Source organism: Macrosteles quadrilineatus, unplaced genomic scaffold (assembly GCF_028750875.1).
Source record: "Macrosteles quadrilineatus isolate MER2022 unplaced genomic scaffold, UCM_ALF_1.0 Scaffold_3__2_contigs__length_128488019, whole genome shotgun sequence".
NCBI classification, from domain to species: domain Eukaryota; kingdom Metazoa; phylum Arthropoda; class Insecta; order Hemiptera; family Cicadellidae; genus Macrosteles; species Macrosteles quadrilineatus.
In genome coordinates, this window is record NW_026542596.1 from 107,052,534 (window position 1) to 107,196,712 (window position 144,179).

At 35.1% G+C, this 144,179-nt stretch overlaps 3 protein-coding genes and 1 long non-coding RNA gene across 8 annotated transcripts; 2 read left to right on the top strand and 2 right to left on the bottom strand.

Moving 5' to 3' along the window:
- Positions 1–5,547: 5,547 nt before the first annotated feature.
- LOC128989449 (uncharacterized protein K02A2.6-like) lies at positions 5,548–9,627 on the bottom strand. The gene has a single exon (XM_054411342.1). It carries the CDS (start codon positions 9,625–9,627, stop codon positions 5,548–5,550), a length of 4,080 nt encoding a protein of 1,359 aa, XP_054267317.1.
- A 1,646-nt stretch (positions 9,628–11,273) lies between these two features.
- LOC128988708 (uncharacterized) lies at positions 11,274–17,799 on the bottom strand. The gene is made up of 3 exons (XR_008490417.1): positions 17,524–17,799; positions 15,140–15,330; positions 11,274–11,386 (listed from the first exon to the last, which is right to left on the bottom strand). It is a non-coding gene; the product is annotated as an uncharacterized LOC128988708 (long non-coding RNA).
- A 2,255-nt stretch (positions 17,800–20,054) lies between these two features.
- Positions 20,055–55,123, top strand: LOC128989633 (gem-associated protein 5). Of its 2 annotated transcripts, none has more exons than XM_054411582.1 (23): positions 20,055–20,628; positions 22,509–22,737; positions 24,250–24,346; positions 24,982–25,149; positions 25,798–25,929; positions 28,003–28,095; positions 28,631–28,780; positions 29,631–29,739; positions 32,192–32,444; positions 33,690–33,819; positions 34,567–34,748; positions 34,986–35,104; positions 35,760–35,940; positions 36,353–36,442; positions 39,015–39,098; positions 39,475–39,696; positions 40,052–40,205; positions 41,931–42,024; positions 43,098–43,261; positions 44,771–44,981; positions 50,994–51,203; positions 52,481–52,655; positions 53,722–55,123. In XM_054411582.1, the coding sequence occupies exons 1-23, from the start codon at positions 20,326–20,328 to the stop codon at positions 54,819–54,821; spliced, it is 4,650 nt and encodes a 1,549-aa protein (XP_054267557.1). In that variant the 5' UTR covers positions 20,055–20,325; the 3' UTR covers positions 54,822–55,123. The 2 variants fall into 2 exon arrangements, with proteins under 2 accessions (XP_054267557.1, XP_054267558.1); XM_054411583.1 differs by having other exon boundaries at positions 36,353–36,421.
- Positions 55,124–60,162: 5,039 nt separating this feature from the next.
- On the top strand, positions 60,163–118,540 carry LOC128988669 (integral membrane protein GPR155). Of its 4 annotated transcripts, none has more exons than XM_054410180.1 (16): positions 60,163–60,354; positions 76,004–76,080; positions 78,352–78,520; positions 79,063–79,183; positions 79,692–79,966; positions 80,352–80,473; positions 80,731–80,902; positions 82,087–82,242; positions 88,875–88,958; positions 95,650–95,849; positions 100,294–100,424; positions 106,259–106,409; positions 108,031–108,190; positions 110,402–110,562; positions 114,981–115,121; positions 115,726–118,540. In XM_054410180.1, exons 2-16 carry the CDS (start codon positions 76,004–76,006, stop codon positions 115,928–115,930), a joined length of 2,325 nt encoding a protein of 774 aa, XP_054266155.1. In that variant the 5' UTR covers positions 60,163–60,354; the 3' UTR covers positions 115,931–118,540. The 4 variants fall into 4 exon arrangements, with proteins under 4 accessions (XP_054266155.1, XP_054266157.1, XP_054266158.1 ...); XM_054410182.1 differs by having other exon boundaries at positions 108,043–108,190; XM_054410183.1 differs by lacking the exon at positions 115,726–118,540 and adding an exon at positions 112,688–112,774 and having other exon boundaries at positions 114,981–115,079.
- Positions 118,541–144,179: the final 25,639 nt, after the last annotated feature.

Genomic DNA, 144,179 nt, shown 5'->3' on the forward strand with positions numbered 1-144,179 from the left:
TAGGAAAAATATAATGTGCAACTCGAGTGCAAAGTGCAACTGCCTCACTCGAGAAACCATTCCTCACTCGCCTATGGCTCGTGAGTAAGTATTTCTCTCGAGTGAGTCAATTGCTCCCTTTGCTCACTAGTTGCACAAATAACTATTTACTTCACTTGAAGTAGCAAACCTAAGTAATCATTAAACAAATGTTATTTAAATAGGGAATAAATCTGAAAAATTTTGGGATATACTTTAGTGAAAATATACTTAGGCAACTGGAAATTTACTTTTGTGGTCTTGCTATGGCGGGTTATCTTTATTCTGCAATCATTGTAACTGCCCAAGTTAGGTATTTTACGTATAAAAAAAATAGTAGTCCTAGTAATTTAACAAGGAAGTAAAAGAAAGCAAGCTATTGCTTCCAGGATTGATAAGCTAATTTTAATCAGAATACTAAAAGTATTTAATTCCACAAGGGGACAAAACTGGGTTGGCGAAATTAGCATACGCTCATAATTATTGTGTAAATAGAATTCTAGGGCAAAACCAGAAGTTTTGACTCTCATAGACAAGTCATAACTAACACCATTCATAGAACGCTCACACACTTCGACAATGTTATTGCAGCCATTTTGTGTATCCTCGGTACATCCATTTTAAATTATCTAGTTGTAGTTAATTATCTAGAAGTGTCAGGGGTAAAAAGAGAATACCTGCACTACAGAAATATATATTTTAATGCAATATAAAAGTGTAAAATTTGTAAATAGAAAAATATAGATCTTCATAGTTTTAACCAAACATAAACTTCTTTATAGCTTACACCTAACATCACAAAAAAATGTGGACCACATTTTTGTTTATTTTGTTACAGTTTTTAAATAAATAAAGAAATGCTACTTTACATTGGGTAAAAAAATTGTACAGAATAAGAATTAAGAATGAATAAGTAGAGCATACAAATTATAACATTCGTTTATGACACTACCTATAAAGGTTCTATAAAAGATTCATTAAAAATGGCAGTGATAGATTTAAACCACCATACATAAAAATATCATTATGTAATTTGTTCATTTCAACTTAATTTTAAGTAATAACATTAATATCACATTTTAGTGGTCATACACACTGAGCTATAAATACAACTGGAGGTAGCACTGACAGGGCAACATTGGTAGAAAATCAAGTCACTGTAATGCTGTAATGCTGCTGTAATGGTATATACTAGGGTTATCAGTAGTGCCAGATTTAGGGTAGCGGATTTTTTTAGGGGGTGCGGAATTTAGGCTAGGCCAAATTACTCGAGCGGCCCCCACCCCTATGAGGGAAATTAATGGTGATTGCAGAAAATAAATCGTTAACATCCCCCGAGGGCTGCAATCACGGAGACATCGACACCCACGACCGCGGCGAAATCGTTAATATCTCCCGTGGGCCGCAATCACGGTTACATCATAAGCATCACTCGTGACTGTGGCAAAATCGTAAATGTTTCCCGTGGGCCGTAATCACAGTTACATCATAAGCGTCACTCGAGACTGTGACAATATCGTGAATGTCTCCCGTGGGCCGTAATCACAGTTACATTATAAGCGTCACTCGAGACTGTGGCAATATCGTGAATATCTCCCGTGGGCCGCAATCACGGCTACATCATCATTGTCACTCGCAATAGCAGCAAATTGATAATTAAAAAAAATATTGTTGTTCTAAAAAAAGTTTATCGTCAATCCATCGCTGCACCCTTTTGCTTGCGGTAACCTGGCACTGGTTTTCAGCTCATTGCCTCATAGCTTTATGTAAGTACAATCTTCTAGTTGTACAATGTACGTTATACCCTGTACAAAATATCGTGGCCAACGTCATTAACGTCATGCAATTCTCTCATTCAGTGCTACTTCCATCTGTATCTAACTTAGTGGTTATAAGGTTTTTCTATTTGAAGGTACATTATTCTGTAGCCTAGTTAAGTTCAATTCCCCTATCAAGTCACCATTCAGCTGGTTGGAAAATAAGCCACTTCTAAAATGATTTACACTAATTTTGGCAATTGACAATATCTGCTACTTACAAATATTATTTCCCTACAGTAACACAAAGTGGTCTTTCTTACACTGATTATAGCATGCAAAATAGCTAATTCCTGCATTTACTTAGTTTGCCGCACTCCAGTATTTCAACCAAACAATACAAAATAGTGTGCTTGTATTAGGCACGTAATACGTGTATGCTTGAGAAATAGGTTGGCAAGACAGATTTAGTGTTGTGCAGTATATTTAATATACTGCGACTGTTGCGACTACGATCAGCTGGTGCAGTGTTTCCAAACCTTTGACTATTGATACTACGACTTACCCTGGTTTTGCAAGTTAACATTCTATTGTTGTTCAATGCTTGGAGTTAACCTAACGTAAAACAAGTTGTTTAGTGTTTGAAAGACAAATTATTTATATGCTTCATAGTAACTATAGGGAAAATATAATGTGTAACGAGAGCACAACCTGCCACTGTGCACTCTAGTTTTTAAAGTTTTTAAAGAATCAATTATAGATTAATATTAGCTTTTTGTTTTGAGTAAAAAAAAAGGTCCAAACTTTAAAAAATTCCAAAAAGACTACACTAAGAAAAGAACGGTTCTGTTGAAAGACAATAATGTTTAAAAAATTGTAAATGCATAATCTATTGTCTTTGTCGGCATAAAAATTACCCAGTCAATCAATGAAACAGAAGTGCATTGGCAATCATCTCAACACAATAGCAAGAATGACAGGCATGAGAATGAAGAGTGAGGAAGAAGACAGGTGCTGGAAGGAGGGAGCAGAATTACACAGATCTCCCTGGCAGAAACACATCATCACCTGCCAACAAAAAAAAAACAAACCAATGAGATTACAGCAGTGATGACAAGCAGTGGTGTAACGTACACCCCCCCCCCCCCCCATTGGGCCCGCGAGATACTACGGATCTGGTTTCCTTAAATTTGTATATGTCAATAATAGTAGATTTATTAGGTACTGAAATCATACCTAGAAACCTAATGTCAAATGTTTTAACGTACAGTAGAACCTCTTTAATCCGAACCCCTGTAATCAGAACGTCCACTAATCCAAACGCCTCATTGCTGTACTCTATACACAGTACAGTAGTTCTTTATTGTATACTGTGCTAGCTGGCCCGAAAGACGTTGTCCTGTCCTAATGTGGTTTTGTGTCAAATGCTTGTTCATTTTCAAGATGAGCTCGTTCGCATGGCTCAATCACGTCCTGGTTGAAGTTTGTTCGCTACGCTCACTCACCTTTAGGTTGGAGCTCGTTCGCTGCGCTCACTTGCCTTCAGTTACATTTGACAACAAATATTCGTAAAAAACAAATAGAATAGAAACCTATTTGATAGCTCTCATTTGTTATGCATAGATTTGTTTTCAAAAATTAGGTTATCATTACAACAGCCGTTTCCTTCATTTAATTTAATCAAGAAATGACAAACATGGCATGGTAAACAAAATAAAACATTCTTCCATAAGATTAACATGTAAACTGCAAAGGGCCAAAGGACGCTTCCCTTAAGGGTTTTTGAAACGGAAACAGGCTATTATGTTATTCTAGTACCTAAGGAATATCCCTGTACATTTTCATGCCAATTGGTTCAGTAGTTTTCTAGTTATAAACACTGTAACTAACACAACTTTCTTTTATATATTAAGATTTATTGTATTGATACACGCACCGTAATTATTTCAATTGTAATGTACAGTACTATTTATTCTCTATGTTTACTACTGTATTAAATAAACACTCTATTTTACTTTGTAAAGAATTTTTCACTTTTCCCTAGCTATTGTTATGTAAAAACAACAATATGTTCTATAATCCGAACTATTCAATAGTCCGAACTACCCCCGGTCCCAATTAGTTTGGATTAAAGAGGTTCTACTGTATTCTTATAACTCTTCGAGGTTGGAGAGACACCATATTGTGTCTTATTTACAACTATTTCCTAATTACACTAAACCTCATAGATAACTATGTAAAAATCCATATCAGCTGATCGGCAATGAAGTACAGAAAACAGGGGTACCAACTCATAAGCTTGTTTTGTCATGAAAATGTATCTCACAGTACTTTCAATTTGGGTTGTGTTTACAAAAAGAATCCCGAAAATCCCTTGATATCACTAGAATAGAAAGTTATAAGGAATCAAGAATCAGAATAAGTCCATCCCTTTTTTTAAGGCTTAGCTGTATTGAGCACTGCTCAATACAGGTTTTTTCATGACAGGACTCAATAATGGTTTAAAGGCTTTTGCGGTTGAGTGGACACTCTCTATAGCATATTCATATTCCCAATTTTTTATATTAGACCTAGGGCCCTACTCCCTAGGTTCACAAAATTCTGAGATTAAGTTTTGAGAAGAGATTTTCTTGGGCTCCACGAGAAGAAAAAACAAAATGGCCACAAGGTTTAAAACATTTAACATGTATTTTGTTTCTGAATAGTCTAAGTACTATCTTACCTTTGTGTTGCTGCGTACTGTCGGTGCGCAACGTTCCTCTGAGTCTGAAGGACCTCGGACTAGGCACGTTCTCTCTGTAGCCATTCCATACTCTGCAATGTAAATATTTGTTACACAAGACCTAAGGTACTTCTTCACAACTAAATAAGAGAAATAGAACAATTACAACTGTTTCCCGTTGAAGCTGTTTTTAAATGATTATTACCACAGGCGTATAAAAACAAATTTTGATGTGCGCCATGCACCATTTAGGCACATTCACTACCATGTCTCACAAGACCCCTCATAGAGAGGAGTGTATCGGCTGGTAGGCAACGTGTCAAACGGCGTTGGTAAAAGAAAATAATTTCCTGTTAGAATGAACGTCTTTACTACTTTTATGATAGGCACAGTTTTTAATTGAAATTTTAAGATTATACAAAAATGTATTTGGTGCCTTCAAATACCAAGGATTGGATCTAGTTTTGAGCACTAGAATGCACTAAGGGAAGTTGTTATGAGCACATTCAGTCGCAGTGGTCAGAGAAATAAACTAGGAATTTTTTTTTCATTGACAGCCTTTGTATATTTTCCTCTTCTAACTTTTAATTTTTCATCATAAGGTTTTAAGTTATCTGTTGTAGCTCCCTGGTGAAAGTGTTTTTTCTAGAGAAGTATAGGGTATTGTAAATAGATTATAAGTTGAATGGACTTCAAAGATTTTGCAGTAATGGACTTGTCGTAACCTAACGTTACGCTAGAAAAGTGGACAAAACGGGAAGAGAACCACTTACGTTCGTTGGTGGACATAGAAGAAGGAGCCGTGACGAATCATCCCACTTCAGGGCTCAGTGCACAGTGCAGCCACCCCGCAAAACATAATAACTCTTCCGTTACTAATAATTATGACTGTTCATATATGAAACTATAATGACTTCTACTACACTCGTCTTCCCCATAAAAAAAAGTCAATATCATAAATTCAAAATTAACTCAACTTTCAAAATAAAATAAATTCACTTTCAATAAAATGCAACCAAAATTTCTTCTTCCCATTATTCATTAATAATTTTACAAGTCCAGCCTGTGAGGCTTTCGCACAGTCCGTGCAGACTTCCTCAGCGAGGGTGGTGGGCTGCACTGTGCTAGCGGCGACGCAGGAGTTGGCTGAGGCTGGGCTTGCCCTAGGCTCTCCCTGGGACTGGTAGTAGGCCTAGGTACAGGTGACATCATCATGGGACTAGTTGGTCGATCCTCCGGCGGGGGTGAATTCTTGGGTACTTGGGGTGATACAACGGGATCCTTGGGTGATACAAAAATCTCCTCCTCTTCTGCATACCGAGCTCTCAAGTGATCCGCATGACAAAATCGGGGTTTTCCACCAATAACACTCACCAGATAGGTGACCGGACTTCTCTTTAGAATTATTTTGCCAGGAACCCAAGATATCTTTTCATTTCGGACAGTTTTGACATAGACTGCCTGACCTTCTGAGAAAAATCTGCTTCTTCCCCTAAGCCTATCAGCTGCATCTTTTTGTTCCCTGTGTTTTTGATCAATGGATGACTGGAGATTGGGTTTTAACATAACCAACTGAGTACGAGGCTTCCAAGACAGGAACATTTCTGCAGGGGTTAAGCCAGTAACTGTATTTGGAGTGTTGCGGTACGCAAACAAGAAATTATCTAATTTCATTTGAAGAGTGGTACGCTGAGAACGCTGATGTTCCTCAATCACTTGACGCAAAAGGTTTTTCTTGACCTCCTGAACACTTCTCTCCGCAGATCCATTTGAAGCCGCATGATACGGGGGAGTTAATGTGAACTTCACATTGTTGTTATGCAAAAAGGTTTTGAACTCTTGACTAGTAAAAGATCTTCCGTTGTCCGACACCAGTTCGACAGGCAATCCATACGATGAAAACAAGGTACGGAGTTTCTCAATAACCTTGGAAGAATTCATGGAACTCATGATAAATACCTCTAACCATTTAGAGTATGTGTCAATCAAAACTAAAAGTTGCTGTCTCGACTCTGGATCCTCCGCAAAGTCAATGTGTATCCTCTGCCATCGGGTTGATGTTGTAGGCCATTGCTGCAACGGTACTTTAGGTATCGAATTCCTAGTTAACTGACACGCAGAACAAGAGGCCACCACGTCTTCAATCGACTTCTCCATGCCTGGCCACCAGACATAACTTCTCGCCAGCATCTTCATGCGTGTAACTCCCGGGTGTTGATCATGCAACATTTGAAGCACAGATGAATACAGTTTCTTTGGAATCACTACACGAGAACCCCACAGCAAACAACCTTGTTCCACGGACAACTCGTCCTTCTTCCTTAGAAAAATAGCTAGTTCCGGCTCAACCGAGCTCGTCCAGCCGTACATCACAAAATCTCGGACCTTCGAAAGAATCGGATCCTTATCCGTCATTTTACCTATATGCAAGGCAGTAATAGGTGCAATGTCCTTGACAACACAGAAATTGTTCATCACTTCTGTACACATATCTACATGTGAAACAAAATTAGCATCCAGCTCTATAGGTTCCGCTTCTGCTAAGGGTAACCTAGACAACGCATCAGCGTGAGGGACGTCCACTCCCTTCCGGTACCTAACCTCCAAATCATATGCTGATAGAATCAAGGCCCATCTCTGCAGCCTAGCTGCCGCCATACTAGGAACGCCCTTTTTAGAGCCAAAAATAGCCGTCAACGGCTGATGATCAGTCTGTAGAATACAGTGTCTTCCATATATATACTTATGAAACTTTTTGACTCCAAAGATCAAAGCCAGAGCCTCCCGATGTAACTGAGAATAATTCCGTTCACTGGAACTTAGCGTTTTCGATGCGAAGGCAATTGGCCTTTCCTGACCATCGATGAGATGAGATAGAACAGCAGCCACCCCTCTGGGACTCGCATCACACGTCAGAACTATGGGCTTTTTAACATCATAGTGAACTAACAAACTTGAGTCCAACACCCATGATTTACTCTCCTGAAAAGTCTTAGAACACACCTCCGACCACACCCATGGATGATCCTTATGTAATAAGTCATAAAAACAGCTTATTCTAGCAGACAGGTTAGGTATAAATGCATGATAATAATTTATTAGACCAATATAGGCTCGTAACTCTTCCTTAGTACTAGGCTCAGGCGCTTTACGCAGCGCAGTTAACAAACTTTCTTGTGGACGGAGACCATCTCGAGTAATCACATGTCCTAAATACTCGATTGAAGATTGCAAAAACTTACACTTTTGTTGGTTTACTCGAACACCAAACTCATCAAGGCGTTGCAGCACCTGCGCCAGACGGGCAAGCCCCTCTTCCTTAGAGCGAGCCGCCACTAAGACGTCATCTAAGTACGCCACCGTTCCTGGAAGACCTGTTAAAATTTGGTCGATGGCTGACTGAAAAATTGCAGGAGCTGAAGACAAACCATATGGTAGCCTTTTTAAACGATACAGACCCTTATGGGTAGCTAGGGTCAACAGATGTTGCGATTCATCCGCTACCGCCAATTGCTGATACGCATTTGAAAGATCAAGGCAGCTAAAAACTGAGCAACCGCCTAGAGTTGCAAAAATATCTTGAGCCTGTGGAAGCGGATAATGTTCCATTTCAATACACTGATTAAGAGTAATCTTATAATCGGCACAAAGCCTAACACCATTAGGCTTAGGGACAACCACAAGTGGAGTGCTCCACTGTGAATTAGTAACTCTGTACGCAACATCCTCTTGAACCATGCGGTCCAACTCACTCTCAACTTTCTCCCTTAACGCAAAAGGCACTGGTCTCGCCTTACAAAACTTAGGGACTGTCCCCTCCTTTAAGACAATATGAGCCTTAACACCCTTAATTTCGCCCGTTCCAGGCTGAAAAACTGACTTAAATTTACTCTTCAATTTAGCAATGTCCAAATCAGAACTGTGATCCACAATGGCTTTACATGAAAACACATTTTGCCAATCTAACCTCAACTGGCCTAACCAGTTTCGCCCCAACAGAATCGGCTGACTCTTACTTTCTAAACTAACTACTGTCAAAGGCAAACTCGCCTGCTGATTATTATATTTAACATTGACATTCACTTGTCCCAGAACAGGTACATCATGACCTGAATAAGTAGTAAGTTTCACATTTGCTGGCCTAAGTTTGAGGTTAGAAAATTTTTCATAAAATATCTCAGAAGGACATATAGTCAAGGCACTGCCTGTATCTAGAATCATTTCTAAATATACATCATTAGCCACTAGGCCTACCTTATAGCCGTTGTCTGATCCTGATTTAAGGTTGTACAGACCTATCTCTGCCATTGGAACTTCTAGGCCTAGGCCTACCTCTTCCTCCACTTGATGGACCCCCATCCTAGGTGTCGACTTTTTACCATGGAAACTAGAAGATTTCTTGGCTTTACACACTTTCTTGAGATGACCTACTCTCTGACAACCGTGACACTTGTAACTGGCGAACGCACACGCACTAGGCCAATGACCCGCAGAACCACACCTCCAGCAAGAGTTTCTAGAATTTTGATTTTCACTACTCCTATGCATGAAAGTTTTAGGCCTATTTTGACTTTTCACATTGATTTTCGCAATGTCCCCACGAGGTTGCACAAATAGGCTTGACTGCGATTCGGCCTGTTCCAGCCTGAGCGCTGACGCATAAGCTTCGTCAAAGTCCAATTCCTCCGACAACAATTTCTGCCGGATAGTTTCATTAGAAATGCCGGAAATCACTTTGTCCCTCAAAGCGTCTTTCAAAAAGGTACCAAATTTGCACGAACTAGCCAAATGTTTTATTGAAACCACAAACTCCGCTATGCTTTCGCCCGGCTTTTGCACACGAGAGTAGAATACATATCGCTCCGCCACAACCAACTTCTTGGGCGCATAATGTAATTTCAACAACGCTGCAAGTTCATCATAGGTCTTAGAATCTACCTCTACCGGTGATAATAAATCGGATAGGACCGATAAAACCCTGGGACCAATAACTGTAATTAAAACCGACACCTCGTTTTCCTTCTTGACATTGTTCGCTTTGAAAAAATGTTTCAGGCGCAACAAATAGGGCACAATGTCCTCCTCACTTGGATTAAATTCAGAAATCCTGCCAACACTAATACTCGCCATTTTTAATCATCTCAACTATAATACGCACTAAAACAACAACTGTTATCGCGTACTACCCTAACTATGATAAAAAGGTTTATTACCGACTGCGCCAAAATGTCGTAACCTAACGTTACGCTAGAAAAGTGGACAAAACGGGAAGAGAACCACTTACGTTCGTTGGTGGACATAGAAGAAGGAGCCGTGACGAATCATCCCACTTCAGGGCTCAGTGCACAGTGCAGCCACCCCGCAAAACATAATAACTCTTCCGTTACTAATAATTATGACTGTTCATATATGAAACTATAATGACTTCTACTACAGGACTGATACAACTCGTTCCCCACGCACAGGATTTGCCTATGTGGGGACCATCCTTTGTATGTATATTATAATTTTTGTAACATATTTTTTATGGAATAAATGATTTTTGATTTGATTTGATTTGTATTCAGTACAGTCTGTAACTATGGATAGAACCAAGGCCTCACTAGAAAAACAAAACAAGCCATGATGCAGGATCCATGACGTCACATTAGTGGGAATTTAGATTCATTGATAAATTTACTGCCATATCCCATTTATGTTTTAAGTAAATAAGCTGGCTGTTTGTCAGATTTTAATGGTAAGATTTTAGTAAACCTATCCACCACTGTGACGTAGTGTTGCGCTGCCCGTGCTGCAGCATGGCCTGTTTTTCTAGTGGGGCCTTGATAGAACACCTCACACCTATGTCTTGACAGAATACCATATGTCACATTAACCATTAGCTCAGTAACAAAATTCCAACACACAAAATAGAATTTTAGACTGTAGCTAATTTTGTGAGTGGCTCATTCATTCGTAAACTCACACAGGAAACTTTGGGACCAACGCAGAACTACAAAACTTGTGGCATCCATAAGATCTGAAAACACATCACAGATCTGTACTGGCAATTACCTACACTTGTACAGCAGCACTGCAATGTTCCTTAGGTGGACTTAACTTTTACTAGTAATTATTTTCTGAGACCTTAAAGTAGTTTCTTAGTTAAATACGAGGTAAGGCTGGGTTAGGTTAGCCTTTGGTATTCAAACCGATTAATAATATACTTCTAAGAAAGTCGGATTACTTCATTATTTTGCATTATAATCTGAGATTTGCACCAATTAGCGTAAATGAGACGTAGGAATTGGCTAACTCAGGAACTTGCTATCTCGGTTGTGTGTCGGAACTTGCTAACTCTGGAACTGGCTAACCGTCTCAGTCAGGAATTGGCTAACTCCAGAACCCGCTATCTCGATTTTGCACCACGGCGGAATTCGCTAACTCTGGAAGTCGCTAACCCGGCCGCGCCCACTGTACTGAGCATTGCCAACCTTGTACTACTTGAAGGTGCATGTGCATCATTTCTATCACTCAATGGTTAGTATTACCTTTACTGGGAGAATATTGCTAGGAATAAAAGTGATTCATCAAAGTTATTAGATAACATATTAAATAAACTGTCTAGAAAATAACACTTATGTTGTGAATTCTCATAGATGTTTGCTTTACCAGGGTTGCTAAAATGACTTAGGATTTATATTATTCATAAATAAATCACCTTCATCCTTGAAGGAGTTGGCTCCACCCTCGAGCACTTTGCCGCACCAGCCAGAAGCGCAAGGGACAGCCTCCACCCCCGCCCCAGGGTTCAAGGTTGTCACATTGCCGTAGAGGAATGGATCCTTACAGCTGCCTAGGTCTCCTCGGGAACGGCACTTGAAGCATTTCTTCACTTGCACTGCTGACACTGATAGAAATAAACGTTATCAGCATTCTGGCACACACTTTACCTCATAAGCTCGTCAATGACCTTTAATCATGGGTAAGCAATGGGAGTAAATATAACATTTTATAGTGAAATATCACAAAGGTTGCAATAACATATTAATTACACAGACACACACACAGAGATATCACTTCGAAAGCCTTTTTTTTTGTTCAGGGGGACCCAAAATTATATCCACTCAAAACTCAATTCGAAAATTTTGACGAAAGCAATACTTTCTCCATATACTACATATGGAGGAGAAAGTAAAAAATGTATGAACCTTCCAATATGCAAATCTAAACAAACAATAGCTAAGAATAGTTAAAGAATCCCTAGGTATAGAGTGGTTTTTTTATCCATATAGAAAGTGGCTATTTTCTACAACAGCTGATCTAAAATAGCTATTTGTGAGTTAAGAGGGCAAAGTACGCAATTTCCACTCAAAAGCTAAGTGCGGCCATACATTTTGAGAGTAGCAATGATTGGAATACAGCTTGGAATACACACAAGATTTTTCCTGCAATAATGAACTTATCACAACACACAGGTTACTTTTTAGTGATATAAAATAATTTTGTTATCTTCAAGAAGAACTGGTAATATCGGAATAAATATAAATCTAAAATAAAAACTTCATCAATATTTTTTAGAATTTTAAATTTAATTTTAAAAGAACTTCACCAATATTTTAGGATTTTTAATTTAAATAAAAATTCTGAAAATATTGGTTAAGTTTTTATTTCAAATTTACATTATGGTTATATTTGCTTTTTTAGGTTACATTGTTTGCTTACCGGATGTTAATGTTTTTTAGAATCGCCAACATTGAAATCAGCTGATTTAGAGCAGGAAGTCATTCCAACTCGCAAACGAGAGAAAGAATGATTAAAGTGGAAATGATCTACTACGACCGTTCACTTAAATTATCCATCTGACATATTCTAAAATCTTCCTACAACTGTTGGTAACAAATTGTTCGATTCACCTGAGGTTAAAAAAGAATGTATGAGTTTCTGATAAGTCAGCATCAGATTTACGATTGAATGGGTCGCTACTAGCTGATAAGTTGGAGTTTGTACCATTACAATTTAAAAATTCTTTTCTCTCAATCCTTAAACCCACTCAAACGAGAATTTTTTTTTCAAAAAATGTTATTGAAAAGGCTGGTTTAAAAAGGTAGGTAAATTTACTATTCCTACAGTCACCAGACAAAGTGGCCTTCCTTGCACTGATTATAGAACAGAAAGTTGCTAATTGCTGCATCTACTTACTTTTGGCGCACACCAGTATTCCAACCAAACAACACAAAACAGTGTGCTTTTATTAGGCACCTAATACATGTACGCTTGAAAATAAGTTGGCAACACTTAAAGATATTACGACTACAATCAGCTGGTGCAGCATTTCCAATTTCCTTCAATGTTTGGATTTAACTTAACATAAAAACGTGTTGTACAGTGTTTGCAAGACTAATTGAGCGGAGCAAAGCTAAGCTCTTTGGGATCGACTTCAATGCAAACAGGGATCACATCATTTGTCCGAGTTTTCAACTGTCCGAGTTTGTAAAAAATTACAAAATACTTGAAAATCAGTTGTCCGAGTTTTGATAAATAACTAAAATTAGATAAATCAACTGTTCAAGTTTTCATTTGTCCGAGTTTATTAAATTATTTTTAAAAATATCGAAATATCAAGTGTCCGAGTTTTCAACTGTCCGAGTATGGTTAAAATGATAATAATATTTGGTTAAATCAACTGTCCGAGTTTTTATTTGTCCGAGTTTTTAAATTATTAAAAAAATATATCGAAATATCAACTGTCCGAGTAGGGTCAACATTAAATGTGACAGTGCGCGCCGAGACTGGCGTGTCTAAGACGCCTGGTCAGAAGCTGATGTAAACCTCTTCTGCGAAGGAGGTCATAAGAAATGGAGAAGATAAAAAATGTTTTAGTTTTCTTGTTTATGGATATATATTGATCAAATTTGGAAATTTTATTTATTTCATCCTATACTATTGACGTGTGGTCAAAAAACACTGTTTACCTTCCCCGTAACAGCAAACCTAAGCACTCGCTTATTTATGGAAGTATTTTAGTAAATATGTAATCAGACAGGTTGAAATTCGCTTCGTCTGCAGGTTTGCTGCGGCGGGGATATTTTATATTATAAGCAAGTTTGGTTGGTTGTGTTAGGTGATGACAGTTTAATTTTAGAATTAAAAATTGTAAAATTATTCTTATAATATAAATATTATATTTTTTCTTAAGTCGACGTGAGGGGCTCACGCGGCTCGGCTCGCACAATGCCTGACTCCTTCGCAGAAGAGGTTTACATCGGCTTCTGACCAGGCGCCTTAGACACGCTAGTCTCGGCGCGCAGTGTCACATTTGATGTTGCCCCTACTCGGACAGTTGATATTTCGATATTTTTTAAAATAATTTAAAAACTCGGACAAATGAAAACTCGGACAGTTGATTTAACCAAATATTATTATTATTTAAACCATACTCGGACAGTTGAAAACTCGGACACTTGATATTTCGTTATTTTTTTAAATAATTTTATAAACTCGGACAAATGAAAACTTGTACAGTTGATTTATCTAATTATTATTAGTTAAGTTAGCCTATTTATCAAAACTCGGACAGTTGAAAACTCGGAAAAATGAACCTCACCCTGCAAACTTTCTAACACATTAATATAATAACAACTGAACATATTTTAGCCAAACTTACCAAGGTTATTTTGTCAAATGTTTGGAAGATTTAGACAAAAACAAATTTAAATTTTTGTTTATAATGGCTATTTAATTTAATAGTAGGCATAACTTAAAAGTTTTTCAATTTAAAAATTGGCCCTATGGGTTGCCATTATGGTTTCAAAATAACTACGTAAAGGTAAACAAAACAATGAATCATGGCACATGTTAAAATCAAGCCACAACCTAACCACAGTACAAAGGAAAAAACTTGGATGATGACCACTGATCAAATAATACAGAGAAAGTTTACATTTGAGTGGCAATTTGTAAAAGACCACTGATTGCATAGGTACAGTATTTTACAGATTTGATTAAACGTAGCTAAATAAGGAAACCAAGCATCCAAGCAAAATTATGGTCATTCACAAGTAAAAGTGAGCTTATTAAATTGCCAGCAAGTTTCTAATTTACTATTTTTTTTTTATCTTGTATGCTTTTTGCTTTTGCTACTATCAAATTTTGTAAATTTTAAAAATACATGCTTTCCTTGTGTTTTTTGCTTTTTTGAAAATTTAACTCTTCAAATAAGTTTATGCACCTTAAAAACCTTAATTTTCTTAATTTTTAATTAAATTTTGATTGTTTTAAACTGATAAATAATTTGCTTCAAAATCTGAACGGAATAAGGTAAACTAGTATAGGCTTACTCAAATATATTGAAGAGAATTATATTTTCTACAACCCTATCCCCAGCCTTTATTTTTAAGGTGCATAAACTTATTTTAAGAGTTAAATTGTCAAAAAGTGCAAAAAACACAAAGAAAACATGTATTTTTTAAAATTTACAAAATTTTGATAGTAGGCTAAATAATGCAAAAAGCATAAAAGAAAAAAAAATTGTAAATTATAAACTTGCTGGCAATTTAATAAGCTTACATTTATTTGTGAATGACCATAATTTTGCTTGGACACTTGGTTTCCTAGAAAACCTAAAAATGGTACCTTCCAGAAAATCAATTTCAAGTTTCACCTCATATTAAATTGTGTTTGGGATTAACATGATCTCAAGTAATGGCTTCAGTAATTTCAAGAATCCCTTCACCAGAATAAAGAGATAAGCAAATTAGTCATCCACCACCAGATACTAGCAGTCCGCAACCACATGGCCTGAAGATCACTGACATCTCTGTATACAATATTGTTCACTTCATGTTGTTTAGGCTGAAAACATACAAGAATTTGTATGACAAATTTAAAAACAAACTTACTAAATTTTACCACATTTTATCAACTAGTATTGATAACAGTAGAACAGTTAACTGAATTCAAGTTAACCAAAATGGTTCCATAAAATAATACAGGGCTGTAAAATGCTTTGGTAACTTCAGTTGTTTATTATCTAACCCATTTTAACATTTTTATAACTGAAATAAAACATTGAACTATATACAGTACGGTAGACATTGTCTTAAATTCATTTTTCCTACAAATTGTGGTAAGACATTAGACATTGGTTGTCTTTAGCATATGATGGGTTAACCGAAAAATTGGTTAAATCCGAAACGGCTCTCCCCCTTTATTTTGGTTAACCGGGGTTCTACTGTACATTAAAATAGGAGTAGGAAATTGTCTTAGTCTACCACTTATGATAAAGGCGATTTAAATTGCTTTTAAGAGAAAATTTCCAATTAAAATATAAATTTCAAAAAAAGTATTTCAGTAAAGTAGCCTATTTAAGAGGCGTGAAGGAGAGGGGCGAGTTCAGGTACAACCGTACCCACCTTGGCCACCTCAGGACGTAAGGTATGGTACGTAAGGTTCCACTGCTTTTAACATCCTTTCAGATGACAATTTTTTCGAACTTGGGCCCTTTAGGCCTAGCCTACATGAAAAATATAGTCAAAGTTGATAGTTGATTGAATTAATTTAATGGTGGCTTCTGTACACCCGTGAATTTGCGGGTAGAACCTCTTGTCCACACATACAGACAGACACACACACACACACATATACCTCATGTGCATAGCTTCGAAAAACGACTTTTTTGAGTTCAGGGGGACCCAAAACGAATATATCGACTCAAAATTCAACCTCGATAAATGTTGACAAAAACAATACCGTACTTTCTCCATATAACTTAGGCTACTATAAAGTAAAAATGTAGGACTAATGAATAAGTTAAGTTGAAAACTGGTCTAGTTAACTGTCGAGCTATAGCCTAAGTTAAGTTTTACCCTCTTTATCGTTTCACCAAATAAACTTGCATTCAAAAAATCTGATTGTTCATGGTAAAAGTCACCAACTCGCCGTAAACACACTGACTCGCCCGCCGTACTCGATCCGTGTAAGTTAAACCAGGCTTTACAGTTGCATTAGGTAATTAAGTCAGTCCATTAGTTTGACTTGGTAAAAAAGTTTGTGCATTTTGGCAGATATTAAGGCTGCACTTTACTTGACGTCCTACACTCATTCGAATGAAAATATCGATCGATATATCGATTAATCGATTGCTTCATTCGATATATTGTTAGGTTAGTTAGGTAGGTAAGGTTAACCTAACCTAACTAACCAAACGATATATCGAATGAAACAATCGAATGAAAATATCGAATCGGAAAAACAATCGAATGAGTGTAGGACGTCAAGTAAAGTGCAGCCGATATTAAGTTACCGGTACTAATTTAGATCAGCACAATATGTAGGTGTCTCACATCAACTACGATGATTTTGATTATGTCTAAGTTAATAATCTGGTGACGAATACAACATGGGCATGCAATGTCTCCAACTTACGGGGGTCCACGAGAGTCTGCAGTTGGCATTAGCCAATCACAAGACAAGGCTAGTGCGACATTGCCATATTGCCTGTTGATGACGCTAATAAATATATACCCTACTTAACAACATTTTCAAGTCAGCTGGTACATTTGGCAACAACGTGCGATCATCATTGGTTCCTTCAAAGTCACTTGGTAAATAGGCTCCTCCCTCAACTGCAGACTCTCGTGGACCGTACTGTAGTTGGTTAATAGTCAACAATTATGGCCAAAAGAGGAATTTTTTACAACAATGACACATCTGGTTGCGTACTTGAGGGCAACGATTGTAAACACTGAGTAAGTCAACACTGAGTAAGTTGTTGAGTGGATGAGATGACAGCTTTATTACCGACAAAGATCAGCTGGTTATTTGGCTATGATCATTTAAAACTCAAGCTATTAAACTTGTCTACTGTTGTAGTGTGAATGATGTTGTAGATTTCAAATTTTGCAGGTTAGAGCTTCAGCAACTTAACAATTTTCCAGATGAGACTACATAGACTGGGCCTATGACATAAAAGTAAGCATATGCAACAATGCAACTCATATCAAGCAATTACCAAGTGATTTGAGATGTGAGGAAAATAGAACTTACCTTGTGTTAAACCTAAAATGAAACATAATATAATACAATTTTTGTTTAGAACCGAAATTGTCACGTATTTTACCATAGTTTAAGTTAATGAGACACTGGAATTAAGTTAGAAGTTTTTTTAACAATCTGAATACAACCTACTGGGTGAGATTTAAATATTACTAAATAAAACGAATAATCCTTTTAGAAATCTGAATATTTTGACAACCTTGAATATGTAAAGAAAATGAAAGAATGGTATGACACTTATGACAGATTCACACGGACGACAGACGATATCCTGGAACAGTGGAATGTGGAATGGATGGAGTCACTGAGCTGGAGTGGAACATGGAGTGGAACATTCCTTTTCAGTTTTCTTTTCTACGACCGTCTCGCTTACCGTTCTAATGGTTTTTCTGTTTTTTTTTTGTTTTTTTAGGGGGTGCTCACCCTTGTGGTCTTGTGGATGGGTAAGCGGTTTTTCTAGTGGGGCCTTGGCGGGTGGAGAGCGCTAGTTCACCATTCGAAAAGCATACTTTTGAATTGAACTGTATTACTTAAACTTGATAATAGCACGTCTTTTTTAATTCAGACTGTGAACAATAATTATAGACTACCTATAGCAATTTTCCTTATGCAATTTGGCCTGTTAATTGGATGTCAACAAACTTTTTTATCTTTTCTTCAACACTTAAACCACAGTGATGACTATCTATCTATATCTATATATATTTACTAATATTATAAATGTGAAAGTTTGTGTGTTTGTTTGTTTGAAGTTCAATGTCATGCATAGGTTGGATTTTGCTGATATTTGGTATGATGATAGCTCACATTCCCGATTAACATAAAAGTATCCGGGGACAGAGCTTTGCTAGGGGAATACTGACTCTGAGAGTATTCTTTGGTCAATGTAGTCCGTCCAAAAATATTATTTTGCAGTATATTTAACTTTTGTTAAAATAATATCGTAGTTGACTGAAATAACGAGAGAAAAAATTGTTAAACTGTTTAGGGCCCCTAAATTGCCTAAACTAGAGAATACCCAGTATTTTTCACTCTGAATCCGAAAAAGGCTATCAGTAGAAAGAACATCTTTACGCCTTATCCCCATGAAGTATTAGTCACTGCAAGAACTTGGGCCCGCTCTCCACAACCTTTTCTTTAATCTAAATTTTCCTAAAATGCAATACCATTTTCCGGGAACTCAGGGCTTTTTCCGACTGAAAACGATTACATTTTTAGATTTAGTGAGAAGAATTCAGTAAGAGGACACATTATAAGGTAATTTTTATTAGGGTGGGCTATATATTGAGCTTTTCCCCTAAACAATACTTTACACTAAAATGTTTGTTAGGACTTAGGTGCATTTTAAGACCAAAAAGAATCTCTTGACACCTAATAAATCCTCATCTTATGTACACAAATGATACTAAAGTGAATGCCAACCCCGTACGAAATACGGGTACTCTGCTAGTATTATTATAAAAAAGAAGTGGTGCACGGCCACCTTTAACTACGTGCCACGACCTGATAGAATTGGAAACGTTGCAAGTAGGTTTGTGTCAGACGTCCCATAAGACATTATGGCAGACATGTGACATCAGCTCATTAATTCGCACTTTATTGATTTAAATTTAAATTTATGAACATAAATTTATTAAAATATTTAAAATAAAACCATAGTATAAAAATGGAAAATCTATATCTCTACATTTAAAGCGGAGTCAATACTTTCATAGTCCAGTAACCAAGCTTTCGTAAATACACAAATACCTATAGCTGCTTCCAAACAAAACAGCTGTTACAACCCTACTTTCGATCGTGACTTTGCCACCTCGACAGCCCCGGCCTGGGGCCCATTTCATAATAAACTACAAGTTACAACTTGTAACTTGTAATTTCCATTAGATTTTCATTGGGCGATCAGCTGATTTACTAATAATATTAGTTTGTACTTTATTATGAAATGAGCCCATGGAGTTAAAGGCGGCCGTGGTCTACCAGCGCGGTCAGTGTTGGCGGGAGGAGGGTGGAGTTAGGGAAAGACCGGACTGCAAACATTTCCGCTGCCTCACGGGATTGACTCCCTTTGTATTATGATTTTGTACTTGAGCGCCTTTATAAGTGCCACGAGAACAGTTGATGCAACCCGCATGACGGGACATAATGTTTTCGAACTACTTAGTGGCGATCGGCTAAGTGATAGCTTAGATGTCACGAGCTAGTTCAAATTTTAACAAAGAAGGTCTCATTTGATTTGGATTTAAATTTCCCATCTTTTTCTATCTGAAAAATGTTTAATTTTCTTAATATTTACGGTTTTTATTAAATTTTAAATTAAAGATTTTAAATTTCTTCCATATATTTAATGGAAATACATCTATAATACAAATTTTGTAATGTTGGATATTCTGATGCAGGTGTTTTCTCTCAACATCTGCCTCTTTTTGTTCCTAACACCAGCAAACAGCTGTTCTGTTGTTCTTATCTTGGTTTGCTTTGTGTTCTCTTCTCCCCGCCTGTTGTTATTGAAAGCCGTAAGCCGGGCCGTTTAAATCTTTTCTAACCTATTCATTCTCATTGTGATTTCGACTTCCTACGTTTTGTTGAAAATTTCTGTTTGGACATGAATTTATTCCTTATTGATGAAACTTGAAGAGCTAACCAACCACGTGTTTTTATTTCTTGTGTTATCTTCCATGAACATCTTTTAAGTTAAACTTAGTCCTTCCAAGCATTAGCATAGTTGCTAAAAACATAGGCCTAGGCTAAATAATTTTAAGAATTATAAGAAACGAAAAATCTAACAGGTCGACGATGGATACGCGTACGTTGCCTCCTTCGCCTAGTTGGCAACTTAGCAATATTCTTGCTTGCAATGATGATGGATTACTTGCTTATGGTGCCAGAAGTGATCTATCTTTAATTGATTTTAAGGCCAAAGGCCAATTTGATGTATCATTCATAAATCGTGCACACAAAGACAAGGTAAATGTAGTGGTTTTCTCTCCATCTAATGGAAGTTTTAAGAACTGCCTAGCGACATGTGGAGATGATGGTTCAGTGCGTGTTTGGGATTTTAAAGAATCCCAACAACGGTATTGTCACTCAGGACACAAGGTAAGTAATTAAGTGTTTGCACCAGTAATTTGTGAGCCTAACTTTTAAATTATTTGATTCGGCTGCACTTAAGTTTGTGTCTTACACTCATTCGAATGAACATATCAATCGATATATCAAGTTTGGTTAGTTAGGTTAAAACCTAGCCTAAATCACCGAATGAAATAATTTATACCTATCGAACAATCTTAATTAGGCCTTTAAAAAGGCCTATACCGTATCGATATTTTTCATTTAATGAGTGTAAGTTACGTAGGATGCTCTCTAAAGTGCAGCCTTTGATTCTGTAACGTTAGGACTAACATAACTTAGGCTACTTGCACTCGAGGAGGAAAACTACAATTGGAAGTATCTTCCTCTTTTTATGGCTCATTCTTACGTTAAGTTACTTCTTTGCGTTTTTGGAACAGCGGCGGACCTCAGTTCATTTAAATACAGTATGGTAGGCGTAAATATTGATGCGAAAAACCAGTTAACATGTGGTTTGTGGTGTGTTGTAAGATAGCCTAAGAGATTTATGAATGCTAGCCTACCCTGGATGGGTTTCCGGGGATGATCACTCAGCTGTTGCAAATTAACATCCTTCTAAGCTGTTAAGTAAAGACAACGTTAACTCCCTACTATTTATTCCCTTAGTTATTTTAGGCCTAAGTTAAAGTTTATTCTCAACATTTTTGTTGGTACACACACTTTTTGTTGTGAACTTAGTTTTCAGTTTCCCTTTAAGCTACGGTACCAGGCCTATTGACATGGTGAAGTTATATTATACTCTTTAAGTTACAGTATTTCTTGCTTTCAAGAATGGATCTTATTCTGTTTGTGCTCGGTGACAGTTAGCCTACATAAGTTAATTATACCTATCCTGCTACAACAAGGAAAGTGTATGTTCTTGTCAGACAATACTATCGAGGGCTGTCGATAAATTAAGTTTTCACACACTCAGTATTATTATTGATTGTTACTATCAACTAAGTCACTTACACACAGATCAGCAAGAAGGCTAAATTCCTCTGAAAACTCAATTAATTTCTCCATGGAAACTGATGAACATTCGTGCTGCCCTGGCCCAGTTGTACACTTGTACAGCCTTTGGATTAATCTATTCCAAGCCATTCATGCACATTAGCCTATAGGCTATTAGAAACAATTTAATGCATAGGCCTACCTACTAATTCAATAATACAACAGTAATCCAAAGAAATTTTAACCCCCTTTCTACAGAAAATTAATCACAGAATGTGATTTTTACGCTACTTGGCGGGAGCTTCAATATTTTGTTCAAAAAATTTAAAAATAAGTTACTTAGGCCTACTGTAGAGTCCCGCAAACTCGGCACTCGATAACCTGGCAGTCCGTATAACTCATCCATCACCTGTCTCAGAAGTAAATTAGTAATTTTTTGAGTCTGAGTTAAACATGGACTCAAGCCAGCTTACAGTAAGTCAAATCATTCGCAACTAAGTACGGTACCAAGGATTTGTTGTACTAGGTCTAAATCTGATGACTTAATACTGATTTGTAATACAAATATCAATAATAAAAAAGGGGGTTAAAAGTCTTAAAAACATGTTATTGTTCTTATTTATAACCCTAGTTCCCGATAACCCGCATTTCACCAACTCGGCACCCTTCCAATCCACATTACGCCGAATTTGGGGGACTCTGACACTGTACTATGTCAAAACTAGTAGGCTATCCCATAGGGCAGGGAACCAGCTTGAATAGTAGAGAATATAAGTAAGAAACACAATCGGTCTCTAATTTGGAGTAGCTTGCTTGGCTGCAATGGTAGCGATCGGTCAATTGCCAGCTTACGTGTCACAAGCTGTACCCAGCAAATTCCTATGTAAATCTAGTTCTAAGCTTTATTTTTTTTGCAGGATGGCTTGAAGATAACTGGATTGGACTGGTCCAAAGCTGACACAAACAGAATTGTTTCTGTCAATGATTTGGGTGTGATTGTCTGCTGGGACCTGGCTAGCAACACCATCCGCAGACTTCATTGTGGAATAAAAATCCTACCGTTGTGCCTAGCCTGTTGTCCCAATGAAAAGGAGTTAATTGCTATTGGTTGCAAAAATGGAATCACACTCGTAGTAGATACAAAAGGTAAGATTATACTCTTATCTAATCTAATATCTTGGTCTATAGAGTAAAGTTGTGTCATCTCACAGTAACTTGGGCTGACATGTTAGCCATGCTGCAGAGGGCTGTCTTCATAGTCATTAACAAAGACTAATCTATTATTTATTTAATAGGCAAACACAAATTTTGTGATAATTGTTTTGAAGCTGCTATGCATCTGATCACCAAGTTTAAGGTGTCGTTAGATGGATTGTGGAACGTAGATTAGCCAACTACCAAAAAAATCTTTGAAGTTCCATCAGGGCTCTGCCCCAGTGGCCTTCAAAGTTCCCATGTTATCCAATGGAGGAAATGTTTCTTTACATTTGAAGAGATTAAATTTGAAATTTACACTAATATTTGAAACAGTATAATAAAACAACAACAGGACAACAGTAATAACAGTAAACAGTATAATAAAATCTATATCTATCTATCTATACTTATTTAATACGCAAGCAGGTTTTTTTGTGACAATTAATTATTCCTCAGAAACTACTGAACCGAAGAAGTATGAAGAATCTATATAGGCCTAAACAAATGTTATGTACATCTTCAATATTTCCATAATCTTTGAGTCGGATCTTTTGAAATTATCAGAAAATGACTTTTATTGTTTTATTCATTTTAAAATAACACCTGTAATACTTAGCAATTGCTTGAATTCGAGCAACAGGTACACTAGTTAAATTTAAAGAGCTACGTTTAAGGGTTTATAAGATTTATTGAAAGGCTTGACCTTGAAACTCTGCAGACTATGGAGTACCATGAAATTACTATTTCGGAAGTATTTCCAAATGGTATGACTGTTTACTGTAGCAGATAAGTCAAGACAATTTTTTCACCTCTGTTACATACAGTGTGTTCTAAAAATAGTTGGTTTATCCTTGAATAGCTAATGGTGAAGCAAGCTCAAAAGATTGTTACAAAATTTCAGTAGAAGAATCTAAAAGATAACAGAGCTTATGTTAAAATCAAAAGTTGGACAATTGTTTTTAAAGACTTTATTTCATTTAAAAATCTGTAAAGTGTCAGTGAAAATATTGATTCATGAAATGAAATGAAATGAAATATTACTTTATTATCACAAAACATTTCACAGATCCAGCGTTAGCTGGTGAAACAGGTGATATTGTCAGAGATCTTAAACACTAAGTTACATAACAAAACTAAAATCCACATAGCTTAAACTAAAATATATTTACTTATCATTTAAATAATCGGAAATATTATAATAATTTTTCTGTAAAAGGTATCGTTTGAAATCATTTTTAAATTTTGAAATACTGTTAATTTCTTTGAAATTAGTGGGTAGACTGTTGTAAAGCCTTAATCCCATTGAGCTCATGTCTGAAAATAATCTGTTTAGCTCAATAGTGAATAGTCCTCTTCCCAACTTTGGCCTCTCTCTCTATCTACATGCTGATTGTTTACTTATTTATCAACCTGAACCTGTAAGTTATATAGAGACTAAGAGACCAATATTTTCTGTTTCAGGCAATGGCAAGATAGTTCATCGTCTGCGGGGTCATGAACAAGATGTCATATCCATCTCTTGGTGTCCTGTTCCTTACAATGTCATCAGGCATAAAAGGTCAGTTAGCTTTGTGTTATTTTTTAATAAATATCTAATAAATAAGTAATTTCCTAGCGATTTCTCCTTAAACGCAATTACACCAATAAACTTTACTTACTAGACTGCTTTAAGAACGTAGTTTAGTTCCACAATTGTGAAAGTACAACTTTTCTTAGACTTTTTTACCAGATCATCACAAGAGTAGACCTTTCACTGCGATATTTGTTATAAACGTTTATCAATTATTGTTTTAAATTTGATGCCAAATTGCCACATTTGTTAATCTTTTATTTCTAGGCTTTAACTTACCACTAAATTAAATTTCAGTTACTGTTTTTTTTAATTGCATCACACCATCCACTATCACAATTGTATCAATTGTGGGAATTGTATCCTGTTTGCCGCCATGCCAGGAAAAAACTCTTTGTTACTTTTTGGATAGTCATTATTAATGTAACTTTTGGAATGAAAAATAGTTTTCCATGATTGTAACTGAATATAATCTTGGCAATCCTACTTCTTTAAAACTAGACAAGACAACTTTGAAGCGCTCACTGTGGCAAGCTCTGAATTTCGGTAGAATCTATTTTGAATGATTCCATGTTGACTATCAGCATTACAATCACGTTCAATTTAAACCTGGTGTATTTTAGGAACATGGACCCTCAAGCCGGAGGAGACTCGGATGTGAAGTCGAGGGATCTGCTGCTGGCCACTGGAGGAGTAGAGAAGTCCATATTCATCTGGCGCACTGGCTCAGATGGGAGGTTTGAAGTGGTTCTCAACTTGCCTCCTGCCCCAATTGGCAACACAAGCAACAGGTGTAGTACTAAATATGTACAGTAGACGTTTCCATGAGTGGCTGAGTGATAATACCAACCTAACCTAAAATTCCTTAGGAAATAGCAAACAATTTTGAATGTATGGTTAAGCTTGAACACATTTTAAATGCAGTGTAGGTGTGTACCAAAATTGATCGATTCTTGATATTGATACCGATACATGAAAAATCGATTCTCAAACAAGTTAAGTACTGGAAAAAATTAAAACACATACAAAATGTAACTTATCAACCCATCAGTCGTAATCAGGGTCTCGTCGATGGTCGATGAAGTAAATAATGGCAATTCTTTAGTCTACCTGCTGAGTGATAAGCCTCACGCTAAAAATATTTGCCCTTCGAGGCATAACATACATTTGAGTTGCTAATACAATTTTCTATGTTGATTATTTTGCAATTATCCCCATCGTGGTTATTCAACTGTCGTAGATTATGGGGAGTCTACTGTATTCTAATGGACTGTCGGCATTAAATAATAAGTGTGGCAACATTACTATAGTTGCTTGCACTTCTCTGAAAGGTCCACTACGATGCCATGCAATGTATTGCCCTAACTATGGCTTTTGATTGATATGTGCTCAATCTTAGTGAAAAATAATCTTAATATGTTTGAATGTGGTTTTTACAGAAAGAAGGCACCTAACCAGCTGGTACTTTGGACCAGTGTGCTGTGGGCAGATCCTTACACACTGTTGTCCACCAGCCAGTTTGGAGAATTGTTGTCATGGGACCTGAACAAAGTGTTTGCCATCAACGACAAGTGAGATACAATTCTTTTTTAACCTGTTAAAAATGAGTTTAAAAGTTTTAGTTAGATTTATTTATTTAATTTATTAACTAGTGTACATGTTGCTCAAAATCGAGCAATTGCAAAGAATCAAAGTAGTTATTGAAAAACATAGGCCTAACTTATTTAAAAACAAATAAAAGTCATAATTTCCGATGAGTTTAAAAGACTCAACTCGTAGATTACGTACCTAATATTTTCATATAATAAACATTACCGGTACTTGTAAATATTTTATCATTTTTCAAAAGCTGATCTGGTTTTTTAGTGTATTCTACAAATGTTTCCCACTTATAGCCGCATTAGGTTGTCCAAGTTGATCTTTGTCGATGATAATGTAGTAATGTGTCTACGAGCAAAAATGATCCGATTTTGATGAAATTCTGTATAAACGTGTAAACCTACATTAATTCAAACGAGTTCGCGAAACAACATGATCGGACTATGGGAACGGAGTTTATAGGGGTTTTATAGGGTAAAAATGTATTTTTTCTATATTTTACACAAAACACATAAAATTAAGCAATTTATTTCCAAACCATTTTGTAAAGCTTAAAAAAACTAATAATTTAGTATATAATGAAGGGTCATTATGCACCTAATGGTTACGGACAAAATTCAAAGAAATTTTAAATTTAAAATTCCCCTTTTTTATTATGGAGAATAAGTAAAATGTTGTAGTTTGCTTGTTTATGAAGATGTTTGATCAAATTTAAAAAATGCATTTATTTCTTAATAAACTATTAACATTTTACAAAAAAAAGACAAAAAATAAAAAAAAACACTTTTACCCTACCTGTTGCAGAAAACCTAAGTACTCCTTAAACTAATTCTAATTAAATAGGGAAATGTGATATTTTTAAGGAGAAATTTTAGTGTAAATCCTATCAGACAAATGGAAATTCGCTTAGTCTGCAGGTTTGCGGGGTATTTTAACTAGGTATCTTAAAGGTAGGCCTATATTAAAAAAAATACCCTCTTTCTCTAAAAACCGTTTTACAAAGATCTGAGCTGGAAAGAATCTTCAGGTCCAATGGTGGCTAGGTGGAAGCTTTGTGAAAAATTAAAAATACATCCTTAAAACGTAGAGTCCTTTGTGCTTTATGTTACATTCTTTACTATCGTATAAAGCCTTTAGGGTGTTTTGTAACTTACTATTAATCTCTTAAGAGTTTAAAGGTTTTATATCTGGGTTTATAACCTATTTTACCTAACCCGCCATGTTAAACTTCCCTATCCCAAGCGTGATGTATACAACTTCCTTACTTGTCGAGCGATGTAAAGTTGAAAAAAACTCACTCGGTGATGTAATGAAACCCATTTAAATAACATTGAGTGCTTAACTTAAAAAAATATACCTCTATGGAGCCAACGACGTTCAACGCTAGAAATCAGCTGTGTGCTTGAATGTTATTATGCTTTAAAGTATTTTCCTAACCTAGCTTTTGTTTGTAAAAGAACGTTACTGAAAAAACGATGAGTGAAATGGATAATGAAAAATATTGTACGTAAACCCATGTATATTGTTGGGTCAGGTAAAATCTTGTACGTTACATGTTGCGCAAGAGCGTGTTTACATCTCTTAGTTAACATTCACCTGCGTGATGTAAAAACGCTCTTACTACACTTGTAATGTAAATAGCTATAAATAACTTATTAAAGTCATTTGCAAGTGGTTACTCACAGAGCTGCCATTTTGTATATTTCAACAGTTTTATATTCTCAATAGCCGTGGATCTTAGAACTTTGAATTTTTCATGAGTCTTCTAAGTAATACCAGGGTTACTATCTCATGAAAATCCTGTGGGATTATGGAAACTTTATTGTGTCATCCGGGATTGCAGCAAAATCATAAATTTTTCGACTGTGCGAACTTTTGTAGGCTTGTTAACTGTGATTGCAAAAAAGATCGTAAAAGCTCCGCTCTTGCTCCATTTTCTTGCTTGACGTTCAATCTTTCGAGCTTATATGCTAAGCTCGGCTTGACTCGAACATTGAGCTGCTCGCACACATCTAATAGAATTGTACAATTGAACTGGTTTTCAGAGCCAACCACAAGAGACCCCAACCTAGATTGCTGCACTCCAGACACAACAAAGGCTGCTTTAGCATCGCAACTCCAGTCTTGACTGAAACCTTGTAAGTTAAAATTTATTTTACTTACTAATCTGTTAAGCCCAAGAGATTATTCGTTGCTTACGTTTATTTTTATAAAGATTTTTCCCTCATAGTTTGTCTATCAGCCACGGCAATCACTGAAAAGTTACTGATTTTAGTGTTGAGGTATTTTAAGTTGATAGATCGTTATTGATAGTTCTGCGACAAACTGATAAGTTAAATTGATTAAATACTTGTATTATATCCTATAAACATTGTTTTAATTTATTGTTCTATTAAAAACCATGAAACACAATCGCTCAACTAGCTTTCACTGCTATGAAAGCAATCCTAGTATATCAAGATTTAACTGGTTATCAACTCATTATATCTTAATTCAAAGGATTTTTCCCCTTTATAACTGAACTGATAAACTATTTGTATCCCTCAACTGGCCAAGTGACTACTGAATTGTATGGTGATATAAAGAAAGCCACATACCATAACAGTATAAGTCATAGGCTCATCCTGTGAACGTTAGAAATTACCTAGTCTTTAACCCCTTTATATTTTTCAGGGATAAAGGGGATGAACGATTGGTCTGGACAACGGCGATGGACAAACATGTGTTGGCAAGCAAGATAACAACGGGTTCTGTAATTCTGGACATCCCTACCATGGGAGGAGCCGTGTACTGTATGGCCATCAGTCCGTTGGATCCCAACAGGTGCTGAATACAAATATTAAGTCCCGTGGATAAAGAAAAAAAACATTTTTCGCCACACTATAGGCTACTGTTTTAACAAACTTTCTACACAAGGATTTAGTCCGGAAAACAGCTGTTTGCTTCCTGCTTAATCAAATGGGGTTTCATTACATACTACTTTACGGTAGAGTTTTTACTGGACACGAGCATATTATTTTTAGTAATAAATATCGTACGTAACTCATTCAAAACAAACCGAACGTTTCTTGTAAACACCTGTTTTCCGGATCAGTAGGTCCATATTCCCTAGTCATTAGCAGGGCAAAAATTGATTTCCTTTTGAGAGTGTAACTTAAATTTTTTTAAGTACATTGCATTCCAAAAATGATTGAGAGTAGATTCCTTTTGAACAAACAAACATTTTGGGCAAAACAAAATTATGACTACCAGTAAAGTAAAGATAGTTAATACAATACAAAGTGTAATTAATTTGGTGTATGATAGCTGGCATCTCTATTCTACAACTTCCTTCAGTTATATTGGGGTTAGAATAAGCCCAGTTCCATCCATCTTAATTTGTAATAATTAAATTTTAATATAGCGATGAGCACAAAAGATGCAGATTCAAAATGATATGGATAAGTGCAGGCTGTCAAAACTTATGATATTTGAAACAGTTAGCAGATAGTTAACATTTTTTTTAGAAACAAAAACATCTCAGACAGGCGTGAAGTTGAAGAAAGCGACAACAAGTAGAAGGTATTTTACTACCTAAAAAATTTACCGTAAAGATTTCTATTTTCCATAATGTGGTTATGAATTTAATATGCTGTGTCATCTAACCTGATGTTTTTCTTCTTCTTTGCTATAGGCTTGCAATTGGCAGCAGTGACAGTAAAGTGTTTGTCTGGAACCTAGGTGACCAAACCAATCTGCAGATCAGCAGTTATTGGAAGAAAATAATTGGCAAAGTCATGGCTGTAAGTGGAATAAGCTTAAGTTTAAAGCCCCCATACACGGTTGAGCATATTCGCAAGCCTGTTGGTGAACAAGCTTGTGAACATGCTCGATGTTTCCGACAGACGATCGAGCATGCTCGCAAACATGCTTGCCGCCACACAATACTGTGACCTCTCTCGCGCTGTGACGGTTGAGTTGTGTTAAAAATGGATGCTAACGCTTTTGGGGATGTTAACTGTGGTTTTATTTGTTTGGAAGATGAGAAAAAACTAGGGATGGTCAAGTCTCGAAATTTCGGGAAATTTTCGGGAAATTTTAAATCTCGTTACACGAGACGAGATTTCTTTTTGGCCGAGATTTTTACCGAGACGGGAATAAAAAAAAAAAAAAAAAAAAAAAAAAAAAAAATTAAAAATGCCTGCAGAAAGTCAACGCAATACCCGCAATACAGGAGCGTGTTGTAGTTGCGTTTCCTTTGTGAAAGCGTTCTTATTTAATTAATTCTTTAAATGTAAATATTACTTTAATTATTTTAATAATATTACTTTAATAACATTTGAGAAGTTTTGTAAAGTGTAAGCAGTGTGAGGAATGTTTTATTACTATAACAAGTCAAAACAAGTAACTATTTTATAAAAATTAATATTGCTTTTATTTTATGATTTATTTTATTTTAGGATAAGTTGAACTCTATCCTAACTGATATCACTATGTTTCCTAATCGTAGGCATTTTTAATAAGTTAGGCGTGATTAATAAAAAAATGTTATGCTGATGTTTTTTAATAAAAGATTGTAAATATTCTTGCCTATTATCATTATTTTTGTATTTAAACAGTCATCTAACAATGTTACAAAATCAGGTAAAAATTTTGAACGTGCATTTCCCGTTGTGTATGAGAAGGGAAATCTCGTCTCGATCTCGTCTCGAAATTTTATGAGAAATAAAAAATCTCGTCTCGTCTCGTCTCGAACTAAAAATCCAATCTCGTCCATCCCTAGAAAAAACGCAAGCCACAAAAAATATAATTCAATAATATGGCTTAAAACATGAACAGGATCAGTCACATGTCTTTTAGCAGAACTAGCATCAAACGAACCAAATTATTGTAAATACCCCCGTTGCAGCAAACCTGCAGACTAAGCGAATTTCCATTTCCTCATTTGATTTTCAATTAATTCTATTTAAATAACATTAAGTTTAATGAGTACCTAAATTTGCTGCATCGATGCATCGATGGTAATGACAGGCTCTGGGGTGTCAAGCGTCAATGATGGTCGTGCAGACGGTTACCAAGGTTACAGTTAAGTTTATAGTGGCATCCAAACCACATTTTTGCCTTGTAATTACGAAGTGGTCTAGTGATCAGGGTAAAACTACAGCATAGTACTCACTAGTGGGGTATTTGTCAGATTTTTTTTGTATTCACTTGTTTGTAGCAACAAGAGCAGAGGAATGTTCATTGCAAGTAACAACAGCAGTATGTATAGCATAGATTAAAAACAGCACTATAACCAAAAATACTCCGCCGCAGGAAACCTGCCGACTAAACAAATTTCCATTTGTCTAAATTGATTTTCAATTAAATTAAATTAAAAAAAGTATATTAAAAAAAAAAAAACATTAGGTTTAACGAGAACCTAGGTTTGCTGCTACAAGGAAACTAATAAAGTCTATTTTCTAGTAAAATATTAATAGCTTAGTATAAGATAAATAAATTTGCCAAGTGTTATCAAAATAATAGATAAACAAGCAAACAACACAATTTTACCATTTTTTTGAATTTTCTCCATTACCAATAAACCTACAAAAACACTTTCAAAATTCATGTTTTCGGCCCCTGGACTATATTTTTAAGACAATAATAGGTTTTTTACATACCTCAGTCAAATAGTCCAAAAATGGTATTGCTCAACAGCTTACATGTTTCGTTGCGAAGACAACATTATCAAAGCTTGCAACTCGTCAAAAACACATTTAAAACACGAACACGAACACAGAAAACATTAATATGGTACGAATACACGATTGACATTTAGATAGCGCTATCATAATACTGATTTGGTCCGGCGCGGCGCGGGGCTGGTAGGAGACTCACACACACTCTAAACACTTTGATGTACTAAATTATTTGTTTTTTTTAGCTTTTAAAAAGGTTTAGAGATGAACTGGGGAATGTTGTGTTTTGAGGGTCAAAAATGAGAAAAACCAATTTTTACCCCATAAAACCCCGTTCCTATGGTCCGATCATGCTGGTTCATGAACTCATTCAAGTTTATCCGACTTTAAACCAAATTTGATCAAAATCTAACAAAATTACTCAAGTTAACGTGTTTTCCCGGGCCTAGGTTTAACCGTGCCACCTATGGTAACAGCTACTTCCCTATAGGGAAATTCACTAATAACATCAACAAGATATCAATGTAATATAACAAATCCAGATTATGTATTTTGACAAGTATTTGTATCACAGCTGTGTTGGCACCCTCGGGAGGAGAACTGGTTAGCATACGGCACCAGTGACGGACACGTTGGTCTGATAGACTTGGACAGCAACAAGCTGCCCGTGCTGTTCCGTCTGCATCACCGCAAGCAAGTGTATCGTCTGTGCTGGGCCGCGCCACTGATACCGGCCGACACAGACCACAAGGACCAGCTGGCGTTGTACTCAGTGGGGGATGGAGACATACTACAGTACGCCGCGGACATAAATAACCCTAACAAAGGTAATGTTGCACAGTCGCCACCAACACACTACTTAATGTGGTGCTGGGCTAACAAATCTATCAGCCAATGTAACTTGTAATAGGTTGGTGACCTTGCATTTACTCAGCCATATAGGCCTCTGGACTGTGTGTGAAATATATTCAACAATACAACAGGTTGCATGAAGAACAGACTACTACAATAATTTCTATAGAGACTGTACAGCGTGTCTAACAGTCACTGGTGTCACTGGTTTCGGCATATTAAGATTTTTTTAAAGTCACTGTAATTAAATAGCCTAGTTAAAACACTTAATTTCATTTTTTCATTTTTCAGTATTTAGGAAGAGCAACAATAGAAGAGCAATATAGTGGTTTTTTTTTACACGTTCGCTACTGCAATAGTACGAAATTTTCCATTCACATGGACCAGCGACGCACATATGCGACGGCCGGTTTCCACCCTAGTCACATTAAATTAGACTGCCGACGCATATTTGCGTCGGGGTTCTAATGTTATTAAAATGCTTATATCTTTGTAGTGGTCTATTTGAAGACACTGAATACCCTGCAGTGGTCTACAGAGATGTCTGACGCACAACAGCGTCGCTTGGTCTGTGGATATGATGATTGGTGACGTCATATAATAGTTGGAAAAACTGGTCTTTACTTTTCTGCATCACTGTATGTATGTATGCAGTATGTATGCTGCATTATCCTATGTAGCTTTTATATTTGTTCAGTTATAAACTGTTCTTGAATAATCTGTTTATTTTTTACTTACCTTTACCTTAAAACACAAAAAATGAACTGTCGCATGTATGCGACGTTTAGTCTATTTTAAGAAAACTGTGATAATTTTCACTATTGTCTTCGCTGTAGACCGGGCGTCGCAAATATGCGACATTACAAAAGGTTATAAAAAATACAAATAAACAAGAATAATTTATTTACAAACACGATTGTAGCGTATTACAATGTAAATGATCACTGTTTTACAGGTTTTCGCCCGTGGTCTGTGTGTACTGTTATCCAAGTGACAGCCGGTATATGTGTAAGAATCAAATGTATACCTTGGTCTGTGGCAATGACCGCGGCGTCGCATATATGCGACGCTCAGTAGCGAACGTGTTAATAGTAAACATTATGTATTAACATTAATTGAGATGGAATCACATTTTATTTTATTTTATTACTATTACTACTAATTGATAGACCTATGTATTGTTATTTTTTTTTGTTTTTACATGTTGACTTCCTTTTCAGAACCAATATCATTGAATACTTCAGTCCTGAATGCCATCGATGCAAGTCTGAACTTTAAAAAGAACCTTGTACGTTCTGAGATTGTATTCAAGCATGACAATTCTTGCTTTGCTGTTGGGAATGAAAATGGGTGAGTTGACTTCTCTAAATATGTATTCTAAATTTAACTTGTTATACTTCTACAACTTTCTAGAATTGAAAATCAACCTGTTCATTTTTGTGGTATTTTTTTATATTTAGTTTAAGATAATCTTAAAAAACTATTGAAATATGTCGGTAAAATTATTACATGCCAAAATTAATTATTTTGTAATGTGTTTTAGTCAACAACAAAAATGTCAATTAGTCTTTTCCTTTCCTTTATACTCTGTTTCAATGGTTAATAAGATGTTTGACCGTAACCACTATTTTCAATACTTAGGTTTTTTGTAAACTATTAGTTTAATTTTCATCATTGTTAGGGCATTTTACCTTCCCTCTGAAGTTATTGAAGGTCATTTTTAAGTGGATCAATTCCTTCTTTTATATTGTATGAAAACTAGGCTACTCATTCTAACCCTATTGTTTTTAAAGATTAGGTTGGTATTTGAAGAACAATGCTTTTGATTTCACATATTTAATGTTAAATTATTTTGGCTTTATAGGATAGCTTTTAATGAAGATATGTAAAAAATAAAGTGGCCAAAATCTCAACCACCATATCGTATATGCTGTGTATTATTTGCCAGTAATAACATGATTTTGCATTCTTAATATCAATTTTAAAATATTTGAAATTTATCTTGTCCTTCAGACAAAGTACTTTATTCCATTGCTCATTCAACCACATGCAGTTGTTGTTCTTGTCAGCAAATCATATAGTTTGTTATTTGTTCAGATCAATGTACATCTTGAGCTGTAAGACAGTGAATCTGCTGCATGTCGTCTACCCTCACAAGAAGTTGATGAACAACCTGGAGTGGCATCCGGAGACTGTGGCCAGTGACAATAATATATCTCCTTACAAAGACTGGCTAGCTACTACTTGTGAGAACATCAAGGTCTACAACATACCTGCTGGTGAGTACAACAATCAGCACATAGCTCATCTTATTTGACGTTTGAATGGTCGAGGCAGGTAGTTAGTAACAAAGCTATCATTGTTTTCTCTTCACCCTAACACCCGCTGGTGTTAGTGTTGTGGAAATGTATAAAGGTGAACAACCAATATGGAATATCAAACTACCAATTGATATCAGATGCATGCACAAGTAGAAAACAATCATATGATTATGTGACCTTTTCTTGTTTGTGCAGAGGGTCAGCCTGAGTTGGTGGCGACTCTGTCAGGCCACTCCATGAAGATTGTGGGTCTTGCCTGGAGCCCTCACTACAATGGCAGACTCCTCTCCACATCCTACGATTCCTCTGTGCAGGTGAGTCATATGAAACATAATCACTCATAGACTTGTGTCCATACCAATTGGATTTACTTACGGTTCGTCAGAATTGGCCATATCTGTGATAATGTTGGATTGATCTTTTGTGGTTTTATTTAACTACTTTTCCTCTCATAGTACAGACAGAGCAAGCTTTTTATTCTGAGAAGATCAAGCTCATGGTTTAACTGACCATAAAATAATGTCGACCAAATAAAACCTAGTCTAGTTAATAATGTCCAAAGCCATCAACTAGTCCCGTAATGTCCAAACCAATATTTTAGAAAAGTTTCACAATGCCAATGTCCAAGACCACAGTTGTTACATAAAGCATTTGGTAAATTAAATAATGGGTTAGCAAAGGTCTTGTAATGTCCAAAAGCAAATTATTAGCAAGTCTCATTACCTCCAAGGACTATTAGACTGCTTTACTATGTCCAAAGAACAGATGAGGCAAATATACTGTAACATATGCAACGGCAGCTAGGTTATTACAGGAGTTTAATTTGATATTAAGCGAAAAATTTGTGGCATAAGAAAATAGAACAAGTTTGAGTAATGACCTAAATTTTCAGACTGGAATGTTGGTTTGTGATTAAAAAACAAATAAATGTGTCACTTTTGTTTTTTAACATGTATACTCTTGTTGCAGATATATGATGTACCCTCTCAGTCTTGCATGGGAGTGTATCTGAAACACACTATGTCTGTCATGTGTGGTTACTTCAGTCCTTTAGACCCCAACATTGTCATATCTGGCTCTAGTGACAACACAGTCAGACTGTGGCACATGTCCGAGCTACAAGCACCTTCTACCTGCAGGCCAGAGAAAAGTAGGTTTGTCTTTTGATTTTTAATAAGTTTATTACAATAAATCGTACTACTTCAAAAATCCTGTTCAGGTTTTTCCTTGCTCTTCTTCTTCCTTGCTTTTTTTGTCCTAGGACGCTAGGCACGAGCCTGTGATTGTTTTTCACATTACTTCAGTCTAGACCTAGGGGTTGCGGCACCATCACTTAGATAAAATCCATTGGTGACTTGGCGGGTATCGAACCCGGGACCTAGGGACTGAAGTCCCGCGCTCTAACCACAACGCCAGCTCGCACCCCACTCTTAGAAATACTGCTTGGTATATTAATGATTTGGCTAAAAATGCTTTTCATGAGCTTTAGTTCTAACGGGAGTTTTTTTTTCAATGGTTTGTCTTAAACTCTATTGTTATTCATCCAAGTTTATGTTTTACAGAGAAAGACATAGAAAAATTACGCAAGAAGCAAACAGTGGAAGTGCAAGAGGCAACAGAGCTCACAGTGGGTATGTCTGATCTATCTCTAAGTAAGTAGTGTTGTATCAGTGTCTTTGTGTCTGGTGGGCTGGTGAAAAGCTGTGGTCTTCAGTGATCTGTGATGTTGAACTTTGGACTGTTTGGTTACAAATGAACATAAAACATTACCAATGGTCCTATGTGTCTTTTAGTGATGGTGAAAACCAGAAATAATTGCATATCTCAAAACCGAAACCGATACTTATAAAAATCGAATCCTGAATCTCGAAAAAACCTAAACACAAAACCTTTTTACATAACTGGTTACAAAGATTACAAAAAATACAGGTAATAATAAAATGTTAAGTATGCAATCAAAACTAAAAAAGATCAACTCCTGACCCTGACATAACATAAATATGGGACTGATCTTAAAATCCAATACGACATAATTTTTATAAACAACCAACATTCAAAAAAATTAAACTCCTAACAACCAACATGAATATTAGATTAATTAGAACATTTAGTGGTCAATATTTCTTTGGGTTTAGTAAATATTGATATGATACTGAATCATATAATCGTTTTAGCTATAGTATAAAGATACCCTTTGAAGTTCAGAATACAATTGACTTGTTTCATTACGGTTAATGGTGATATGTTTGCTCTATTGCTACGACCTTGTGTGGAAACATTGTTAAAGACAATAAAAATGACACAAAAAAGTCAGCAGGTTCAAAAATAAAACTGCCAAAATTTTTAATTTCATAACCTTAGAATCTTTAAACTCAGTGATAGAATCTCGAAACCTAAACTTTTCCAAAGTTTTGTGGCTTTGAGATTTGGTTTTGACAACATTCCGTGTTAAATATTTAATAATAAAAAATATGTTTTCTAAATCAGAATGAAGAGATCAGACTGATAGATTCTTAACCCTCCGAGTGTCCCTTGTTTTGGCCTTAATGTCTGCCTATTTTTTGCTCATTTGCAAGGTTTTATTAAAATGGATCTGAGAAGCTTGAAAACAATGTTAATTATACTGTTCAATATACCATTTTGTTTGGAAAATCATGGGCTTCAATATTATACATAAAACATAAGGAACATTTGTTTCAAAAAATTTTTTAGGTAAGAAAAAAATATTTTGGAAGATTTAAAAAAAAAAAAAATAAGTTCCCGCTCAATGAAATTGTATAAATTATAGGCCTATAAATGTTTGAAAATAGCCACTTTGTTCTAAATTTTATGAGGATTACAAATATATAGTAATATAAGGAAGTAGATTTGCAAATAAATAAGTTATGGGCAAAAAACAGATTTCAGTACATAGCGTTTAGCTAAGAATGCATAGCCTAACCATAGCTAGGAATCTGGCTGATATTTTACATCAATATCACTACCTACTTCTTCAGGATCATCAACCAGCCCTTCAAAATCACTTAAATCTTATAATGCACCACGTATATCACTACTTTTGATTTTTAACACTAAAACAATGATAAACGTAATAAAACACATCAGTCATCGGTGCGAGGTTAACCAAGCTGTTTACAAATACGCACGTCAGCTGTCTGCAACAATATTTTCGGAACTAAAATGCAAAGCGCTTAGAGACAGACCTCCGGAGAAAGCTCTGAATCTGTCAAATAAAACGATACCTAACTCGATCCAGTTCAATCCGATTTTGTCAGTCATAGAGCCTTTGCCGTAAACAGTGTTTGTGAGTCGATGCATCGACACAAAACACTACACAAAGTGCGTTATGTGTCGATGCATCGACAAATAACACTCGGAGGGTTAAGGGATTCAAAATATCAAGAACGGCTGTTTTCTTTAATGGTTTAAACAACATTCTGCACATTTTGTCAAACTAAGTTTATTTTGTTTATGACAGAATCAATATTATTGTGTATTACCAAGTAAACATTTTTTTTATGTTTTATTTAAACTAATTGTAATGTGTGTGTGTTTTTTTCTTACTTAATTTAAATGTTTACCTACATGTGTTACTAATTCTTTTACTTGGATCGGGGTAATGTTGGATACCTTACCAAGAGATGTTAATAACTGTTTTCACATTTCCTTTGTAATTTAATATGTATGTTTTGGTCATTCTGTGAAATTTGATGGTAGTAATAAAGAGTATTCAGATCAGATTACAGTAGAACTCCTATAATATGCCACATAGTCAAATCGCAAACTATTTTCTATTATAAGAAGTAAAGCAACAAAGCAATTTATTATTTTTGTTATTTATTGTTCATTTTTAATTTTAATACTTTATATTCTTACCTGTGGTTCAAGTTCATGTAGTTTGTTAAAATAAGTTTAGTTATTAGACGAACGCTGCTGGATGGATTTTTGGACTTTGGAATGAACCTGATTTGTTATCTATAGGTGGCTGCAGTCAGGCCTTGTGAGGCTTTGCAGCTTGTTTTAAAGCTTATTTGTAAAACTTAATTTTTGTACTTGAATAAATAAATAAATAAACATTACAAAAATATCTTCAATCAATATTAATTTTCCCTGGTAATTTTTAAGAATGGTTTGTTTTAAATAAACCACAGTAAAGGTTCACATTTTAAAATAGTAAATAAATCATAAACCCTAACTAATATTCTCCTGTATTTTTATTTCCAGATAATGAAAACCCCTCCAAACACAACACTTCAGCCAACTCCAGCATGAACAGTAATTCACATTCTCCAACTAGCAGCAACAAAAGTTAGTATCGTAGAATAACATCAATGTGTTTGGGATAATCTTTAGGTAGCCAAAAAAATTTAAAAAATCTGTTAAATACAAACAAAACTAGAAGTAGAGCTTGGATAGCGATACAGTTTATTGCGTGGATTGTGAATCCAGTCAAAACAAAAACAATTAAGAAATTTTAAATTCACTCAATAGCAGGCTTTTATTGTGTCTATGAAAATAAAGCCTTTAAAGTTGAAAATACTGTGGTTTTCAAGTATTCATTGGTGACGCAAACAAGTTAAGTTATTATCGTCTCTCCAAACTTTGTTTTCCTGTACTTCCTTTTTCTTTAAGAAAAACAAACACTGTTCATTAACTAGAAGGATAATCATTTTTTTTTTTACAGGTTTGGAAGACTTTAGGAAGCGACAGAAAAGTAGAAATATGTTCAGCGTAACTGGGACTAAGCTGGCTCAAGCCAAGCATTTCAATGTGCTGTACCAGCGTTGGTCTGCGTCTCGCTCTGCAGTCAAGACAGAGGTGGAGGAGAAAGTGTCTGTGGAGGAGCTTGGATATCTCGACTTCTTTGGTGACGACAAAAGCATGCCCAGACTACTCATGGTGGAAGGTAAGTTGTAATTTTTTTGTTAGTTAGGCCTATGCTATGTAGTTAGACCGTGAGTACACATATTTCTGATGGTTAAAATTGGGTGTAGGAAATAAAATGTATGTTAGGCTTAAATAAACTCTGTCTTCAGCTTTGTATTAGTTTTTTAAACTAGGCTGCCATAATCAGGTAAAATTCAAGAAAGTATGCAGAAGTATTAAATGCATCTACTCTTTTTAATCATTCTTAGACAGGAGTACCATCATCCTGTCTATTGAAGGAGTATAACAGAGAATTACTAACTTTAATGTTTGACAAGGTCGAAATCAGTATTGTAAGTTAGCGTTGCTTAAACAGATTATGTGTTTTGTTTCAGAGAATCACCTGTCTACCCAAGGGTTAGTAAACATCCAGTTGGTTCAACAGTCCATGTTGTGGCGTGGTCAAGTGTCTCAGCTTCTCACACAGGCTATCACTAAGAAGCAGCTCTCTGATTGGCTGGTGTCTCTGGCGCCCATGGCTGGGTTTGAGTGAGTAAAAACATTGACCAATCACTTACTAGATAGTTAGGTGCATGCGACAATATGTTAACAAAACAAAGTACATCACACGGATAGAAATCTTGTAGTTAGTTAGTTACCTCGTAAAAATTTCTTGTTGTACCTTAAAAAATATTTAATGGACATTATGTAAAAACTAACAAATAAAAATCCATAGCCTAGCATGTCCAATCCCACAACCTGTTATATGACAACTGTTTTACCACCAAAGATCTGAAATTGTTCCCCAAGAATCAATACAACAGCTCCATGCTTAGGACAGGGGTCTTCAACCTTTTTTACTCAAGGGCCACATTGACTATTTTTGAATGAAAAGCGGGGCCGGACTGTCAACATTTCTGTGTAGAAGGGTAACCCCCCTCAAAATAACTCACAAAGAGGTAGTTTTCTAATTAAGAGCTCATTGATGAAATTTTTACATTTCTTGCTTCTTTTGGCTGTTATTTAACCTTTTGACTACCTACCTAACTAAAATTCTGTACGCTTTTGCGAATGATACTGTGGCAGGAAAAAATATTTGACCTACCTGGCATAGTTATTTATGGGTATATAAACGGTGTTTGTCATATACTTTGTCATAAATAAATCACGATCCCTGGATAATACCACAGACTATGGAACAAAAGCAATACAAATTTTGGTTACCTAGTCTGTGATTCTATTGTCTCGATTTTTTAGAAATTTTCCAAATAGTGTCTGTTGCTTGCGCCCCCAACAAAACAAAAAACTATTGCACGTTGGGCCCATTTGGAACCGAGGTACTGATTGTTATAATGTATTATGTATGTAGACAAATTGTAATATTTACAGTGATAGGCTGATTCAATTAGATAGAAAGTGATGTGTTGGCGAGACTGATTTGGATGGTCCAAACTGTGCAAGTTATGCAACTGCTATTCTACCATTTTTCTTTGGAAAAAACACCCTTGAAGGTGGGTATTTACTCAGGGGAGGTATAGAAGAGGCTACGATGACAGCTGAGGGCTTCTTATTAGCTGAGGGAACGCCATTACCATAACAAAACGTTCGGTAGCCATCGGCCTCGGTGGTCTAATGGTTAGCGTGCCGGGCTGGTATACTGTAGGTCCTGGGTTCGAATCCCGCTAGTAGCATTAACTTTTTGTCCAAGATTTTTTTTATTATCAGCAAGTTTGGTTGGTTTGGTTTGGTTATTACAGTTTAATTTTATTATTAAGTCATTATAAAATTTTAATTGAGCAATTTCTAGTTTTATTTAATAAACAGAATTATTTTTCCGATTACTAAACTTTTGTTATATTATTTCTTTATCAGCAAGTTTGGTTAGTTCGGTTAGGTTATGATAGTTTAATTTTATAATTAAAAATAGTAAAATTGAATTTGAGGCATTTATAATTTTATTTTATGAACAGAACTATTTTTGCGATTAGTAAAACTTTATTGCCAAAGTGCTCTCTACTACAGCGCTGTTCACGGAGGAATTTTGAACTAAATGCCTCATTTGTACCTCCCCTAAGTCAGACCCTTGAAGGTGGGAAATATCAAGTCATTTGTGTTGTGAACTTTTTGTGTGCCTTTAACTGACTGGGACTCTTTTCATGGACAAATTTTTTATGTATCCATTCCTTATTCCTTAATGTATTCATATTCCTAAATTCCTAAAGCCAAGTGCTTTATCCTCCATAAAAAATATGTTTAATGGTGATTTCATTCCAGTATGTGGGAGAAAGCTAGTGAAGCGTACTCAGCCCAGTTGGTGGAGTGTGGCGAAGTTGTGAAAGGTTCATCTTACCTGCTTCAAATAAACAAGGTAGATAACAAATATATTTACTTTCAATAATCACTCCACTCTGTTGAGCCAGTAACCGACTTTTAAATAAAGCTGTACCTGCTTCCAAATCCTTCCATTACTCTTCTTGTGCTACCAGAATTAAATACATTGAATCATTGTAGTGGTGTTTTAAATCAATATTTCATTACATAAATATTTGACTCAGTTGGGTTCAAAATGTATCTAGCAAACAACAGCAAATAGTGTAAAATAAACTCTGCTTAAATCCATACCCGATTATTACAAATATTGCTTCTAGACCGCCATTTAAAAGCAGTTTATAAGCAATCAAATGCGTAAAGCTACTTTAGACATGTGCTACTGTAAAAATCCAGCAGTGTTGTTGCACCCAATCGCTCTTTTTCAAGTACCAGAGTGTAGACAGATAACTAGGCCTTGGTATACTTGCTGTGGCAATATTTCCACGACTGAATAATTCTGCTTCTACATAGACTATAAGTCTATTATTACTTAATGTCATCTGAACTGTCATTAGAATGCTTCATCCATTAATAGAGTCATCAAATACATTCAGATATATTGAGATAGATCAAAATGTTTATTCGTGCATTGTTAGCCTGTATTCTTTGTCTGTTTATCTGAATGTATTTGACGACTTTCAATGGATGAAATATTCATTATAGGAGATTATTTCCTGAGAATGCCTTAATAGGCAACACATGAGTTTTACTACCACACTTTGTTGAACTGTTGATATAAAGGTATGTACCTTGTAATTGTATAAATTAAGGTCTTCTACTAGTAGTTACGAGCTCCACTCACCAACCAAGTGAACTACTTTAAATCTACCACTGTGTTCTTTACTTCTTCCATTACTATTCTAGCCATCATAATCATACTCAGAAGTAGTGTTGATTTTCCCTGACATCGTTATCAACTGTTACAATGAGACTAATTTTAGCAGGAACCACCTAGAATAATAGTGAGAAAATTAAGATTAAGACACTGGTGTCAGATTTGAACTAGCTCGCCTTGCCCAACTGGACCTTGTTGTATGATGCAGAATCTTTAGTCAATGTGGTGATGTTTAGGTACACGAGGCAGTGAGACTGTTGGCCGACTACAAGATGTACCGAGAGGCCATCGCCATCGCCAAGTGTCGTCTGGCACATGATGATGAGTTGACAACCGAGGTATACACAGAGTGGGCCACCACTACCCGACAACAGGGCTCTTTGCAACTGGCCGCTCACTGGTAAGTAGACAAACGTCTGTTTATATTAGCTTTTTTACTATGTACTTAAAACCAGGGCCAGAGAACCTGTAGACAGACTTCGTAAATCGGATGCTTACAGAGTGGCTAGGAGGTCTCTTCGTCGAGCCATCAACCGAAGTAAACGCGTTGCTGGGAGACATTAGGGGACGATGTTGATTCCAATCCGTGGGGCCTGGATTACAAACTTGTAACCAAGAAACTTGGCACCCGCTCTCCACCTTCCGTCATGGATGGGTCTGTGATAAATTCAGGAGTCTCACTCTACAGGCTGGCTACCTGTGTGCGTAAAAGTCTCCCTAAAAATTTAAAAAATATATACAGTATATAAAAAATTAAAAAATCCCATTACAGCTCTTTAATTGAGCTACAGTCTAACCTTGATATAACGAACATATATATAACAAATTCTTTGATATAACGAATTTTTTTGAATCCCCTAGAACTCTCCATAAGACACAATGTATGTTTTACCTCTACATAACAAACAAACCATATCAACGACCTTGATTTAACAAATTTTTCATGATCCCAGCTAAAATAAAGCACTTAATAAACTATGGTGACTTGTACAATTTTTGGACAAAAAGAAACCTAAGAAGGAAAAAGTAAAGAATAGAAGAACAAAGCAAAGAGGAAGAATAGCAACATCGTTATCTTAACATTCATTTTACAAGTGTTTTAATTATCTTTAAGTTGGCTATGATTATACACTTTTATAACGACTTATGTAATATTTTTATTATTTTCAATACGATTTGTTTAAACTAAGGCAACACCAATGCTATAGCTGATGATTATTACAAGTATTGACATTCTTCTGTTGTGATTTAAAGCAGTACTGTAGCCTACCGGCCTATCACAAGCAGTAGCTTACAAAACTATCTACTGTTTTGTTTGTTCTTTGCGTGTTTTATTGCTATACAATACAGTGTTTGGCTAGGTTTTAGGTGGGTTAGAGTAAGCTGTGATTTTAAACTTACAGTTTGTAACCTGGACCAAGGTCAATGACTATAAATGTCATGATTGCGCAATATTAAAGATACCTACCCTTTACCCTTTAGTACCCCAGATTATCGAGGTTCGACTTTACAATGTTAAACTGTACTGTAAAGTATTGCAGCCTATGCTACTTTAATTGTGTTTTAATGAGGTCAAATCCCGACCTATATTGACCGATGCTGGTTCTAAACCTCGACTTAGCGAAATTCCTGCAAACCTAACCTCACTATAACGAACCTTGTTTTAACGAAATCCTTGATATAACGAATCTGAAGGGATTGAACTGAATATCTGAATTCGATCCCTTCAGATTCGTTATACCGAGGTTGGACTGTACTAACTTCCTCTCAACTTCTACTAATGTGTATCAAAGCACATTGGCCTAATGAAAGATTTGTACAAGTTCAGGTCACAATTCACCATTTTTATAATTAATTTCATCCATTTTCTTTAAATATTTGTAATCGAACTAACATTATTTTTTGTCAGCTTCTTGGCTGCGGGCAACATTCAGGCTTGTATTGAGACACTGGCGCGAGACAAGGAGCTCAAGTCTCTCAAGATGGCCGCCACCCTAGCCTCACAACATGGCTTCCCTGAGCTGGCCAGTAGCCTCGCCACAGAATGTCTAACCATGGCTGTCCTGGCTGGTAACCTGGCTGTGGGACTGGAGCTGGTCAACAGCTTACCTCAGTTCCAGGTTAGGAATGGTCCATAACATCTTAAGGTTTTATTTCTTAATATTTTGTTATGATTGGGAATGATAGGCAAAAAACTTGTAGCTTTGTGTGATGGCAATTAATGTTTTAGAGTATGAACAATCTGTGTTACATTGTTAGGGAAAAGATTATTCTGAGCACTTGCTATTAAATATAAATGTTTTCCATGATAGGCGAAAAATCTAAACATACGTACGTTACAATAGAACTGAGACTGGCAATTTTAGACTAGGCCTAGTTAGATTGAGAATAAGTGTTCCAAAACATATATCTGGAGCTAAACGATGGTTGAAATTCTACCACGTGGCAAAAATGACAGCACTACCGGATCATTCGGCCATGTTCAGTACAGGCAAGAGTCAGGTCCTGAGAAGGTCTAGAGTAGTTTTTACAATACATTGTCCTTTCAGTTTGGCTTGATTAAAGAGTTGGCATATTCCACAAAAAGTATTAATATACATCAGTGTACTCTTGTCAATGGCTCATGAATCAATTTTATTCTCACTAGTGATCATTTTAACGTGTGAGTGGAATGTCTAGTGTTACCTAGAGGTGTGCGGATGTCCGAAATTTCAGGTCGGTTTCGGTTTGGTTTAGATATTTGTAATCGAACGAAGCCCAAATTTGATATTCAAAGTCAAAGTCAAAGATTTTTATTGTCTTTAAACACATGTGTGCAATTGACAAAGTCACAAGCATATAATGTATGTATTATGTAAATAGCCTATTCTAAGTAAAAGGTACATTGAAAAATATAATATTAATTTATAGATTAAAACAATAACAAAATATAAAAACACCAGGGAATGACATAACAAACAATTAATATAAAATCTAAACAATTATCCAATTTAAATTCTTAAAGTACTAATGTCACAAGCTAAAAATTCATCAACAGTATAAAAAATATGTTCTCTTAACCATATTTTAATCTTATTTTCAAACTGTTTTGAAGTTATATTCCACATGTTTTCTGGCAGTTTATTAAATAATTTAATTTTCATATAAACATGACTGTTTCTTGTTTTTTCCAACCGTACAGAGATTAAGTTAAGAAGATAGTTTTTCCTCGTTTGATAGCCATGTATTTCTTTTCTAACAGACAATTTACAAATAGAATTCTTAACATCCATCAGGCAGCAATATATGTACAAATTTGGAAGAGTCATTATTTTAAGCTCTTTGAATAAAGGAACGCATGACTCCCTATCTGAAACATTTGTAATGACTTTTACAGCTCTTTTTTGCCACTTAAAAGCCTCTAATGCACTACACTAGTTGCCCCATAAAGTTATGCCATACTTTAAGTGAGAATGAAAAAAAGCATAATAGGCAGTTATCAGCATGTTTTTGGTTACACAATCTTTCAACTTTCTAAGAAGGTGAATTACTCTAGACAGTTTTCTACACAACTGCTCGACATGAGTTTCCCAACTTAACCTACTATCAAGATAAATACCTAACAACTTAACAGGTTTCACATCTTTATAAATAGAAAAGTCCAAAGAAAAGATAATTTGTTCAGTCTTTTTCTCATTAACAATTAAAAGATTAGAATGAAACCATTCCATTGCTATTTCTAAGGCTTGGTTCTCAGTTCTTATTAGATCATCTAGGTGTTTTTTACTGTTAAGAAGTGTGGTATCATCTGCATATAACACTGTGGCACAAGGAATATTTGAAGTAAAATCGTTCACAGCAATAATAAATAAAAGAGGTCCAAGGACTGATCCCTGAGGCACACCCATTAATATTGTTCTAAAGCCAGACTTATCACTGCCCTGAACCATGGTGGAAGTAAATAAGGTGTGCTACTGCGCATCGTAGCCGGCTGCAGGCGGTGCGGGGGAGGGGTATCGTGACGTCACCTTGGGGGCAAACATGCCTCGCGAGCATATCGAGCAGTGACGCCGCTCTAATAAAATTGTAATTTTTAATAGTAAGAACCGATAAAAATTCCTGAAACTTTGCATAGTTTTGGACTATTAACATAGGATGCTTATGATTTAAATTTTATTAATTTATTTTAATTAAAAACCATTCAACCACCGATCAAACTTCAAACTTTTTCAAACTAACACAAAAAAGTTAGTTGGCTACCAAATCACGTATTATTTGGTCTGGTTTATGAGACCTGCGGGAAAGTTTTAGGGAAAGGTTCTAAGTTAACTGTAGTATCGGTTGGATTTCGATAAAAGAATTACTTTTTTAGCTACGAAGAATTATATCAAGCCGCAACGGAGCGCGCGCTCAGCCGATGCCACCGTTTATTGGATAATAAGGCCACGCATTTATTATCCAAAACACTGTAGCTACATGTTATAAGGATATACTTTGTATTCTACATTTTAAATTAAATATGTAATATTAACATGTGACAGATATAATAAGTTTTACATTAAAATGTGTTGCAACATCTTCGTTTTTATACAAATTAACTCTCTTTGATAACAGTTGCCATACAATTTGTAGGATCGGAAATGAATAACATTTCCTTAACCAAAAACATAGTTTATTACATTTTGCAATCTTATAAAAATATATACGACCTGAAAGTAAACATCTAAAAATTAAACATTGCATCACCTCTGGATTTTCTAAACTTTTTTAAGTTTCTTTAGAAATTTTCTTTTTTCGCCACCAGCAAAATTGTATTGTCTTAGCCTCCTGTTGATTTGTTGAGGAAAACTAAAATATCGCACGTTTGGTTGCGTTTTCTTATTTTTCGAACTATTACAACAACCGTACACTGCACAATGGAGCATTTTTGTAGAAAGATGTATGCCCTATGGGAAACTGACATCTACTGTAACTCGCGGTGAACACAGAAACGAAAACAAAACAAACATCACGTGATCATCCCCCGCACACACCCCCGCACCAAGCCAAAGTTGCGACATAGATAACAACCCCAGTGAAATAGGATCCTAGCTGTCGAATTAAACTGGAATATCACATTTTATTATCATGGTATTGCAAGAGTGAAAAATTTTATATTTTAACCTGATTATAAATACAATGTTTAATCACCAACTTATTTTTTAACAGAGTACATTTTATTTTATATACTACGTTAAATATATTCCTTTGCGTTATAGATAATTTATTATTTAAACCACTATTTGCAAACTTTGGTTTTAACTAATCAACAACGATTTGCTATACTTTAAATGCAATTTGGCAATGTTAACCCTATTCACCGAGGAGACAATATTATATATTCTCTGCTCTGTGAACTATTACGAAATATCCCATATTCAAACGGGGAAAAACACACTGAAGTCAACAGAACAACAATTTTTCACATAAGAATATAAATACAGGAATAAAAATATCAATGATACTATATTCATGAAACTACATTATTTGTTGGATGGCAATGTGTGATTAATACTTGGCAACTGACTCGACTCGCAGCACGCGCTCCGATCACGCGCTCATATAACTTAGCATATCTCAGGAAATAATGCCTGTAACGGTATATAGTTTGAAGGAAAGTTAAATTTGGATCTTTATCTAAAACTTTCCCGCTGGTCAAATCCTTCTAACCAAATAGTACGTGATTTAGTAGCCGACTAACTTTCGCATGTTTAGTTTTAAGAAAGACCAAGTATAAAGAGTGATTTCATGCTTGAGTTTTTAACAATTACAATCTATTTTTTCACAACACGCATCGTCCACTTATAATTGATGTCCATGTCAAGTTTCATAATTTTTGCTCGATTCTAACAGTTCAAAATGTTGATGTTAATAGAGCAGTGTCACGCTGAGCTATATACGCGCGCGAAGCGGTTTGCCCCCAAGGTGACGTCATGCCGAGATGCGCAGAACGGTCTCAAACTCGTCCGGCTGAGTAGCACACCTTATTTACTTCCACCATGGCCCTGAACCACCATTTGTTCTCTACCACTCAAGTATGATTTAAATAAATTAAGTTCTTTACCTCTGATACCATAGTGAAACAGTTTGTCTAGCAGTAGCTCATGATTCATGCAATCAAAAGCTTTAGTAAGATCTATGAGTAAGGCAGATGATAACAGCTTATTTTCTAAGTTTTCTAACACTGTTTCTATCACATTCTCTACTGCTTTTACTGTATTTTTACCTTGCATGAAACCATACTGTTCCTCACAAAACAAATTATTAGTCACAAAAAATGTATCAAGTTGAGCCTTAATACAGGATTCAAAAACTTTACTTATTATAGGAACCAGAGAAATTGGTCGGTAACTAGATGTCAACTTTTCACCCTTTTTATAGACTGGTATCACTTTTGTTACTTTTAGTGCTTGCGGATATATACCCTGTTCCAAGATCATATTAAACAGTAAAGTCAATGGTGTCACTATCACCTGACATATTTCCTTTAGAACTCTATTTGATAAACCATAGTAATCTTCACTACATGATGAACTTAAGCTAGTAACAACTTTAGTCACATCTTTACCTTCAATTGTTCACCAAACCAGATATTTATTCAAATCTTTTTTTCTTTCAAGGACAAAATTATTTACTAATTCTACTGCCTTGTCATGGGATTTATTCTTATCACTAACAACATTTATACTACCGGTACTTAAAATATTAACAAAATAGTCATTAAAAGTATCTGAATCAATTAATAAATTTTCTTGCTTAGTGACATTACAATTTGACTCAGTTTTTATTAAAGCCCACGCAGCTTTACATTTATTTGAGGAATTTAAAATGCACTTTTCATTTGCAACTTTTTTGCAATAGTTAACTTTGTGTTTGTACCTTTTTTTTACATCTATGTATTCTTGTTTGAGGATATTTTCATTTTCTGTGCCCAAGCTATTTTTATATCTATCATAAAAAGCATTTACATACACTTTAAAGCTCTTCAATTCTGGTGTATACCATTTTAAGTCAGGCTTTTTTCTAGTTTTCACCTTAACTTCCTTAACTCTACAGCATTCATTATATGAATTTGTCAACAATAAATTAAAATGATTGAAAGCTATATTTACATCTGTTATACTACATAACTGCGTCCAGTCAATTTGGGACAATTTACTTTTTAAATTGAAAAGTGCTTCAGGTGTCAGTTCTCTGACTTTCTTAGTCAAAACATTGTTAGGCATCACACTTTCCATAGAAATTTCTTTAAATTGAGCATATACCCCCACATGATCCGATAAATGAGGTTCTATTACACAACAAATTGTTTTCTTTCTATTAAAATTACTTACAATATTATCTATGCATTTCCCCCCCCCCCTAGTAGGTTCCTCATTCAACCAATACATGTCAAAGGATCGCAATAAATTCAAAAATGATTCTCTTTCATGTGATTTTGACAAAATGTCTATATTAAAATCAGCTGAAATAATATGCTTCGACCCAGAAAATTTACCATATAAGTGTAACAAAAACGATTCAAATAGATTAAAAAACATATTAATATTAGAATCAGGAGTTCTATACAAAGTGGAAACAACTACATTATCATTAGGTAACAAAATGGTATAATATTCGTCACTATCCGTTAAACATTTCCGGATAGACTGTATATAATGACATTTGAGACTGAGGTCAAAAGAGACACACCGCTACCAGTAATATAAATAGGTAATGCTGTTAATTTCTTTTTTTATATATGTGTTATTTTCTTATTTATTATTACAGAAATGTAAGATGTAATTTCAACATTTGTGGTCTAGGGATACAAAAACCGATAAAAACACCCAGGTAAATAAATTTAATGCACCATACGAGTAGAGTAATTTTGATCAGATCAATAAGTATTATTAGTTTAATGTTACGATATATAAAAATGATGTTCCCTTGGTATTAATTTATTAAATAACTGCGAACTATCCGAATCCGAAAATGTCCGAACCCGAACCTATAACTATCCGATCCGAACTCAAATTTCACTATCCGCACACCTCTAGTTTGACCAATAGTTCGATTGAATATACAACATTGTAGTTTCGGTCTTGTTGCACATTGTTGTATGTGTTTGACAGTCGTGGTGCTTGTGGCTGGCCGCTGCTGAGGTGGTGTCCAAGGTGAAGAACCGCAGCGAGATAGAGGCTATCAGCTGGGTGACCGGGCTACGTCAGGCACCTATCAGTCTCTGGGACCATCTGACCACCTCGTGTGCTAGCCTCGGCTCTACCTACCACAAGCTATTGACGCACCTGTCCACCAACAAGACGCCTGAGTTTGAGCGAGATGTGAGTAGTCTCATTGATATGTGTTGCATTGCTTACCTACTGTATGATCAGCTGCTCAAATATTTTTTTTTATCGTTCACTTTTTGTTTGTAATAGTTTTTCTCCTTACATGCAATATAAGTTAGTTTCAATAATTAGTATGTAAACATTTTTATTCCTCCCAAACATTGACTAGTACCGAGACTTCTTCAGCTGTTTGAGTATTGTGTTTAATTTAATTTTATATAGTATATAAATTAAATACAACAGCCAGGAGGCAAATACAAAGTTGAGGAAAACAAAAGTCTCCGTAGTCTACATGTTGATTTTTCAGAAGAAGTATAAGAACTGAAGAATAAGAATAAGAATAAGAATAAGAATGCTTTATTGCCGTTACACTGGTTTACATGCATGGCACAGTCAAGGAAATGTCTTAGAACTAAGGTTTAATTTAACATCATTTATGAAGTCTATTTATGAAATGGCGACCATACAAAGTAGGTATTTTAAGCCAAGTATGAATGGAGATGAGTGGCGCAATCTTCTGGTCTTGTTAGTTGTTAGTGACTAAGGCCGACATATTCCTTAGACACAGCTGTTAATTAATAGCCCAACCTTGCTACTGTAAAAAGTTGTATAAAACTGTTTCATATGGCTCTTTTAGTTCAGTTTACTTTTTTTATTTAGTTTGGAAAATGACATATATTTTAAGAGAATATAGATATTTAAAGTAGGTACACAAGTGCATAAGTGCTAGTGCAACATGTTTGGTCATTGTTCTCCACTATCTTGGTATGTGACATTGTTTGGTAAAATATGAAAAATAGATGTAACTTAAAATTAAATTAATCATTCTTAATTAGGCTAGTTAAAAAGTGCAACACAATTTTGAATTACTGTCACAGACTTAGTGAAGCTAAAGAGATGTTTGGTTTGGGGTACCCCACCTGACTTGATGCACTGGGCAATGGTGGAGTTGACGAGGACTGTCCATGTACACGTTGACCTACTTGCACTATTTCAAATAATTGTCCGTTTGATAAAAAAAAAAAATATTTTTGGAAAAAAACAAAATTAGTGTCACTTACTAGCATTGTACAGACTGATTAATTTAAAATAAAGTTATAATATGAAGAGTGAATTTAAGTTGCGGGATGATGTGGATGGACAATAGAAATGTGGTGATTATTCAGCGGAGAGGAAAATATTACTTGGGCTAGGTTATGTTTGAAACAGAAAAATATAAATAAGGAATTGTTTGATTTAAAATCATGAAACTTAATCTCTTTGTTCTGCAGGTATGGTATATTGTGAGTGGGCAGCTTGCCGCGGCGTGGGGAGCCCAGTCTGAGGCTACGCCAGCTCACTGTCTACGGCACTTGGTGTCAGCTCTATCTGCCGCCTTCCACTACCAGAACAACCATCCCTCTAGCACTGTCACACTGCTCACTTTGGCTGTCATGGCCCCTCACGGTCTGTATTCGGTCTTAGCACTTTCACAGGGTGGGATTCACAGTTATACACATTAGTTTAAAGTACTCATATTTGTGAGCAACATCAAAAACCTCATTTTTCAATTGATTAATATTCCAGGTGACAAAACCTATGGAACCTATGGGAATTTTCCCTCACATTTCCCAACAGTACAGGTGAAAGCATAATTTTTATCCTCCAATAACCCACCTCATTACAAAATATTAGATGTATAAAAATCACCTCAGTATATAGCCATATAACAAAATTTAAATTTTAAAACACACAACTGTACAGTAGACTCCCTCTTATCCGGACTCCTCGGGACCGAGGCCAGTCTGGATAACGGTTTTTCCGGTTAAGCCGACGTCCCCAAAAACTCAATAAAATGGACCGTTTACGGTGATATTCGACTTAAACTTAGGAGAGCATTGTATTAAGACATGTGATCATTGGTCTCAAATCTTTCCCACGAGAACAGGCGTTACAGTACCGCCCACTTCCTGCCGATCTAGTCCGGTTAAACCAAATTGCTGATAAAAATTGTCTGGATAAAGAAATGTCATTTCCGTAGAGTGTAGTCTGGTTAAACCGATGTCCGGTTAAAAGGTGTCCGGATGAGAGGGAGTCTACTGTATTTGATCCTTAGTAGCTTGAATTTCATGGAATGAGAAAGCTATTTTAATAAAGTTACTGCCAAGGTTTTGTTATCCAAAGATTTGTTACTAAGTTTTATTAACAAAGTTCTATTTTTAATTTTTATTCCTGTAATTGTATGTACTTTCTTTCATTCAAACTCTTTTGGACAACGTATTTTGTTCAAAAGATTTTTTTAAATACATTTTCAATCCTCACATTTTGACGGTTGAATAGCAAACATTTCTAAAAAGTAATCAGCAGTCTATATATATACTATTTTCTTCTGACAAGGTTTACACACCATTTTAAATAATATAACTGGTTTGGTAAACTAAATAACATTTTTGGATAAGAAATACCTAGTAAAATGTTGAGTCAATTTTGATTGCAGTTTGATTCAACCACTGACATAACTCTTATTTTTCAGGTATTTTCAGCAAGGAAAGCATTCTGACCAAAGAGTATGAAACTCTTGAAGAAAAGCAGCTTATGAAGAGTTTAAAAGCATTTGTATGCGCTTCCATCATCCATTGGTTGAATAATAACTGGAATAAGGTAGCTACACTGAGGCTCAAATCTTCGGGACAGAGTAATGCTGAAGAAAGCACCATCGAAGAAATAGATTTCAAAGTTGAGTGGCTTGTGGATCTGATTACAAAATATTCTCCTGAGGTTCTTGATGGAGAGAGTATTTCGTTTTTTGTCAAAAAGGCTCAAAAAGAAGAGTTGTTGAGCCGTGTTACTGCAGAAAACATCAAGAAGAGTGCAGTAAGGAAAAGCGATAGCAAAGAGAAGACAAACCAGACTCAGAATAAAGTTGAAAGTAGTACAGGAAGTAAATTAAGTGATAGCAAGAACCAAGAAGCCAAAAAGACTGAAGAAAATCTAAATTTGACTAGAGAAAATAAAGAATGTCCATCAGTTGAACATCAAAACGAGCAGATAGAAATGAACAATCCTGAGACTGATAAACAGGTTGGTTCTTGTGTGCCTGATAAAACACAAGAAAACTCAAATGGAAAGGACACTGAACAAAGAAATGCAATTGTTACTCAGAGTACAACCAGTTCAGTAGAGAAAAACTCTGAAAATGTTATAACTAATACAAATGGTAATATGCCGAACCAAGGGTCAAATGGAAGCATAGAAAAAGAACATGCTTTTGATGCTCAAGCTGATGGAGATGAAACAATCTCAAAAATACAAGATAACTCCGAAAAATGTGTACCAAATGATGAATCTAATGGTATCGTTATGAACCAAGGTTCTAATGGAAGCACAGAGAATGAAAGGTCTCTTGATGCTAAATCTAATGGAGAAGACAAACTTTCAAAGTTACAAGAATTGAAAAAACTTGAAGAAACCATCTCTCAGTTTGAATCAACACATGTGTCAGTGCCTAGCCCCTTTACTTTCTATGCTAACATAAAATATCTGCTAGACCAAGTTGTTAGCAAACAGGACCCCAAAGTGGCCCAACAACTGCAAGAAAACTGTGATAACTTGTGGAAGAAGTCCCAGCAATGAACTTTTGTTCCTTCGTGTACCTGTGTTACTTAGTATCATAACAGTTGATTTTACTTTTTTACCAGTATTACCTCTTTTGTTTTTACTTTATATTTTAGAAAGTGACATCATTTTCAGTAAATAGGCTATTTGAATTTTGTTATTATCATCATAGAAGTAGGCTTACTAGTATCTCAGGCCAATTATTTTGAAATTGTAAAATTTTTACTCAACATAATTTTTGTTCTAAAGAAAGATTAATTTTCTTTTAAGATTGGAAAAATAACAGATAAAAGTTTTTTTAGTTGTTTAGTAAAAGATAATTTTTCTACTTTTCTGTTGGTTTTCTTTCCTACAAATTCTGTAGAACCTACTTTAATACTTAAATACTTTACTTTATTTTAAGCCAAGTATGAATGGAGATGAGTGTAGGATCATGATATTGTAGTCTTGTTAGTGAATTAGACATATTCCTTAGACACAGCTATTAATTAATAGCCCATACAGCCAATGGCAACTAAATGGACGTACAGTTTATAGTGGAATCCGAACCACATTTTTGGCTTGTAATTGACGAATTGGTCTAATTATCAGGATAGTACTGGGGATAGTCATAGTACGGTACTCACTAGTGCGGACGTTAATCCACACCAGGGAGTAATGCATCCACAGTGTATACCTATAAAAATTTACAATTCGTTACCTCCTAGTAGTTTTGATTACAGAAAGTTCAATTAAGTAACTAAAACCCATCTACCTACCTACCTACCTATAAGAAAAAGGTTTAATAATTATAAAAATATCTTTTTATCAGCATGAGTTATGTATTTTTATCAGAACCAAAAAAGCTATACAATATTGTAAGTAAACATTTTTAAAATGTATTCTTTCTCAATAATAACCATCATTTTTACAAAACAATCCATTGATTTCTAAGAAGCAGATAGGCAAGTAAAATTTGCAAGCAAACAGTGGCAAAAGTATTTCTAAAGTAGCCTACATAGTTGGTTTCTGTTCCCTTTGTAGCCCAGAAAGTCTTCTCTGAAAGGTTTTAGTACAATCTGCTGGAGTGCAATGCACTCCTTCAAAAAGGCATGGTGAGCGATTTTCAGTAGGGTAGTCTTAAACCTGAACAAACAATAACACAACAAAACATTTTTGGACAGGCATATTGCACTTTCATAATAAATATTGGAGGTGTTTAATATAAGTTATATTATATACTTGAACAGCCTTATTGTGGTTAAGTTCCTAAGCAGTTTAACATGCTACCTTTGACTATCGTTAACTATACACCATGGTAGGAAACAACCATATATTAAATACCATATTTTAAAGGATAAATAAAATCCTCTAAGTAAAATCGATTAAACAAAATGATAAGGTTCCTTAGGAGGTTTTTGATTGCTTGCATACATTCTACTTCACATATATATATATATATATATATATATAGTGGCGAGAGTTGGAATCTTGAGTGTCTTGGAAGGTGTTCCTGCAGCGTTCTCTCCACTGAAGATCTCAAAGAACTCTAATGGCTTTTTTTCTGCAAGTTGAGAACCCAACTCATTTTCTCTTTAGATTAATTCCCCCATAGAACAATTCCATATCTTATATGGGACTCGACTCGACCTAAAGCCCCTGTCACACGGAGCTGGTTTTCTAGCCGCTAGTAACTAGCAGCTAGAACCAGCGGAAAACCAGCATCGTGTGACTGACTCTCCAGCCGCTAGTTAAGCACGGGTCACACTAGGCTGGCATCAGCGGCGAATTGAAAGAAGCCGCTACTGTCAGCTTGATGTGACCACAAAATTCGCAGCTGGTATCGCTTGCCGGCGAGTATTTGTCAGCAGCTGGCGAAGTTGGACATGTTCAACTTTCGGTAGCGAGGCAGCGGCGACTAGAGGTCACGTGACCACTCGCACTCGCTGACACCAGCGAGCAGCGTAGTCTGACCACCTCTAGAAGCGTGCCAGCGGCGACCAAAGGTAATATGTTTAGATATAAAGTCAATGGTAATATCCAGCTTGGTTTCACAAAAGGACAAAAGCAACTGTCGAAATGTTTAATTAGAGGCTTAACTTAATTCTAATGCCTGGAAATGTATGTGGTGACTGGTGACATTCGTAAAACATGTTGGTATGTTTCTGATTCTTTTTTTATTGCGTTAAAAAACGTGGTATTTTTAAAAAGTATGTTTATTTGTAACCAAGACCTGATCCACTAACGTCTCTTCTTGCGGTTAAGCATCTTTTAATAAAATGATTTCTCTTTCACACACATCCTCAATATTAGCAAGAACTTAGTTTTAAACTTTAAAGTAGTATTGTAGCATAGAAATTACTGAGCTTAGGTGGTCGGGGAAGCAGGTTATGATTTTTTTATTCCAAAACTAAACGTACAGTACTTGTGGGACGTTTCTTTAAAGAAGTAAAAACGTAAAATAAGCAGCTTACATTGATTTGTTACAAAACCTCACAGCTGTTCTGTTCCTTCTCACACATCGTTGATATCACGATCACAAGCGGTTAACAAGCAGCCTAGTGTGACCCGTGGAAAAGCCGCTGCTTGGTGGTGCTGGTGCCAGCCGCTGATCACCAGCGGCTGCCGAACAACCTAGTGTGACCCGTGCTTAACACTCGCATGAGCTGGTATCTCCAGCCGCTGGAGGTTTTAAACAGTTTAATATTACAAGCGCTTGAAGAGTTACTAGCAGGTCATGTGACCACCCAGCTGTAGTCTCTAGCATCATTCCAGCTCTGTCTGACAGTATCGTGCTAGTTCTCGTAATAAGAAATACCCCGCCGCAGCAAACCTGCAGACTAAGTGAATTTCCATTTGACTGATTGGATTTACACTGAAATATCTACTTAAAAATAAAACATTTATTCCCGATTTAAATAGAATTAGTTTAAAAAGTACTAAGGTTTGCTGCATCAGGAAGGGTAAAACTGTTTTTTTTTTTAATGTTAATAGTTAGTAAGAAATAAAAACATTTTCCAAATTTGATCAAATAATATGTTCATAAACAAGCAAACTACAACAGTTTACTTATTCTCCATAAGAATAACATGGGAATTTTAAATTTATAATTTTTTTAAATTTTCTCCGTAACCATTAGGCGCATAATAACGCTTCAATATACTAAATTATTTGTTTTTTTAAGCTCTACAAAATGGTTTAGAAAGAAATTGCAAAATTGTATGTTTTTTGAGTCAAAAATGGGAAAAACCTATTTTTACCCCATAAAACCCCCCATAAACCCCCGTTCCCATGGTCCGATCATGCTGGATCGCGAACTCGTTCGAATAAACGTAGGTTTACACGTTTGTACCAAATTTCATCAAAATCGGATCATTTTTGCTCGAGTTATCGTGCTAACGGACACATATATATATATATATAAATATATATATATATATATATATATATATATATGAATTTGAACGAATGGTATTTTTGGCCTCTAGGGACCTCAAAACGAAAAAAAAATCGGTCCCGCATCCAGGTCTTACCATGAGTACTACGGTAATAGCTTATTCCCTATATGGGAAATTCGCTAAAAATGAATTTAAATTAATTAAACACATTTAAACTAATCAAGAATAAATTTAAACTTTCATGTTTAGAAATTGTTCATACATTGCCGTAATTTTCTCGTTGTTACGATTGCTACATCTAACATATATTAATTAAATGAATGTGTTCTTGAAAGATAAAGTCCTTTTGTTATACGCCTACCACAACTTATTCGATTTTAATTAGTTAATTTACATGCCCGTAGTAGATACAAAATAATAGTGTTTATATATTAAAAGTATATTTTTTCCTTGCACTTTTTAATTTTATGATAGCTGATCATAGGCAAAACATCAATTCTAATAGCAAACAGAAGACATTATTTTTGTTAACTACACAGTCAGTTCCAATTACATCACCAAACTTGTAAGTTGTAGCGCTAGTTCTCCAGCTTCGTCTGACAGGACTTCTAGCGCGCTGGAGAACTAGCAAGTAAAGCTGCTGGATCTCGCAGCGAGAACTAGCAGCTGGAACCAGCTCCGTGTGACAGGGGCTTAAGCGTGGTAGGCCAAACGAGTAGCTTCAGGTGTAGCGACATGGTTGATCCGCCTTAGAGCAAACAGGGAAAAAACTGAGTTTGTGACAGAGGAAATCCAAATGCATATCCCATCACAATTAAGTTGTCGTCTAGGGTTACGCCAAGGTATTTAGTGAACAGAGCTGTTTCAATTTCTGGAGGAGACGACACTTCATTCTTCAACCTTCCAAAGAAGAGTTGTGTTTTGCTCTCGTTAAAAACATGATCATTGTTGAAACAGTAATCCCTGGCTCTCTTGATTGAAATGCAATTTTCAATCTCCAAAGTTTCGGCAGATGAGATGCTGGTTAACAGTAATGAGTCATCAGCAAACATGACAGTATGAGACTGTGTGTCTCCGTGTAGTTCGGAAGATCTGCAGCAAACATTGCGAAAATTATGGGACCCAGTACTGAACCTTGAGGGACTCCTCTGGCAACATTCAACAGTTGTGATCTGAAAGAGGTGGTTTTGCCATTTTTCGTGGAACTGATTTCAACGACCTGGCGCCTTCCTTTCAGGTAGGACTGAAACCAAACTTAGCCGAGTCTCTAATCTCAGTAGTAATCCCAGTTTAGTAGGCTATTCATTGCATTGGCCTTCGTCATTTACCTTGATATGCCTCGCTGCCGCTTAAGCCAAACCTTAAGCAGACACCCTCGCCCGGCAATTAAGATCTACAAATCCCTTCCAAACAGCCTAAGGAACCTCCACCGTATAGCGTTCAAGACCGGGACTGTCGTACCTGTCGTTCCAAGCAAAACGTACCTTGACTGTTTAATGTATGTTACCGCCACCTTAAAAGTTTAGAATCTGTAGATCTTATGAAACAATTGAAATGCAATTTGTTGCAGCTTAGTGTATACTCTTTGAATGAATTCATTGAAAATTGTAAATCAATGGACTGATGCTTTGATTTGTAAACAATTTGTTTTGCAGTATTTTTTGACGTTGCCATACATTGTAAATCTGTTGCGGCAATAAATGATTTGACTTTGACATGGAACATTATTAATATTTACACAAAAAAATAAATATAAACAGTAAAAGTCGTAGTGTTTTATCGTCCTTTTCACTTTACGTTACTGTCTCAGTACTTTATTTAGCATTGCTTTGACTTTGGGAGTTTGAAACTTCGTTGTTGGTAGACTGCATTTTCTACAGCTGATTAGCAGAAGTTTTTTGTAGCTAGTGCAGAAAACATTGAAAACAACAACGACGGACGGGTGACAGTCATTTCATTTGTTTTTCCGACGTCCGGTCGGTCTTCTCTCTCATTCTCGTCTGCTGCCTGCAAATAAAATTGCGGACTTTTTAGTGTTGTTCATCGATTGAATTCGAGCTTATTTACGAATTTCATAATGTTTACTGTGTTCGGGAGCCATAAAAATAGTAGTAATATTACGTAACTGGGATTGACATACTATATTTCTACAAATAATCATCTAAAATCGTAAGGTAACATATGTTTTCTTTAATGTATGTAATAGGTTTAGGTTATGATAATTGGTTTGGCCAAAGGAAAAGTGTTTAACTTACTTTAAACAATTATTATCATATTCATGATTTAAATAACATGTAAGTCAAAATGTTAAATGCAAGTTGGACATCTAAATATCTCAATATTTTTTATTTTGGGCCTTAAAACGTGGGAGTAAGATTGTAAATACCTTTTCAATTAAACAGAGTAGGTCTAGAAATATCTTGGTTATTAATCTTATTATAGGCCTATAACTTATATAACCAATAGTTTTAATTACATGTTAGCCGTCGTTCACTCAATTAATTAGCCCAAGTTAATTGTCATATTTTTAATATCTTGATAAAGGCCACCCTCTCGTCTGTTCAATCAGAATTGAACCTTTATTTTAGCTGCTGTTGAGAATTGACGTTCTCTGTACCCACGGGCACCTGTGCTTCCACATGCACAGAAAGCATTGGAACAGCTCCTGGGAAAACAGCTATGTAGGCCTATTTGTTTAATAGCTTCACTGTATCTTTCTTGAGCCAGGTTAGAACCACTAGTGCTCCAGCCAGTGGCACTGCATAGTAGTTTCTCTCAACAGTTGCAGGGCTGCACTTTAGTTTACGTCCTACACTCATTCGAATGAAAATATCGATCGATATATCGATTGTTCGATAAGTTATATCGTTTGGTTAATTAGGTAAGGTTAACCTAACCCAACGATATATATCGAATGAAACAATCGAACAATCGATAGTTTCATTCGAATGAGTGTAGGACGTAAAGTAAAGTGCAGCCCAGTTGCAGTTGCATTTGCGAATTGCGAACTAGGCCTAGTGATGGGATTACCGAATGGTTTCCATGACCGAATAATCAATCAGTTATTTAGGGGCCTATAGCGTCAATCGGTTATTTTTAGTTGAATGAATCACTGAATCAATTTTAGTCATTATCTATCTTACTGTGCCCAAATCACAACTAACGTAATTTTTAGACCTATCTTATGAGACACTGAATAGCATTCTCAGTCATATATGGTCAATCGGTGATTTTTAGTCAGTCGAGCGAATCGCTGAATCAATTTTAGTTAGGGAACTTATTAGGCCTAATTTATTCACTACCTATTCCAAACAACAATAATTTTACCTGATGATGTGACTATGTGATAATAAACATTTAGTCAATAGGCTTACCCAGTATTCTTACCCACCTCTTTTTAAAAACTGTTTTCGACTTGTCTGCTGTATAAAAGTAGGTAGGCTAATATTTTAGTATAACTGTTTTAATGTAGGGTTAAAAATATCAGTTTGTAATAATTTATAGGTATAGGCCTAACATTTAAAAAAAAAAATCGTAAAATATATTTAGGCCTAACTGACAAACTTGATTTAAAATCACTGAATTGCTCGGTAAGACTTTTATTTAACCGAATCAGGATAACATACGGTAACCGAATTAGTCTGTTTAGCATCAATAACCGATTTATTCGGTTTTTTTAATGGTGATTCCCGACACTATTGCAAACTGTGCATCGTAAAGGTGTTGTTTTTGTTTGTTTACTATTCACTTGAGCTGCTTAAAAAGTCAATAACCATAAAATTTGTTAAAAATATTAATTCTATTATTTCAAAAGGCGGCCATTTTCCAAAATGGTGGCAAACTTGAAAAGTGGAAAACTGTGTATTTTTCATGGTCTTTTTGTTTGTTTTGGAATGTGGATGCAATTTTAAGACTTATTTGACTTATTTACTCTTCGCATTTTCCCTATAAACCTACTTGTTTAGGAGCTACATGATGTAAAATGTACACCGGAAGTCATTTTTCCATAGGCTGTAACTCCTAAACGAGTGGGTCTAGGAATGTCAAGAAAAATGTCAGGAACAAAAAAGTTTTTAAATTGCATGTTCTATCCGAAAACATGATAAAATATAGGGTGTTCCATAAGAAATTTCAAAGTTGACCGCCATATTGGAAAATGGCGGCCATTTACAAAAATTTTATTTAATTATTTTTGAACCTCTTTAAAAACAAGGGAATGTTCCCCATTTAAAGTTTGCTGTAAAAGCATTAGTTACCCAGATCCCAATGGTGGCACACTTAAAAAAAAATACCCTGTATGTGTGCATAAAGAAGTTTTTATTTTGTTTTAAGTTTAGTGCTCAGTATGTTGATTTATGTGGGACAATTCTATTTTATTTCATTAATATTAAATGGACATTATGCCAACCCAGCAGACGGTCGTATGACCATTGTTGTATGTGCATGTATCAATTTATCTTACCCATTTCATGTAGCCTACTGTACATAATATGTATTCAATAAAGCACTTTTCTATTCTATTCTATTCTATTCTAATACACGAGCCTTTTTACCAAGTCCAACTAGTGGAATGACTTATTGTGAGCTATAGCAACTGTTATATGTAACTTAGCCAGAAACAAAAAATAAGATATAAAATAGAATAGGCCGTGACTGGCTCACAGAACTATGTTCTTTTCGATTTAAAAAACTAGCAACAGCTAGTCGATAGATGGGATGGCTACTTCAGTATCTAATAGTGTTTATATATAAATTTACAATGAACTTCTTATTTTTAGATAAAATTTGTATACCCATGTTGAGTTTGTTTATCAATACCTAGTGTAACGGTTGATATCTTTATTTTGAAATATGATACCAATCTAAGCATACAAATGGTTTAGTCCAAAGTTTTATAACTAGTAATTCTATAGATATAGGATTATATGAGTTTGTTATAAGTTTTGTTAAAATTGTATAATATATAGCTTTGCAATCTGCAATAATACAGAGAAAGAACCATTTTGAAGCCAGTCTTGTCCAATAAAGCGATGAATGCCATTGTATAGGGGTGGAATTTACCCTCCCACTCTAGTCCCTCATACCAAGAGTATTATAGCCCTCATCTCCTTTATCAAACTTTAACTGACTTGCCAGATAGAAATTATTAAGTACCCCTGCCGCAGCAAACCTGCAGACTAAGCGAATTTCCATTTACCTGGCTGGATTTCTACTAAAATGTTCCTATAAGGATAGATTATAGGCTACTATAAGGAATATGAATGTTGAAAAAGATCTATCATTGAAAGTCTCTAAATTAAAAATGACATCTATTTAATTTTTACTTTTTTATTTATTAAAAAGAATAGTGTTTGCATGCATGGCACAAATGTAAAACAAATTATTGTTTTATTCAAACAAACTAAAAATCAAAAGATCTTTCACGCAGCGGCTCTAAAAATTAATTGTAAGTTAATCATTTTTAGATTACTTTATAGAGAAAGCAGAATTTATCTGAATTATTTGTTTATTAGTAAACAAACTTCACACACTCTACCAACAGAATTAAAAGTAGAATACAAATAGAAAAAAATATACTTTTTAATTACAAATGCATTTTAGTTGGAAGATATTATTTGTTATTTATAATTTTCTATATATTTGGACATAATTTGCTATTTTTCCCAACCCCATGGGACCAATACTTTTAATTTGAGCCCTCTTTTATCATCCTGTAAGTAGTCAAACTCTCACAATTTTGCAAAAAAAATTGCTTACAGAATTAATAATAGATAGATGCAAACCACGGCCAAAGTTCTAGAAGAAAAAAAAGAGTGATTTCTGCTATCTTAAGGGCAATAGAATCAATTGTAATTATTAACTTAACAAATGCCGACAATTAAAATAATTAGCTTTTTACCCTTATTCGGTTGCCTTATTTTCTGTTTGTGTTTTTCAGTTCAATGCAAAAGTCTTTTCCATAACTTATTGAAAGCTTTAGTATCAGTGATCTGCAGTGTGGATATTTGTCTACATAAGTGAGGCTAGATTGATGACTCATGTTGTTACTCACACAGGAAGTTGGGTTCAAAGAATGTAATTTGAACCCATGTCATCAATGTCATCAGATTAAAAATTCAGATTAAATTTGGCTTATTCATATGAATATCTTCCTCTATTTGGTTTTTTTTCTTCGTTGCCTGGACTAAATGACTTGTTCTCCGTTCATAGAGTGTGTAGTCTTGTGTAGTGTGTCTATGGAGGTTGTATTTCCTCTTTTAGTTTTTCATAATAAATTAATTGAACCCGATATAAAAAAAATCTATAGATTACTTTAAACGAGTCTTTTAACATTTTGATTGTGGAAACAGTTAATATGCAAAAAGCAAAACAGTGTGTCTGCGCAGGGTTGCACTGTTTGTGGAACAATTGAAATAAGTTTGTTCTTTTAGCGAATTTCCTTATAGGGAAGTAGCTATCACCATAAGTGGCACGGTAAGACCTAGGCCCGGGATCTGATTTACTTTTTCATTTTGATGTCTCCAGAGGCCAAAAACGCTACTCCTTTAAATATATATATACATATGTAGATTTATTCATTTGATACCTATATGTGTGTCTGCGAACATGATAACGTGAGAAATCTTTATCCGGTTTTTATGAAATTTGGCTTAAATGTGTAGGCTTTTAATGTCCAGTAACCTTGTAAGGTTTGTAACACTTTCTTGATTATTTTTTGACATATATTATAGCCCGGGACTTTTTTCCGCCGTGTAACTCAGTATGAATTGTATTAGCATTACTTAGTTTTTACATTATTATCACTAGTAGTCTTCTCATTCTCAAATCAACTTTGGTTTGGATTTGTGTTTCATGCTGGATTACGTTTCATTGCTCTGATGTCATTAAATTTATATATTAATTTAGGAGAAATTTTTCAGCGCCTTTTTTTTCTCTTATCATAGGTAATACTAGAGAACAAGCCACGGATGTTAAATTTATCGGTTTTTTGCAAAAATATTGTTAAATCCTTGGTTTTTGAATCCTGAAGTAAACATCCATACAGAAAAGCTTAGACTTTTTCTAAAAGAAGAAAGTGTGGTTTAGGAGTCCTAATGTAAAAAAAAAATTGAATTTAATCATTTAAGGCCAATGAGTAATTCAAGTTGGTGTAACATTAAATTAATCACAGGGGTTGAGAGTATAAATGGTGTCAGCAGTTGTTTATGAGTCTTTGAACTTCATTGGGGTAAAAATACCCCCGCCGCAGCAAACCTGACGCCTAAGCGAATTTCCATTTGGCTGAATTGATTTTCAATTGATCTATTTAAATAACATTAGGTTTAACGAGTACCTAGGTTTGCTGCTACAAGGAAACTAATAAAGTGTGTGTTTTAAGTAAAATAATTATTGCTTAGTATAAAATGAATATATTTGCCAAGTTTGATCAAAAGATATCCATAAACAAGCAAACTACAACATCTATATATCTAATTCTGTAAGCCCAAAATTTTACAATGAAATTGTGAGCGAACGGGAGGCCGTAGAAAGCTGGGAGAGGTCTCATTTTAAAGGTCTGGGCATGAAATTTTGGGGAAAATTATTCATTTTTTTCAATTATGCACCTAAAGGTTGATACGGAATAAAATAATTCACATTTAAATAACATGGGAATCTAGCTCATGTCTGCTTTGTTTACTTTGAAACATGTGGTTTAACTTTATTTAAAGCATATGGCAATATGTAATATGTACTGTAATATGTATAGTAACCCTACAGAGAGGTTGATTATACCAATTGACTGTATAAATTCAATTACACAGAATGCCACCTTTTTACAAATTATTTTTAAAAGTTGGTTCAATAGTGATGCTCATCAAGAAATATGAACCTAGGGTCTGGATTAGCTAATGGAGTACGATTGATTGTGTTAGGTATGTCCGAAAAAGTGTAAAGTTAGAAGTAATTACTGGAGTAGGCAAAGGGAACATATTTTTCATGCCAAAAATAAAACGATTATCTACAGATCCTAATATGCCGTTTAGGTTTACAAAGATAACATTTTCACAAAAATTTGCATTTATAAAAAAAATATCTCCATGTATTTTATCTAAGTGAATTTGTGCCTATATTCAAAGAAATTTATATACATGTAACTAATAAGCAATGAAGATTATTATTAAAAAAGTTCCTTAGTTGTATTATGATTAGAAAGTTTATATTATAAACACACCGCATTAACAGTCCTTTGGAATTTTAATTTTAACAGAGCAGACATCAAAATGCATTATGCAGGTATGTAATAACTATTATAAATATTATAGGGGAATAAACAAAAATGTTAAACGATTATTAGGGTAACCCCGTAATAAGTAATAAGTAGGGTAACCCATGAGACTAATAATTTGACCACAATAATTACTAGAATATATATAGGGGCTATTGCCCCTACAAGCCACTAGTTTTACAATATTTTCCATAAGAATAACATGGGAATTTTAAATTTACCATTTTTTTAGTTTTCTCCGTAACCAATAACCGTACAAAAACACTTTGATATACTGAATTGTTTGTTTTTTTAAGCTCTTTAAGAAGGTTTAGAGAAAAATTGGGAAATTTTGTGTTTTGAGGGTCAAAAGTGAGAAAAACCAATTTTTACCCCATAAAACCCCCCATAAAACCCTGTTCCCATGGTCCGATCATGCTGGATCGCGAACTCATTCAAGTTTATTCCGCCTTACACCTTCAAACCAAATTTCATCAAAATCGGATAAAAATTACTCAAGTTATCGTGTTCACGGACACACACACACATATATATATATATATACATATATATTGTATTTGATATTGTTCACGTTTAGGGCTACTGTAATTAATATTAATAAATAATACACCATAGTACCCTTTTTTAAATTATTTATTTTTATTTTTATATTATTTATTAATATATATATATATATATATATATATATATATATATATATATATATATATATATATATATACATATATACAAATTTGAACGAGTGGTGTTTTTGGCCTCTGGGGACATCAAAATGAAAAAGTAAATCGGTCCCGGGCCTAAGTCTTACCATGAGACCTACGGTAATAGCTACTTCCCTATAGGGAAATTCGCTAAAAACTGGTTAGCATTTTTTCGGACAAAAACACCGTGTACTATCGGTTGATTTAATTTTATAAGAATGCTCTCATTTCGTCCGTAGTAAACCTTCATTAGGTTTTTTCATTATCAGCAAGATTGGTTAGTAGGGTAGGTTATTACAGTTTAATTATAACAGAATGATCTCATTTTGTCCGTATCACAATAAGACTCTGACAGGATCCGTGACAAATGACAACTACAATCGCATTGATAGTGTAGATGATAACTTATATTGGAGATATTGGCAATGAATAGTGAAATGTATACGGTAGTTAAATTTAAAAGTTCAACAAGGCCAATATATAATACATTATTTTAATCCACAAGCGCTTTCAGAAACTATGTTTCCATCGTCGGGCTGTGTTTAAACTGATACAAAAAGTAAATATTTACAATAATAAATTAATTTAAAGTAAAGTTAAAACAGATCATGAAGAGGATATTGGAAAAATGTTTAAAAAAATAATCTTTTGAAATTTGGATATATTACAGTGTTTTTCTTGATGTAATTATTTTAAGTAATTCCGAGTTCATAATTGGGCCATCTTCATTAGGCCTATTTAACAAATAATTTTGATCTGTTTTTTCTATAAAATAAACTTTCCCAATTATGAACTCAGAATTACTGAAAGCGCTTGTGGATTAAAATAATTTATTATATATTGGCCTTGTTGAACTTTTAAATTTAATTATACATTTCACTAGTATAGATGATGTCGTGATACGATAGAGTAACGAACGATAGTTGCAAAATCTGACGGCGTTTTTAGACGAAAAAGTGCTCACAAAAAACTAGTTAAATCAGCTGTCTAATGAGTGAGTCAATATGATGTAATATACATTAATCACAGATTATTGAACAGGACTTGTGCAAATGGCATCTTGTGTAGCTTTCTTAAAATTGCTTAGTAGATATTTTTAAAATATGTAAAATTTAACTAGATCGAGTAAGCGTTTGAATGTTACTCCAAATAATTTTGAACCGAGGGTTTGTGTTAATCGCCTTTGAATTTTTAAAACATGTAAATAAAGTGTGTGGAGCAGGATTTAATTTGTAAGGAACTAGTTTATGTAACACCAAAGACCTTGTGGTTCATGTTAGATGATTAGGTGTTGTCAGTTTATCAACTGTGACTTTCCCACTCCTAATATAACCAGTCACCAATCGCCATGGAGGTTTTAACTCACTTATAGTGACTCAAAGTCAGATCTTGAATTAATTTTGATTATAATATTTTACATCTGTAAATATTTAATTTTACAAACAGAACAATTTTTTTTTTATAATTTTCAGTTATAATATAAATTCTCTAGTCTGTTTTGGAACGATTTATGATTGACGGTAAAATTATAACTGCGATTCCCGCTGCCTGGCTGGAAAAATATTCCTAACCGACCTCTAAACCAACTAAAAAACAGTCTGAAGCAAAATTAATGGAATTTACTTCTGGTGGTAATAAGTCTGACTTTCTACTGCAGCTGAAAAGATAATCACATTCTTTGCCTTCATATCCCTTTGCAAACCATTGGCTACGTAAAACTATGGGTAGTGATCAATTATTTTTTAAACTGAGCTTTAATGTAAAATGTAATTTAAAGAATGCTGTGCTGCATGTTGTTTTAAATGCACAAGTAGCAGATACTGTATATAACTTTAGTTGATGAAATAATCTTAGGCTATTCCTTTAGACTTTTTTGTTACTTGTAAGTCAATGATCTAGATAATCATACTTTAACAATATCCCGGCTGCAGCAAACCTGCCGACTAAGCGAATTCCCATTTGCCTAGATTGATTTTCAATTAATCTATTAAATTAACATTAAAAAAATATATCCATTAACAAGCCAACTACAAAATTTTACAATATTCTCCATAAGAATAACATGAGAATTTTAAATTAACAATTTTTTGAATTTTCTATGTAACCAATCGCCGTACAGTAACACTTTGTCATACTAAATCATTTATTTTTTAAGCTCTTTAAAAAGGTCTGGAGAAAAATTCATAAATTTTGTGTTTTAATGGTAGAAAATGAGAAAACCCATTTTTACCGCATAAAACCCCGTTCCCATGGTTCGATCACACTGGTTCGCAAACTCCTCAAGTATTTCCTGCCTTACACCTACAAACCAAATTTTATCAAAATCGGAGAAAATTACTCAAGTTATCGTCTGGACGGACACATATATACATATATAAAAATTTGAACAAATGGTGTTTTTGGCCTCTGGCCAATGAAAATGAAAAAGTAAATCGGTCCCGGGCCTAGGTCTTACCAAGAGACTAACGGTATTAGCTCTTTCACTATAGGGAAATTTGGTAAAACTAGGACGATATCTTGTTTAACAATCTTATTGAGGTCTATAGAATTACAGTATTCTGTTCTATTGACTCCTAATTACCAGATTGGTCTCAGCTTAGTTTCTCTTGGTTATTCATGGAGAAGCGACATTGTAGATCAAGGTTCCTGTTACAAATAATGGAGAGTAAGCCATGAAATACAGACCGACACTTGATCGGATTAAGGGATAAATCTTGTTTAGCTTCGTCCATTTAACAGCTTGTGTGACCTTTACCTTGATAACTTACCTTGAATGATTGTTTAACACTTCATGTGGGTCTTTTGTTAGACTTTGCCGATTTGTTGATATGAGTAGGTAATAATTTTAAAACTCAACTGTATAGTATATGTGTATGGTGATATTAAATTCATCAGAAGGGTTTGTTAAAACTCACACAGATTGTCTGCGATAATTTTCCGGAACATTTTTATTCTGTATAAATTAGGAAATAATTGTTATTTTTAAGTTTTTTAAAGTTAGTATAACTCTCCTTTTTTTTAAAGAATTTAAAACTTCAGGTATTGATGTTAAATGTATTTTCATAAAAAATTTATCGTTTACATCAAGGTGAAGAGAGTTTAAAGCTTGGATACCCATGTAGGTGTTAAACAAAAAAAAAAAAGAATTATTAACAATTGCTTGTCTTCTGGTATTTATTTCTGACAATTGAAACACAAACTCAAACGTTACTATCATAAAGCAGACCAAAGCAGGCAAAATATTGTAACTATAGGATAAGAATTCTATATTCGCTGTTTAAAGTGGATGTTTCTCGACCTTTGCATCTTTTTAACTGTTAAACAGAACCAAATTTAAAATCCAATCAAATCAAAATGCCTTTTTTCTTGAGTGCTTCTCAATGTAATATTGGTTTACAGAATACCTCACGTCACTAAAACTAAATATTTACAAGTCATATCAATTTTATAGTTGGCATTTCTTTACCATTAACATTTTCAAATTGATTAAAAATGTTATTTCACAATTAAAGTTAGGTCATATTTATCTCCTCATAATAAAAAGCTAAAAAAATTGTTGTAAAGTTGGAGTATTATATTATAAAAAAAGCTTGTATAGTAAAAAAAAAACATAACTATTAGTATGATATAAGCAACTCCAAACAGCTGGACTGACATTGACACGGTTAGTTGACCTTGGACAAGGTTACTCCAGATCAGATTGTAGAGTTGGTTTAAGAGGTGTGGTAGACACTAGGCAGACAACGAGAAATGAAAGTGACCAGAGAGAGAAAGAGAGAAATCCGGTCTCTTCTGCGAAATTACCTTCTACTGAACTCTCGATACAGCAGAAACTGATTGACGGCTAGGTAAAGTTCATGAAGCTATGGGCAACAGAGAAAATGCATGATAACTATGGATTTGTGAACGAGTTTGCGAACCAGCATGATCGGACCATGGGAACGGGTTTATGGGGGGATTTATGGGTAAAAATTGGGTTTTCTCATTTTTGACCCTCAAAACCTAAAACCTAAACTTTCTCTAGACCATTTCAATATAAAGCAATAAGTACGATTGAGATTTTTCATTATAATTTGCATGGTAAGTGTGTGTAAATTTTTGTAAAAGTAGATTTACAAATTCACATTATTATCTTAATTATTCTTTCCTGTTAGGTATAACTACTAGTATAAATATAAGTCACATATAAACATTTTAACATCTGGAGACATCAAAATGTAAAATTTAATCGGCCCAGAATCCAAGCTATGGTAATTGCTTCTTCCCTATGTGAGAAATTTGCTAAATCCAATCTAAAATAAAGACAGCAAAGTGGGATATTAATATTCCACAGCAATAGTTTCAGACTAAGTCATGCCGAATGAACGGGCAATGTCAATATTGTACTGTATTGATTACCAGCTGTCATCATATTGAATCATGAAAACTTGTGTTGTGGCTGGTATACATATGGAGCATTTACAGTAGCTGTGATTACGTTAACCATGTAATAGAGTGTAAATATCTCTTTTACTCGAACTTTATCTCTGATGCTATCAAATCACTCTTCATGTTTGAATGTAAAAAATTTACTTACATAGTGTCATCATACATAGTGAGTTCATTAAAAATAATCATTTAAGTTTTTTACAGCTCTCATTTTCTCAGATTCTCACTCAAATTTTATATTCAACAAATCCACAGTAAAGTCGTTAACAGTTACTATACAAAAGACTAGCAGAGTACCCGTCCTTCGTACGGGGTTGGCAAATAAGTATAAAATGCTTATTGCAGCTATACCCGATCTTTGCGTTTGCGATGTGAGAAAACACGGTTTGAGAAAATTTGCTTCCTCAAATTTACGGTATGCGATAGTATTACACATCTACCATAGCCATAATGTTCTACTACTTCACCTACACAATAGAGAAAGATAGATTATAAAAAATTCGCAAAATATCATAAATTATTCATGAAATTAAAAACATAAACATAACTGTAAACAATCCTACTTTGACAGTTCTCATTGTGTATCACAGTTTTTTGTTGCTGCTAATTTCAAATTAGCTGTTTTAATAAATAATGAAAAAAATAATAGTGCTGCAACCTGTTGGTAAATCTTATACTGTAAATTTTTAATGCTGTTGCATATTATAGAACCAACTTTTTTAGTTGAAACAGCTTGCTGACTAAATTCTAGATAAGAATATGCCTTTATGTTAATCGGGAATGTGAGCTATCATCATGCCAAATTTCAGCCCAATCCGATCAGTATTTTTTGTGTTTACTTGTCACAAACATACATACATCCATACATCCAAACTTTCTCACTTATAATATTAGTAGGATAATTCTCTAAACAGACGTTTGCCTTCATAAAATACAGTTTATTTCATTTGAAATTCAAAACAAATTTTCATGCATGTTTTGCTATTTGTTTAAAATAATCTTCACTTTGTGGCAGATATGTTTGTTGTAAATTTTTTTTCTAAAATGTATAAAACAGTAACTTAAGAAATCATGGTGCAGTTTTGCTGTGTTAAAGTCTGTCAAGTATTTAGCTACCGGTGCTGTAATAAATGGTTCAATACATGTATTAAAAATGTGTATACTGTTTGTATTCTGTTGAGTTTTTTAAATACATTTGCATATGATTAAAAAAAACCATTGGAGCTACTCATACATATTTTATTGACAAAACAGCTTTCATGATTTCTTGATCAGCAAATTTCATTTTAATATTTATAAACGGTAGGCTTATGTAATTTAATTTTTTTTATATCAATCATTCTATTTGTTATTCACATTTGTTCGAAAGTGATTAGAATTGACAGTATTCAGTGTTACTGTTAATTCTAATAACAGTTATTGTACTAGCTACAAAGTATAACTACTGAGAAAATTCTAGTCTAAATAATAGTAGAGTAAAAATAAATGGTATCATCAATCTGACACATAGGCTACTTTCTTCCATTAGCTTGTCAGCAAACTTTATCATGGGTAAGCAGTGGGAGTAACTATGATATTTTATAGAAAAACTAGCTGACCCGGCGAACTTCGTATCGCCTAAGTTATAGGTTTCCCCTAAGACAGACCGATGGAAAGAAAGTACCGTTACGTTTAATTTTCAAGATGATCTCGTTCGCATCGCTCAATCACGTCCTGGTTGAAGTTCGTTCGCTACGCTCACTCACCTTAGGGTTGGAGCTCGTTCGCTACGCTCACTCACCTTTAGGTTGGAGCTCGTTCGCTGCGCTCACTTGCCTTCAGGTTAGCTCGTTCGCTACGCTCACTCGCCTCCAGGTTGAAGTTCGTTCGCTACGCTCACTCACCTTTTGGTTGCAAATTAGCTGTTGTCATAAATGTAAAAGAAATAATAGTGCTGCACCCTGTTGGTAATCCTTGTAACTTTAATGCTATTGAACATCATAGAACAGAACCAACTTGTTTAATTGAAACAGCTGTTAAGATTCATTAATTCCATTTCTCATAAGGTTAACATGGGAAACTCCAGAGCCACTGGGGCGGAGCCCTTTTAAGAATTTCGAAACGGGAAATAGTTTACGTCCGATTCGCATACCTACAGAATTTACACACCAAATTTAATAACGATCGGTGAAGTCGTTCCGGAGGAGTTTGCAGACAAACACTGTGACACGAGAATTTTATATATTAGATTGTGAAAGTTGTAATAACTTTTAAACCAGAATTTTTACAGCAATGGGGCTTGCACTATTTTGTTTAAAACTATAAGGACCATAAGCTACTATTTTTTTTTATTGGTTTCTTTAGAAAATCAGATTCATTTTTTCATGGGGGATTTGTGGGAAAATAACATAAGTTACAATAACTTTTAAGCCGTAATTTTTACAACAATAAAAAACCATTTCCAACCATTTTTTGGTTAAGAATTTAAGGGGCTGTAACATACTTAATTTGTGTAAAAATCGTTCCGACCATTTTCGAGAAACTTAGATTTTTCCGTTATGTTATGGGACTTGTGGAAAAATCACGATTATAATCGAAATTTCAAAAAAATTAAAAATCAACAGCCTGAAGATACCATGGAATAGTACCTACAAAACAAACCAAACTTAATCAAAATCAACCACTTTTTTAGGTGTAGGGGGACCCAAAACAGATATATCTACTCAATCTTGAAAATTTTTCTGAAAACAATACTTTCTCCATATACTATGGTATGGGGGAGAAAGTAAAAAGGAATACCAATAACTCTTCAGTTAAATGAAAATGACTTATCTACCTATTCTTTTTGGGTGAAGAATTCTACCATCAAATCAATAACTGAATCTTATGTAGACCATTTTTAGCAACAATTTCTTGCAAATGTTTACGATATCTGTAAAAGTATACATCAACAAATGTTGGAAGAGGTATATTGTTATATCCCCATAACAGGTATTTCCACATGTGATATCTGATAAAAGTCTGTCTCTACCAAAGTCAATATACGTAATCACTGTAATTTACAATTTACCCTGACAGCTCCTACCATTTCTGTTATCACCAGAGCCAATGACTCAGTTCATTTCCATGTTTCATATGTTTTACTTCAGTACAACCAAAATTATGTAGTTGTATGGTGTATAGTGTCCAATTTTATTTTTTGTTCTTGCTTGACCTTAACCTGTGTAAAAATAATTCACCTTATTTACCTGTTAAATGAAATGTAAGTTTTCAATACAATGATTGAACAAGTCTTATTCCACGTGTTGTAATACTGTATGCATTACAATGTTTAGTTGTTTGTATAATTTTGACAGCTTATTGGTTTACAGTTAACATTATTTTCTTTTTTATTATTTTACTAGCTGCTTTATCTGTGCTTCACAATGTTAACTAAGTTAAGACCATCTCATAAAATGTTAGCCTTCAATGATTACATTTAATTCAATCATAGACAAACAGACATACACCATTAATTTTTATCATAGTATAGATAGAGTATTCTTGAAAAAGGTTTTCTAATTCATCATACAAATTTGATTTTCTAGAAAATCAATTTTATACTAGGCTATAAAGTTAGGCTAGAGTGTACTTTATAATAAGTATGGTGCGTATCTTGTCTTGTAGTGTGACAGTCTACAAATCCAAGGCAGCGATGTTGAGCGTTTGCCTCCACCATACAGGGGATACCTTATAGTTTTTAGCCTAGTAATCAAATGGTTCAAACCCAGACCCAGTTGTTATTGGCCAATGATTCTGAAAAAAAAACAAAACAAAACTCTCATCTCATTCATTGGAACTCATCTACAAATCCTGGTCAGAGGGTCATAGAATCTCTAACCTAACCATCCCTTACTTTGCTTCCGTTCCATGCATGGATCCAAGGCTCATCTAAACACTAGATAAGAGAATCATGTTCAGAGAACATGTTCTCCTTTACATGTATAGAACTAAATAGTCCATTCCCATGTTACAGTTGTAGAAAGTTTTAGTAAAATAAAAATAAATGTTGTATTGAACCAAAGTCATAGTGCATTGATGTACATAATCGGGTACTTCTGTCAAAAACGCAAAATTTTTGACAATGCCAGACTGAAAGGACACTTTAATCATGGTCCTTATAGATGGGATGTCTACTTCAATATCCATCAATATCCAAATGTCAGTGATGCCTCTTTTGGTACTTTTATTATTGGAAATCTAAATTAAAGTGACTACTACAACAAAGTGTTCTGACTCATCTGATTGGTTTTTTGTATGTACAAGCTTGTTAATCTCAAAGAATATCACAGAACTTTACAACATCATAATACTTCAATAGTTCACATTATTCTTACTGGGTATTCATCTGGTCAGTAGGACTAGACAATCAATATCAGCCAATGAGCTAAGAAATATTTCTGGTTTCAGATGGAGTCCAGTTTGCTGACCACGTTGGATAAGCTCTACCCAGCCCTCACACAATGCTTTGCTGTCATAATATCCGGGTAGGTACAACATTACACCTCCCACTATATATACCCCTAACCTTTTCAACTTGTTTCCTTTGTATTATAAAAAAAATATGATCTATTACGGAAATCAACAGTACCGGTAATTTGAATCGTATATTATTTTTTTAGATGACTGGATTAATTATTTAAATCAGCTCGCCCTGCCATTGTAACAAAATCTAACAAGGTACCGGTGTGCAAATTACTTATTTCAATAGGGTTTATACTTAATAATGCAAAGTAAATAATGCAACCCTTTTACCTTTCAAGTTTAGTTATAAAACTATTAATTAACAATAAATTAAATTAGATCTTTACCTTAGAGAGTGGCTTACCTACCTCAATCAGGCTACAATTAATAATTAAAGCAGCCTATTTAATAGTATATTTCGTACCTAGGGCCGAAAATGAGGTTTTGCCGGCTCGAGATAGTTTTTAAGTTCGAGACCAGGTCGAGAACTTAAAACGATCTAGAGCTGCAAAACCATTTCGGTCCTTGGTACGAACGCTATTTTTCACCTCACTATACCACTTTTACCAATATTCACCACAATAATAATGCACACTGTCAACACAAGTACAACTTTAAGGTTATGTGAAGACATAATTTGAGGAATCAGCAAAAATAATAATAAACACAGTTGCTAGGCAGTGGTGACAATAAAACGATTCTATTGCAATATATGAACGCTTGGTTACTGGGCTTTGAAAATATTTACTGCACTTTAAATATACATAAATAGATTTTCAGTTTAAATACCGTATTGTTTGGTTTTTAATTCTACGAGGGCTTTTCAGAAAGTAAGGAATGTTTAGTTCTGACGCCACTAGGAGCGTGCTGATCTCGTACATTGTGGTGGGTGCGTACTCGGCAGAGTCGGCAACTCAGTCGGCGTCCAGCTGTGTCAACAGAAACATCCTCTATTTGACCATTTTTTTGCAATTTTAACTTAAAATATGCGCAGCGTTTGAAAATCCCGCCAGTTGTGATGTGCGGTCAGGGATACGGTTTTTTTGGCAAAAAACTGAAACCAATAGACATTTATTGCCATGTTTGTGAAGTTTACGGAAAGAACATAATGAAGAAAAGTTCTGTGCGAAAATGGCGAGTTCAGTTTAAAAATGACCGAACTGATGTCCATGAGTCATGACGAAACAAAGGGCTAACGCCCGAGCATTTTGACTAATGGAACTCGTCACTTAAGCTGATGAAAGTTTAGCGAAAAATGCCGATTCACGATAACGGATCTTCTGTTTTTGTGTGAGGTAATTTCAAACAACAATGTTTGTGTAACTTGAGGGAAACAAATCGATAACTCTGTTATCGCGAATCTGCGTTTTTTGCAAACCTTTTCATCAACTTAAGCGACCAGTTCCATCAGTCACAATGCTTGGGTGTCTTGTTTTGTCATGACTCAAGAACGTCAGTTCGGCCATTTTTAAACTGAATGACCGCACCTCACACCTGGCGGTATTTTCAAACGCAGCGCACATTTTAAGTAAGAATTGTAAAAAAACGGGCAAAATGAGGACGTTCCTGTTGTCACGGCTGGACGCCGGCTGAGTTGGCAAGTACGCACGCACCAAAATGTAAGAGATCAGCGCGAACCTATTGGCATCAGAACGACACTTCTGATGATATATGATTTATTTTCAATTTTTTAGTATATTTATGTTCATAAACTTAAATTTAAATGAGTAATATGCAGATTAATGAACTGGTGACACCTGTCTGCCATGTTATCTTATGGGACGTCTGGCACTAGACAACACTACGTGCAACGTTGCCAATTCTACCAGGCCGCGGCCTGGAGTTAAAGGTGGCCGCGACAAAGCCATAAAGTATAGTAAGTTAACGTTCCTCGCTCCGCTAAAACAGAAGCTTTAAAATAAACAAGCCAAAATTGTAAAATTCAGTTAAGTTGTTCATCTGGAAAAGGAATTTTACAGAGAAACCCTTATTGTATTGAAGTATATATATGCAGGAGATTAAAACTTACACTTACAATGATTCTAAGGTTTTTAAGTGGAATATTTGGATATTTGTGTCAGGGTACCTTGGATAATGAACTAGAAAAAATCTACTTGCAAATTCTGTTAGTAACAAACATCTACAACTATTTTACAAATGTTCATTTAATTAAAAACTATAATGTTCGTCTTGCACAATTATAATGAAACAGTTATTTTGAGTTTACCCTATGCATAATGTGAAAATTCAACCCTTTGCTTCAAAAGTTAATAGTAAATTTTCTGTTACAATAGGTATTTTGCTGGAAGGATTGGAGTTGTTACTGAGGAGCAGTCATCAGGCCTTAACACTTTTGTCGGAACTTTCTCTCTTCCTTCTCTTATATTTCTATCGCTCGCATCAATTGAACTATCCGATGTCAACTGGTATTTTCTTGTCGCTATTCTGGTCTCAAAAGCCCTGGTAAGTAAACTATTTTGGGAGATTTTCTAACATATAAGATTTTGGTGTTCTTAAGACTCAATTATTGTCAATATCTTTCAAAATGTTTGTAGAGTAGTAATGTAAGAAGCTCAATAGTTTGTTTCTCTCCTGTTAGACTATCAATTGTGAAGTTTTATAGTTAGTTATAGAGTACTCTAAAGCTCATTTTTGATTCAAAGTTCCTTTAGATACACTTAAGCGTTTTTTTTTATTCATGGAAATTTTGAACGATCATTAAAATTATTGTCATTTCCACTATTGATTTTGCCCTTAAATTCACCTTTAAATCTTATGCTAGTATAATAACTCTTTTCCCTTAATTTGTGCTAGCTGGTTATGTGCTACATAAACTTGTTCAATAAAAATTCAATTTGAATAATTTATAACTAAAGGACTAATCATTGCAAACACTATATTTACAAATCGTATAATGCCATTTACTTTTGAACAATGAAAGAAGTCTAACAACAGAACAATCACTGATAGGTCTTTTGAAATGGAAATGTTTTGTTTCCATGCAGGTATTCCTGTCTGTGGTGTTAGTAACACTACTAGTCTCTCGTCCATTCAGCCCCGCTCGTGCCGGCCTCTACGCAATCTTCTGCACACAGAGTAACGACTTTGCTATTGGATTCCCCATTGGTAAGGACGTTTGGATTATCGTGAACACCTTTTTGTATTTTATTACAAATGTTGACTGATAATTTTCAGTTTTTTGGACTTTATTATGACTTTGTAATCTATTAGAACCCCTTGATTCTAATCTTGCTAGTGTTAGTTATCGTTGATTGAAATCATGCTGTAATCAAAAAATCGAAAATAAATAAAAATTTTGTGGGGAATGAGTTTAGATGCAATTTTGAATATTAAAGAATTTAATATAATACGATCTAATTTATATTATATTAACTGTGTCCTCCATTAAATAATAGGCGTATTTTTAATGTATAAAATTGCTGAACTTTTATGCTTGTGAGAGGAGCACTAAATGACAAACGAGGACTTCAATAGATGTTACCCCTACATTTTTCTCTCTGATACCCTTTATCAACCTTGGTTTAAATTTTCACAATTCATGGCTCGCCTTTGCAAAGCTTATCTTGTTGATGTTACAAGGAATTGTCAGCTAATTTGTCTACCTTCACTATAGTTGTTGCCCTGTACAAGACGTTACACCCAGACTATGTCAGCTACTTGTATCTGCTGGCTCCAGTGTCACTAGTCATCCTCAACCCCTTCGGCTTTGTGCTGATGGAAGTGTCAAGACATCGGGCAGGCGAGGGGGCCCCCTCCACGTGGACCACTGTTACCAACATCGCCCGCAACATTGCTACCAACCCGATAGTGTTCATGACCACTCTCGGCATGATCGCCAACATTCTCTTCAAGCATGCCTTGCCCAAGGTGCTGGAAGACGTGTTGAATGTAAGTAAATTAAAGTAAAATAAGTAAATTTTAGTTCAAAATTAGCCGTAAACCTGCTTAAACTGCAGTAAAGTGTTCTGGTTCTGATATTACACCGTGCTACTCTCTTTAACTCTCCAACTGCTATTCTAATTGGTCCTCACACCTCTGTGACAAATAGTCTTGTCGTAGCCGATAACGATCAACGCTACCACCTCGTTACAATTGTGTTCTGTAGTTAGATCTCTGTGATCTAAGGCCTAAAATCAAATTCCATTGTCAGTTGACAGACATGAATATTGGAAAGGATTGGTTGTAGAAAACTTGAAAAAAAAACTATTCATCCAATTTTAAGGTAAAAATTAATTTAGTTGACACTCAATAATCTCAATCACTCTCGTTACAGGTGTTCGGATCAGCGTTCACTGGAACAGCGCTGTTCCTGCTGGGACTCCGGATGGTTGGCAAAGTTCAGAAGTTACACGGTTTCGCTCTCTTAGTTCCTGGAATACTCATTGCTGTTAAACTGTACGAGTATTTTTATGTATGAATATAAGAATAGAATAATATGATAATTTCTATAAAACATGTGTTGCAAAAGGGTAAAAAAGCACACAAGCATGAAAAAAGCCTAACAATAAAAAAACCTGTACACTACATGACTTTACAACATATTATTTAGGTTAAGAAAAATAGGTATAGAATTTCTACTATCCATATATAACATAAATGGGATTAAAACATATCAATATCAATTGATGAATGCTGTTGATGATTGTTTGTAGGTTAGCACTGCCACTAGTCACTCGGGAAGTGGTCAGCCTGGTGCTACAGTTTAGCCAACATAACAAGACTGAAGTTGAGGATCTCAGTACGTACGGCTTCTTGTACGGAACCTTCCCCTCGGCTCCTGGAGTCTTTGTGTATGCCACCAGATACGCACTTGATGTTGATCTGGTTAGTACTTGTAACTTATCTGTCCTTCCTTCCCGATCTTTTATGTTCGTCACACAGAAAAAAGTTGAACTGTAGAAAAGGGTTGTTAAATGATTTTCAATTACAAGAAAAAGGAAAAACAAATCTTTACTTCACTATGAGCTGAAAACTGTATTCAGAAAAAGTAAAAAATACGTGTACTGGTAAAATTACTTGCTGTCAAGTGATTCTTGTGACCTTGAAAGGCGACCGGTTTCAATCCTCACGGGATCATCTTCAGGCGGAAATCGTCATCTTCAATTTGTGCTTGTGAACATGTTGATTTAAAAGAAAACATTAAGTCTTTTTTACAAAACACTTGAACACAAAACACGTAAAAATGGCCAATAACTATTATCGATCGGTCAAACAGCAGGCAACACGGAAGAAGAGTCTAGACTCTAGGGTACACGTATTGATCAGTGATTCGGAGACTTAATTCAAACAAATCAAAGTAAAAAATAATTTAACATGCGGGAAATACAAACAGTACAAAGAGGTAAACATAGTTAGTTAAATCCTATCAAAATTTTGGTTCTTTAGTTAAGTTTGAATGCGTCTTTCCTGGTTTTTGTCACTGAATTAGGTCAGCAACCTGACCCTTAGTCTTCTTTCCTATAAACTGTTATGAATAGAACATGAGCTCATCCAACTAGTCTAGTATTTAATTATATAACGGGTGGAAAGACAAATTGTAATTGATATCAATATTACATATTGGATATGTTTATAAACTGAAATTATTGATTCCTTTGTACATGATTGGCGAGTCATACTAACTTGTACATTGACGTAAAAACTGGGGAATTGTTTCAACATCAGCTGCCGTTGCTACTTGCGTGGACAGCACCACTGGCTGCCTTTCTCAGCTTTTAAGTTCGGCAGCTCTCTTCCCCCAGCTCAACATTATTTTAGTTTCAAAAGTGCAATTGTAGAAAGGCATCACAATTATATTTGGATGACCTTCCGAACGTTAAAGTGTTTTAAAGCTGACCTACCTAGTGTCAAAATCAACCAATGTTAAATTTATCGAGCAGTGCAAGACACCGCATGTAGTACACCTGGGCACCGGAATTTGATCTATTTCAACACAAAGGTTTGAGATATGAAAAGATTAATTTTACTTGGTCCTCAAATGTCACAACGCTTTATTTGTTCCCCCACAGATAGCGTGTGCGATGGTGGCCTGCACTTTTCTCTCCGCTCCTCTCATGTTCGCCTCAGCCAAGATGGTCATCGCCTCCAACCTGGACCCTGACCAGTTCATGAAGACGCTGAGTCTGTTTGAGTTTGACATCTCTGTCGTGGCGTCCCTGGCTGCTGTAAGTCCAGCTGTATCTCAAATGTCTTTTCCCTCTTTCTCCCTTGTCTACCTCTCTCTCTCCCACGTCGTCTCTCTCGCGCAAGTTCTCCTCTCTCTATGGGTCGGTGTTTTTTCCGCCACCTGTCTTGTCGCTTTGCTTTTCCCCGCCATTATAATGTTCTACATATTCTTGATTGTGGTGTTTGTATACAATTTAGTAAAAAAGTAGTTCCTGTAATATTATTTGTTTAAGTAGTAATTTGTTTGTTTTAACTAGTCCAATATGTTCCTGAAGTGTAAAGTAGTGTTATGTTTTTGTTAAAAATAAATTATTTTGTGAAATGTTGTCTGTTGTAATTGCATGTTGAATATTAATGGTTAGAGCATGTGAATGAATCTGCACGGTTCTGAAAAGTACGATGCATGTGTATTAATCAGCATGATCCTGAAATCCCCTCTACAATATTTTTTGTGTTAGTTTATGGACAAGTTAATGAGTTTTTTAATGCTTGGTTGCATAGTTTGTTATTGTTATTTGGTCTCTACATCAAATTATCATTGGCTAAACAGATAAGTAATTATTGAGACACTGAATCCATAGAGTTTTCTCACACTTTAATTCAAATTGATCTGACCTTTACATTGTGAGAGAATTTATTATATCCAGCCAGCCAATCAAAAAAGTTATTTAGCTATGTTTAATTTACTTAATTGTTTATTTTGTGTTTATATTGACTTTTGTACACTGAAGTAAGTCTGCGATCTTTATAGACTAGGAGTAGGTTTTTATATATTCTTTAAAATAACTTAGTTGAACAGCCCTGGGTTTTACTTGTTTAAAAAGATGATGTATTCGACAAAATCAGTAAATTACATCATAACAATGTGTGAGTGAGTAGCTCTATCCAACTACGTCAATTTTGATTAGAAAACTAGCGACAGTTTTAACAATGGAATGAAATGTCACATGATCAGTTAAATTAGTGTTTTTATTAGAGTTTATACTTGACTAGCTGGCCCGACAGACGTCGTCCTGTCCTATTGTGGTTTTATGTCACATGCTCGTTCATTTTCAAGATGAGCTCGTTCGCATGGCTCAATCACGTCCTGGTTGAAGTTCGTTCGCTACGCTCATTCACCTTTAGGTTGGAGCTCGTTCGCTGCGCTCACTTGCCTTCAGGTTAGCTCGTTCGCTATGCTAACTCGCCTCCAGGTTGAAGTTCGTTCGCTACGCTCACTCACCTTTTGGTTGCAAATTAGCTGTTCTCATAATTTAAAAATAAATATAGTGCTGCACCCTGTTAGTAAACCTATTAACTTTTTAATGCTATTGAACATCACAGAATCAAATTGTTTAGTTGCACCAGCTGTTAAGATTCTTTAATTCCATATCCATTTAAATATGAGTACTCATAAGGTTAACATGAAAAACTCCAGAGCCACTGGGGCGGAGCCCTATTGACGGATCTGCACCAAACTTCACACCTTGAATAATGCTTAATAATGCCTGAAAGTTTCATTACAATCTGTCGAGCGGTTTTGGAGTCCATAAAGGACAAACATACAAATATACAAACATACAAACATACATTGGATTTTATATATATAGATAAGTCAATTCCAAGTTTGTAGCTTTGTTTTGACAAAGCTGCAAACATGAAGTCATGTTGTGGTCATGAAAAATTTGCAAAATTGTGATCATGTGATCACGTTTTTCCTAGTTTTGACTAGGAATGGACAAGACTGGATTTTAAGTTTGAGACAAGATCGAGAGGAGATTATAGATCTCATTACAATTGGGAATTATTAGTTAACACAATTTTAAAATGGTTAATAAATAACAATAAAAGATAATTAAAACAACAACTGAAGAGCGATAACTAATTATATACTAGAAAGGTTGTTATAAAAAGAATGTAAAAAATAAAAAAAAGCTTACAGGAACTGAAATAGTTATAAAAATCTTAAATAAGAAACAAATTAAATGGAAAAAGATATATTTACAATGTGAAACTGTAATATGTACACTACAACCTAGACTTCCCATGTAATATAAAAATTTGTAGCCAAAAAAACGTGGTGCAATCTGTTGAGATGGGATGTTGAGATACTAATGACAATATTCTGTGTTAAGTGATAAATCAATCAGCTGTTTGCTATGATGTTGCATTGGTTTGAATTAATATTCAACCCAATACCTCCAATACACTGGTAAATTCTGGTGAGATGGTTCTGAACTTCATCTATTTTCTTGGCTTCAAACTTTTATATCACATGGGTAGTCTGTTCTGTGTATTACAACTAACCGTATCACAACAAAAACAGTCTAAAATAGATTATCTAGCGAATGTTGACTTAATGTTACATTGGTGGGCCTAGTGACTGCAGTATTACATCTTCTACAAAAAACAAAACTTTAATTTTTGTTGAAAAAACAAAACGTAATTGCAATTATTTAGCCTATATGACGGCCACGCCCCACTACAAAGAAATGAAGATGAAAGAATTGTAGCTTGTACTGTATATTGTTATTGTTATTTCTGATCTCAGTGGTAATGAGGATTCATTGAGTTGGGAGGAAGAAAAATGAATAGAGAATGGTAATTTTTATTAGTTTTTTTTTATAATCTCATCTTAAAAAGTCTCGAAGCTAACTCAGCCTCACTCGAACCAACAAGATTTTTTTTATCTCGCAAATTTCTCAAAATATTCGAGACTTGTCCATCTAGTCTAAACTGTTACCTGATAGTTGATAAAAAGTGTAGAAGGTTGTTCTTACTCAAGCTGTGTGTAAAAAAACATATCTCTAACCTTGAATTTATATATTTTTTTACGAATTATAAAATTAATCTCCCTTACCAGGTATTTAGTATCTCCTTTTATACATTTAAAATTTCTCATTTCCTTCACTTAAGATAAAAACAGTAAAGGTTTTGTTTTGTTTTCTAAAACTAGTTTGTATAGTGGCTGCATTTTTGAGTTGTATAGATAGAAGTATAATGAGAAATAGTTGTGGATAGAGAACTACCAGTGTTTTATAATCAGTTGGTATCTTTTTCTTTCAAACAGTCATATTACATGTAATTTTTTTGTTGTTGAATGTAAGGAGTTTAGTAAGTCACAAACACTCAGAGCATATTTTATGGGTGTTCCACTGGGCGACAGTGGCGCTGGGGTTACCGATGGGCGGGGATCTAAAAGAGGGTCCGGGGACCCCCGGAAAAATTTTGCTTGTATTAAAGTGAAAATCACACATTTCTACGTATCTTGTAATGAATTTTTTTATTGTTATATTTTCTTGTAAATCGTCCAAATAATCTCACTTAATTACGAATTCTAGAAATATTTACACAATGTTATTTTATAAATATTTTAAAAATCCCAATACATTTAAAAAATTCCAATACATTTAAAAAATCCCAATACATTTAAAAAATCCCAATACATTTAAATGTGAATCATTAAAATAAATATGTCGGCACCATCCATAGCCACTGGGCGACAAAATCTCAGCACTGGGCGACACTGTGTTTACATGTTATTTTATGCCCTGCAAACACTAATAGTGAGTATTTCTGAGATCAATACTCAATGATTTTTCAGGAATGACCAGATTATAGGAAAACATTTAACAACAACTATAATTATTTTAACCACATTAGCAGCAATCATAAGGGTTTCAAACTGAGTGGAAGTGTTAAGAAAATAGTTAGATTTTACTGAAACAGCAATGGGTACTTGCACAGAGGAGCCTGGATGGTAGCTTACTTGCTTACCTGGCTGCACTTAGAGGGGAACATGTTAGCTTTAGCCTTCTAGCTTAGTTGGTTGATAGACATGCCTTAATTACATGATGTTGCTTTAAAGTAATGCCATTAGATGATTTGATGATTGTGCTATTTAATTTACCCTGTATGTTTATTAGCATGTGGAAAGGGATGGTTGTTAAGTCTTATTACCCAAAACGGCCCTTTTAAAACATTTTCATAAGGGCCCCATTCACAATGGGTTTAGATCCTAATAAACTACAGAAGAGTCAGTTACACAATGTTAGGGTTAGTTAAGCTATATTTAGGCTAACTGTTGTTTTTTTGAAATGCTCACTTGTGGCTGTCAACTATTGCTAGTACAGACATGTTTGGCAGAAAACAGCTCAAACTGTTTCTTAAGTCTAGATTCACTGTATAATTCCACTCATACGACACATTTGACATTTCAAACTAATATATTTAACATTTGTCTTAGTACACTACTAAAAAGTACCAGAGACATAGTCATCAATAGAATATCAGTGTTTCCTATCAATTAATTTGGTTGACAGAAAGAGAAGGAGACTTGACTATGAGTGGTTACCTTCAGCTAACATGGGTCTCTTCTATCTTAACATTAATACCAAGTTTCATAAAGATCGGTTGAAAAATTTTGTAGATATAAACACAAAAAGGCAGATATCTGGTTAATGAAGCGCTTTAGGAAAAAATGTCATTCTCAATTTTTTCATTATTTTGACACAAGGAATCACTACATAACATATGTCCCCACATTTTTTGAACACCCTGTAATTTTTAATAAAGGGTGACAATGAATAACAAAACCTTGGTACTTTTTTAACCATTTCAAACAAAACGTTTTTGACAAAAACTTGTTACAGTACCTAGTTATCTTACATTTTCCTGTTAATTATCTATTTATTGAATTATATAACTGCATATTTATTTATTAATTTAAGATTATAAGTATTGTAATCATTTTTTTTAATGGTCTTTGGCCGTTGGAATGTAAAAATAAAATAAAATAAAAATAGTTTTAACAAAACATTTACTAGTTTTAACAAAAAACATTAACCTTATGTTATTTAATATACTAAACTGAAAATTTAATCATGCAAATGGAAATTCGCTTAGTCTGCAGGTTTGCTGCGGCGAGGGTATTTTATTCTAAAAGGAACTTTAAATGTAACATGGGAATGTTTAATTTATAGCTTATTTTCCCCTTTAAACAACAAGAACCTACCTCATGTGTAGATCCCACTCTAGTCCATAGTCTACCTTTTAACTATTTATCTTTGGTTGTTTTCATTATAAGCATGACACCTGTCAAAATGATTGTCACTTATTCTAATGTAAATAGGTACAAAAGAGTATAATCAAAGTTTATAATGAAGTTTATTTGTTTCTCAGACAATGTCTTTTCAATGGTAATCATGACATCAATAGACTATTGTTGCATGCTTTACAGTCTCAGTAATGTTTTGGAGGCTGCTTTGGATTTTGATTTCATATACCATGTCGTCATTGTTGTTAGTTATGAAAGAGTTTGTTACCATTGCATAAGGCCCAGCGCACACGGTGTGACTGTTTACAACTACAGTTTCATCTATTGTGCAATCAGTGGAGTGTATTTAAGTGCAGTTAAGTTGGTTTAAGGCCTTAAGTGCGCTTACTATGTCAGACTCAGAAGAAGAAGACGTTATTAGCTATTATCAATACCGAAGACAGCGAAGAGAGAGCATTGGGTTGACCCTAATTTGAGCAAGAATGTTAGTTCTAGGCTCTTTGTAGCAGTTAGAGAGCTGTCACAGTTGGATAGGACATTTAAATCTTTTTACAGAATAACAAAAGACACCTTTTTGGAACTTACAAGATACAAAATACTACCAAAATACCACCAAAACACCAAAAAAACACCCTGTAGTCTCGTGCAACTGAAATCTGCAACGCAACTGCAATCCCGGGTTGTATGTGAATGGTTTCAAACGTTTTTTGAGATCGCCAACAACGATTTGTGTCGTGTGCGCCTCCCTACTGCAATACATTGCCGAGGTCACTAAACAGTTGTAAAACAGTCACACTGTGTGCACTGGGCCTAATTTTCTGGAAGGTTGGATAATGGATATACTAATCTTTAGTTTTGTTGATTCATAAAATAACCTTATTCCCACTCACATATCCACATTGTAGTAATAATTAAAAGATGTTTCACAAATCATTTACTATTTATTTATAATGCAGTATTTCAAAGCATTCTTTAATCAAATGGAAATAATTTATCGTTATACAAGGGACATTATAAACAAGAATAGGCCTATTTATATTCCTGAAAACTATAACCATCAAAATACTAAAAATCATAGACCACTTACCATTCATACAACTACTTCACTTAAAACTCCTTCACTGCATTTAGTAAACTAATAGAATTTAAATTTAATAGTAGGCTATAGTATAAAATATTAGAATTTGCCAAATTTGATAAAACTGTATAAATAAGTAAAAAGTTCTCTTTATAAGAATAAGAATTCTAATATTATTTAGAAGAATAAGAAAGTACAGTTTTTTTTTTTAATTTTCTCCGTAACATTTAATCAGGGGCGGCTCAAGGAATATTTTTTTGGGTATGCCTGACAAGGATCAAGAAGGATTTTGATCGGGAACAAGGGGTTTGAGCTTTGTGGAGCAAAAAGGGGGAATTTTAAAATTTAAATAAATACCTACAAAAATATGGGGTAGGCCCGGGCCTACCCTTTGGAGCGGCCCCGCCTTTAATTCTACAATTACGCTTCAATATACAAAATTATTTGATTGTTTACCTCTACATGAGACCCTGTCTGTAATTTGATGTATATATAAATGATTGAGTGTTTTGTTCCAGATATGGATGCTGGTTGTTTTCATAGTCAACAAGAGCTACCAGAACATCCACCTGCGGATGGTCATGTACCTCGTTATTTCCCAGGTAATTTGTGGAATATTCCTTTTTATCTTTGGTTTTCAAATTAAACCTGAAGATTTTGTTAGTTTTAGTAATTTCACCGTAGTTAAATTTCAACATTTAAATCACAAATGATAGACTAAAAGATTCACTGGGTATTTAGTTTTTGAAGAAAGTTATAAATAAATTCTGTTAAAATTACTCCTCTGCATTATTCTTAATCATAGACCTTAACTCACTTATAGATTCTAAATCATGTCAAACACGGATTACATTGGAAACTTTGGAATGAAATTTTAAAGTTTAAATACTGCAAGTCTACTTCTAATCTTACTGTAAAATTTAAGGCCATCCTACTGTGTTTCATGTGGGGTTAAACTGGAGTACACTAATGTAAACTAAATGTTTGTCTATTTTCAAAAAAGTAAATGTTGGTGTGAGCTTAACTCTTTGATTTGTAATAGGTACTGTTTTAGAGAAAATTCAATAGGCCACGAACATACAGTTTTATTTTGTTAAATTAATTTCATGTTCTTGCTTACTCACTCCCATGGTAATTTATGATCAAGATGGGATTTGGCCACACCAAAAACTACTCTACCCTCTCTATTTTTTGTCTCTTCCACTTATACGATGTCTTTGATGACGCTATCCCACCTTCTCTTCTTGGGCCTTCTAAATAGTTGTTTCAACTAAAATATATAAACAAGCCCAAATATAGTAGAGAGTCAAAAATCTGAACCAATTTGGGCAAATAACTGCTTTGTTGCAATCCAAATTATGGCAATGACTCAACTAATTTCAACTTTCACAGGCGTCCAAAGAATGTCATAATCACTTCATCAGAAGGTCGTAGATACACATATTGTACTATTACATACAAACATGAACATTGCTATGATAAAATAAAATGGTGCATTTATAACGGGTGACAAATAAAAAAAATGGATCTTTCCACAATTAAAAAGGAAAAGGAAAATATCATTAACCTAAGCCAAAATCCAAGAGTAACTAAAGATAGAGCATTAAATCAGTTATTAAAAACTAAATAACTTTTTGATTAGCATTGTTTGTGTCACGGAAAGTAAATAAAAGAAACGTCTTATAACTCTTAAAACATATATTTACGCTTATACTGTTACTTACAAGACGGTAAATATAAAAAAATATGGTAAGTGTTGATCGATTTCGATTAGACACTCCAATCATCATCAGACCCAATAGGTGAATGACAAGAATCTTGAATGGCGTTCCTACTTATATCCTATTGGCTACCGGAAGCACCGGCCAATACATATTTAAAAGTACAACTGGAGTCTAAATTTACTTGTTCATTAATCAGCTTATTTCTATTTTTACATTGTCCTTATAAATATACAATTCTTCCCAATCATTGATTACATATCCTTTCTTACAATTCTTTAAAATACATAGACTATACTCCATTTTTCCTATTGAGTGGCCATTTTGTAACAGTTGTTGTGCGACATTTGATCTTTCCGGTTTGTTGTTCCTCTACCCAGATATGTGGTTTTTGAAGCAGTTAACCAAGTTCACAGTCTGTCCACTGTACAAGCTATCACAATCGTTACATTACAATTGATTTTATAGATGCCCAAAGTCAATAGGAAGAAAGAATTGGACATGACTATAATATTATGGTACAAAACCTCGTCAAGTAATCCAATTGTTGATTGAGGTTAACAACCTACATGTTTCGCCTTAAATACGGCATCGTCAGGGTTACAAAAACAAAGACATCGATGTCACACGCACACAATAAATATGAACGGATTAGTGGACGTTCAGATTTTTCGGGGGTTCGGATTAAAGAGGTTTTACTGTACTTAGTTTTCCTATTTGATGTCTAAATCAGTGTTCCAAATTTCAGTCATCTATGTAAATGGGAAGTAGGAGAATTAGTGAGCGAGTGAATGGGTGAGTGAGTGAGTGAGTCAGTCAGTGAGGGCTTTGTATTTTATCGGTATAGATAAATTACATGAGAGGACATAACCTAAAAATAAAAATACATTAATAGATAAATAAAAATAAATTGGGTTGAAGTAGAAAATATGAGAAAATGCAATTATGACGGTAGCATACATTATAAGTGGCTCATTCTACTATCTTCTTATTGCGATTTCTACTTCAGTTCCATTAGTCACTGTTACTGCTGAGGGCTGCACATACCTCACTTCCAAATCGATTCCTTCCACTTATTTATTTACTGAACAAACATTTTCTGTTGTTGAAATTCAAACTTGTTTCTTCAATATAAAAATATGAAAATTCAAAGTTTGAAAACACAATGATAGCAAAATATCTACTCAAATAATAAAAAATATAAATCCAAACTGTCGTTACCTGGACTGCAGTAACTGTTTGGTACCAGATGTGCACATTACACTTCTCAGATGTCAGACATATGGTTTCTATTTAATTGAGCGTATGAACGACCAACTGTAAAACATTAATACTGTAGTTTGCTGTATAATATATCCATAAGAGTTCTAATACAAGGAATCCCAATCCTAATACTGTATATAATGATAGTCAAAGATATAATTCCACAAGAAAAAACTGTACAATTTTGGTATTTGTACACATTTCCGAGCTTATAAGTTTATAATGTGACCCAGAAAGCTGAAACTTGGCATACTTACATAAAATTGGACAGGGAAGAGATGGAAGTCAACCGATTTTTCTTTTTAGATTTAATTATTTTCTTTTTTGATCTAATTAAACCCTTAAATCGCCCCTAATCACAAAAAAGGAACACCAAATCAAATTATACTTCTAAACAGCTGTTACTTATTTGTTTTTAATGTTTACACTTATTGCAAAAGTCAGGTTTCACAGAACGAGTATTTTAACGAGTTTTGTGACTACGGTGATAGTGTTCGCTCGCCCTGAAGATGGCTAACTGTTATGTGGCCAAAACGTCGGTAGTTTCTGTACATAGTGTACATAACCTAAGGACGCGGTCGAACCCTGAAGTCTAAGACTGTATTTATATAAGTGACGACCGTGGAAGCCTATCCATGAAGTTTACAATATTCTGCATAAGGATAACATGGGGATTTAAAATTTAAATTTTTTTTTATTTTCTCCGTAACCAATAAGCGTACAAAAAACTTTACCATACAAAATTATTTGTTTTTTTAAGCTCTTGAAAATCGTCTAAAGAGAATTTGGAAAATTTAGTGTTTTGTGGGTCAAAAATGAGAAAAACCAATTTTTACCCCATAAAACCTCGTTGCCATGGTCCAATCATACTGGTTAGCAAACTCATTCAAGGTTATCCTATCATACACCATCAAGCTAAATTTCATATATTATTATGTAATATTACTCAAGTTATTGTGTTCACGGTCACATATCCTTCTCTACATATCAAACCAAAGAAAAGCCAATGCAAATTATTTTAATGATAGACTTTTTGAGGAAAGAGTAGAAGAATAACCATGTTTCCGTTTTAATACCTCTTGGCAGCTTTTTGTTACTGTAACAATAAATGTTTGACTTCTTTAACTTTGTTTGGATTAGGCCTAGAAATATTGATGTTACCATTGTTACCAAACAAGGAGATCAAGGATGATAAGGAATCACGGTTTTAAATTACTCACAAACCCCTGACAGGTTATTTACCACTGTCCTTTTGTAAAATCTATAAAGTTGTTTGGCTTATCACTTTTATTTCAACTAAATACTGTATCTTATCATTTGAATAAATGAATATGGGAAGTTACGATGTACATATATATTTAATGAGGGTGGGTGATTATTAGGGATATTAGAATGTATAACGGTATGGATTATAAACTTAGAAAAATTACGTTCACTACTAGCTTACTAGCGTGTTTACTTTTTAAATTCCTTCTACAGGTGACAAAATAATTTTCTTTTTTCAAATGAATGTTATTTTAACTTTACAGATACTTCAAAACAAACTTTGTTATTGTTTTTACTTTTATTTGTTTACTAATTTATTTAGCAATTAATGCAGTGAAATTGATAGGAAATTGAAAATGACAAAAAATTGATGGGTGAAGGGACGATTTATTTAATGATGTCAGGCAGGACCATGTCGGCATATCAAATTTTTTGTTGTTAATGCAAATGTCATTTGGTGTGGTATATCTCTAGAAAACTGTCCAATGAACTGCAGGGTGTCAGTATAAACCAAATCCGATTCATACCATATACCATACTATCCCAGTAGTACTACTGTATAATTAAGAAACTTGGGCCCTGACCCAAGAACCGAAAAAACTTATTGCTGGGTTTGAGAATAGAGTACAGAGAAAATATACGGACCAGTTCAAGATAACGGCGGTTGAGATACAAAAGAACAGAGAGCTAAGAGGAATGTTTGAACACCTGCATATATGGGTGCTTTCCAGAAGTAAAAAGCTCGGATGGATAGACTATGCGTAGAGGAGAGAAGATACTTCAACTTTTAAAAATGTATTCCAAGGAGTACCACAAGTAAGACGACCACTTGGAGGACCAAGCAATGAAAGACTTCTCCAGACTGGGATCAACATTACATGAGGCAAGGGATAGAAGAGAATGGGAGGCCAAAATTCTCTTAAGGTTTCAGTGGCCACTGAGGTAAAATAAGGTGCTCTTATAATAAGGTATGCAATAGGTGATATGTAGCTACTGTACTTTAAACCAGTGAGTGTGAGTTGACCGCCAATCCCACTTCAAGGCTTTTCAAATCAACACAATCGCTGTTTTATTGTAAAAATAATTGGATTTAAAGTGCATATCGTATAGGCGTAGTAATCAAATGAAAGAAATAGGTGGTCACGTCATATCTGATAACAATTTAATTTTCTCCATTAAAACTGCCTGAATGTTTCTTTGTACGTGTAAACTAGCTGTTGTGAGTTATATTCAGTTTTAATCGACTACTTGATTCCCGTATGTAGAACGGGCCAACAGCTAGTAATCATTTAAATTTTTATCAACAGATGTTTAACAGGGAAGTCAATAAAAAAGAACGAAAGAATTATGTTAAGAAGGTTGGAAGAGTTTGCAAAGCCCATGTACTTTCTGTGGTGCCTGTCAGTGGCAGGTCGCCTGTTATCAGTAGTGATAAGAGTCTCACTGATATCCAATATTATGATGAATATGATTGAATATGGTTTTTGAACATGAATATATTTTTTAAATATATTTTTAAATATTTGACTTTTGATATGACTGGACTAACAATACTTTACGACCAGTCTTAAACCAGAATTTGTTTTTAATTGCTTTGTTGTGTTAGTAATTGTATATTATTTTTGGTACAGTACAGTCCCACAAAGTTGAGATAATTTTGATCAGAAGAGTGCTAAGTTCGAGGTGTAGCGGGTGCTTAGAGAAAAGCACTAACAACAAAAACGGGACATCAAAAAATGTTCTTTTTACAATATTTATATTTTACTATACGGATAATAAATGTACAAAAACATAACAATAAAAATACGTAAACCTCAACTACTGAAGAAAAGAAAATGCATCTTTTTTTTACTCAATGGTCAGATGAAGATGCTGTTAAATATTTGTAAAACTATGTGATATTCAATTTTCTTATGAGATTGAGATAAAACTCTGAAATATGATGGCTTGTCTACTGGCTGGCACTCCAGCCGTCAGAAATTGTGATTCTCGTCTCCTGGTCTAAATGTCCTCAATTAGGGCCAAGTCCAAATGGTCAATACAATAACTTTGTAATTAGTGAAACTGCAGAATTTCATCTGTTTGTGGAGAAATCCAGAGTGCCCAGTTGGGGAGTGCCAAGTTTGCAGGATTTAACTGTAGCATGAAAAATTTGTATTGTTTGTTAAAAAAAGAAGTTGAAAACACTAGTACAGTACTTAAGATCACATATAACCATGTTTTAGCCCTGAGCCATGATCAAATTAAAAATAGGTATTTACCTTCGTCTACAGCTCAAACTGTTCTGTTACAACTAATTACAACTAACTTACGGTTATTCATTATAGTGAAAACCAAAACGGCCGTAACGCAAGTTACAACAGTGTGAGCTGGAGACAAAGGTAAATACCTATTTTTAACTTAAGATCACAATTAAACTCCAATATGGATATCCTGCATAATTTAAAACTATCCACTTTATGGATGTTACAGTACTAAAAAAATTCCAAAAGTAAAAAAATTACTACATATTTAGATCATACGACGACGACAAAAATGGCTTGATAGAACATTTAGCACATACAGCTTTCTGTGTTTCAATTCCAGACATCTCATATAGTTTATGTAATTTTAAAGTACAAATTAATAGGCTTAGGCTATAAGTAGATACTCCAGTTCCATCTGTAATCACTCCCCCTACTTGTAGCTATTTATTTTGTCAATAACACAGATGACCATCAGTTGCTACTATAGTTCGGCCGCGTAGAAAACGACCTGCACGCTAATGCTAAACCAATGCTGGAGCAGGTCGCTTTCTAAGCGGCCGAACTATAGTCATGTACTAGGATGCTAGGCTCTAGTTACAGCATTGTCTCATAGTGAAAGTCTATCTGGCGTTTGGCAGGATTCGAATGCAGGAGCTCAGGGACAGAAGCCCTACACTCTTCCACTAGATCAACTTACTTCCCAATTCTTTATTATAACTAGGTACAAGAATCCTGATTATTTTTCATACAAAACACTTTTGACATTGTAAAACAATTACACAAATGTTATGTTCTAGCTTGTCGGGTGTCTGGGCTTTCTGATTGGACACATCCCACTAGCCTCGGCGCACTACACACACGTAGCAATGGAGACTGTTGGGGACCTGAGTGCGAGGCTATGGACAGCTCTGCTAGCCTGTGCTCTCCTATTGGTTCAATGTCGGAACATCTGTAGTCTCGTGCGGCTGCAACCAGTGTTCCTTGCAATCGCTTGGGGGTGAGCAACATATAGTAACAGTTCTAACTAGTGATGTAAATATCCTTTCAAATCCTTAAATCCCCAAAAGCTTAACTAGAATGTCATAAGAAATACAGTGGAGCTCAGCATTGTCTATTTTGAGGTCTTAAGAAATATATTCACATTAATGAAGTTTGTTAAATTGGTGTTGAATTTGCCTTGTAACACCAAAGTCTGTAAAGGTAAATTATTACCTCAACGTCAAGAATATCTGACGGTTTTGATCTTTATTTATTTTTATAAAACTAAGTAAGACTAGTGCAACAGTACATTACAGTAGAACTCCAAATATCCTTATTATTAGCAAGTAGATATTATGTTAGATGTTATTTAGAAGTAGATGTTATTTTAGCAAGTAGATTTTAGCAATGTTCGCCTTTAACAATCCTAGAGTGGTATTATCCAAAATAGAAATTTGCTGTAACATCGCAGGATTTAACCCCTTTAGAATATGACCGCAGATTTTGGACTCGTCCATTGTCGTGGCGACCAGCCGGCAGAGTTTTTCAACGTCAGCAGTATATTCTGCTACCGTTTCATTAGGTTGTTGGACGCGTGAGTTTAGCTCTAGCATAAGCAGTTCTTTGCTTTCAACCGGTGCAAAATTCGATAAGAAAGCAGTTTTGTAAGCTTCATAGATAGCCTGAGGGTTTTTAACTTCAAGATTTTCAAAAAAACCTTAATGCAGCGTTTTCCAGATACATGGGAAGATATAAGACCTTTTTATTATCATCCCATGCGTTTATCTTGGATGCACGCTCAAATTTGTTAAAAAATATGTGAATATCCTGACCAGCTTTTCCCATGAAATTTCCAGGTTGATAAAAAGGAGATTTTTCCCTATTCATAGTGACGGCTTCTGAAGGTTCAAGCGTATGAAGTGAACTGTTGGTCTGGTCGACGGTATGCGATCCCGAGCCGGCACCTAAGGTCTGGATGTCGGTATTTTGATATACGGGGGCGGGGTTAGCGGTAGATGGAAGTTGTCTATTATCTAAAGTTATCTCATTATGATACTCATTAACTGAATCATAAGTTTGAAACTCACTTGGTGAACTATACAAAGTAAGTTTGGAATCTTGATCGTGCTTCAGTTTTAACAATCTAAGATTTCCTCTTAAATAGTCTAGATCAGCGTCTACCGGATAAGTTAGCCCTAAATTTTTATACCAGTTTAATACCTCCTTTCTATTACAGCTTTTAATGTCTGACAAACTTAGTGCGTCCATTACTCGCCATTACACATAGTTTTGTTATATGACATGAAAAATGTATAAAATAAAATAATTCACAGAGCTAATGTAACAAAATCAATCCACACATTCCTACGTTAAAGAAACACATTACTAATTTTTAACTCGCTATAGAAGCCTATCGCATCCTATCAATAGGTACAAAATAAAAGACATAAACAGATATAAAATTTAACTTTAAACAGCGTTTATGTTATCAATCGTCATTTAAATAATACGCATAAGCAATCTTCAATAATACAAAACAAAAATATTCGTGTAAATAAGCTAATTACAACCGAGCCCTAATACCTGGTAAAAGACGTATAAAACGAAAGAGTGGCTAAAAACTTTAAAACTAGATTAATACAGAGGCCTAACAACGAGAATTAAGCATGAGCTGCAGCTCAATCGTCGTCAAGCTATTTATTCTCAACGAGGGTATATCAAACGGCTTAAATTGCTTATCACGCGCCCAAAATCAAAAATAGATGATACTTTTATAAAACACAACACTAAATAGAAATTACTTACTTTCTAACATGCACAAAAACATACAACGATTGTCCAGGTAATAATAACAAAGGCCTAACAATTATAGACATATAAGATGTAACTCAAACAAAAGAAATTATTGATGTACACAAAAAAGAACTATTCTTAAGTAAAAAGTAAAAACTTAAGACACGGCTGTCTCCACCATTTGCCACGATTGAAATTGTGACCGGGGGCGTAACCGGGATCGATTGAAAATAATAAAAATACTTTAGTGAGAGGTAAAAGAATGTTTAATCATTATTCAAATAAAGTGGATGGACAATATGATAAAGATAATAATAAAGACAATAATAAAAATGGATGATAAAATAATTACAGGCTCCTTTTATTTAAGTAGGCCTAAGCAAATGAAATTTATATATAAAACTCTAATAATTATAATTCCTTTTTGACACGTTATTATATTCAAACAGGAATTTAATAGTCACTATATTTATTCACACAAATTATAAATGAAATCTATTATTATAAGAATGATTACGATTAACATCAATCAATCACTGACTTTAAAAGGTTAAGTTAGCCTGGACAATCACAAAAATTATAAATTTGAAATATTAATAAAGTAATCGCCTTAGGCTCGTTTCACATCTACCCGGCATCCACCCGGCATGCCGTTAACCCGACTTCTAGCTGGCACCGGCACGGGTGCACCTTTCACATTACGCCGACACCGGCACTCCGGCAGTTAAGTACTCCAGCTTGTGAAACTTGTGTTCATGTGTGTTGTAGGGATGGAAATGGAACGTAATAGAGCAATCGCAATGTCACTTTGAAGTAACTTTTATTCAAACTGTATTTATATTTGGATTTTTTATTTTATTCAGTTTGAATTTGGATAAAACTCAATTCAATGTTATTTAATAACATAAAATTTAGTAAAAATTAAATTTAATTTAAATAATTCTGCTCTTGAACTAAATTAATAAGTAGTTCAAGGTATATTTCCGACATGACAAAAACTTTGCGAACGAATACCCAAAAGTAATACACAATAACTACAAACAGCTGAACTTTTAGTACACTTGGTGCACTCGACAGACGGCAGGTGCCGGTTGTATGTGAACAGTCAAACTGGGTCGCTATACCCACTACTCGAGCCGGCTTGTTTACCCGGCACCGGCAGCCGGCCTTCGCCGAGGGGGCACCCGGCATCCCTCGACTAGTACCCGGCAGCCGGGTAAGTGATTAACCAGCCACGACACATGCCGTGCATATGTGAACGGTCCCATATACTTCTTCATCCCATTGCCGGTTAAACGACACCCGGCACCCGGCAGCCGGGTAGATGTGAAACAGGCCTTACCAAGAACCCGGAGACCGGCGAAGTGTCCCCGTGGATGACTGGGGCCAAGTGTCTTCCTTTCGGTCAACGCCGACCTCAGTCTCTCCAAAGTACAACTGCTAAGTCTACGGTTTTTGTGGGTCGGTCGATTGAGCAAGCTACGTGTCATCAAGAATTCTGTCTACTAAATGCCAATGTTCTGACACTGGTATATGCATTGTGAAATCCATTTACCAGGTCTTTTACTTTTGAAATATAATCCCAAAATTTAGAAAATAATTTTTGGTGACTACCCGTCACAATCCGGACTTCAACTATCCAAATCGCCGATTATCGAAATTGCTTACAGAAATAATTTAAAAAATTAAAACTTAAAACCCCAGTATTATGAATCATTATTAAAGAAGGCAGAAGGCATAATTGCTGCAAAATCCAAAACATGACTGGTCTCGCAATCATGTTGACACTATCATCGTCTCCTGCGGTCATGGTACATTGTCATCGTTTTTCCCGATTGTGGCAAAATGTTAAATATATCTCACTGTAGTGTTGACACTATCATTGTCTCCCGGGGTCACGGAAAACCATAATCGTACTCGGCAATCACGGCGAAAGTGTAAATTTTCCAATCGCAAAATCGTCCCAGAGGCGTTGACTCAGAATTTTGTAAAAAAAACCATTATCTGAATTTTTGATTATCCTAATGGGGTCCTGTCCCGATTCGGATGATTGAAATTCTACTGTAGTTGTGTAAAAGTGATTGAGTCAAACCGGAAATTTTCCTTTTTACTTATACTTAGCTATAAATTGTTAAAATACATGGTATCAGGGTGTTATGTTCTTTTTTTAGGGGCTCCATTCGAAGACATTCGTTTCACAGAGTTATTAATTATGAAATAAAACGATCACTTTATCTGTCAAACCGCGTTATGTTAGTAGAGACCCTTCTAAATCTGGTGGGCAGGGACAGTTAACAAGAGTACGATTCTTTCTCTTTGTGATTGATCGGTCATTTTTTTACTGGCCCATTAATACTGTGTGTGTCCACTCGAAATGTGATTGATAAGAAATTTGATATTTTAATTTTTGTCCATAAGACAAAAAAAATATATTCATGATTAAATCAATATATGTTCTCTGGGGGTTCAATAGGTCGAAGAGCATTGGATGGTTTATTGTGTATAATTACAAATAAAGTTTCATCCATAACCTGAAACAAATCCTGTAGGTAAAATAAATTGTACCAGTTCTTTTTATTGTAATTCACTGGTTTAAGTTAAATGTCATATAATGAGAACTATAAGTTAAACTCTCCTATCATCAGAAGGCTGATTATTTGTGTTCACAGGATACCGATGCTTGCAGTGTCAGTAATGATGGTCATGGCCAGACCACAGCCTGACTCCACTGCAGAAGGCTATGAGTTTGGTCGGACGCAGGCCGCTATCGTCTTATTTGTACTCATCACATCATTTATTGGTAAGAACCGTCTGTTAGGATAATAAGATTGTTATAGTTTGTCTGGTGATTACTAAAAAATAGTTTAGTTATAGTAAGTCGAGTAAGTACTTCACTGAAAGAGTTATCAGAAATGACAGAAATAGCTAAGAATGTTTTATTGACACTAAGCGACATTCGTTTTGTACCTTCCTCAACATGTTTGATGAATTCAAACAAATATATAAATTTATATTAATTATTTTTACCATTATTGTTCATATTAACAAAAGACAAAAACTAAAGTCATGATTTTAGTAAGCAATTAACCTTCTGCCAGAGTTCTAAGAGGTGGTCTTTCTTATTTTGAGTTTGTTTTAAGGATTAGTCAACACCTAGGCATCTCTCCTGAAATAGTTATTTATGAAAACAGCTAATTAGAACTAAGCAGCAACAAAAAACTGTGATTCGCAATGAGAACTGTCAAAGTAGGATTATTTACAGTTATGTTTAATGTTTATGTTTTTCATTTCATAAATAATTTGTGATATTTTGTGAATTGTTGACAATTTATTTTTCTCTATTGTTTAGGTGAAGTGGTAGAACATTATGGCTATGGTAGATGTGTAATACTATAGAATACTGTAAATTTAAAAAAGCAAATTTTATCAAACTGTGTCCTTGTGGTGATATTCCAAGTACTGTACAAAATGTCAGCTGACATTCTTAATGTTTTAGTCAGATTTGTTTATTTATTCTGTTTAATTCTTGTATTCAGTTTTGCTTAATAAAACCTAAGTTTTATTCTCTAAAGGTTTATTACAATTTATTAAGCAAATATTATCATAATTAGTCTGAGAATCAGTAGCTATAGGCTTCCTATAAACCATTCTATTCAATCACTTAATACTAGAGAAAGAAATGGATAAACTGTTAAGACCAGAAAGATTTGAATGTCTACCTGATACAACCAAAGCAGCATTTGAATTCAAACATTGGTTGAGGACTTTTGAAAATTTTGTATCCTCTGTTGATAAAGTAAGTGACGTAGAAAAGTTAAAACTACTCATAAATTACATTAGTCACAACGTATATGAATTTATTTCAGAAGCAAAGACCTATGAAGATGCTGTGAAGGTTTTACAGACCCTCTATGTGAAACCTCAAAATGAAGTTTATTCAAGGCATATATTAGCTATTTCCAAGCAACAACCTGGGGAGTCTGTAGATCAATTCTTACAAAAACTGAAACTTTTGAGTAAAGATTGTAATTTTCGTAATGTTAATGCAGAAGAAAGTAAAAACGATTACATTAGAGACTCATTCATCACTGGGCTATTATCTCCTCAAATACGTCAACAAACAAACCAACAACAATACTCTGAACAATACTCAGAACAATACTCTGAAATTAGAGGATGCCGTTGCTCAAGCAAGAGCTCTAGAATCAGCTCAGAAACACTCAGAAATCTACCAACAAACTCATCAAAATCAATTCTTGAACAGTACTTTAAATCAAGAGATGAATCAAGAAGAATGTTATAAGGAATCATCACTGGCTGCCTCAGGGACAATAAAATGCTTCTTCTGTGGGAAAGCCAAACATCCTCGAAATGTCTGTCCAGCCAGGGATGCTGATTGTCGAAACTGTGGGATAAAAGGTCATTTCTCAATTGTTTGTCGTCGTAAAAAATCAGGTAAATCTTCTAATCTTTCAGCCATGGAGAAAAGTCATGAGTCTGGACTGCTGGCTGCCGCTCCTCGATGTTTATCAAAGTCTGTAGTTACAGTTAAGATGAACAATGTTGTCGCTGATGCTCTAATAGATACTGGTAGCTCTGAAACATTCATAAATAAAACATTCGTTGACAAAACAAAGTTTTTAGTTGTTCCTGGAGGAGGCCAGATTTCTATGGCATCTGTAGACTTACAATCCCATATCTGTGGGCACTGCTTCGTTGATATTGAGCTTTTAGGGCATCAACATATAAAAACTAAGGTTTCAGTTTTGCCTAATCTCTGTGCAGACATGATAATTGGGCATGATATTCTCTCTAAGTATACAAATCTATGTATATCATTTGGCGGTTCTAAGCCAGCACTAACTTTGGGCCCTTGCAGTTTGCCTACAGCTATTGTTGAACCTCCTGAACTATTTGCTAATCTTTCACCAGATTGTCACCCAATAAAAATAAAATCTCGAAGGTTCTCCCTTGATGAAACAAGATTTATAGAAAATGAAATAGGTAAATGGTTGTCTGAAGGAATAATTGAAGAGAGCAATTCTCCTTGGAGGGCTCAAGTCCTGGTTACCAAAAATGAGAATCACAAAAGACGGTTAGTCATTGATTACGCTCAAACTATTAACCGTTTCACTAACCTTGATGCTTATCCTTTACCAAATATTGAAGATCTTGTTTCAAAAATTTCTAAGTATGAGGTATTTAGTACAGTTGACCTCCGAAGCGCTTACCATCAAATCCCTATTTGTGAAAATGAGAAAAAATACACTGGCTTCGAAGCAGGTGGAAAACTATATCATTTCAACAGAATACCTTTTGGAGTTACCAATGGAGTTGCTTGTTTCCAGCGTGTAATTAATGGTATAATCAGTAAAGAAAAGTTAGAAGGGGTTTTTGCTTATCTAGATGATTTGACGGTTTGTGGTAAAGATCAAGAAGATCATGATAGAAATCTTGCAAATTTCTTGGCAGCAGCCAACAAGTACGGGCTGACTCTGAATCAAGACAAATGTTCACACTCCCAAAGATCAATCAGACTTCTGGGATACCTAATTGAAAATAACACTATTAAACCGGATCCTGAAAGACTTGAACCCCTTCTGAACTTACCTGTTCCTAGTAATTTTGATTTATTAAGGCGTGCAGTTGGAATGCTAGCTCACTATTCAAGATGGATCCCTCAATTTTCTGAAAAAGTACACAGATTAGTTAAATGCAAAACATTCCCAATTCCTCCAGAAGTTGTTTCTGACTATGAAAAACTGAAACAAGAGATAGCTCAGTCTGCTATTAATACTATTGATGAATCTATCCCATTCGTAGTAGAAACTGATGCATCACAGAATGCACTTGCAGCGACTCTTAGTCAAATGGGTCGTCCAGTTGCTTTTTTTTCACGATCGTTATCAGACAGTGAAAAGAGACACTCTATAATAGAAAAGGAAGCAGCAGCTATTGTCGAGGCAGTCAGGAAATTGAGACATTTCTTAGTTGGACGGCATTTCAAGATTGTGACAGATCAAAGGTCGGTGTCATTTATTTTTGATCAAAAACACAGTAGCAAAATAAAGAATGAGAAACTTCAACGATGGAGGCTAGAACTGTCTTGTTTTAGTTTTGACACTGTCTACAGGCCTGGTATTCAAAATACAGTCGCTGATGCCTTCACTCGACTCTGCAGTTCGATGCCAAATCAAAGTTTAATTGACTTACATAAGTCACTATGTCATCCAGGCGTTACTCGAATGGTGCACTGAGTCCGAACCCACAATCTTCCTTACTCAGTCGAAGATGTGCGAAAAATGACTGCAGGCTGTCCACTATGTGCAGAGATCAAACCAAAATTCCTGAAAACTTCTAGTGGACATCTCATCAAAGCTATGGCCCCATTTGAGAGGCTTAATATGGATTTTAAAGGGCCAATCCCTTCAGTAACAAATAACACCTATATTCTAACTATAGTTGACGAATATTCACGTTATCCTTTTGCACTCCCCTGTCCTGATATGAGCTCAAGAACTATTATCAAACAACTTCTCAAAGTCTTCAGTATTTTTGGTACACCATCATATATACACACAGACCAGGGTAGCGGTTTTATGTCGGTAGAACTAAAATCATTTTTACATAATTTGGGAATAGCTACAAGTCGTGCAAGTCCATATAACCCACGTGGAAATGGGCAAGTTGAACGATTCAACGGAGTAATATGGAATACTGTTCAGCTAGCATTGAAATCGAGAGGGATGAAAATAACTCAGTGGGAAAGTGTTTTAGATGAAGCCCTTCATTGCATCAGATCCCTCTTATGCACAGCTACGAATTGTACACCGCACGAAAGAATGTTTAAACATCAAAGAAGATCTAGCAACGGAGAAACTATCCCTACTTGGCTGACTATTCCTGGAAAAGTTCTTATGAAGAAGCACATAAGAGGCAGTAAGTTTGACCCACTGGTCGAAGAGGTTGAAGTAATTGAGACAAACCCAAAATATTCTTTAGTCCGCAATAAAGAAGGAAGAGAATCAATTGTGTCCTTAAGATATTTAGCACCAAGAGGAAATATTTATTTATTTGAAACAAATTGAAACACACATTTTTACATATCATTTTTCACCATGCTGCAAAAGCCTGACATGGCTTGTCTGCAGCTCATTAAACTAAAGGAAATCAAGTCCAAACTCTTATCACTTCCATCAGTCAGTGTGTGTGTCCTCCTTATCTCTCTAGCCTGTTATCACAAACATCTTGAAGTCCCAAAACTCTTTACAATAAAACAAAAACCTAATATGATTTAAGAAATTGAAATCCTTGACAAACACAATAATTTAAAAAGCTGAATAACATTTTTTTTTTTGTGTGTATTTATGCAGTATAAATAAACTATTTAGTCGAAGACAAAATAACTATTAAACAATTTACAAATTGATAACATTTTTTTTTTTTTTGTAAACAAAACTCTTTAGACCCAGATGAAATAACTCTAAAATTACCAACTAAATAACATTTCATATACCTATGTGAAACAACAATTAACATCTTTAACAAGAATAAATGTATCTCTAAACAATATATAATACAACAAAATTTATACTGACTAAACTATTTCTAAATAAAATTGTTTTAACTTTAATTTAACCATTCTATATGTTTGTAAATCAATGCCATTCTAAATGTAATGCAAAATCCAACAAATCTTACTTATGAAAACGAAGACGGTGATGAACAGTTGGAACAGAACACTACCTCGTCAAAATCGCTCCTTCTGGAACAGAACACTACTTCGTCACAACCGCTCCTTCAAAACTATACAGATTTATGTTTACCACCAGCAACGTCAGATGGTGTTCCTGAAAATGATGAACATCAAACCAGCAGCGCTCCTTGCAATCAACCTCATCCACCACGTCGGTCAACCAGACCAAAGGTGTTACCTAAGAAATTCGATGTGTATAAAATTTACTAGAGCGGAAGAATGTGGTGATATTCCAAGTACTGTACAAAATGTCAGCTGACATTCTTAATGTTTTAGTCAGATTTGTTTATTTATTCTGTTTAATTCTTGTATTCAGTTTTACTTAATAAAACCTAAGTTTTATTCTCTAAAGGTTTATTACAGTCCTCCCTTATTGCAAACGCAAAGCATGAGTATAACTGCAATAAGCATTTTATACTTATATTCCAACCCCGTACAAAGGACGGGTACTCTGCTAGTGTATTTAAATATTTAAGGCTGCATTGCTAACAAGCTCAATGATCTAAATATTATCTTACAGAACACACATTAAAGTAAGAACCATTTTCTTCCTTGAGTGAAAAGAAGAAAGTTAAACTACTATGAAAAACTGTATATTTATGTTTTGTAGTAACTACAAGTAAAAGATATTTAAATTTGTTATTTAATTATTTTACTGCAATTGAGTCAAGTGCTCTTTGCTCAAGTAAATGTTTCTCTTGCAAAGCAAAGTGCCACTTTGCATACTAGTTACATAAAACAATCCTTCATTGATAAAATGAAATAAAAGTTTTGCTACTTGGTGGCACTCGCACATTAGTTCAGAGAGTGAGCGTAACAGTAAGATTTTGAAAGTAGCCAATAACAGTAGTTACAGTTATAGTATGTGATGTCTGCAGTGACTGTGGGCTGCCTAGTGCTGCATCAGTTCTACCTGAGACGCCAGAAGCAGTACTTGTTGTTGGTGAGGGAGGCCAACGACACCATAGCACAACATCATGAGCAACAACAGCACAGCCCTGCCACTAATGGAGGTGTAGCTACCAACAAGTGAGTTTGTTACCATGTAGCCATGTGTACCATGTTGATCCTGATCCCAAAGGATTATTACAAAAAATTTTAATCACTGATTATTCAAACATAAGTTATAACACTTTTTTTAGGATCTCAGCTCGCCTGTCTTCAGGTGGGAAGGGATTTTGAATATGATAAAAAGGGGGACTTATTGTGAGGTCCTCCTCCAATTGGTCATTTTGTTTATTTTGAACTATCTCTACTAAGATTAGTTTTGTTTAAGGAAAGGCTCTAGGCCAGGATTTTAAATGGTAGAAAAAGGAGGATAGCAGCTAGCTTACCTTGAAAGTGTGGGTAGGCCATAGAACAAGTAGAAAAATATTTTGCACACAATATTTCGTCCCCTAAGGGACTTTGTCAAGTGTAGAAAGAGTTTATTAATTACAAGATGGCTGCTGTCATGGCTGATGGCTGTTGTCAACTATGCAGGGTTGCCACATCTCATTAGTCTATTTACAACTATGTACACAACTTTATATATACACACACATATAATATTTTATATACAAACTAGGCCTATTATGTATTTAGCTAGCTGCTTGGACAGGTTTATCTTAGGTTAAGGTTGGGGGGAGTTCTGGAGTTGGTTATATACTGGAATGCCAGTTCCCACCTTCTTAACATGGAAGGGTTGCATTCATCCTTTGGAAGGGATTTTATTACTTTAGTTGTGAAGCAACTATCAAAGTCCATTTTGTGATTGTTGGCATGGATGGCCACAGGGTTTTCTTTACCCGTTTTGACATCTTGGCGGTGGCCATTCATTCTTTCTCTTAGGGTGTTTTTTATCATGCCTATATATTGGGCCTGGCATTGTTGACATTCCAGTTGATATATTAGGTTTTCTGTAGTGCAGGTGTGTAATAATTCAGAGTACAGAATCAAAGGCCACTACACCTGCATAGTTGACAACAGCCATCAGCCATGACAGCAGCCATCTTGTAATTAATAAACTCTCTCTACACTTGACAAAGTCCCTTAGGGGACGAAATATTGTGTGCAAAATATTTTTCTACTTGTTCTATGGCCTACCCACACTTTCAAGGTAAGCTAGCTGCTATCCTCCTTTTTCTACCATTTAAAATATCTCTACTAAGAATGTGCCTTACAAAAATTAGTTTGAAAAGTCTTTGGATTTTCATTTAAAACTTTTAATGTTTTAATTTAATAAATACCTTCTATGGCTAAGTTTGGTACAGTAAAACCTCGACAATTCGACACTTAGTTTGACACTCCCTATAGTTTGACACGGGCCGTGATGATGTAACATGTTAGCAGCGGCCGATTTCGAGTTTGCCACTTAGCGTCTTCTCATCGTTTTTGTGCTTGAAAACTCAATACTTTAAACTAATATCCCATTAGTTTACATTTTTTTTCTAGCATCCTTAGTGTAAAGCAGTTGAATATTACAATCTAGTTGATTTTTATACAGTAAAAAGACAAATAATGTAGAGTTTTTTTGTTCTTAAATACTCCATGAGTGTAAATATCCAATACACTCCCTAAAGTTTGACACCCCCTTAGTGTCGAACTATGGAGGTTCTACTGTAATGCAACCTTACTACAAGGGAAACTAGCTGTATGATTGATTGGTCAGCAATGTGTGCAGGATGGAGGACAGGGTCAGCATCAACTCTGTGCGAGGCAGTGTCGGTCCCGAGAGACAGTCCAGTGAGGAGAGACAACTGGCCACACAGGAGGACAGTCTACTGAGACTCATTGTGTTGCTGGTGTTCCTCGCCTGCTCTGTTTTTATTGTGAGTCACCTTTGATTCTGTTTACCTAAGGTAGTCAATTGCCTTTCATATTGCTGTGAAACTTAAGTGTGTTGTAACATTGGACGTATTTTGATTGAATTGGGTTGACCTAGATAAGACTTGGCAATTACTAGTTTTACTAAGACGATGGGATTCTAACAGCGAAGTATTTTTAAAACAAGTGTTATAACTGTGATTATTAAATTGAAGATATTCAGGGTTTTTTAATATATAAACAATCAGATCATAAATGAACAAATTTACTGCAGTTTGAATTTGCAGATCTATAAAAAGAGGTTTGCAATGATCAGGGTGTGTCCCTGTCATAGCTCTTAAAGCCCTTTTTTGGAGAATCAAAATTTCTTTTATTCTACCACTACTACCCCAAAGCACCAATCCGTATCTCATAATTAATAGTGGACATTCCCTTTCTAAATCCAAATTGGGATACATTAAACAAGTTGTTCTCCTCAAAATACTCATTAACCTGTTCAAAGACCAAGATTTCAATTAATTTACCAATTACCGGAATTACTAAGACAGGACGATAACTTTGGGGCTTATCTCTTGGACCCTTCTTATAGACTGGACAAACCCGTGAGACCTTCAACAAGCCTGAGAATACTCCAGCTTCTAACAATGAGTTTACACAATCAGCAAGAGGTACATCTAAACTATATATAATATTTTTTAGTAAATTATTTGACATTCCAAAAACATCATCCCTTTTTGAGTTTTACATTTTTTTTACTGCATTGACAACATTTAAAGGCGTTACAATTTTCCAACTAAATGCAACATTGTCTGAGGCTGAGGTCACTTTGGCCAACTTGCCAGTCTGGGTGTCCAGGGACCCAACAGAGCGTCACCATGTTGCACATACCCAGAGAAGATACTGTTGTATTGTTGTGTCCCTCTTGGACTAGAACTTGTGGAAGCACGTGCCTTGAGCACAGCCTTGCTGTCTGTGAAAATGGAAATGTCCCTGAAACCCTGCCTCAGGTTCTCCATGATCACGGCTATCTCATCCTGGAATAATGTTGTATGCACTGCTATGGGAAGACAGAAGTCGTCCACCCCGTTCTGCACATCGTGTATTCCAACTCCTGTCCCACCAACTCCCTTGGAACCGTCAATACCATTATAGGTCGCGATGTGGAAGGGAATTTCCTAGACATCCATTCCTCTCCGTGTAATGAAACTTTAGTTTAATTTAATCTATACATAATTTGCCTCCAGGATTGATTTAATGACTTAAAATGAGGTTACTAACCTGTCGTCAATCAGTCCTATATATTGTCGTTGATGACTAGTTTCGGGGCTAAAACCCCATTTTCAAATCTTCTCTTTCAGTCGTCATATGTCAAACATATCTTCTTGAAAGAGAAGATTTGAAAATGGGGTTTTAGCACCGAAACTAGTCATCAACGACAATATATAGGACTGATTGACGACAGGTTAGTAACCTCATTTTAAGTAATTTAATCTCTTCTCAACACTCTTCTTAATTATAGCTACAATACATTTATTTAGAAAAATAGGTTTTATGATTGGAAATAAATCACTTCTAATTTTTCATCATCATACTTTAATTTAATTTCATTTTGTTACTAATAATCATGTGCCCTAAAAACAAACAAATTTTAATAGTTTCAAATAAAATCAAAGTTTAAACATTATTCTTTTTGACAGACCTACTAGATGAACTAATATTTAAATAAAATAAGTTAAAATACCAGTTTTCCTGGACCAAATCACACTAAAGTATTTTTAAAACTTTAACATTACTAACCATCTTCACTGTACAACACATTTTGACCAAAAGAAGGATCTAACATGCAAACATTGTCTTTTATACCGGCCTGACAGTTGAACCGGATTCACTGAGTCACAGGATCAAAGAAATGTCAACACCTTGCTGAAGGCTGATTGGTCTTACCTCGTCAGGCCGAGGTGATGTTTAAAATGTTTAATGGTACTTGTAACGCTTGATCGTGTCGATTTTGATTAATGGTCTTTTATTTCAGGGTTCATTTTGCATTGTGTGCCCTACTCTTTGGTTATAATACCAAATAAATTGTAGTATTTATTTAGTTATTTAAAATCAACACTAAAAAAAAAAAAAAAAACACTTTTATTTCCATGTCCTCAACAATTGTTTACCTCTTGTAACTTAGTTACCTACCTAATGACCTTGTATTGTCTGTACAGAGCCTGTCAGTGTGTGTGTGGCGCGTAGTCATGGAAGGTATCACTGGTGTCTACGTAGAAATGTTGTTCTTGGACACCAGCCTCAACCGAGGCCAGAGTCTGTTGGTTCTCGCAGTCTACGGACTTGACAGCTCGGCAATCTTTGAGCCAATCATCTCCGGGTAATAGATCAGTCACTCATGTTAAATGCAGCATGGCAAATAACAATAGTTCTTGATTACAGTGTTAGATTTATAACAAACTTTTTCTATGTGGCAAGTGTGTTTTCATGTATTTTCAATGATTGATGTTGTATTCTCTTGAATAATTTTGAGTAAACATGTCAGATCTAAAATAGTCGTGACTGGAGCTTGTTGGAGATTGTAACTTACAAAGTGCCACTTCATTTAGGTAAACGAGTATCACTGTTGCTTTGTGGTTGGTAGAGACTTGAGTAACTAAGTTTATAAAATAAAATGTGAAAGGATATTTCCTGTTTAATCATTATACATCTCAAAAGTAGAGGAAGTACGCTAAGTGATACTACCATAAAGCCGGGTTTACACGATGCCAGTTGGCGAGACACTTGTCAGGAGACAACTAACTGGCTTGGAATTACTGGCTTCGTGTAAACACTTCAGGCCAATTGGCTCGCCAACTGTCCCGAAATTCAGTTGTCTCCGGGAGTAGACTGAGGACAATGAGCTGGGCCCAGTGAGGCCCCCACCCCTCGAAAACCCAGTTGTGACAATTGGCGCCGTATAAACGGTGTAGAGGCCAATAGCACTGTCTTGTCTTTTAGCAGTAGTACCCTGGTTCACTGTAAAATGCCTGGGCAAGTGTTGGCCACGTGTGAACAGGTTCTCGTTCAACTTGCCTGGCCTACGACAATTCCAAAACCACGTGATGCCAATTGGCAAAGACAATTGTCTCGCCAACTGGCATCGTGTAAACCCGGCTTAAGTGGTTGGTCGAAGACCACGGTTCCTCCTCTACTCCAGGTTGAAGTGGGAGACTTTGTTGTTTCTCTTTTTGGATTCTTTTCCATCCTTACCAGCAATTTTAACTGATTCAAGAGTTTTAAAATGTGCTATATTCCTACTTACTTGTTCCCACCTCATGCCTTTCAGTTTTGAATGATAGAATATTAAGAAGCATGGGAGGTCAACGGTTTTCATTACATTGATCATTGTGGAGATTTTCTATGGCACTAGCTTTTTACTAATAGTCTGTCTTATCTTGTATACAATTATAACTAAACAGTTTAAGAATCAAACATATCACTAGCTGCTTAGCTGTATGGTTAGCGTGCTTGTTGCTGCTGGTGCGTTGTGTGAAGGATCCATCAGTAATTAGTTAAACACGAGTTTAACGTTTCTGTATATGGAATCTGACCTCATCTTACGGTCTTAGGAACCTAGAACAAAACAAATTTTGTTTGTTTTAGGTGTTATACCTTTCAACGATGGATATACTGTCCGCGAGAGTTAAGAAGTCCCCTGAGCTCCAGCCATTAACAGTTTGAGGGCAAATGCTTTAATTCTTTAACATTTTTTCCTGAATCATTGCAATAGCTTGCATTTGTGTAGCTATTCTATCGGCACTAATACATTTTTGTCTTTACACTCATTGTCACAGATCTAAATCACCCGCCCAATTAAATTCTTCTCTCCTCTATGTATAGTTGAACCACTTTTTCTTATAGGAAACACAGCTATAGTTTTTCTATAGTGGCAAGTCACTGTGCAAAGAAACGAGACTGCACTGATAAAAAGCGACCACCTACTCAACAAAACAAAGATATGAGTAATGATGTTTACGTGATAGGCGAGGCACCTTCATCCTTAGTACCTGCAATAGTGTGTGACAACCTCCAAACACTGCTGCATGTGGCTCTGGCTCAAGGGACTTCTTAACTCTCACGGTCATTATATCTGTCTAAAGTTTGTACTGTTCCCCGACGAAAACAAAATAATAGTGTCAATAGCATAAATACATACAAAAAAGAATCAGTTACAGCCGGTCCGGCAAAGTAGAGAATATCCGCCGGTTTCGCCAGAGCATTTTTACGCCGGACCGGCTGTTTCGCTGAACCGAAGCAGTGTATCATTCCCCAAGCCTTCTTGTGTTTTTCAAATTTCCGGATGTCACCGGATTTTGCTGACAAGTGTGTTCCTGGCCTAAGCTATCGCTCACCTCACATCTTTTTCGTTAATTCTTAGTTGAAAATACACTTATTGCAATTTCATTGTAGTCGTATACTCACATATTTGCTGCTAGGATGAGTTTGTGTTGTGAATTTCCTAGGAGGAGACAAAGAGGAAGGACCAGACAAGACTCCTCTGATGATAGTCTACTGGACCATGTGGACTGACGACTCGTCTTGCATGTACTGTATGTTGATGTTGATGTTGACGGGTCTTGGTGCTGGTGGAGAGCATTGACTTGGAGCATTGTTGATGTTGCTTGTTGGGGTGTATATAGCAAAAGTGTTTGTTAACAGCTGGCACGAGTGATGGCAAACTATCTCGTGATAGTCTTGTTGGGTTAGCTATTAACAAGATGATTGTTTTGGGATTTAATTAAAAGGGAGATTTGGTGTTAAGTAAGTGTGTATTAAAGTACGGGTTTTGCTTTTGGTACTGGTGGCATTGTTATTGCCCGGGAAGAAGAATTTTTATTGCCGTAGCTAGTGAGAATTATGTTATTTTTGAGAGCTAAATTAGTCACCCACTATGAGATTGGTGACACAAACCATTGTAAAGGTCCCTTTGGCGGGAAGTGAGCCAAGTCTGTTGTGAGCGGCAAGGAAGCGCTGTGGGTTTGCGATAGTAGATAGAAGGTCCTCAAGACAAAATACTTGACACTATCTCCTTATGTTGGTGCCTTGACCTTGACGTACGAATAATGCATGCCTAACGTCCCTAAGGTCCAAATGAGCTAAGGACTAAATGTTGTTCCTACGCAAACGCGGTAGTCCGGAAAGGAAGGGTATACTGTTAAACTGACTTTCAAACAGGTTTATTAGAAAGAAATTTAACAGAATTAGGTGAAAACGTTATAAGTTCGGTATAAAGGGGCCACAGAATAATCCGACAATATTAGATAATTAAAATAAAGGGGAAAGCCGCAATGGTGAAAAGAATAAATCATGTCAATGTCAATGTGACATGTGTTAGGTAAACCCCCGCAACCGACAGAATAATCAAAACTTCACAAAAATATCCTTCCGCCAAGTCCACCAATGGTGACCCCACTAGGAAGGATTGAAAACCCCTCCTCTCTCTGTCGGCGATAGAAATAATAAAATTTTTCTGAAAACTTACTTGTAACTGAGGCACAAACTATAATTTTGGAACAGCAGACGAGGTAATAACCTTCACCTTATTTAGTTTTAATTTGAGCCCTCTCGTGGTTCTACAGCATCCCTGATGCCTACAATTTGTACGCAAAGAATCGACTGCCACAAGTTTTTAAATTTTCTTTACACATTCTATTCTAAATGATTGCGAGATTGGAACTATTTAGTAGGCAAGATGTGTGTTGGTGTTGGCAGGTGTATGTGAATGCTTGGTGACTGTGTTTTGCTTTGTACAGGTTGACAAGATGAGATCACAAGGAAGAATATGAGATCATACTACCACAACAGTTTTGTAATATCACACACATGTTTATTGTTTATTTCTCACGGATGGATTGGTCTAGCGAATTAATGCGGCTACTTTTAATTTGAGATCTGTGCTGAAAATTGGCCTAATGGATGTTTCATTTTTGTTTATGCTGATTTAATTTTTAACTATTCAATAAAATTTTACTAAAGCGTCTTTAAAGAAACATTTCTAGCTGGGTGTTTCTTTACTTTCTATGGTATTCAAAGAAATTTAAAGTGTCTATTCCACCACTAGAAAACCTGAGTAAAAATTTCATATCTTCTGTCAGAAGCTGCATTTGTAATGTTTACGACTTTATGTTTGTGATATGTCAGTATCTGAAGGTGGTTCTAGGTATTGCTGGTTCGTAGGAAACATACTAAGAACATGGTGAAACACAAGAACACAAGAACATACTGGAAACATGGTGCCATACTAAGAACACCTTAAAATGTCGTTATTGGTACTCTGTTACCAACAAGGTATGGGCCTAATGGTGGGACGGTGTGATGATAAAAATAAAACATTTTTACAATCATCAATATCTTTAGCAAGCTATAATTGCGAGGGCTGTTCGGAAAGTAACCTCCGGTTTTCAGAATAAATCAAAGAAGTAGGACCAACATATTTATTATAAAAACTACGTCTTTCCTCTACTTTTCAACATAGTTTCCTTGGACATTTAAACACTTATCATATCTATGGATTATAAAGTGACTTTGAGAGCTTAACTTGTGATTTAAATTACATGATTTACAGCATAATAACATAATACAAACAGAATATGATGAAAAAACATTTTACATCACTAGGGCATGAAGTGAAATTTTTTTAATATGAATTTATCTATCGTCTCCAAAGGTTGAACTCATTACCGCAAAGGTAGTTTTAGTGGTTTTTAAAGGAATGTCAGAATATTGTTTGACACACTGATGTGTTCTGTGTGACAGTGTGTCTCGGCTATGGTACGGAGGGGAGGCGCTACAACTTCCCCCTTGGGAAGATCTAACCTTTGAAACTCGTCACGTCTGTGAGCAGTTCATTTCCCATCATCTAGACCAGTGTCGCCAACAAGTCTGCACTGAAACCAGGTGTGTTCATTTTAACTAACTTTTTAAATCCATGAGTCTTTTTACATCGATGTTTAATTTTTTTAATTAAATTACATAGCTTTTCATTACCAAGTCCTAAAGCAACTCTTTCGGATACCAGATCAAGTTAAACGAAGAACCTGAGGGAGAGTCAAATCAAAAGTACTTGTTCCCTATATCCTTTGCTATCCTGCAAGTATTGCAAAAACGTACTGGTTATTTACCAATCACAAATTAATTTTGTATTGCTATGACTAAAACTATCTTTTGCAATACTTTTAAAAATTTTAAACCATCTTATTAGAACCAACTTAAGTTGTATTACTCCCATAACTCCCTAAATGGCCTCTCCTTATGTTATTGCCCTGTCAGTTTTTGTTTCAATTATACATTTCCTTGCATTTCCTTTTTGTTACTGTATGTCTCCCAGCATTCTACCACTCTAGGCCTCAGGTATTTGTGTTTGATATTAGTGAAAAGGAGGCTCTGAGTTTGCTGAAAGGTGTGGTTTAAGTCAACTTCTAAAAGATTACAATCACAATATGTATGTGAAGGATTGTATTGAAAAGTTCTACAATGAAGTTTAACATTGTTGATTATACAGGTGGAGGCTGTGGAGGTACAAGCAAGTGTTCAGTGGAGAGTCCTTGGCAGACTGGCTGCTCCAACACTCTGTGGCAACTGACAGACCTCAAGCTGTGGAATACTGCAACCACCTAGTGTGGGGTAGAGTCATCTCACACCTGCATGGAGTCGAACCCTACCACGACAAGCCAGACTGTTGGTACACCTTCGCAGCTGACAACTAACCCTCACAAGACGGTCTGCAGTTGGCCACCCTGAGTCTGCAGCCCTCCCCCTCTCTGTTTGTCATCTCATACACAGACACTAGTACTACTTCTCTCTGATGTGATCTGATATTTGGTCTAACCTCACCACTACTGTTGGTACACCTTCGCAGCTGACAACTAACCCTCACAAGACGGTCTGCAGTTGGCCACCCTGAGTCTGCAGCCCTCCCCCTCTCTGTTTGTCATCTCATACACAGACACTAGTACTACTTCTCTCTGATGTGATCTGATATTTGGTCTAACCTTACCACTACTGTTGGTACACCTTCGCAGCTGACAACTAACCCTCACAAGACGGTCTGCAGTTGGCCACCCTGAGTCTGCAGCCCTCCCCCTCTCTGTTTGTCATCTCATACACAGACACTAGTACTACTTCTCTCTGATGTGATCTGATATTTGGTCTAACCTTACCACTACTGTTGGTACACCTTCGCAGCTGACAACTAACCCTCACAAGACGGTCTGCAGTTGGCCACCCTGAGTCTGCAGCCCTCCCCCTCTCTGTTTGTCATCTCATACACAGACACTAGTACTACTTCTCTCTGATGTGATCTGATATTTGGTCTAACCTCACCACTACTGTTGGTACACCTTCGCAGCTGACAACTAACCTTGCAAGACAGTCTTCAGTTGGCCACCCTGAGTCTGCAGCCCTCCCCCTCTCTGTTTGTCATCTCATACACAGACACTAGTACTACTTCTCTCTGATGTGATCTTATAGTTGAGGTTCATAGTTGTGGCTGAAACATTGGGCTTATCAACACATAGTTTGTGAACCACCTTCATAAAATCAATTTATTTGATCTGATTTAACTTAAAGTTTAAAAAGTTCTGTATTGGTGTCTACAAAGGATCAGAAAAAATATAGGTATTTCAAACCTCAAATAGCTATCCTAATAGTCGAGTCCTAGATGCCAAACCCAAGTACAATTCATTACATTATAAAAATCAATAGTTAAGATAGTGAACCTTATAACACATTTTTCAACGCTGTTCGACGAGAATTGCAGCAATGTGGTGATTATCTCCAAATTAAAATTTATTCTGAGGTTTAAACCTAAAATAAATCTATTACAAACCCTGCTCTACAAACAGAAATATAAGTTTCCTTATCAGGAACATAACTAATCATTTGTTCCTGAATATGGGAATACAACAAACATTTCCTTAGCAATTGCTGGAACTTGAAAACTCTATTTAGATTCTCTCTCTCAAGGGGTAACTAGATATGGAATTTGATTCTTAGATCCAGCCAATTGAATCTAAAATTTTTTACCTTTCCTTTGGATTTGGACAGGATAGGCTACATCTACTATTGATACACTGCAGCCAACAATAATGCCAACAAAAAAGGAGCTAATACCTGAAAAGTAATATTCTGGTTGCTGTAATTGTTTTTCTTCAAGACTGTATTTATGTAAGCTGTATCATAGTACAGATCCCAATATACTTACTTTTGATCTTCGTCATGTCTTCATTCATCAATTTGGATTCAATTTTTTTTACTATAGATCTCCTATTGTGGATATTAGTTAGGGTATATTTTTTTCCTCAGAATGTAGAAGATCAGTAATTGGGCAGAAATAATAAAATACATGCATTAGATTTGTGCTTATCTACTGACTACTAGTCTTTCAATGTAACCTCAAATTTAAAACCAATCAATTCTCTCCATTATTATGAGATGAAGATCATGGCACTCACTGTAAACATCATTACTGATATCATTATAGATCAAACTGAGATAATAAGGTTGTTATAAATTTTTTTATTTTTTTGTTTTGTTTCTGGTTAATGTTTTTGATTTTTAGAAAATTTTAATCTTCACAATGACTGAAGAAAATTCACTAAGATTTGTTTAACATGCTTACTATTATCGGGGGTTCATCGAGTTAGCTTGAGAAGAACGTGTAAAATATATTTTGATCAGACTTGAGATTATAAAATGTAATACTTTCTAGTCTCAAATACCACCAATCTAAAAATAAATGCTTATTTTTATAAAATTTCTTTCCACTTCCATATCAAAATACTCAATGTTTTCCTACTACTGCTGTTTTCCACTTGTATACTCTTTACAATTTTCCCAAAGAGATTTTAGGTAGAATATAAGTAGTTAAATTTTGTAGCATATTTGTTATAATATATTTTTTTTATTTTTGTAGATAAATTGTTTTTATTTTATTTTATGGGGTTTTGTTCAAGTATATTTATTTTTATAATATACTTCATTTTAATCACATTATTGTTTAACTCTTATGAGGTTGTAAAGTGAAATGGTTTTGTTTACAATATAGTTGAATTAAATCTTCACATGTCTCAATGAAAGTCAAATGAAAATTGTCTAAATACTGCAAGGGTGTAAGATATTTGTTTTGCTTGGTTAATATTTTTTATTCATTGATTTTAAAATTTATCTTAATGCCTAAGTACCATCTTTTGACGATTTACCAGTTATTTTTATTTCAAAAGTTATAAAATCACCCTTGTTTAATTATTAATCTATTTCAAAATTGCCCTTTCTGCTTACTGAGGTTAGCCTTTTCACTTAAGCAGTTTAATAAAATGGCACAATAGTAAATATAAAGTTTTATAATATTTATAAGTGAATTTTTGTCATGCCACAAAACTTTTTGTTTTACCCATTAGTTAGAAGAAAAATGTACCAGAGGATATTTTAAACATTTTATTAAATATACAGATTCTAGTGTGTTTAATTGAAACATAAACAAATAAATTGCCAGATAAATAATTCTAGTGAATGGTAAGAAATAAAACATTTGATTTACCAATAAGTTTTATTTAAATGTCTTGTTTTAATTGTATGTCTTACTTTCATATACATATATATTTATATTTATTAATATGAAAGATGGAATAAAACATGTTTGTAGTAAGTTTTAGATTTTTTTAAAGATGGAAATAAAAAAAAAACATTTAGGATCTAAATACATTCATGATCTGATTTAAAGTTGTTTAACAAATAGCCATGACATTTCAATGTTATTTTATTATTAAGTACTGTACTCATTTTTATGCAAATGTTTTTTTTTAATTCAAGTTATTGTAATTTAATTTGCTGTTACATTTCGTCTTTGCATCCTTACACTTTCAACAATATATTTACACCTACACACTCACACTAAGGGATACACAATGAGAAATGTGTATGAAAGATGTTAAATGGTGATTGATTTTTATTGGACACTACAATCAAGTAGTTAAGTATGCCAATCTAAGCCTAGCAGAGGCCTTTTTTGCTCTCATAGGTTAGTTTCTAAAATTATTGTTCAACATTATCATAATCTTATTTGGAAACCTTTAAATTACAAATTTTCATTCAAATATTCTGATGGGGCGATGTTTAGGAGAAACTCAAATCATCAATCATCCTTAAAAACTTAAAACCACACAACGTTGGTTTCATCTTTCAATTTGTATGATTACATTAAAACTACTGCATGATGCACATCAAATTCAAAATTATTGTATAGTTTTAGATCTAGTTATGTAATGATCGATTTATATTTTTTTATCATAGCCATACCAAAGAACTAAAAATGATTTTACGCACCCTAATCTGTTTCAATTAGAAACAATTTTCTTATATTGTTTTTCAAATTGTTAAAACTAGTTTTAATAGACATTCTAAACGCAGTTAGAGTTTTCATTGAATGAATTTGCACAATAGTTACATGCCTAAACTGATATGATATTACTCTGGTTTTCATTGTAAGCTACTTGTTTGTACCACCACAGGTATATATGATAGTTAGTTATCCATTGTGATTTAAAGTGACTGTTCCACTTACATAACAGTCCATGAAATGTAGCACTGTTTTCCAGTTAGACATTCTCTGGCCCTACTTTAGAAAAATATGTCACAAAACTTTAGAGGTTGTGACTACATTGTTTTCGCTTGCATTTCAATTTGTATTTGTTTTTGTTCTAGTTTTTCTCTAAATATTCTATGTTTCACTTTGCCATCATTGTATCAAGTTCTTTCTTCTGCTATTGGAGTTGATCTCACTCAACATATTTTGGTTAATGAGGGTTCTACCCAGTCAATCCAAGATGGCTAAACATGCTAATGTTTCTAAATATTCCTCTACGTACAAGCTCTCAACACTGTTTTTAACGACTGTGTGCTTTATGTGCTCTTAACATATCAGAGCTTGCATTGGATGGGGATAAATTAATGTTTAACTGTTATTTAGAAGCTAGAATCACATTTAAAAGACTTATTTTCTAAAAAAAAAAAATATATTTTGTAAATGCTTAAAGAAACAATTATGAAGTTCCAGTTAATCCAGGGCATAGTTTGGATCATTGTGAATATTTTACTGTTTATTTTGACTCGATAAAGACTTTAATAGTGCCAAGAGGTTTTCTTTTGTAGGACCATGTTAACGTGGTAACCACTAACCAGCTGGCGGGTGGAACCTTTTTAAGTTGGCTTAATACTTTTATTCTCTTTTGTGTGTGTTTTCCATCTAAGATTTATGAGGATTCAGTCAACGGTTATTTAATATTTTCTGTAAGCATTGGACTGTGATATTGTTGAGTCAGTGTGTTTTTGATTAAAAAGTAATTGTTTTGTATAAAGTATCTGAAGTATTGCATAGGGTTAAGAAAATGAGTGATGAAAACAATAAGTTTAAATATATTGAAAAGATATTTTTGATTGTAATATAACTCCCCCAAAGTGTAAAATGTTACCATTTTTCATTTTTTGGCTGTATATAATTTAAAATACGCTGATGTTATATTGTCCTATTATAGGTTTTCTTTGTGATGTAGATTAAAAGTAAATATTGTGGAATATAAAATGATGTTTCTTATTTTACCATCCATAGAACCTATTGCCATAGATAAATGTACTCCCTTCCGTGCACTGCGGAGGTCGTGTTTTGATTAAAATTTGTTTCTTGTTAAGTCATTTAAAACCTCGTTTAACGCAATAAAATGATATAATCATAAACAATAACTCGTTCCCTGGTCATACAACCAGTGGCGTATTCAGGAGGGGTTAGGGGTTTGAACCCCCCTTCTTGACCTTAAAAGTCATGTTTTTACAATACAACTTGTTAAAAAACTAAACTAAAACTAAAAAAATCTTTTTTATATGCCTCTAAATGGATCTTGAGTTAACAGGTCTAATTTTCAAAAACTCCCCTGTGGAGGCCAAAAATAAATTGCCTTTTTAATGTATTGGATCAGATAAGCTACGAATAATAGATACCCCTGCTGCAGTAAACCTGTAAACTAAAGGAATTTTCATTTGCCTGATTGAATTGACTTTTTTGTTTTGATGTCTCTCTTTTGATTTCTTGGGTTAAAGAGAAAATTATGAAAATATGTCGTATCGTTGCGGTAATGGTGTTCCCTCAGCCAATCAGAATAGCTGGAGGGTAGAAGTTTCGCTCCCGAACAGATTTGGTGGGCAGGGACTAGCCACTAGTCTTAGACAATGACTGGATCTTTTACAGTCTGTAGGGCAGAGCAGGGGTAATTTTTGACACTTCTGATAATTTTCCCACCGTCCTGGTCCTTGACCTTTAGCTTTAAAATGAATCCTCAACAGCCATACTAAATTTTTTCTAGCCTGAGATATTTTGCAGGGACCGATTCACTTACGGAAATAAATATATAGATTTAGATTTGAACTGTGTCTCTTATGGTTCATTTGTCATAGTTTTAAACAAACTCTGATGAAATATATTTATAGGACTATATTGGTATTTGTTATTTTGGTACAATCATGTAAACCTACGTTTATATTAATGAGTTCAAAAGATATAATTAAGATAATTCAAAAGACCGTGTGTGTAGGCCTATATCCCAGTTTGGCTCAGTCAGTCAAACCATGACAACCCCAAAACGCAATCATAAATAAGGCTGTGTAGGTTCAGGTTATGCAAAGTCTGACGAGATGTAAATACAAGGTTGTTGCATTGTCTAGTCTTTCTGCACTTAATTCAATGAAGGCTCATGTTTGTGAATCCTGGAGTAGTCCCAAGTTGGCGCAGCGCTCAGAAACTCCAAGCATTTGTTGTTCTTTGTTAGTGTTACTCGAACTCGATAGTAAAAAAATATAGTTCAAGATCTTGCTCGAGTGCAACACACAGCAAACCTACGCACTCGTGTTTACAATCCGAGGAAATATGAATGGCTTTTAAAAAGTCTCTAAACATAAACTATGTTCTTAAAATGTAATCAAAATTTAAAAACATATCGTTGTGTCCTTACAATCAATGATCCTATTGAATATGACCTCCGTATTCAATAATGCTCTGCAATGAAGGTAAGGTCTCGACTGTCATCCCAAAAAACATTCCCAACAATAGACCACTCTTTTAAATTATAAATTAATTTACAACTTTATTAGAATACACTAGTATGTATATGTCCGACTTTCACATCTCGGGACGTCTAGCTCGGAATTATTTTACACACATTATTTCATGCTAGGATCAGGCGGCATCATCACCACCAAAATGGGTGCTTTTATTTTTTACAATTTGTAAAAAATTACATTTTATTATTGTTTATGATTTTGACAATAAGTTTTCATGTATATCTGACCATATTTACTATTGACACAAAAGTGGTAAATTTCAAAATTTTAGTATAAAAAAAAACATCTATATATTCTCTAATAAATTATAGAATAATTTCTATTTATATTAAGGTTATATTCATCACATATAGCTATTGTAAACACTAACATTTTGAATGTTATAGTGCACCTAAGATATGAATAAAATAAGTAATCAGCTGGTCGAGATAACAGCTGGTTTGGGACAACTGGGGACAACCAGCTGTTCACGGACCTTGGGTACGATTTCCCAAAAATCATGTTTTTATAACATTTTGTTAAATGAAATAAAGAGTATTTCAGCTAACCTATTAAAATTTTTACCACATCACCCCCATACCATGTACTAAAAGTAATGGCATAATCATCCTTGTACAACAACAAATAAATATTTTTGGTAAAAAATGTAGGTAAAATTTTTGTGACTTTTTGAAAATTAATATAATTATTGTAACTATTGTGTTACCATGATTATTATAGGCTACCATTAAAGTTAGAGTAGGTTATAAGGTACATAAAAATATTTTTTTTTTCAAATCCTATCCTACTAATATTATAAATGAGAAAGTTTAAATGTATGTTTGTGACAAGTAAACGCAAAAAATACCGGTCGGATTGGGCTGAAATTTGGTATGATGATAGCTCACATTCCCGATTAACATATAGACGCATTCTTATCTTAAAAGTCCTTTCGGGCTCCGCCCCAGTGGCTCTGGGGTTTCCCATGTTAACCTTATGAGTAATCGTATTTAAAAGGAATAAAAGAATTTTTCCTACAGTCACCCGACAAAGTTGGCTTCCTTGTACTGTTTATAGTACAGAAAGCTGCTAATTGCTGCATATTTATACTTTGCCGTACGGTTTATACTTTGCCGTACGGTTTATACTTTGCCGCACATCAGGATTCCAACGAAACAACACAAAATAGCGTGGTTCTATTATGCACGTAATCCGTGTACGCTCGGAAATAGGTTGGCAACACTTAAAGATAATAATACTATGAGCAGCTGATTGACTATTATAACTACGATTTAACCTGTCATTTCGTGTTTATAGTTTCGGTATTTCTGAACTTCCTGGACTTTTCTTTTAAACGTTTTTAAAACATTCCTACGATCTTAATAAACAAAAAAATACATTTAAAGCATTTTTTTAGGCGCGGAAACCACTTTAAATTACAAAAACATACGGAACTATATTCTCAAAACGCGGAGCATATTTCTTGCCGAGGAAAAATAGCGGAGTGATACGGACCGCGGGTACTACTTTCTCTAAGGGCACCATTTGTGTTGCCAGCTGAATCTAAAAACGTGTTGTATAGTGTTTGAAAGACTAATTGTTTATATGATTTATAGTGACTGTAGGAAAAATATAATGTGTAACACGAGTGAAAAAGGCCTTTGCTGCACTCGAGATCATTCCGCACTCGCCTGCGGCTCGTGCGTAAACATTGCTCTCGTGTGCAGCAAAGTGCCACTTTCACCACTAGTTACACAAATAACTATTGTCAGCTGTTTCAACTACACAACTTGGTTCTATGATATTGAATAGCATTAAAAAGGTTTACCAACAGGGTGCTGTACTATTATTTTTTTACATTTATGACAACAGCTAAGTATCCTATTAAGGCCATACAAGTAAAATTTTGTTTTTAAAAAGCTTATGTGTAACTGTTTTATCAACAGATGAAAAGATCAAAATGATTCTATTTCGTGTTCTCTTCCCGTTGCAAAGCACGGGTACAACAGCTAGTGTTTTAATAAATAAAAATAAGTTAAGTTTAATAAGTTGAAGTTAAATAAGTTTAAGTTTTTCTCTCCCCCCCCCAATATATATATATATATATATATATATATATATATATATATATCTTTATAGACTGCAGGATAACACTACCTACCGCATTGGATTGCAGGATATTACTCCCCGCGAGGTAGCAAAGTTTGGTAGCGTTATGCCTGCATTTCAAACACTTGGAAGTCGGGATAACACTACCTAACACTCAGATTGCAGTATATCACTACCTCACTCCAATTTTATTGTTTTTCACCATATCACTACTTGCAGGCTTAACACTACCCAGTGATACCAACTCCTAAAATCTTTTAGACGCTAATATGCTTTGTTTGTTTTGTCTAACTTATTAATTATGATAAAACGGCAATTTTTAAGTGATAAATTTATCCTAAACAGTTTAAGATGTTGAATTACCGGTACTGAATCACAAAACATAAAATTATTTAGTTCTCGAATATGGAGTTTAATTTTAGACATATTTGCTCAATTCTAATCACGTTATACTATATTTTTTTTATCAAAAACGTTTAGTTAAATACCAGCTTTCATTTTAGTGGTTGACTATTATGATCGAATGTATCTAAAGCACGCTGCAGAAGCATGGCCAACAAAACAAAGCTATTTATCATTGATTGATAGTTAAACTATTTTAATTGAAACATTAACGTCAATTTTGACGGGTCTCCTCTAGTACTTTTAATTAAAAAAAAAACATTGAAATAAACTGTAAAAATATAAAAATAGAAAATCTTAGCAAAAGTTAAAATTGTGAACGGTAACGGCTCTTTTTCCGTAGCCATATACCATTCTGAATACACGAGTAAAGGTTATACATCTCTATTGTTATTATTGTATGTCTTTATTATTATTAGTTATATAGAAATCGGTGTATTACGTGACAGATACGACGAAACTTGTGTGACATAAGGTCGACGCGTCTTTCGCCTAAGTATTATATGGTCAACGTAACATATTTTGAATTAATCAATCAATAATTTGAATTATGTCCATTTAATATATGACCTTTTGTTACCCACAGTTTTTATTATTTTTTCGACTATTTGCCAGGCTATTTACAAATAATTTGAAGACATATAAACATTTAATTTTTTCAGTCGAGTTTAATGAAGATTTTAAAAATAGTTAAACGGTTCTTAGCCTAATTATTTGAAGTTATACTAAAAATATAGACGAGCTGATTATTATTTTAGATAGTTATGTATATCAATTTGATATAATTGCTTTAACTGAGTCTTGGGTGGATGAATCAAGTGGGAATGTGAGTATGGATGGTTATAACGTGTTTATGAACAAAGAAAGTAGAAATCGTAATGATGGTGTGATTGTTTGTGAAAAAGTATTTTTCTGCGTGCATGGAGGAGGTTGGTATTATGTTTTGTTTGGTATTAAAGTTGGTAAGTGTTTTGAGCAACATGTGTTAAAGCATAGACAAAAAGGACTAAATAAAGACCGTCAGCTGTGCTGCGGTTACCATAGACACAACACTGGGAGCACCATGTATGTACGCGCTACGTAACTACGCGGCGCTCCAAGCGGTGTGCGCCAGAACCTATGGTAACCATAGTAATTACAGCAAGGTTGACAGTCTATATTTAATTATTTTTGTATATGGTTAAAGTAGAGGTAACATTTGGCGGTGCGCGGCTTTCCCTGTTATCGGTGTACAGGAGTCCGTCTAGTGATCTACAGTATTTCAATTTATCGACGACCTTGAAGCCTACTTAGGTTAATAGGGTATAGGAAACACTGGCTGGTCGAACGTCTGGTTGGCGACATTAATTGCTGAATTTTGCCAAAAAAAGCTAACAATATCTCACACCACTACGTGAATGTTTTATATGGTTCAGGTTTTATTAGTTGTATCGATGTGACAACCAGAGTTACAGAAGATACAGAAGGCTATCTGGATCATTTTTTCACCGACTGTAAAAATAATAACTTCATTAAATCTGCTATTATAAAACGTGCTCTAACAGATCATTTTTTCATGGTTGCACAAATACAAGGTCCGAAAGATTTCTCAAAAGCTACTTCAGATTTACAAGCCAAAATAGAGAAAACTTTTTTTAGATTTTTCTGTTGGAACCCGCCTTATATTTGATACGGCCTGGTCTGTTATGTTCAATAAGGTACAAGAAATTATTTCAATGTTAAATTCTTAATAAAAAATAGGCATTTACCTTTGTCTACAGCTCAAACTGTTGTAACTTGAGTTACGGCCATAACTTGAATTTACGTCGTTTTCAATCCGAGTTATAATGCCGAAACGGTCGTAACCCAAGTTACAACAGTTTGAGCTGTAGACAAAAGTAAATATTTATTTTTAATTGTCATCACAGCTCAGGGGCAAAAGCATAGATTTTAAATTCATAACCTTATAAGAACAACGCATATCTTTGCACTCGAGCCCTATCAAAAATAGGTATTGCCTTTTTAGTCAAAAATACTACGAAGTAGTTTGCAATCAGAGCCAAAATAAGCTTTCCCCTACAAAAACGTTATTGAATTTTTTAAACTGCAAATGCTAAAGCAAGAGCTTCCTTTTATAAAATAATAGTGGTTTAGTTACCTTTACTTTCGTACTTATATTTGTCTTACCAGTTCAGGGGCAAGCCACAACAATGAGTAAGCTTCCTTTTCTATAATTTGTAAACAGCTTCTCTCAGCTGTTGAGAATGTGCGTGACTGATACGCTATCAGGTTCTCTACACCATCTGGTAAGACAACACGGGTCCCAGGCCTACTGAGCTAGCGTCTACGGACAATTTTGAAAGGTAAACTGTTGTCTTAAAGAGCCTAAGTAGGAGTGTTCAGGGCCTTTTACCTTGTCAAAAGCCTCAATACAACATTCTCATAAAATTAAAGGATGTGTGTACTTCATAAGCAGGTCGTAAATTATGACGTGATGTAGTGGAACGAATATGAAATGACATATGGCTTTGACATAAGCCCCTAAAACGCTCAAAAGTAAAACAAATAATTGTAATATTTAAACAAACTCGGAATCAAATTGAAATTATCTATGTGTCAGGGTAGATATCTCAGTACAGTAGAACATATCTTTTGTGTAAAAAAAAAAAAAAAACAGTTTGTTGTTCGTCTTTGTTTGCTTTTGTTGATATTATTTTCAACTAGCTGTGTGCCCGTCCTACGTACGGGAATCTTGTAGTAGGTTTGAACCTTCTTATATTCAGAACAGGAGTTTGTTTGCATAAGGCTAGGCGCACACGAGCGATTATTTTGAGGCGACTATTTCATCGGCCGATCTGTGCATCATGTACTCGTATTTGAATGGAAGCGCGAACACAGACGATCGAGAATTACGCCGATTTTAAAATCTGGGTTTTGCCACAGATTCGTAGGCGAGGCGATTGTCACCCGAAAATCTGTAACGTACAGGTTCTTGTTATCAGTCCGCGCTCACGGTCGACTAAAAAATCGGCCAGTCGCTTGTTGTTCTCCACAGGAGTCAGTGAACTTCAGTGTGAGTTGTGTAGTTTTCTTTGCTAAAAAAGCCACAGCTGTTATAATACAAACTGAAACATTAAATAGACATTTATAGTAAAGAAGTTTTTACTGTCATCACGTGAAGTGTATAGTATATAAAACTGTCGATTTAAAAGTCTCTGACTTACTATTGGATGAACCCAATATTTAAGTTGTCTTTTTTTCTAATTAGAAGTTTACAAACACAGGTTAATTCAACAAAGGCAATTTCAGGATAGCTTAAACAACTCACTCAAAAAATCCATTTCTGGACTAAAAAATCGCCACGTGTGCGCCTGGACATAAATCAATGGCGATTTATATTTTGGCCGATTTTTTAATCGGCCGATCAAAAATCGACCGTGTGCGCCAGGCCGAGTGCATTTTTTCAGATATGCTGGCAAAACTATTACTGTATGGGAAGACATATAAACCTTCGCAAATACAATATCTGACAGTTTCGAGCCAAAATGAATGTTTCGAAATTAAATGTCACCCAATCGTGTTAGTCCATATTTCATATGAGGCATAGCCCAACACTGGTTAAAAGTAGTTAAAATACTACCTAAACTTCACTACTGCACACTTTATTCGGGTTGAAATTTTCATTAACAAAGTTGCTCTTGTCTTTTCCACGAGACACTTAGAAATAAGGACATTAATGCAATATACATACACACACAAATACATAATTGAATTTGGGGATTTGCTACGATTTAACCAAAGCAAATTACAAACAAAATAATTATTTGAAAGTTTTGATAGAGTCATCAAATTTTATGATAATCTTATTAAGGCCTGATCAATCAGTAAAATTTGTATAAATCCGTTAGCAAATATATAAATAAGTAAATAAATACTCAGTCCACAAAACATTGATAGGCCTACGTTAACAACTCAAAGCTTTAAAAATTCATGATGGTTTGCTAAAAAAAAATCGTTCACTGATGTTTTATCATTTTCACAGCATTAACTAATATTTTGGATACCAGACAGAAAACGCAAATATCATACTGTAAAACATCAATTAAATTTAATAAGAAATATGTTGCAGCACTAACGATAACTACACTTTAGTGATGTGTGTGTACGTAAAAATGATTCTTGCTTCTACCACCGGTTCTAAGGAAAAGTATCAGTACCAAAAACCAACGTGTACAGTTAAGGAAATAACTATAGTACTTACGACCAATTCAAACTGTCCTTGTAATCAAACTGGTGTTAATCCGTGTTAATGGTGTTAATAGGTGTTAATCCATTGGCAAATATATAGGCCTAAATACACAGGCCAAAAACCAATGAAACGTTAACAACCTAAAGCTTTCAAAATTTATGATGGTTTGCTCAAAAATCTTTCACTTGATGTGGTATCAGTACCGAAGTTATTAATCTCCCTTGGTTTTGGATTTTTTAAGTTTTCGAAAATCAAAGCTATTTTCCATTAATAGTATTATTTGTAAGCAACTTTTGATGTTCATATATTAATGAAAGTTTGAAGAAACCACCTTTATCCAAACAAAGGTTTCTTATTTAAAATGTTACGTAATCTCTAAACTATGATCGGTATTTCTAGAAAACATTCGGTGGAAATGTGACAAAAAACAAATCTAGGGTTTTGTACGTTTGTAGTTTTACTTCCTACGTGGGAAGGCCATGTATTATAGGGAAAAGTACCGATATCGTTGTCGAAATGTGGTTGTGAATAATTAGGCCTACGTAGGGCCTACCCAGGAGATGGGCTATGGGCCAAGATTTGCGGTATGGTCCAGCGATTACAGCACAAAGAAGTAAGTAGAAACCAAAAGGGACACATTGGAAAAGCAAGTTTAGCTACTTCTGTAAGTTAACCCTCTGTTACAATCACAGCGAAATCAGAAAGATCTTCCAAGATCGCAGCATCATCCACGATCACCCACTGTCCTTGAAGCGCCGTCAATGTCAATGAGTGGAAACCTTTTTTGGAAGCTATTGGTGACGAGTATTAAAAAAATATAAGTTTCCCAGCACTATACAACAATGATTCGTGGTCTTTTCCCCCGTTATAAAAACTCAAGAACAATCGTTGCACTTGTGATTAATTAAACCGGTTAAGTAAGGCACAACGTTTTTAATCACACTTGAATGTGCTTACAAAAGTTGATCGGGAATGGTTTAGGCGAGGTGCTAGGTGCAGTTGAGTATACATGAAAAGAGTCAGAGATTTTTATTTTTGATTTTGGTAATGGGGGCTTAGATGAGTGTAAAAACCCATGTCGTCACCTCCAGGGGTGGTCGACAAGTTAAGGGTGGGGGCGCAAAGTTGCGAAAAACGTTAATCGGCAAACCGCTTTTAACTCCCTTGATATTGAATGTAAGTAAAAGATTCATTTAAATTGACTTTTTATTTTATTATCGGGGGCCTAGGTGAGCGTAAAAACCCAGGTCGTAGTTTCCAGGGGTTTAAGTTTTAAGTATCTATCTAGTTTCTAAATGGTTATGAAACAAACACATATGTAAATCACTTCCAAGCTTATTATGAATAACATGGGAAACTGTTATAGCCTCGTAATAGTGTTAGAATCTTTCAAATGTTGACATTAAATCTACTTTCAAGGCTTACACTAATTCAGTTAACTGTTATACATTGAGTGAAATTATACATATTTTTAGCATTTAGCATTGTTGGGAAGACACGTTCTAACTTCAAAGGGGGGTATATCCGTTACAGTGTAAGTTTGTCAGTTCATATCGTACTTCTGTGCCAATGAATAACCCTCTATCATAGGTTTGGCAAATTGGTTGTGGGATTGATTACTGTTAAAGCTGGAATTCCTTGACATGGAGGATGTCAGTTAGTTGTCTCAGCCTTATTAACTATCGAATATTTTTCCAATGATTAAATAACTTACGTCATCAACCCATAAATTTCTGTGGAGTACGCGTTTCAACCATCAGGTCATCCTCAGCTCCACTGTCACTAGGTTGAATTGTTTCTATGTTGCTTTGTAGCAACAGCGTCGATGTATTAAATAAATAGTCCAAACACATTTGACATTTATCACACATACACGACACGTCCGAAACATTTGGATAACAAATACTGTGATTATAACACCGTGCGCACGGCTGGACGGGCTCAGGTTTGCGGCTACACTGTAGCCATAACACCATGGCCATACACTGTAGCTCCATAAGGGAATTTACTTCGTTTTTCTTTTTATAAATCATCTACAGACCAAGACCTTTCTTTGGACACCTCTACTAAGTTTCTATGCCCAGCCGTTCTCTCAAATTAGTGGAGACAAATTTTCCAATTAAATATTTAGATGCCCCCATGTTAATCTAATGGGAGAAAACTCAACTTTGATGGAAGATCCTGCCAAAACTAATGAAGATTTCAGAAAATGAAAACACTTTGCAAAACTACAGATTAGGGCCATTTTTTGACACTTTAATCATTAAAATCGGTCCAAAAATGAGGGAAGAGTTCTGTTTACAAAAATCGGCTTAGCGTATTATATATATAGACTAGCTGTTTGTCCGTTCTACGTACGGGAATCTTGTAGTAAGTTAAAACCTTATATTCAGAACAGGAGTTGGTTTGCATATTTAGTGTGCATTTTTCCAGATATGATGGCAAAACTATAACTGTTTAGGAATACATATAAACCTTCTCAAATACAATATCTGACAGTTTCAAAGCCAAAACGAATGCTTCGCAATTAAATGTCACCCGATCGTGTTAGTCCATATTTTATATGTAACGATGAAAGGAATTGCTTTACAGTATAGATCTATGAGGCATAGCCCTAAGGTAGGCCTGTAATTGAAAGTTACTTTTCACACTGGTTAAAAATAGTTAAAACACTGCCTCAACCTCACTACTGCACACTTTATTTTGGTTGAAATTTTTGAAACTGGACCCAGCTGTTCCTGATCATTGGGCTTTAAATAAATGATCCTGGCTAATGAAACAGCTGATCTTAGTCAGTAACAAAGCTACACAGATCATCTCACACCATTCTACACTCATCCTTCGCTCATATTTGGGTTAAAATACGCACCTAAGTGTCGTCCCCATCTTAATGATTGATAATAATTGATAATAATAATTAACAATGGTGCTCTTGTCTTTTCCACGAAAAATAAGGACATTAATGCGTTACCAATAGACATACACACACAAGTACAGAATTGAGTCCACACAACATTTTGGAGTCCAGACAGAAAACGCTAAAAAATATACAGTAAGACATCAATTAAATTTAATAAGCAATAAGGTGCAGTGTTTATAAATAAATAGTGATGTGTTTGTAAGTAAAAATGATTCTTATTGCTACCACCGGTTCTAAGGAAAAGTAGCAGTACCAAAAACCAACGTTTACATTTGAGAAAAGAACTGTAGTACTTACGACTAATTCAAACTGTCCCTCTAATGAACCTGTATTATAGGTGTTAATCTCTTGGCAAATATATAAATAAAAAATACACAGGCCACAAAACATGTAACATATAACGTTAACAACGTAAAGCTTTGAAAACTCACTATGGTTTGCTAAAAAAAACTTTCACTTGATGTGGTGCAGTACCGAAGTTATTAATCTCCTTTGGTTTTAATTTTTTTTTTTAAGTTTTGAAAATCAAAGTTATTTCCCATTAATAGCATTATTTGTAAGCAGCTTTTAATGTTAACATATTAATGACAGTTTGAAGAAACCACCTTTATCCAAACAAACATTTCTTATTTAAAATATTACGTAATCTCTAAACGATAATCGGTACATATATCTAGCAAACATTCGGAGGAAATGTGACAAAAACGCACAAATCTGGAGTTTTGTACGTTTGTAGTTTTATTTCCTAAGTAGGGGTAGTACCGATATCGTTGTCGAAATGTAAGTAAGTAGAAACCAAAAGTGACACATTGGAAAAGCGAAGTCACAGAATGGACAGACAAACATAAATACCGCATGATTCTAAGCAATGTACAGACAAAACTGTAATTTTATTTATATAGATAGACTAGCTGACCCGGCGAACTTCGTATCGCCTAAGTTATAGGTTTCCCCTAAGACAGACCGATGGAAAGAAAGTACCGTTACGTTTAATTTTCAAGATGATCTCGTTCGCATCGCTCAATCACGTCCTGGTTGAAGTTCGTTCGCTACGCTCTTACCTTTGGGTTGGAGCTCGTTCGTTTCGCTAACTCGCCTCCAGGTTGAAGTTCGTTCGCTACGCTCACTCACCTTTTGGTTGCAAATTAGCTGTTGTCATAAATGTAAAAGAAATAATAGTGCTGCACCCTGTTGGTAATCCTTGTAACTTTAATGCTATTGAACATCGTAGAACAGAACCAACTTGTTTAATTGAAACAGCTGTTAAGATTCATTAATTCCATTTCTCATAAGGTTAACATGGGAAACTCCAGAGCCACTGGGGCGGAGCCCTTTTAAGAATTTCGAAACGGGAAATAGTTTACGTCCGATTCGCATACCTACAGAATTTACACACCAAATTTCATAACGATCGGTGAAGTCGTTCCGGAGGAGTTTGCAGACAAACACTGTGACACGAGAATTTTATATATTAGAAAGATAACGTTATCAATAGTTTTTATACAGTAAATTGCAGTATATTGAGGTGAACATAAATCAGCGACTTCTAATGCTATTCTTATGGAGAACATTTTATGCTATACTGTATATAATTTTGTGTAAACATTTTTGGAATGTTACTATTTTCTAGGGATGGACGGGATTGAATTTTTAGTTCGGGACGGGACGGGACGGGACGGGACGGGATTTTTTCCTGTGCATAGAAAGAAAGTATTGAGTATTTCAGTTACCAAAAAAGACAAAAGAAATCAATTTTTACCGTTTGTGGCACTGATCATGAAAAACAAAAAAATGTTTGGTTACAACAATCTACAGGTACCTATAGAAACTTGTGACTCGCGGTCACGGTGCGATCGTCAAAATGACCGTGATCACAAGGTGATCGTCGGTATGACTCGCGGTCACAGCGCGATCATCGTTATAACTCCCCGCGGTCACGGCGTGATCGTCGGTATGACTCAGGGTCACGGCATGATCGTCGGTATGACGCCACGGCGCGATCGTCGTTTAGACTCCGCGGTCACGGGGTGATCGCCGGCATGACTCGCGATCACGGGGTAATCGTCAGTATGACTCAGCGGTCACGGCGCGATCGTCGGTATGACTCGCGATCACGGCATGAGCGTCGGTATGACTCCGCGGGCACGGCGCGATCGTCGTTTTGACTCCGCGGTCACGGGGTGATCGTCGGTATGACTCGCGATCACGGGGTAATCGTCGGTATGAATCGCGATCACAACATGATCGTCGGTATGACTCGCGATCACGGCATGACTCCGCGGTCACGGGGTAATCATCGGTATGACTCGCGATCACGGGGTAATCGTCGGTATGAATCGCGATCACAACATGATCGTCGGTATGACTCGCGATCACGGCATGACTCCGCGGTCACGGGGTGATCGTCGGTATGACTCGCGATCACGGGGTAATCGTCGGTATGAATCGCGTTCACGACATGATCATCGGTATGACTCGCGGCCACGGCGCGATCGTCGTTTAGACTCCGCGGTCACGGGGTGATCGTCGGTATGACTTGCGATCACGGGGTAATCGTCGGTATGAATCGCGATCACGACATGATCATCGGTATGACTCGCGATCACGGCATGATCGTCGGCATGACTCCGCGGTCACAGCACGATTGTCGGTATGACTCCGCGGTCACGGGGTAATCGTCGGTATGACTCGCGATCACGGGGTAATCGTCGGTATGACTCGCGATCACGGCATGATCGTCGGTATGACTCGCGATCACGGCATGATCGTCGGTATGACTCTCGATCACGGCATGATCGTCGGTATGACTCGCGATCACGGCATGATCGTCGGTATGACTCGCGATCACGGCATGATCGTCGGTATGACTCCGCGGTCACAGCACGATCGTCGGTATAACTCGCGGTCGCTGCGCGATCGTCGGTATGACTCCGCGGTCACGGCGCGATCGTCGGTATGACTCCGCGGTCACGGCGCGATCGTCGGTATGACTCCGCGGTCATGGCGCGATCGTCGGTATGACTACGCGGTCACGGCCCGATCGTCGAAATGACTTCGCCTCCTGCGTTCGCGGAACATCTCTCGCGATAGCGGCGTTATCGTCACTCGCGAAGCGGCAAAATCGCCGCCGATCGGACCAAATCCCGTTCCGAAAAATTCCCGAATCAAATGTAATCCCGTCCCGAAAATCGGGAATATTTTTTCCCCGAAAATTTCCCGAAATTTCGGGACCCGTCCATCCCTACTATTTTCCCCGCCGTCACGGGATCTAGACCTCTAATTTGAGCCTTCTCCCGTCATTTTACGACTTCCCAGTCACCCACAATTTTGACGCAAAGAATCAGCTGACGTAATTAATATATGGACTAGGGGCATGTAGGGACATAAGTCCCTAAAAAGCTTGAAATGTAAAACAGCTTATTTTAATATTCAAACAAACTGAGAATCGAATTATTTATTTGCCAAGATGGATCTTTTTGTCTAAAAGTCGCTCTGTTTGCCTTTGTTGTTGTTATCTATATATGTGAAATCCAATGTTTGTTATATATGCGAATATGCGTTACAAAACGACCATCCGATCGTGATGAAACTTAAGGGAAGTAAATAAGTACTATACAAAATTAACAGTTGTATTAGCCACATTAAGTATAATTTTATGGTTTTAGGGTTCCATTTCCCAGTTGTCGAAGCCAATATTGCTCAATTGGCTCAATTATAGATAACGATATAATGTTATCCCAGGTTTTAATACAGTATACAGTGCATTTTTAGAGTTTACTGGCTGAGAAGTAGACCAACTGCGTGTATTGAATACTGGCCTGGAAATCAGATGTGTATGGCTTCCAATGCTATTCTTATGGAGAACATTTTACGTTATATCTAAATTTTTGTATATCTAAATTTTATATCTAAATCAGCTTGGATCCGCCATTTTGAAATGAGAAAAAATATTTAAAATATGAACGCGTTGTTGTGACCCACCATTTTAAATAACTTTTTTATGCTAAACTCAATGCCGCTATCAGTTTTTTGTTATCAAGCTTTCTTAATGAAATATTACAATTATTTTATTTAAAATTTCAATATTTAAAAAACAAAATATGAATAGTAAAAACGGATTGAGGTATTGAGTTCAGCTTAAAAAGTTATTCAAAATGATGGGTCACGGCACCACCTTCATATTTAAAAAACTTTTTGGCGGCTGATAAAAATAAATCTGTCATAGACAATGACTGATGGTGTATACTTATCTTTATCTAGCACTATTTTGATATTATGGTCTTAGTTTGTAAATGCACAATGTTAAAATGGGCAAAAAATAAATTTATAAGAAATTTTAAGAACAGATTGCAGCATCATATTCAGCGTAACAATCTCGTTTGAAACGATGGGGCACAGCCCTAGCTTTACATTAAAAAAAAACTCTAAAATGATCTTACGTGGCCCGAAGTTGACATCTTAATAAATGTAGAAAAAGTAGGGGGGACTCATTAAAAACGCACCCTGTATATAAGTATACTGTACAACATTTCCCTCTTTAAATTATTTTTTATTAGGATTAATTTGACATAATGAAATAATATATATACAGCATGAACTACAATAACAATTCCATAAGTTTAAGGAACGAATATGAGAGACAAATGCAGGTACCACGATTACTAGAAAAATACCAGTATGGATCATAAACATAAACAAATGACGTTTTTGGCCCGATAATAAACATTATTTAACATTGCTTAAATGGAACTGCCAAATCATATGTTCAATGCTATTAGTATAGGATTCGGGCCAACAACGTCATTTTGTTTATTTTTATGATCCATACCGGTATTTTTCTAGTAATCGTGGCAGGTACGTTACGCCAAGCGTCCCTGACTTTCATCACAATTAGGATTTTTTAACGGCAAATTACAATCACCAAAATCAGTCGAGTATATCAAGTTAATTGTTCCAGTACACTGTAATACAGTTTCCAACGAGATTGTGTGGTATGGGGTGCAAAAGAGCGAGATTTAATTTACTAACCTGGTATGACTTATACACGGCTAGGCACAAACGAATAAGGAGATCTTACGACGTCGACCACGCCTCGAGGCAATTGTGAAAGTGCACGAAACTTAATGAACGGTTGGATAGCAATGTAAGCTTTAGAAAGATGGTAGTTTGAAGGAAGTTTGCAGAGCACTTTTAGCCCGAGATATGTGCGAGTGTATGGATGTCAAACGGAGCGGAAAGAACTAAATTTGCATAACACCTCACGAACAAAAAGGGCGGGTAACTGCCGAAGACAACTGTAAAACTATGTGAACCTTTGAAATAATACGAAACGTAACACGAGCTATATAACAAGCATTTATTGAAAACTGCAGGACTATTACGTCCTGAAAACGAATATGAGAGACAAATGAAGGTACGCTACAACAAGCATCTCCGACTTTAAGACGACTTTATTTTGTATGGCAACTCCAACCACCAAAATCGGTCCGGTACGTCAAGTTAATTGTTCCAGTATATTGCAATACAATTTACAACTCGATTGTGCCTGTTGGGGTGCAACAAAATTAGAAATTCGTTTACCAACCGAGTATGACTTATACACGGCTAGGCGCAAACGAAGGAGGACTTATGACGTCGACTACGCCTCGAGACAACTGTGAAACACACTTCACAGAATACAAAAGGTAATTCGAGCTATTAACAAACATATATTGGAAAACTGCATGACTCTTACTACCTGAGAACGAATATGAGGGACAAATGCTGGTACGCAAAAACGTCATAATTATGATTTTTACGGCAACTTCCAACAATCAAAATCGGTCCAGTACATTAAGTTAATATTGTTCCAGTACACTGTGATACAGTTTCCAACTAGATTGTGCGTGATGGTGTGCAAGAAATTAAGAAACTCATTTACCAACCTGGCGTGACTTATACATGGCTAGGCGCAAAGACGAATAAGGAGGACTGACAACGTCGACTACGCCTCGAGACATTTTTTTAAAGTGCACGAAACTAACTACAGTTGGATAGCAATATAAGCTTTGGGAAGATGGGAATCTGAAGTTCGCAGAACACTTGTCACCTGAGATTTGTGCTAGTGTATGGATGTCAGACGGAGTGGAGAAAGCTGAATTTTTATAACACCTCACAAATGAAAAAGGGTGGGTAACTTCCAAAGGCAACTGTGGAACAATGTGAATCTTTCACCCAATAAAAAACAACCCGGCGCAGCAAACCTTTAGACTAAGTGAATTTAAACTTGTCTGATTACATTTTTACAAAAATATTTTCATAACTAAGACATATGTATTCCCAATTTAAATATCATTAGATTTAACGAGTGCTTAGGTTTGCTGCTACGGGGAAGGTAAAACGTGTTTTTGGCCTTACGTTAATAGTATAAGATGAAATAAATAAATTTGTAAATTTGTTTAATATATATCCAAAAACAAGTAAACTACAACAGTTTTTATTTTCTCCTTAACAATAAAATGAGAATTTTAAATTACACTTTTTTTTATTTTCCTCGTGACCTCTAGGCATGCAAAAGCGGTTCAATATGCTAAACTTATTATTTTTTAATCTTTACCAAATGGTTTAGAAATAAATTGCTTAAAGATTTGTTTTTAGGGTCAACACTGAGGAAAACTCATTTTACCCCCCAAAAACGCCCCCTAACCCCCCATTTCCATGGTCTGATTATGCTGCTTCGTGATCTCGTTTGAATAAACGTAGTTTTAAACGTTTGTACCAAATTTCGTTATAATCGGATAATTTTTACTCGAGTTATCGCGCTATATGAATTTGCAGGGATGTTGTTTTTGCCCTCTGGGGACCTCAAAACGAAAAAGCAAATCGGTCCCTGGTTTAGTTGTTACCATGAGACCTACGGTAATTGCTTATTCCCTATATGGGGAATTCGCTAAAAGGTAATATAAGTTAATTAAGGCATTTTGTGGAAAACTGCAGGACTCATACGACCTGAGTGACAGGCGATAAATCAGGGGCATGTTTGCGGGACTATACTATGTATGTTCATTGGGGTATAGGCAACAGTAGCGAAAAATCATAGTCGGTTACGAACACTGTAGCCGACAAAAGACAAATATATCGATGAGCTGATTCGACTCAATAAGCAGAGAAATAAGGAAAATTAATTGAACAGAAGGTATCATTAAATGGCCTGACAAACCAAGATGAACGAGCCGCAGCAAAATATTATGTAAGGCGTTTAAAGCAATCTAATCACAAAGAACATTATATGATTGTAACGTTTAGAAAAGCTTTATGCTAGTGCATTGATATGCTTATTAACATGTATAGATATTATACTAAAGACGGAGGCTATACTATAATCAAGGCTAGATGGCTCCGGTTGTGATAGGGCCAATGACGAGCTGATTGTACTAAATAAGCAACGGAATAAGAACTACAGAGGAGAAACCCTATTGCACAAAGATGTTGTGAGGACACAGAATTACACAAGTCTGTAGAGGGGACAGTCCCCTTGAATGTATTGGATTTATTTTGAAAATTCATTCTCCAAGTGTGTTAGAATGCCTATTCTGTAAAACACAAGACTCTTAAAAGGACAACTAAAAGTTTTACCTATATACAAGGGTGTTAAGAAAACTTCCCTCTTATTAATAAAGAACGGCAATTGTTCTCTTATCAGCACTGTATTTGAATGCTGTCCACTTAACATCCTAGGGTAAATCTATGTACAGTGTGATTGAAAAGTCCCAGGACGAGGTAATATATTTTGTTGACCTTGATAAATAAAGGAATGACACTTTGTAAATCAATTATAACTATAAATGTCTACCTTTTTCGAGCTATTATTTCATTTTTCCATCTTAAGGAGGGCGGCCCATGAGGAGTAAGTCAAAATCATCAAATTGAAGCATGGATCAAGTTTGGTATAAAATTATAGGTCTTATTTAATAAAGCGCCATGCCGCAAGCCCGAACTCAAACGGATAACCAAGTCGCAAAATGGCAGCTATTCAAAAACGTCCTTAATCTGCCTTTTTGAATCTTTGAACGGCTACCATTTTTATCGTAAGCTCAAATTTAATACTATTATATTTATATTTCACCACAAAAAGATTTTAAAAATTTATAATTAAGTTTCTCCGAGTTTTCAACTCTACAGCCTAAACGGTACATTTTCGAAAGTTTGAAAATGTCAAAATCGGATTCCTCACATATTAAAACATACATTTTGACATACAGATCAATAGGGTTCGACATAATAACAAACTGTATATTGTCATAATAGTCGCGCTAAACATATTAATTTTTATTGACCTTATAGCTACATTATCGATCATAGTTGTAATAACCATTATGAATCAGCATTATTTGGTTTAGGGTTTGAGACTATTATATTTATATTTCACCACAAAAAGATTTTTAAAATTTATAATTTAGTTTCTCCGAGTTTTCAACTCTACAGCCTAAACGGTACGTTTTCGAAAGTTTGAAAATGTCAAAATTGGATTCCTCACATACTAAAACATACATTTTGACATACAGATCAATAGGGTTCGACATAATAACAAACTGTATATTGTCATAATAGTCGCGCTCAACATAATAATTTTTATTGACCTTATGGCTACATTATCGATCATAGTTGTAATAACCATTATGAATCAGCATTATTTGGTTTAGGGTTTGAGACTATTATATTTATATTTCACCACAAAAAGATTTTTAAAATTTATAATAAAGTTTCTCCGAGTTTTAAACTTTACAGCCTAAACGGTACATTTTCGAAAGTTTGAAAATGTTAAAATCGGATTCCTCACATACTAAAACATACATTTTGACATACAGATCAATAGGGTTCGACATAATAAGAAAATGTATATTGTCATAATAGTCGCGCTCAACATAATAATTTTTATTGACCTTATGGCTACATTATCGATAATAGTTGTAATAACCATTATGAATCAGCATTATTTGGTTTAGGGTTTGAGACTATTATATTTATATTTCACCACAAAAAGATTTTTAAAATTTATAATAAAGTTTCTCCGAGTTTCCAACTCTACAGCCTAAACGGTACATTTTCGAAAGTTTGAAAATGTTAAAATCGGATTCCTCACATACTAAAACATACATTTTGACATACAGATCAATAGGGTTTGACATAATAACAAACTGTATATTGTCATAATAGTCGCGCTCAACATAATAATTTTTATTGACCTTATGGCTACATTATCGATCATAGTTGTAATAACCATTATGAATCAGCATTATTTGGTTTAGGGTTTGAGACTATTATATTTATATTTCACCACAAAAAGATTTTTAAAATTTATAATTAAGTTTCTCCGAGTTTTCAACTCTACAGCCTAAACGGTACATTTTCGAAAGTTTGAAAATGTCAAAATCAAATTCCTCACCTACTAAAACATACATTTCGACATACGGATCAATATATTTTTACAATCCGTTCTTTAGTAAAAACCTGTCTATTGTCATAATCGTCCCGTGAATTATAATACTTTGTATTGACCTTATGGAAAGTAAATAAAGATACGTCTTTTACACGCTTTTTTATTTACGCTTATACTGTTACTCACAAGACGATAAATATACAAAAGATGGAAAGTGGTGATCGATTTTGATTGGACACTCCAATCATCATCAGACCCAATAGGCGAATGACAAGAATCTTGAATGGCGTCCCTATTTATACCCTATTGGCTACCGGAAACACCGGCCAATACATTTTTATAAGTACAACTGGAATCGAAATTTACTTGTTCATTAATCAACGTATTTCAATTTTTACATTTTTCCTTATAAATATACAATTTTTCCCAAGCATTCATCACATATCCCTTCTTACAATTCTTTAAAATACATAGATTATCCTCCATTTTTCCTATTGAGTGTCCATTTTGTAACAGCTGTTGTGCGACGTTTGATCTTTCTGGTTTGTTGGTCCTCCATGCAGATATGTGGTTTTTGAAGTTGTTGACGAAGTTCACAGTCTGTCCAATGTAGAAGCTATCACAATCTTTACAATTGATTTTATAGATGCCCGATGCGTCGAATCTGTTACAATCTTCTATTTTTGGGTGCAGTATTTTACTCATGGTGTTCTGAGTCCTGTAGGCTATCAAAACTCCGTATTTCTTGAATCTGTTAGCAGTCCTTTGTGTTGTAGTCCCCGTGTAGCTGAATGTGACATATCTGGTGTTTTCATCTTTTATCTCTTCTAAAGTTGTTCTGCTGTGTAGTGTATTCTGTCTAATGAGTTTTCTTTTCGTCTTTCTTGCGATGTCCTCTCTTGTCTTGGTTCGAAATCCATTAACTTGAGCTATCTTCTTAATGGCTTATCTTCTTAGTTGACCTTATGTCTAAATTTTTGGTCATAGTTGTAATAAACATTATGAATCGGCATATTTACGGGTTTTAGTTGAGAATGTCATATTAAAAAAAGAATAAATAAACAAATTTAAATATTTATTACCGATTTTACTGGCATAATCGAATTGAATCCAGACCTCACTGTGCATTTGTTTTTAATTATTAAACAAAATAATGGTAGTAGTTAGAGTTTCGTTTAGATACTAGTTTAAATAAAGCTTTCGCAGACATATAGTCTAAAACTATTGTAAAGTACAATACTAGTGGGTTTTTACAAACAAGAGAGATAATAGAGTTCGTGATTTATCAATGATTTTCATTTCTCATCGTTTGTGTTTGCTTTAAAGCAAAAATGAATAGAATAAAGCTCAAGGCTGTAGCAAGCATAACTATATGATACTATTAAATGGATATCATACAAATATAAAAATGTAGTCATCGATACTTTTGCCTATTTACTACATTGGTATTGTTTGAAAAATGCCATTAAAGTACTATATTAGTACTGTAAAGGAGTGTCATAGATAGACCTTCGTCAATAGGGCTACTGGAGGGCTCCCCCGGGATTTTTTTAAATTAACAATTGATAGACCTTGACTGTAATAACACATAGACACACGTATCCATATAGTCACGAACAAGGGGATTTTAATAGTATATTTCGTACCTTGTGCCAAAAATAAGGTTTTGCTGGCTCGAGATGGTTTTTAAGTTCGAGACGAAGTCGAGAACTTAAATCGATCGAGAGCTGCAAAACCATTTCGGTCTGTGGTACGAACACTATTTTTCACCCCACTATACCCTATTACCACTATTCACCACTATAATAATGCACACTGATAGTCAACACAACTACAACTTTAAGGTTATGTGAAAAAATAATTTGAGGAATCAGCAAAAATAAAAATGAATAGTTGCTAGGCAACGGTGACAATAATAAAATTCTATTGCAATGCTATAGATTTTGATTGTGTATTTAAAATGCATTCATGTTTAAAGTAAGGTAGCGGACAGCTGATTTTGCGGCCCCAGGCTGTAAAACCCTGGTTGGCCCCCAAATTACGATGACAGCTGGCATGGCCAGCAAAACGTAACTTTCATCCACCAATTAACGTATGTAATAAAGCTAAAAACATCATAATATGGTGAAAAATTATAAACAGTCCAAATATCGGAACATTCTTAAAGTTTTGTAGTCGCTGCTTCAACCTAATCCCCTAAAATATTTATCTAAAATTCATTTTTATGCTTTTTATTTGTTTGTGTATTTTATGTTTTGTGTGTTATTTTTGTAACTATTTCAGTTGAATATTAAAAAAAGAGCTAACTCCGTATTATCTTAGTGATTCTTAAAAAATGTCATAGCAGTATAAAAAGTGGAATGAAACCGTAAAACCCTAGGCTAAATTATTACATTTAATGAAAGTTTATTTGTAGCAAAGTAACAAACATGAACGCGCTACTAACACCAGACGAATGACACTACTTGAAGACCGGACCAAGCGTAGTGCGAGTGAGGGGGGTAGAAGGAGTGGTCTATAAGCTGTTGACTGTTCGGTGACTCGAGTGCGTTTGGCACGCAAATAGCTTACGGGTACCGGTTATTGGCAGTGCTGGGGATATATGTGAGTGAGGGTTAGGAGCAATACACAAATGGTTTCACAAAAGTGCCCTGGTCAACCCCTTCACCTATAACCCAACCAGATTTAGTCGCGCATAGGAACTTTGGCTACTGCCACTGGTATAGAATTTTTTGTGGTGCCAGTTATCGATAAACAAAATAGTATACTTTCAATAAACAAGCTTAATTATAA

What these genes read in the sequence shown, in the direction of transcription:
- LOC128989449 (XM_054411342.1), bottom strand. Translation starts at nt 9,627, where the DNA reads ATGGCGAGTATTAGTGTTGGCAGGATTTCTGAATTTAATCCAAGTGAG.
- LOC128988669 (XM_054410180.1), top strand. Translation starts at nt 76,004, where the DNA reads ATGGAGTCCAGTTTGCTGACCACGTTGGATAAGCTCTACCCAGCCCTC. An exon ending in GGAGGTGTAGCTACCAACAA is followed by an intron (nt 106,410 to 108,030) that starts GTGAGTTTGTTA and finishes TTGATTGGTCAG; the next exon opens with CAATGTGTGCAGGATGGAGG. An exon ending in TTTGAGCCAATCATCTCCGG is followed by an intron (nt 110,563 to 114,980) that starts GTAATAGATCAG and finishes TCTGTGTGACAG; the next exon opens with TGTGTCTCGGCTATGGTACG.
- LOC128989633 (XM_054411582.1), top strand. Translation starts at nt 20,326, where the DNA reads ATGGATACGCGTACGTTGCCTCCTTCGCCTAGTTGGCAACTTAGCAAT. An exon ending in GTGTTTGCCATCAACGACAA is followed by an intron (nt 25,930 to 28,002) that starts GTGAGATACAAT and finishes ACTGGTTTTCAG; the next exon opens with AGCCAACCACAAGAGACCCC. An exon ending in CCAGTCTTGACTGAAACCTT is followed by an intron (nt 28,096 to 28,630) that starts GTAAGTTAAAAT and finishes TATATTTTTCAG; the next exon opens with GGATAAAGGGGATGAACGAT.